This window comes from Megalobrama amblycephala, linkage group LG20 (genome assembly GCF_018812025.1).
Source record: "Megalobrama amblycephala isolate DHTTF-2021 linkage group LG20, ASM1881202v1, whole genome shotgun sequence".
In the NCBI taxonomy this organism is placed as follows: Eukaryota; Metazoa; Chordata; class Actinopteri; order Cypriniformes; family Xenocyprididae; genus Megalobrama; species Megalobrama amblycephala.
In genome coordinates, this window is record NC_063063.1 from 23,711,724 (window position 1) to 23,855,902 (window position 144,179).

Consider the following 144,179-nt stretch of genomic DNA (forward strand, 5'->3'; position numbering starts at 1 on the left):
GTCTTAGGACATTAATGTGTCGTCACGAGCCGCAGGGTTTAATTTGGATTTGTCTGTGCATGTTTTTTTGACTAGATGGAGTTCCCATTGTCATTATTAGGCTGACAGACTGCAACGGTTGGAGTTAAAAATCATCATTTGTGTTCTACTGATGAAACAAAGTCACCTACATCTTGGGGGTAAGCAGATAAACATCAAATTTTCATTTTTGGGTGAACTATCCCTTTAAGATGACGCACAGCTCATATCTCTGTCGCTGTAAGTAACCAAAAGCGTGTTTACATGCTGCTGTTGGTTAATGAAGTTTGAATGGATACAATCGCGGATCAATTAATCTCTTGTTATGTCAAAAGTGATGAGACTTTTCAGTTTTATGGACGTCGCCATCTTTAATATTACGTTGGTCTCTGTCATTATGGTTACTAGTAAGAGAATATGGGCTTGACTCTAGTTGCACGTTCATACAGACACTGTTCAAGACGCTGCTGTAAGTTGCTGTGTGAACGGGACATTTCGAGACTCACACCTGTAAGTAAATGCAGTTGTCAATCCCAAAAACTGACAGTTTGAACGTGGCCTAGTTGTCCAGTCCAGTTCCGTTCATACAGCGCGGATTTTCTGAGAATGCAGTTGTGCGTCAGTTATAAAATGCGGTTGTCACTCCCGTAAATTACCGTACTGTGTGTGAATGTAACCGTATTAAGGACTCAAATACAGGACTGACAACCGTATTCTGCTGCTGTGTGAACGTGGCATAATAAAGTTTAGTCATAAAAGTCCATTGTTATGAGTGTACACACTTCCATCCTCCAGGGCTTTTTAAAAATTAGCAGTAAGTCAGGAGAGAATGTGGTACTTCTTTGACCTCAGTTCAGAGGGGACTTGAGGCCTCACAACAACAGCAGGAATTGAGAGATGTTGAATGATTAACCGATGAGAAAAATCCTAGGAATAAAATAAGAGAATGGGGAGCAGGAGGGGTTTTAATGGCGATGATGTTAACAATGGCAAACTTGAAGGTTTTCTCTGACTCATTCTCACACATGTGGTCCAGAAGTGTGGACTGCACTGACGTTTCATTGAGAGACACTGGTTTGTGGAGATCATATCTAAACCACCAGAAAGAAAGCAACCTCAGACACTTACTGTAAATGTGGGAAATTTTAGCAGACCACCCACTGAGACTCAGAGAATTAATGATAAACCTTTGATAGCTGGAGTGTTACAGTAATATGCGCACACACAGGCGAACAATAGACGAACAGAAACAAACCCAAAATGGACAAACCCCGCTGTGGGCCACTGTCTTACTTTAGTTCTCATGGATTAAACTCATTTAGGAACTTTTGATTTCCAGCTCACACAGGACATGAGACAGATGAGCGAAAGATGTGAGTCACTCACAGGAACAGATGTGCCCTCTCACGCCACCCGTTTCCATCATCAGCACTCATCCTGCCTCCCTCTTTAACCCATCAAACATCTATTGCTACTATAGAATTTCAGACTTACAGTAACTTAATGTTTTGTGAAATGCATATAGACATGTATGTGTGTATACACGTGTAGACGGGTCAAAACAAAGTGCATTCACATCTTCAAGCTATTCAAATCTGCATATTGGCAAACTGGAAAACTGATTATATGTTATTTGTAGACTACTGTATGGGAAGCTTTTTCAAAAAGATAAAGCAAAGCCAGTTAAACTACACTATGGCTATGGGACAAAGGTCTGTAAACAGATCACAAGTCTGTCAAGTTAGGACACACTGTTATTGTGCATAAAACCTAATGACTAACTGCGTTGCATGAGTCTGCAAATCTGAGACCACACTAAAATATTTAAGCCTTTTTTAAGATTTACGCACTTCAGTTATTAGTAAAATTCCATCAAATTGAATTGAATAATAATTGTTCCGTTTTGCAATTAAAATACGTAAGGATTATTCATTTCAGTACTATTTTACTATTAAGTAAAATGCATAAATCTTAAAAAAAAAAAAAAAAAAAAAAAAAGCCTTAGATTTTTTTGGAGTGCATAATGAAAATCTTGGATTATTTTTCTTAAAATTTAAATCTGGAAGTAAACCAAAATTCAGAATTTAAAACAAATTAATATTTGTAATAACTGGTTTCCAGCCATACGCAAGTCTAGTTTCTGAGGAAGAGTGACCTCTGACCTTACGCATGACGTATTGACGAACTCGGAAGCGAAGAGGATAAAGCACCCGTCATGAATTAGAAGTCTAAAACAAGAATTTTTAAAGAGATATATTGGAGGATTTTGAGATAATAGAAGAGGAGCTTGAGATTGTTGCCCAGCCCTATTTGTTTGAACCGGAAGAGCTAGGCTTACGATAATCCTACATCCTACGTCGGGTCAGAGGTCACTCTTCGGCGGTAACTCGACTCCAATACGGTCGTTACGGGAAGCCATTTATGATAGTTTATAAAGTTTTAAATATGGATATTTTTCTTAAAAAAGCCCATCACTTTGCTTCAGAAGGCCTTTATTAACTCCCTGGAGCCGTATGGAGTACTTTTCTCATGGATGGATGCACTTTTTTGGGCTTCAAAATCTTGAGCTCCATTCACTACCATTATAAAGCTTGGAAGAGTCAGGATATTTTTTAATATAACTCTGATTGTGTTCGTCTGAAAGAAGATAGTCATATACACCTAGGATGGCATTTTTGGGTGAACTAACCCTTTAGGTGAAGCTCAGACCACATTTTATAAGCATTCAGTAAAGAAATGCAGGTAATTCAAAAGGGTTTGCTATTGTAAATTTGAGAATGTGAACTCTTTGCATAGATGCTCAGATGTTCTTGCTTTGACTGAAGAACAAAATGACAATCACGTTGGAGAACATGATAATCAGGTTTAACACAAACCTGTAGAGTTCATACAGCTCAAGTGATGCTGTCATTAAGAAAAGAGGAACTAAACCAAAAAAGAAAAAGATAAAGAAAAAGAGGGACAAACCAAATATGACATTCTGAATTTGTCCTTTCTAGACTGTTCATTCACACATTCTCCAGTCCAATGACCTATAAGATTCCTCATACATTGTTCTTTGGTCATTTGTATTACTGGCCATCAGTCATGTGTTTTGATTGCTTCATCTGTAATCTGTTGAAATGGAGTCTGGGGTCAAGGCTGCCCACAGGATTGGCTCACTGCTGTCCGGAATGAGACTCCATGTTTACTCAAGGGGTGAAGGGTTGGTTTTAGTTGGTAAAATATGCTTTGTTTTTTAATCTCTTGGCAGTTACATCCAGGAAAGCATCTGAAAACACACACACGCCTCATTTTCCGTCAATGTGCTTCAAAAGCAGATACCAGTAACTGAATCTGATACAAACTGACATTGACTAATAAAAATCAGTTACAAACTTCAATGACTAAGCTAAATGCATATCCTGTGCACTGTTGAAATTTTGGAGATAAATTACTCAATGTTTTTAAAAGAAACGAAGCTTGTTGAATACGTCACATTTCTTTCTTGCGTTTTTGTGTCGATGTTTTAAATTCATAATGACATGTGTAGTTCCTGCACTCTTAAAAATGAAAGTTTATGTTTAACAAACAACAGTTATCAAGAATCTTATAGTTGGCTATATGGTTTATTGGATATTAAAAATGTTAATAAAGTAGGACACTACAAAACTAAATGCAAATATAATGCAGCTAACCATATGCACAATAAAGAGAGCACATATTTATGTCAAAGTTTGCACGTCCGATCAAAATCTACAGTATTTCGGTGCAAATTCATCTATCACTTTGCAGACAGACATCAACATGGACAGGTGACCATGTTTACACACTCTCATCTTGAAAAACCACAAACACTCTAAACAATATAATGGAAAACATGACTCCCGACTAAATGAAAGACGTATTCACTTTCTGTGAGGATAAACATGGTTTGTGTCAACCACAATGTGTTTTATACTGTGTATTATTGGCTGCCAAGAGCATAAAACCAATGAAATTCAGGAGATATTTAGGAAAAACGTCTATTCAGCCCATGTCTTAATAATCATTTCAATTACTGGTCTTTTTAATACATTTAAAGGAGAAACCAATTTTAAATCATAAATGGTTTTCAAAAAATACTAGTGTCTTAATAGGACTTCAAGAGGTTCTCAATAATAAGAGGAGTCTGTAAAACCCTTGATTATGCCCTTATTTCTACACTTTCAGGCCTTAAATTAAATCAGACTGAGAATATAATAAAGTATTGTAAGTCTCCAAATTTAAATTAACATAGTGAGATTGTTAAAGAACCGTTTATCTGTGGTATTTTGTGGCTGTTCTCAAACATCAGCTATTCTTTGATGGCTGGTGGTTCTTAGGTGTGAGTTTTCTCTGAGTACGTGGTTATATCAGGTTATATCATGTGTGCGTGAGTGGAAGTTACCACACAGGGGAGATGTTGAGAGATGTCCAAACAAGTTTAGCTCATTGAAGAAATTATTTTCCGTCAGTGAAATGACGCATACACTCCATTAGTAAGACCTCCTTCCTCCAACCACAAAATGTGCCTGAAACAAGACATGTTCTGATACCGATCATCAATTCATCATCGCAAAGAGGAACCTACAAGACCTCTCTCAGTCCTTCACATATCTCTCATAATTCATGTTAATGGAAGCATGACTAAGAATGCTTTTTATAACGTTTCCCCATTTTCAGATGGTCTAAGAACAGTTACACTAGCCACTGAGCTGATAACACAAGCCACACATAGTGGAACAAAGCTCTGAAGAGCGCATTAAAGATGTTGCCATCAGCACAATAATATGAGATTTGTTAAGTGGATGAATTATGTGTCCGCTTCTATGAAACCGGTGATACTAGACCAACCCAATGTTGAATTAATAACGAAATGTCTTCTCTTTCATTCACCGACATGCATATTGGCAAATAAAACCCACTTTGCAGCACAAGAAGTGCTTCAGTGTATAAAAGAGTCTCTTTTTTATTGTCTGATGACTAACAGTGGAATCTGGGCTTGAGCTCATGTGTGAGCAATGGCAATATTTCCCACTTCCCTCTGCGTTTACTATGACGCATTCTTGATAGCTAGAGTTTATTCGGTTGTTTTTCGGACTTAAACAAAGATGTTCATAGTTTGAAATAGAGGCAATCAATATAAATAAAATCACCATTGCTCTTACACTGACTGAGTTGTGTGGAGATTATTTCAGAATGAGAAATGTTCAAGGGAAAGCCTCCATTCTGGATCATGCCAAACAACTGACCAAGAAACATGACTCATGACTTCCCTGCACAGCAAACTTTGGCGAACTCTAAACTCATTACAAATACTTCTGTAGATATCCGCGCTCCAGAGAACATCTTTCTTTATGCTGTTTTATAACAGCCAAATTTTTTTATGTGCCCTGAAAGCATCAAGTATAAAAGTCAGAAACACCTTTCAGAATGGCAGGCAGTAGTATATTGCTCAAAAACTGTAAAACAAAGTAATATTTCTGACAACCGAGGCCAAAAGAGTCTGTTAAGTTCCTGTAGCTATACAAAAAAAAAGCACCACCAAGTGCATGAATTATGTAATGACAACTCTTTTAAAGAAATGTTGGCTTTTAAGAGGAATTATAAAAATATACTAAATGAATTCATGTGATGGTAATTTTTAACAACAACAACAACAACAACAACAAAAAAGTCATTTAATTTTTAACTTGCACATTCGGTCAAGGTTCGTCAAACTGACGTTTGGTACCACAGCTAAAAAATGTTGTGATATGGAAATCTATAATAAAGTGATTCATAATGACAGTTAAAAACAGAACAAAAAAGATTAAGCAACAGTGTCGTAATTACCTCGTCTGGCAAACGCAACTCCTGTTCATTTGCGCTTATTTGATGTCAGGTAAAAATATACACTGTTGACTTTTATGATTACTGAAACATTTCAAGCTTCTGCAGAAACTTATATCTACTTGAATGTACTAATATGTACAAAATTATGAATTTGTATTATGAATAAAATAGAATATGCATGAATTACAAAAAAGAATATGTACTATTACTAAGGACTTCACAATCTTTTGTTTTGACTTGCTTTTCTCTCCCTCCTCACCCCCTCACCCCAAATCATACCCTGGTCCCGCCCAAACTCCGGCCATTGGTTGAGTTGATGTTGCTGTGTGGGGCCACTCAAACAAACAGAGCAATGTTTTAATATCACCACAGAGCCACAGTGTTTACACTTTTCAGGGAAATCAACCTACAAATGGCTTATTTATAGTTGTCTCTGCGTATTCAACTGGGAAAGGAGAGAAAAGGTATTTAAACAGAAAAAAAATGACACTCATCACCTTTAACTGGGTCACTGTGACATTTCCAGTAAGTGAGCTTTTGCACACAAATGACAGTTCCATCTTGAAGCTCTTCACATCCTCTCGCTAATGATGATTCCTAGGTTGCACGCATTGTTATTGCAAATAGTTTTGCCATTAACAGGCAGAGAATAACAAATTAGAAATTTGCTTCTCAATGTGTTTTTTTGTGGCCTCCCTCAACATTTCTAAACTACTAAATTATGTATCTATTTTTAAAGAAAAAAATCTACGTAAATGGCACATGTTCCATTGTTCTATTTCTATCAAATTCACAAAAGACAACAGATGCTCACAGCAAAGAAATGTGTTACTGGCATGCAGAATATGTGAAAACAACAACAAGCACCACATATACACATGTCGAACCATCACAAGCATGAATATCATAATCGTGTGAGTGCTGTCAAAACAAAGGGCCCTCAGCAGTTCCAGTAACCCCTCTTTGTGGGCCCGATCTGAGGTAATTCCATTACGGCCTGATAAAGCCAGGGGCATTCCAGGAACCAGAGGCTTTTCAGCCACATTCCTCCTCTGAGCATCTGCGTCTGACTGACTGCCTCTACTCTGCAACACGCTTCAAATGAGAAGAACTGGAGCTCTCTAAAACAACAAGTCCTTTCAGACGTCCTGTAATTCTTGTAAAAGAGCATCAGATATTGTATGTCATTTTGAATGTTGCCTCTTGTCGCAACATGAATGATAGGTTATCTGACCGGATTGTGCAACTATGAGCTAGAGATGTTCAAAAGAAACTTGGGTAGTGTAATGGGGTGAATGCAGTTAAACGACATAATAAAGTGCCACTGTACTGCTCCACATGCTATTTTCCTGCAGATTCAATTACCACAGACTATGTAGGATTCTGAAAGAATCACAATGACTGCCAGTTCATTCACTTTCTCGTTTTCATTTTCTCTGACCTACAGATCAAAGGCATACATGCTTTCATGTCAGCAAATTTTTAAAGTTTAAATTAAAGGAATAGTTCACACAACTTTTTCACATTCACTCACCCTTAAGTCATCCGTTTTGCAAAGAATTTCATTTGCCTACATTGCGTATATAATTAGTCTGTATTATCATAGTATTATACATGTTCCTATATATATATATATATATATATATATATATATATATATATATATATATATATATATATATATATATATATATATATATATATATATATATATATATATATACATACGCACACACTTTATTAGATACAACTGTTCAGCTGCTTGTTAACGCAAATATCTAATCAGCTAATCACATGGCAGCAACTCTGCATTTAGGCATGTGTACATGGACAAAATGATCTGCCGATATTCAAAGTGAGCATCAGAATGGGGAAGTTGATTTAAGTGACTTTGAATATGGCATGGTTGTTGGTGCCAGACTAACACTCTGTTGGTGCCAGACATGATGCAGGATAACACATCATATCACAAATCTCAAATAATCTCAAACTGGTTTCTTGAACATGTCATTGATTTCACTATAATCAAATGGCTTCCACAGACACCATATCTCAATCCAATAAAGCACCTTTGGGATGTGGTGGAACGGGAGATTTGCATCATGGATGTGCAGCAGACAAATCTGCAGCAACTGTGTAATGTCAATATGGACCAAAATCAAAATTTTTAATTGTGATTTATTGCACCCTTATCGTGAAATTAAGCATTCACCATTTATCTTCTTAAATTCATTCATTTTGTCATCATTTCCTATATCCACCAACATAAACCATCAGATTGAGGGGTAATTCTCACAAAACTGTATTTTCTGCAAGTTTTTTTCAAGGTAAATTTAGGTCTCTTTCCAACAAAGGACACTTGGAGACTCCAAAAGGACACCAAATAACCAAATGAAATAAGGAGTCGATATAATTCATAAATTTATGCACACCAAAGCACCAATGAAAACCACATGGAGATGCCAAAAAAAAAAAAAAAACCTAAACCAACCGACCTGACCTGACTGTATATACTTACTACAGTACACAGATCCATTCAGAATTACTAAATACAGCAATATACGCATTACAAATCAAAACATTATCCTGAATGTGTATGGAAACAATGTGAATGTACTGAAATGTATCTGTGCATAAATACAATGTGCGATTAGTGCATTGAGAGCGCATCAATATAATGGACTCACACACGTTTACTGTATGATTCCTGTACGTCACTGCAATCATCTTTACCTTGACTGCAATCCTCATTCATCAAAACTTTACTAGCGAGACACTGGTTTGCTTTATCCAGGTGAGAAACGTAGTTTGTGTATCATGTGGCCAAACTGTGGTGGGATGCTTTGACATATTCTTTACATTAGGACTGTTTTGGACTGAATGAATTCACTTACTGGATCATTGGACTGAAAATTTCTTCGGAGTTAGCGGGATCGGGTTAAAGTGTTAGAATAGAAATTTCTGCCTACCAGGGTTACAGGTTCTTGTGCCATTGTAGATACTCAGTGTGATAAACTCCTGACTTCTAAGATCATCTAACAATTTTAAATGCTTCAGTAATTTATTTGCACAATTATTTTAACATGTTAAGGATTTTGAATTAATCGCATACGTCAACGTTGACAGCCCTAATATATACACACACACAAACATAAGAACATATAAATGTATAACATTATAATACTATAATATAATATGATAATACAGACTTATTTGCCTATATGCAATATAGACAAATGAAATCTCAATTAAATGAAATCTCAAAGGAGACTACAAGCAATTTTTAGCATTTGTGAGGACTGTATGAACTCTTTGCAAAAGCAAAATGTAAAGTCTACTGCTGGAATGCTTTGAATTGCAATTTTTAAAAAAATCAAAATTCATAATTTATGAATTATTTAAACATGACAGAAGGTAGGAATATAATTATATGAACTCACAGTCTATACCATTACAGTATCTTGGTTTTAGAAACAGTAAAACCTGTCAGTGAATCTTTTTGACTTGAACTGATTATCTGAATGGTGTCATTCAATAGACAACCGTTTTAAGCAAAGCAGTCAAAACGTGGCCTGCGGCAATCAATTTCCCAGCAGCCGCCACCTCATTTGATTCCAAAAGTTGTCTGACTTGTTTTTAACATTTGTTTTGTTCACAGATTCTTCTTGGTCCATCATCCATTAGGCATAGTTCCCCTAAAATATACAGAACTAGATTAGACTAACATTTTAGCTACCTTTTCGGGAATCCCTAGGACTAGGCCTTGAATCAGTTGGGAGATTAACCACTGGCTACACAGGAATTTAAAAGCTTGAAGGATTTAGCTGTACTTGTACGCATGCCAGACTATCACCTGTAACTTATCATAATGTCTGCTTCTCAATTCTAAGAATGCAAAGAACAGACTTGCATTTTCGTGGAGACCAGTCTTGCTAGGCTACCTTGAAAGAATGAACTTGGAAGAACTCAAGGACACAGAACGCATCTTTGTGAGAATTGATATGTGCTGTAATCTTGTTGCTCAACTGACTGTTCAGCACATATTAGGCAGTGGGACAGCACCATCCAATGCACAATAAATAAACCATAACAACACAGGTGTCATGACCAATTAAAATATTTACTTACATTATTGTTATTATTTGATATCTTTTTTATTTTACACAAGTATTTGTGTAAATACGTAAGTATATTTAATGTTATGCTTTGTCAATGTTCAGATTCTTTTAAATATGCCAATTAAAAAGTACTACAGGCTTTCTCCATGTATTTATAACTTTATTAAAATTATGCCAAACAAAACTACAAATGTTTACTTTCACGAGCCAACACGTTTTTGCAAGCTTTCAGTGGGAATCTCTTGAGTGAGAACAAGAGAAGTTTAAAGCTTACAAAAAAGGCTTCCATACGCTGTCTGCCCGTGATGACTTCTGGGATTTTTAACGGTTTGATTCTCTCAAGTCTGCACTTGAGAGACTTTGACAGTTGATGATGACATAGCACGGACGCAAGATCGGTTAAAGGGGACCTATTATGCCCCTTTTACAAGATGTAATATAAGTCTCTGTTGTCCCCAGAATGTGTCTGTGAAGTTTCAGCTCAAAATACCCCACAGATAATTTCTTATAGCTTGTCAGACTTGCCCCTATTTGAGTGTGAGCAAATACGTGCCGTTTTTGTGTGTGTCCCTTTAAATGCAAATGAGCTGCTGCTCCCGGCCCCCTTTCCAGAAGAGGGTGGAGCTTTAACAGCTCGCTTTTTGGTTGCTCAACACTGTAAAAAATTACCATGATTTTAACAGTAAAAGACTGTAAAAATGCTGCGGTGAAAAACTAATTAATTGGTTTACAGAAAGTTTCCGTACTATATACGGTGAATAACTGTAATAGATCTAACGGTACATTTAATGTAATTTTACGGTAAAATACCGTTAAATTCACAGTTTTTGAAAGTGAAAAATAACAATTCATTGTAAAATTTACAGTGAAAAACCGTAAATTGACATTCCCACAATTCCCTGCGTGACACTTCACATTTGATATATTTTTGTTGAAATAACTCTGTTTCTTCTTAGTTTTTCTCATTTTTTTCTAATCAGTTATGTACATTAGGGTTTTATGTTACATCTAATGTTGTTAAATTAATGTTTATTGCATTTTTAAAATTTCATGCATGTTACCATGATGGTGTTTAGTGTGTGTGTGAATGACACTGTGTGCTCCTTCTATATATTAGTATTGTCCTCCTTAGCTTGTGGAAAAGCTGCTTGTGATGAACTTTGATTCATCTTGTGACTCTTATCACCACTGGGTTTGGTGACTGTCAGTGTATTATAAAGATACAAAACAGATGTTAGTACTTCATTAGGTTGGTAAATTAACATTATATCAGTTAATGAAATATGTTATTTTACCATAAATTTTACTGGGATTTTTTTTACAGTGTACTGAAATCCAATGTTAAATATACATATTTAAAATGTAAAATTCACATGTAACTCCGTAAGTATGTTTACGGTTTGATGTCATTTTTACAGTATTGTTCTGGTAACCACAGCTGCCGGTATTTTTCTGTAGAAACAACGGGATTTTTTTTACAGTGAACAACAACAAAGCTGGAGAATCTCACGCAGCCAAAATGACGATTGTCAGTAACGGCGTTCAGCCTTACATTGTTCAAACCGGTGTTGGACACTGATAGCATGACTACGTCAGACTTCCTACTTCTGCTCAATTTCATTTCGCTTCTGTACTCAGTCTGATACAGCGTCAGAGCTTTGTGTTTGCCACCGGTCTGGAAACAGCCGGGCCAATCAACGAACAGAGGGCGGGCTGAGAGCCGTGACGTAGATGCTAAGCGCCGAGTTTTACATTGTAGGTTAGAGAAATCGAAAACCGAAACGACCGCGGAAATGGGAAACGAGACACGGGATGCAAACTTCGGGATGCATTAACTTCGCATAATCTGCAAAAGTCGTTTACAGCCATGTTCACTCCGGTATTTCGCTCGCATCATCATGTGTTTACAACAGGTTTACAGTGGAAGTTCAATCATAGATTTGAGTTCGATGCATGATGTCTGTGCTTCGATGCGGCTGTACAGGCGCATAACATACGTCATAACTAAACGTATCTGATTGGCTTACGGGTAACCAATGATTTTAAACTTCAGACAAGCGCCCCCTAGCGAGAGAGAAAACACTTCTCTATTATGCCATTCCAGACTCTGTCTACGAAGCAAAGTGAAGTAGCAGAGTCTGGTATTACCAGGCTAGGACACTGATGGAGAGACTCAGGAAGAAGTTACAACTTATAGACTGCAACTGGGCGCTTCTGAATGGCTAATGGATAAATTTATGGAGTTTCTGTGGAGTTGATTCAACTCATCGACTAGCATGTGGCGTCATGTTAATCTTTTGCGCAAATCCAGTGTTTAATTGACCCTCGTTTGTGAAGCAGTCCGGTGTAAAATGACAGCATGTCAAAAACACTCTACTACAACAACTCTTCCTCTTCTCTAAAGCATTCCAACATGGCCTCACCCCCTTTGTTACGTGTTCTCTGGGGCAGGGTTTATGTACGTTTTTGGGTTTGTGATGTCACCAACCCGGGAAGAAGCTCGTTGTAGTCCTTACCAGCCATTTGTTGAAGTCCTTAAAAAGAAATGCATTGAACCTCCCTATGCATTGAACTGCACTGTAACATTACACACTAACTAAAGTTAAAAAAAGTGAAATCATAATCAAGGACCCCTTTAAGAACACATATTGAGAAATGACCAATAATATATCATGCTTAATATGTCTGGTATTTTACAAATGATGTGATAAAGTCTGTAATGCATATTATTTAGCGGCACAAAGTAAACATGAGATCTCAACATTACCCAACAGAGGATTCCTGGAATAATATCAGAACACCACTCTAAGAACCCCGACCATGTCAGAAACAGAATAAGGGATGGGAGTATGTGTTGGAAAAAAGCCACTCAAGCATGTTGGTTTGCTGGTTGCAATGCAGTTCCAGCTGAGCAGCGTATGGCCGGAAGATTCGTAAACGGCTGAGCCAAAACCCAGACTTCCATGTTTGTAAAATGATACCTCATCACAAAACCACAGCCTATGGCCTGTCAATACTTATCAGCAGGATACACTGAGGGCCACAGAAACCTGCCTTTATAACTCTCCCTTCGTAGAATTTTTCTAGTTCATTTACACCCTTTAAAATATGTTACTTCGGTTTCCAATGTTCAGTCAAAAGCACAATTCTTTTGATTTCATTGTAATAGCATGGGAAACTAGAACTATTTTTCTGAGAAGCAATTATCAGGACTGAGTCAAGCTCCATTCAGTGGCACAGTTAGCATAATGACAGTCTTTACTGGCTGAACAATAGACAAACTGGTTTTAATCTCTTCTGTTCAATGGCAAGATTATTGCAGATTCCTGGAAAGTTTTATTTTTTTATTTGTGTTAGTCAGCATTTTTGATTCCTATCATACAGGCTACTTGCTGTTATGGACAAATTGTGCAACTCTAGTCTTTTGAGGTTACAAAAACAGAACACTATTTGAATACTAACACCCCTACAGAAATTTCTCTTCCTTATCGGCAGTCATATAACACTAATTATAATCCTGCAGATGCCCAAGAGACCTGCCACACACCTAAGAAAATGCAATGCCCTCCAATAATATGCAGTGCGAAACAGAACGTACCCTGATACTCATGGAAAAGTTTTTGGTACGTGCTGCATAAATGCACCTGGCAAATTTACCTCACAAAAAGTCACATGATACTGTCTCGACCAATGAGCATGCAGGCTGCTCAAGCAGAGCATGAAAATAAATGAGGGCAGCGAGCCCCCTGCGCTCCACGCTTTATGGTGCTCCACTTCAGGGAAACCATGTGACTTTCCAGAGAGGGGGAGAGAAAGAAAAGGGGGGAGGGATAAAGAGAATGACAGTGGGGAGGGTCAAGAGGAATAGGGTCAGAAAGGGATATTTGAAGATGGATTTCTTGGCAAAGAATGCACGAGGAGAAAGTATAAAGGAGAGTACACTTAAAAATATGTGAGTAACAGAGGAGAGAGTACCTCTGAATGAGATCTGCATGATTAAATATCGCATCGAATAAAGTTGAAAAACTGATAATTAAGTTGCATGATTTTATATATATATATATAAAATCATTTAATATATGACTGATATTTGATAGCACAGATAATTTTTACATTACACAACTTGGTGCAAGATGTGTTATTCTAGCTTAATATATTAAATAATATTATATATAAATTATATATATATTACATAATATTAGTATATATAATATATATAAGTTTCTTAATCTAAAGGGATACTCAACACCGAAAATTATGTCATCATGTACTAATTTTTTACAGAGTAACACAAACAATTACTGTCAACATGTGAAAGTTGCTCTTTTATATACAACGGAAATCAATGTGGATCGCGGACTGTCAAATGAGGTCAGGAACTGATATAGGACCCCAAACTCTAAATAAAAAACTAAATAAAACCATACAGCTAGAATAACACATCTTGCACCAAGTTGTGCAATGTAAAAATTATCTGCGCTATCAAATATCAGTCATATATTAGCGGATTCTGTATGGGCAAAAGCAACTGCAGTGAATATAATGCTTCAGTAGTAGTTGGACCGTAAACACTTCACAGAGGTTACTTTACTATACTTAATATTCATAAAATCTACACCACATTTTTTGCCTCCTGTACCATCTGAACTAACACACCTAATTTGCACCTTTGCACTCACCTGCTTTTCATTTCATTTGTTTGGATTTTGCATTTGGATTTGGATTTTTTGAGGTTTGACATAGTGGAAGGCATAGTGAAAAGAATTTGGGCACGCGGATACATACACAGAATGTTCTCTAGTCACTTCCCGATTCATAAGAAAGTGTCTGATGATTATGAAATGTATAGAACCGAAAAAGCAAAATATTGAAATTGACAAAGAGGAAGTATAGAGGATGTTTTTTTTCTATGGAAGCTATTTTGAAGGAAAAACAAAGAAGAACACACAACTGGAAAATCTATGTGGCTCACTTAGCAGATTGTAGTTTGCAAACTTTATAAGGTAATAAAAATCATGCTAAGTCAGAGTAACTTTTGACTATTTTACTGGATTGTCAATGTTTATGTAATCCATACATACATAAAGCCTGTTTTAGCAGTGCTGCTCAGACTCTAGAGAGTTTCAAAGGCGCCAAGCCTTGTATTGCACAAAGTTTCAGACCAGCTCTGGGGAAGTAAAATTAACTTTGCAGTACAACCTTGAGAAAACATGATTTCGAAAACTAAATTAATAGCATAATTCCATCAAACTGTCCCCAAACTGTCCCCAGCCAGCAAACTTGGTGAAATTTTGCACACACAACAAAGCCTTTTTGACAGGAATCAAAAGCTAAGTCACCCACACAGATTATTCGTAAGCAGTTTCGTTTGGACCTCAAATTACTGCAGTCCTTATTGGGAATATGAAGAAGCTTTACACCACAGTCTCTGGTCTGTTGCAAAATTGTGCTCATGTGCAATAAACATTCATTAGCCAAGAAGTCACATGACTGTAGGCGGACCTTAGTCGTAGTTTCTCGACAGAATGTTCTAACCGTAAATGGTGAGCTAAACAAAGGCATTTTCAAGCATTACCAAAATCCTTGAGATTTGACTTCCTCTACGGAATTGAAGACAAAAGTACCACAAGCTTCAGGATGTCTCTGATGGACGTTATAGGTCATAGGGTTGATCCTGGGTGGTTTCCTGGGAAGTTGGTACACTTTTAATGTTTCTAGACTAATACAGGTGTTGGGTTTTTATAAATGCAAACTTGCAGGAACACAATGGATCTTTTCAATACTTAAAATTACCAAATCAGCAATTAGGTTTAGGATTTTATTTATTCATTATTGGATCTTTAATGGGATCACAGACTAAGAAGGATAAAAAAGATCATGCTGATCAATTAAATAACTTTCTGTGGAAGACCATTTTTATTTAAATGATTTAATTATTTTATTTAGTTGCTCACCAAGTCTGCATGTATTTGACACACTAAAAACAGTAATATACTGTGAAATATTATTACAATTTAAATAACTATTTAAATATATTTTAAAATGTCATGACAAAGCTAATGTCTTCAGTGTCACATGATCCTTCAGAAATCAATCTAATATGATTTGCTGCTCAAGAAACATTTCTTCTTATTATTATTATAAGTGTTGAAATCAGTTGTACTGCTTAATGTTTTAGTGGAAAATACAGGATTACTGCTATTTTCATTCTAGATTGTTTGATGAATATTTGAGTTCAAAAGAACATAATTTATTTGAAATAGAAATTTACGTAACATTATAAATGTCCTTACTGTCACTTTTGATCAATTTAATGCATCCTTGCTGAATAATAATAAAAAAAAAAAAAAATCTTACAGACCTTAAACTTTTGAACGGTATACAGTACTGTGCAAAAGTCTTAGGCCACCACCAGCTTTGTTGTTTTAGAAAAGTTTTAATGACCATCCATATTTTTTTTTTTTTTATCTTTATTACTATACAAACAGAAAATACAGGAAATATGTACACAAAATTCAGAACAAAATGGCTTCTTTAAGCAAATCAGTATTGTGACCTCCGGAACTTCTTCCAGTTTCTCAAAGAAGAAAATCTGAGAAACTTCTCATCAGATTTTGAAAGTTTTCTTTACCTTCCAATCCTTTTCCATCCCATTTAGGTTTAAGAAAGCTAGGTTTCTTAAAAAATAACTGTAAAAACACGAAACAAATGTACACAGTAAAACACCGTTTTCCATCGAAACAGTAATATACCATAAAAACATGCATTCTAGGTAATATTTGACATTTTAAGAAAAGAGGCATATAGGCTACTTTCTCGAAAACGACAAATAATGTTACCCAGAATGCATTGTAACATACAGAATATACTGTAAAAAAAATGCATTCTGGGTAATATTTGTCATTTTCGAGAAAGTAGCCTATAGGTTATTTTCTCGAAAACAATAAATAATATTACCCAGAATGCATTGTTTTACTGTATATTACGCTTTCAATGGAAAACGGTATTTTACTGTGTAAATTTGTTACTTTTTTTTACAGTAATTTTTTAAAGTGTGCTCAAGTGTAAGGGGAGGTCAATAAATATATAGAAGTCATTTTTTTCTGATCTTTTCTGTATTTTAATACTGTGTACAAATTTCCCGTATTTTCTGGTTATATTCTAATAAAAAGACTGAGAAATAATTACATATGGTCATTATACCATTGCTAAAACAACACCTAATGGTGGCCTAAGACATTTGCACAGTACTGTATTGTACTTGTACATGGTAAATGGTGGAGTTTAACAAGGCCTGACCTCTGACCACATGCATCATTATGCAACATCTTCTGACTAATTACGAAATATAACGCCATCCACAGATAAGCGTGAACTTTATTGGACATGCACATTGCAAACATTGTTCTGGTGCCAAGCCATGAGGGTAACACCTCATTTACCGCATTCTCTTTTGATTGAGGTCATTACTAAGAGTGTGTTGACTTAAGGGAGACAGATTGCACCCTTGAAAGAGAAAGTGGAAGAACACCACCCACCGTCCGCAAACAACAGCAGCTCATTTGTGATATACACATTTGTATGGTCTATTTTCAGCCCCAGGGTTTATGGTTATTGGAAAGGCGTTGCCCTCTCTCTCCTTTCCGAGAAGGAGTCAATATTTCTCTGTCTCTCCCTCCATTCACAGCTAATCCAATTTAATGTCAGAAAAACGGTCCAGCTGAGAGCAGAATGGCATATTTCTAAGACATATAGAGCAGTGCATATATATACACACACACACACACACACACACACACAGAGAGCAGCTGTGCCTCCTCAGCTGAGAGCAAATGCAGGGTGGCAGGCAATTCTTCTTGAATGTCACTTCTATTGTCTGTCGCTGCAGTTTTGTTATCCTGAGTTCCTGCACTCAGAAGCAGGATGCAGCAGCTGCAAGAGCATTTGCAACGGTCGCATCACGTCGCTGTATTATGCAGATGAGACCGAAGGATCTTGGAGGAAATGGAAAACTCATGTCTATCGGTAATGCAGGGCTTCCTTATCACGAACGGTACCACACCAGATCAAATGACAGGCTCGCTTTCACTCTTTATCTCTCTCTCTCAGCCTGTACAAACAAACACACCTGCACACAAACACACACACACACAACTCGCCATTCCAGTAAAATTACAAAGTGCATCATTTCCCTTCTGATTGTTATGGCAATAATAGCTAGATTAGCAAAAATGGATTAAAGCATGACTCTGAATTACAGTCACCTGTACTCATGAGACACTCAATGCAGTTTCAACAAAACAGCTTGTGACATGTGATCCTTCCAGCTTTTACTGGAAAACCTGCTGCAGGATTCCATGCTGTACCAGGAAGGAAGTGAAGGTTTGAAAAAAAAAAAAAACACATACCAAACGTAATCATAATAAAAGCATAGTTTGTAAGAACAGAAGAGGAGAAGGTTAAATTAGTAGGTTGGTGCATTGGTTTTACTGGTAGTCGTAACATGATGTAGTGTGAATACGAGTACAACTAGTAAAGTGGGACACTTAGGCATATCATCTTGTGTATATATTCTCATGTATAATTAATTCTGAACTAGTATGGGATGACATTATTATCATATATTTAAAACATTTGACAAATGATCAAAAAGTGTTCTACTTTACCTGGATTCACCTCTAGTTAAAAATAAATATATACATACATACGCAGTAAAAGATAATGTAATTTTGACAGTAAAATACTGTAAAAATGTATGTTTATATATTTATGTGTGTGTGTATTAATTTAAGTATATTCTGTGAAACCTAAAATGCTGTTATCATATTTTTACTTTAAATTTCACACATTTTTTATACAGTGTAGGAAATCTTTATTTTAATAGTTAAAATAGTTAATAGTTAGAATTGTTAAAAATAAATACATACATACACAGTAAAAACAAATGTAATTTTAACAGTAATGTGTATGTGTATATGTATATATATATATATATATATATAAAATGTAAATTTAAGTTCATTCTGTTATCAAATGCTCAAAATCAATATCAAGTGTCAAATGCTGTTATCAGATTTCTACTGTAAATTTCACACATTTTTTTATACAGTGTAGGAAATCTTTATTTTACAGTCCTTTATATTGGAAACAAAATCACAATAGGTCTTTTTTATTTTGGAACAGGAGCAATTTTACAGAGACTGAATGAAAACTAACCAAAATATCCCCTTAGCTTAAGGACATAAATCTATATTTTTAATAAAAATTATGCAAAATAAGTTTCAAGGCCAGTAAGTAATATGTATAATGTGTGCATACGTGGACAAAGCACTTTAGGACACAATAGTGGGAAACAAAAGGGCCAATTGTTTTGGATCCAAGTGGAATCTGAACCAGATCTTCTGGTTTTGGTGTTCCACTTGACCAGCACGTCCAGCATGTTTTGTCTGTTTTGCTGTAAATGCCACTAAAATAGAGCTCCAGATCCCAGGGCCTGTGATATCATAGTACAGTGATGATCTTGCTAAATCCTGTGCTCTATGTTTAGATTGTGCTTCAAACTCAAACCGGGAAATGATGAGCCCTAGGCTGTATCTCCTTTTTAGGTTCAGTGATGTGCCTGATGACAGATCGTAATGCTGTTTATTTAACTAACAATATTAGCTGCATTAAAAAAAAAATTGAATACAGATTCCTGATAAGGGTTATTATTGTAGACTAAAAATAACGAAGACGAAAACTATTCATTTAACAACATTTTTATAAAAACAAAGTGAAAAAACTAAAAAAGAATAAAGAAATGTAGTAGTCACTGAGCATTCATCACATGACAAAAAGTATTGATTGAAATAAATTAATGCAAAGTAAACTTAAAACTTAAAAAACTAATTTAAAAATAGTATTAAAATAAAAACACAAATCAATCTTGTTCCTGACAGACACTGCTATGAAGGATCCAGGCATCTACTCCAAAAACGAAACCATTTTCATATTTACATAAATGTCAGTATGCACATAGCAGGCATTATCAGCACTAAACTGAAAATGACCATGAAAACCCCAGAACATGTATATAAAAAGTATGAAATACACAAAAAACTGCTGATCTAAACACTTGCTCTAGTTTTCCTGGGAGAACGTTTTCCCAACCCACTCCACTAGAGTAAATATGCAGCATTTACAATAACATACAGTCTGTGTGTGCATAGTTTTGGTCAGGGAAATATGCAATGCAATCAGCAGGAGAATCTTAGCGTGGTGAAAAAAAAAAAAAAAAATAGAAGAATGAAGGGAACTCTTTCAAACTGACTTCCAGTAAACCCTCCTCTTACTGCAACGGTTTCTCTCACAACAGGGAGCTGTTTCTTCAGACACGCTAGAAGAAAAAAAAAAATCATATGCAGCTCATTTACGGGCACTAATCCAGCAGCTGCAGTAAAAGACAAATATATAGACACACACACTGATACATTAAGGTAGAACGTGCTGTGTCTAAAAACAATCCGGCTTTGCGTGTTTATTTAGTACTTTTGAGTGGACACTCTGTGATGACAGATCCATATTTACCGCTATAAATCAACAATATATCATCACATGAAGCAATAAGAGGATCCAAACAATCTCCTCATATGTCAAAACTCCTCCTGCTAACCTCAAAGGTTATGATAACTCAAACCGAGAAGTAATTCAAATATATGGACCGTATGTTTGAATGCATGATGGGAGTCTTCTCGCCACACACAGATCTCTGCTGCACCACTAGTCATGCCCTACAACCAGAGCAGTCTGGCATGGGATGGATGACAAATGCTCTCATTTGAATATAATGTAAGAATCGGGTGCCATCTGGCACACCCTAGTCCTCACCTACCCCCACCCTCCTGCCTCTTACTGGAAACCCAGACAGCTGCTCGACTCACTTTCACAACCTCTCCTGACACCTCCCGCAGGGTTTTATTAGAGTCGGCCTGGCAGAGCTCAGCTGCTGGAAACACAGCCAGTAAAGGCCAGGAAACCTCCGCTGCTGACCGTATGACATCACTGCAGCGGGTGGACAGGCCTTTCAGGTCTGAGAGGAGCGAGTGTAAATAAGATTGTGTTACTCACAGCACCGAGCATGCGAGCGTGACACTCGAGTATCAAGCGGATTTAGAAGCCATGCTGACATTCCGGTTGTGATGTTATTTTTGATTCGCAATTAGGAGCTATTAATGGGAAATTGATATTTTAGTGGCCACGTATCACAGTCAAATAGGGAACATCTTCTATAAGGCATGTAGTCACTCAGCAAACAAACATGCATGTCGTGATTAAATGATTGCTACACATCTGTAGGAGGATGCAATGTTTAAAAAGTGAAATAGTTTGTGGTTACATATGACCAACAGATATTTTAGAAGCATGATATACAGTCAAGATTTCTAAGATTGCTAAATGTCAATGTCTAAGAAATACAGGCTATATATATATATATATATATATCACGTGCTATATATATAAGTGTTACCATGTCATATATATATACATATAACATGGTAACACTTTACAATAATTAGTTAACTTGTTACAGTATTTATTAATCTTTGTTAGCTCATAACAGATCTAACTTTTGATTTTTAATAATGTATTAGTAATGTTAATTATTATTAACTAAGACTACTAAATGCTTTTAAAGTATTTTTTATTATTAATAGTTTATGTGTAGTTAACTAATGTTAACATATGGAACCTAACTGTAAAGTGTTGAAGTGTAAAGTCACACTTGAATGTAATGTAATAATGTTATTTCTTTGGATACAAAATATCACAATATGGCATCTGCAAACAAATGACGCAAGATCTTTTCTCAGAACTAACTTAATTTCCTCAGAGTCATCAAGTTCACACAGGGGTGTAAAGTAACTATTGATGTTGTTTATCATATTAACTTTAAACATGTTCCACAATTTGATGACTAAAAGAAGTGATTGTGCTAATAAAATGCAACTTCATTTGATGTTTTGTTATTTAATGCAATGCTATTTTTGAGTGTGGATTAAAGGATAAGATACTTTTTAAGGTCACTGTGTGATCAGTTTGCTCCATGGCCTACACAGTCTCAGAAAAAGCATTTCAAAAGTAAGCATTTCATATGATGGAAGTTGCCTTTTGAAATATATTACTGCTACATAATGCAGCTCAGACCCAAAACTACAAACTGCTCAAGTACTACAGAGCTAAAATGTTAGACATGAGCGCCCACAAGTGGATAAAGTGAGTATAACTTTAGTCAACTCTGTAAATGCAGACATACTGTCTTTTTCAATACGGGCCATTTTTTCACCAGGGTCAGTATTATAACTCAAAGTGTACACTGGAACTGGTTACTTTCTGGAGATTAAACAACCTGGACTAATGTAGTTTTGAGAAGATTACTGTAAACTGATCGATATCAGAGAGTTCCATTATTCATGTCTGGAAGCTTAAGCCCGTTTACATCAATGATTATCGAACACAGTACCAAAGTTCAGGGAGGTCCTGTGAATTGATGCACTATTGCAGAATACTCCGTTACATTACAGTGCAAAGAAGAAGACATGAGCTCCAGAACAGTTATGATTCCAGCTCGTTTAGTCCGCCATTGCTTACACAAACCTCGTAGTGTTATTTGCGTGGATCCGGTGCGGCTGTACTATGGGTCCCCGCGGGCGGCTACGGGATCAGCTGTTCGCACTGTGGACCTCCGCAGCGACACCGTCACCAAACCCGGAGCAGCCATGCGCCGAGCCATAGCAGAGGCAGAGGTCGGAGACGATGTGTTCGGAGAAGACCCTACTGTTAATGGTTGGTTAGATGTTAACACACAGTCACATTTCTGTGCTTCTATTTGGGCAGACTCTATTCTTACAATGTAAGAGGTTCCAGACGTGTTTCATTGGGATTCGTCTGTTAAAAGCATAAAAACAGATGTTATTGACGTCACATAGCTCCTCAATAGTCTGTACTCTTTCCCGCTGTTTCTGTAATGGCCACGAGAGGGCGCTCACATCCGTTAAACCAGTTACAGACGACAGGGCTCGATTTGAGGAGGAGTGGGGTAGGGATTTTTAGGCTCTATGTAAGATTTTTACTTTAATAAAGCATAAAAATACCCCAATATGTTTGCAGATATTTAGGAAACATGCTAAGTTCACCTACTTGTTTCTCAGAAAAACAATGCTACAGCCAGATATTATACTTAAAATGTGCGTTCCGTGTCGGAATGTCTGTCTTTGTTTTGATCTGTGCGAAACCATGTGCTGCCAGTTTATCCAATAGTATTTCGACATCGCAGGTTGCTAGTTGGCGGAAAACACCACATATTGCAACCATGGAAACCAACAAACAAACTGGGTCAGAGAAACGCAGATTCTACCTGACTTAAAAAAACCCTGAATCCATCTAAAAATCTCTATGAACGACAAACAGATAAATCAACTCATCAGCTTACAGTGTGTAAGTCTCCTCAGATTTCATTGTGAATTGCGCTCCCTCTTGTTGCTGGCAACCCGCGTCTTTGAACGAGGGGGCGGGCCAAACAATATTTTGAATTTGGTCTGCAGTACCTATTTTGAACACTGGGTGTCATTATTACATAAAGCCCCTTTAAATTCTTTGTATAATTAACAAACTATATCAGCGTTTGACCAATCAGAACTCAGTATTGTAACGCGCTGCGCACAGTCTCGCCAAAGCTCTGATTAAAGCCAAAGTCCCTTTCAAGGAAAGTCTGTTAACTCGGCGGCCATATTTGCAATGCCTCAAAACAACTTTTATGTCAAGATGACAAGAAAATTAAGTTTACGAAAATTAACATTTCAGAAGCCCTAAAATGCCATGAAATCAAGATAAAATAATGATAATAATCCACGGCCTTAAGAAAATAACTTGTGACCACAAATAAAAAAGAAAAATATCCATAGCTTCTTATGGCATCCATAGTAAACTACAGTGACAAACACAGATATGAGAAATCAGCCTATGAATCTCAACAATGGTGACACCAAAATTCAGACAAGATTAACTCTGGACATCACAAAAGGCTACTAAAAGACAGAACAAAAACCACAGCAAAAAATAAAAGCAAATAGTTAGAATTAAAGAAAATAATAGGACATCAGCTTTTCAGCTACATAATTTATTCATGCTGTGATGCATGCTGGGAGTTTTGTACTACTGTTCCCAGCATGCATTGCGGCATGACACTTTTGATTGTCACCATTGTTGAGATTCTTGTGCTGATTCTTGATGTCTTTGTGTGTCATCTTAAAATATTTATCATCTTTTTTTTAAAATTTCTGATCAGTTTTGCTCCATTATATAATTTCAGTTATAGATAGTTTTGTTTCATTATGAGATTTCAATGATGATTGGTTTTGTTCCTTTGCAGAATCTCAATGACAGTCAGTTTTGTTCCTTTACGAGATTTATGTGACGGTCGGTTTTGTTCGGTTACAAGATTTCAAAGACAGTTTTGTTTCGTTATGAGTTTTATTAGGAGATTCAGTTTTAGGAGATCTCCATAGCAGTTAGATTCGTTTCTTTACGAGATTTCATTGACAGTCAGTTTTCATTGTCAGTCAGTTTTATTTGGTTACAAGACCTCAATACAGTGTGTTTTGTTCTTTTACAAGATTTCAATGATGGTTGAATTTAAAACAACCTGTTGGTTTTGTTTATTTACGAGATTTCGATGACAGTCGGTTTTTGTTTCTTAAAGAAATGTAAAAAATGGCTATTTTTTCCATTATGAGATTTCAACGATGGTCGGTTTTGTTTCTTTGTGCTTTTACGAGATTTCAAAGAGATTTGGTTTTGTTTTTTTATGAGATTTCAATGACTGTCGGTTGTGTTCCTTTGCGAGATCTCAGTGACGGTCAGTTTTGTTCCTTTTCAAGATTTCAGTGATGGTCGGTTTTCCGTGACATTCGTTTTCAAAGATGTTTTCTTCTGTTACGAGATTTCAAAGATAGTCAGTTTTGTTTTGTTACGAGATCTCAATAACAGTCAGTTTTGTTCCCTTATGAGATTTCAATGATGGCCTCTTTTGTTCCATTACGTCATTTTAATGATGGTCGGTTTTGATTCATTACAAGATTTTAATGATGGTAGGTTTTCTGTGTCGGTTTTATTTGGTTACAAGATTTCAATGACAGGACATTTTTTTTCCGTTACGAGATTTCATTGACAATAGGGCTGACCGATATATCGCATGCCATTGTCACGCGCATTTCGTCAGTAAAGCCGGTTCCCTGATTGCCGCTAAATCGCCATCACCTGCTTTCAAATGTTACGAGATTGCAATGATGGTCGGTTTTGTTTCCTTGTTCCTTTTTGAGATTTCTAAGACGGTTTTGTTTAATTGCGAAATTTCAATGATGGTTGGTTTTGTTCCTTTACTAGATCTCACTGACAGTCAGTTTTGTTCCTTTACGAGATCTCAATGGTTGACAGTTTTGTTCCGTTATGAGATTTCAATAATAGTTGAATTTGAAACAGTTCAAACTGTCGGGTTTGTTTGTATATTAAAAATAGAAAGCCGTTATTTTGAATTGTAATAATATTTCATAATATTACTGTTTTTCTGTATTTTTGATCACATAAATGCAGGCTTGATGAGCATATGAGATTTTTTACAAAAACACTAAAAAAGTAATGGGAAAAAAATAGTGCTTCCATGGAAGTTGTAAGGACTAAATAATGTACTTTATCATTTGTAATGTGAAACTGAGTGCATGGAATGTGATGTAGGGATTATTTTTGCCTCAGGGTTATACCCCTTATTTTCTGGGGTTTATTTTAACCCTTTATTCAGTACAGTTTATGGTGACTGTGCTGGGGCATTGGGCAGTATGTGATGTTACATAGACATATAAATCTCAACAATGGTGACATGCTCCAGGCCGCAATGCATTCTATAACACAGTGGTTCCAACCACATTCCTGGAGTCCCCCAACACTGCACATTTTGCTTTGTCTGGCGCACACCCATTTCAGATCTTGAAGTCTCGACTAATGAGCTGATGATCTGAATCAGGTGTTTGATTAAGGAGACATGGAAAACATGCAGTGTTATGGGGCTCCAGGAATGTGGTTGGGAACCCCTGCTATAACAGACAATTATTAAGTTGAAATGAACTGCATTACAACTATATGATAAAAATAAAAAAAACACTGTGTAAGATTAGACCACTAGATGATGACAACCCCTTCATCATCATGCCGCAATGCATGCTGGGAACAATAGTACAAAACTATCCATTTTTCGTTTTTAGAAAATGAAAACGCGGTAGCTAATACCTCAGTGATACTTAGAGTCTCGCGTGAAAGAAAGCGGAGCCTCAGCACACACCAGAGGCGAACCGACCGGCCCTTCTAAAAGATTTTTTTGTTAAAATATCTTTGTTACCTAGTGACGTAATTATAAAACATATAACGTAGTCAAAACACATAACAGAACAAATTGTTTATCGTTTATAAAATTAAAGTGCTTATTTTTTAATTTACAAAATTCGTCAACAAATCTTACTAATTGAATAATGTCAACTAAATAAATGTTTTGATATTTATTTATATTAATGCGAGCTGGATAAACTACTAATTTAATAATGTCAATTAGTTGATATTTATTTATATTGATGCGTAAGAGGCTTGCCCATTTTCCAGTGCATTTTTTTAACTTTATGAATAACTTTATAAAATAGATGTTAAAAAAAAAAATCAATAGAAAAAAACTTAAAGGATTAGTTCACTTCAGAATTAAAATTTCCTGATAATTTACTCACCCCCATGTCATCCAAGATGTTTATGTCTTTCTTTCTTCAGTGGAAAAGAAATTAAGGTTTTTGATGAAAACATTCCAGGATTTTTCTCCATATAGTGGACTTCAATGGAGCCTAGGGATGGGCGATATATCGCATGCGATTGTCACACGCATTTCGTCAGTAAAGCCGGTTCCCTGATTACCGCTAAATCTCCATCACCTGCTTTCAAATGGAGCGGCATTTAATAGACAGAGCAGTAGATCACTGACAAGCTACGCAATATCGCGTTCATTATCGAAGGCGATTCATCTGCGATAATGAACACGATATTGCGTAGCTTTTCAGTGAACTACGGTTCTGAATGCCGCACCATTTGAAAGCAGGTGATGGTGATTTAGCGGTAATCAGGGAACCGGCTTTACTGACGAAATGCACGTGACAATCGTATGCAATATATCGCCCAGCCCTAATGGAGCCCAAACGGTTGAAGGTCAAAATTACAGTTTCATTGCAGCTTCAAAGCATTCCACGCGATCCCAGATGAGGAATAAGAGTCTTATCTAGAGAAACCATCACTAATTTTCTAAAAAAAATTTTTTTAATTTTATACATTTTAACCATAAATGCTCATCTTGAACTAGCTCTCCTCTTCTTCTTCTCTATTAGAATTCCAGCAGTGTAGACACAGTGCCCTCCACAGGTCAAAGTTTGAACTAAATTGTCATATACAATATTTCAGTGCAAGTATATAACAATTAGTTCAAACTTTGACCTGTGGAGGGCAGTAATATACTTAGCAGTGTCTACAATGCTGGAATTCAAATAGAGAAGAAGAAGAAGAGAGCTAGTTCAAGATGAGCATTTATGGTTAAAACATATAAAACTTTTAATTTTTTTTTTAGAAAATGAGTGATGGTTTCTCTAGATAAGACCCTTATTCCTCATCTGGGATCACGTAGAACGCTTTGAAGCTGCATTGAAACTAATTTTGACCTTCAACCGTTTGGAGGCCACCAGGGACGTGCACAGGAATTTTGAGGGGCAGTTGCTCTGACCTAAAAAAAGGGCACTCCCCTACCAACCATTCCCCTAACCCCCCCTCTAATAATTCAACGGCCCGTCGTCATTTTACCTCAGTGCATTTTACCTCAAACTTGCGTCTAGTTAACTTTCTGAAGTAGCAATCGCTTCTCAGGTCGACATTAACACACTGACACAATTATATTCAGAATTAAAAATATTTTTATACCACTTTTTAATGTGTGATTGTGTAAAGGTTTTCACGAGATACCAACCTTTCGCGAACTTGCTCAACACTCGTTCTCATGGAGGCGCGGTGTGCACGGAGGGGAGGGGCTGTGCGCGCGCGCGAGTATGTGAGAGAGACGCGTAAGTGAGAGACGCAGGGAAATGAAATGTAGCTGAACGTTTGCTCTATGAAAGACATTGACAAAGACGAAAACTAAGGACATTTAATCTATAATTTTATTTTATTTTAGTTAGTTTTGCCAAACACACATTACAGTTTTGGTTAGTTATCGTTTTTTTTGTAATGCCTCGTTTTTATTTTCATTTCAGTTAACGACGATTTTTTTTCCCCACCTAGTTTTCGTTTTTTCGTTTGTTTTCGTTAACGATTATAACCTTACTCACCTTTCCAACAACGTTAAGTCGTCTCACCCGACAACCGCGACAATCTCCTTCTAGTGCCGCTCATGCAGGCTCAGCTCAGGTGCCGGTCGCGTGCAGCGCTGCAGCCACGTAAACAGAGTTTGCCCTTCCCCTATACTGACTTTCACTTTCGGACGGGTGCCCGAATATGGAAGTGAATGAGGCTTTGCGATTTTTTTTTTATCTAGGCCTACGTGAAATTCTGCATCCATTGTACGATTTTTTTATTTATTTTTTTCCACCTCGGAAGGGCAACGTGAGTCGAGAAGGGCATATGGGCAGTTGCCCGGGCAACCTGAGCAACCCCCCTGTGCACGTCCCTGGAGGCCACTGAAGTCCACTATATGGAGAATAATCCTGGAATGTTTTCATCAAAAATCTTAATTTCTTTTCCACTGAAGAAAGAAAGACATGAACATCTTGGATGACATGGGGGTGAGTAATTAATCAGGAAATTTTCATTTGAAAGTGAACTAATCCTTTAATGATGGCATACTTTTAAGTATTAAATTAAAACCGTCAGTAGGTGGTGGTAAATCACAGTCTTAATGAGCGAGTCATTCATTCGAAGCAACTAGCTGTATTTATGAATGAATCATTGAATGAATGACTCTCATGATTCGTTCAAAGCTGAAGAATTGTTCACGAAACACTGATGTGTGTGTAATTTAGACACGTGCATTATTGTGAAACGATTTTGTAAAAGATCTGTTATTAATATCCTTAAGTCGATCATCATTATCTCAATCACTTACTGCTGTTTCCTCTTTTCCTCACCTTCTTGCTTTCTTTTTCTCTTCTGCCTACCAGACGTCCTCTTCATGTTTAATAAATGGAATTAGGTATTTTAATGTAAGTAAGCCCCGCGCCAGATTGAAAGCGGAGGCAAAAGCATAAACAACGTAACGAGAGAGGGGGATGCAGAGATGTCGCTGCGTGTTATATTGATATTAACATTTATGATTGTTTAAATGATCAGCCCTCGGGGGCCCCAGGCAATTGCCTGCCTTGGCTGCCCTATTGCTACGCCTCTGGCGCACACCTCCGGCGCACACCTCCTGTTGTCGTCACTGACCAGGTGTTTTGCAGCTGGAGCAAACTTTTCTTGACAGTTTCGAACTCTCAAAACGAACTTCGTTTTAGCCTGATTTTGTTCGAAATGACGTCACATCACTTCGTTCTTCGATTTCGTTTGAAGTATATCGAGGCTTTAACGGTTCCAGCTCGTTTAGTCCGTCATTGCTTACACAAACCTGGTGTTCGGATGTACTGTGGGTCCCCGCAGGTGGTTACGGGATCAGGTGTTCGCACCGTGGACCTCCGCAGCGACACCGTAGGTGTCCGCAGCGAAACCTGGAGCAGCCATGCGCCGAGCCATAGCAGAGGCAAAGGACGGAGACGATGTGTTCAAAGAAGACCCTACTGCTGATGGTTGGTTAGTTGTTTACACGGAGTCACTTTTGTGTGCTTCTGTTTGGCCAGACTCTATTGTGACAATTTAAGAGGTTCCAGACGTGTTTAATTGCGATTCAACTGTTAAAAGCATAATATAGATGTTATAGGCCAGTGTTAATATAGACCTATTGGTGGGTCGCGAAGTGCCTGCGGTCAGATGATATGTTGTCAGACAGGCCATGTCAGTGTCGTTATTCTAACGTTATTTTAGTTGCTTGTTACGAAACAAAGTTTCTCACCTCAGAAAACCTAACTTTCCTGTCTTGTCAGACGTTAGTGTGCTAGTAGGGCGTACCCTTGCTCTCTTCAGTTGCACGCGCAAATGCGCATGCAAACTGTCAATTAATAGCTAGTCATGAAATATATAATCACTTCATATATAAAGCGCGAGAGAAACTACGAGCAGGCAACGTTACGTTGTCAATTAGTAGTCATGAAATAAAAGTACAAATAAATCACATGACTGGTATGTCATGTGGTAGCTGGGAAGGATTTGCATGCAGGTATATGATGTTTAGTCTATGGTGTTCCTTCAAGTCTAAGCATCAGTGGCGTAACTTTGTTTTAAAAAGTGGGTGAGACATGAGTGTGTGTGTGTGTGTGTGTGTGTGTGTGTGTGTGTGTGTGTGTGTGTGTGATCGCTGCCTTTTAGTTCAAGCGTACATGAACCGATCATCTCTTCCTACTACAAACATGAATTAACATCAGTACACACCATTTTTTAAGTTCACCGACCCCTCCCTTATAGAGGGTATGCATCGACGTCACTTTCCCGCCGAAAACGCGCTCCCTCAGCTGGACTGAGTGGCAAAAGAACCTGCTGCATGACTGGATTTAATAGGGGAAATTGCGAAAACGAGCGAAAAACAAACGAATTACTCTAAATGCTGGAATTGAATGTGTTCCTTACAACTTGTCAAATAAACCTAATCCATGGATATTGACATGCACCCAGGAGTCGTGTTTCCTGACATTTATATGTGCCTGATTTGGCGCCGGGGAATTACATAAAGCAAATCTGCCTGTAAATATTTTATAACCACAATATAGGTAGGTTTAAATCCGCGTAATCACTTATATCAATGTTATATCGTCATATTGTCCAGCCCTATATAGTTTTTGTCAGTGTTTATTTAAAAACACCAAATTATGCAGAATATGAGATAGTAAATATTTAATTGATGAGTTGTCAACACAATATATAACAATACAATACGGTATGATTTTACCTCAAAATCCAACAGTTTGACAAAATGATAACTGCAAATCCATGTTTCTCTGCCTGGAGTCCAGTTGTTTCTGTGAATTGCAGCGATCCGTTTGCTTTTTTTCTGTAGCTTTCGGCAGTCTTTAAATATATAGCCTACCTCAGGGTTTTGTGTCAAAGCTATTTGTTCAGTCAATCACAAGGCTCTTTCCCGTTTTGGATGTGTTTTGTGTGTTTTTCGCGGCATTCACGCTAAAAACCAATGCTGCCGCTCAGTCTTTGTGCCACTCAGTGGACGTGACCGCAGCCATAACGGTCGACGATGACGTCACGTGCATACCCTCTATTAAAGGTGCCCAAGAATGCTTTTTCACAAGATGTAATATAAGTCTAAGGTGTCTCCTGAATGTGTCTGTGAAGTTTCAGCTCAAAATACCCCATAGTTTTTTTTTAATTAATTTTTGTAACTGCCTATTTTGGGGCATCATTAACTACTGATTTTGGCAGCGCCGCCCCTTTAAATGGCGCGCTCCCTGCCACACGAGCTCTCGACTATATTGCAGTGCATTTACAAAGTTCACACAGCTAATATAACCCTCAAATGGATCTTTACAAGATGTTCGTCATGCATGCTGTATGCATGGTTCGAATTATGTGAGTAAAGTATTTATTTTGATGTTTACGTTTGATTCTGTATGAGTTTGACGCTATGCTCCGTGGCTAACGGCTAATTCTACACTGTTGGAGAGATTTATAAAGAATGAAGTTGTTTATGCATTATACAGACTGCACATGGCAGTCTGTATAATCTGCCATTTTTCAATGTTGTTCTTGCTGGCTTACCTTGTCTGTGCACAGATCCAGACGTTAATACTGCCTTTCCTTGTCTAATGCCTTGAACATGGGCTGGCATATATGCAAATATTGGGGTCATACATATTAATGATCCCGACTGTTACGTAACAGTCGGTGTTATGTTGAGATCCTCCTGTTTTCCGGAAGTCTTTTAAACAAATGAGATTTATATAAGAAGGAGGAAGCAATGGGGTTTGAAACTCAATGTATGTCTTTTCCATGTACTGAACTCTTGTTATTTAACTATGCTACTATTGAACTTTTAATTCAATTTTTGATTCTAGGGCACCTTTAAAACCTGCGTTCAGTGATAAAGCGCTCTTACGTGTGGACTGTGTATGAGCGCCAAGAGAGCACAGTTGCATGCCTCTGATAACAGCGGCAACATCAACGAACGCTCAGCATGGTTTCAAAAACAACACCTTCCAGCGCTAGTTCACCTCTTATTTAAAAAACGAATGAAATGAATGCTTTGCTAGTCAACTGGAGATGTTTCATGTGTATTAGGTACATCCATGCCGCAAGATGTTTCAAAAAGTGGTAGGGACAATATCGACCCTGGTGAAAAGTGGTGGGGACGTGTCCCACCTGTCCCACCCGCAAATTACGCCTATGCTTCGGATGTACTGTGGGTCCCCGCAGGTGGTTACGGGATCAGGTGTTCGCACCGTGGACCTCCGCAGCGACACCGTCACCAAACCTGGAGCAGCCATGCGCCGAGCCATAGCAGAGGCAAAGGACGGAGACGATGTGTTCAAAGAAGACCCTACTGCTGATGGTTGGTTAGTTGTTTAAACGGAGTCACTTTTGTGTGCTTCTGTTTGGCCAGACTCTATTGTGACAATTTAAGAGGTTCCAGACGTGTTTAATTGCGATTCATCTGTTAAAAGCATAATATAGATGTTATAGGCCAGTGTTAATATAGACCTATTGGTGGGTCGCGAAGTGCCTGCGGTCAGATGATATGTTGTCAGACAGGCCATGTCAGTGTCGTTATTCTAACGTTATTTTAGTTGCTTGTTACGAAACAAAGTTTCTCACCTCAGAAAACCTAACTTTCCTGTCTTGTCAGACGTTAGTGTGCTAGTAGGGCGTACCCTTGCTCTCTCCAGTTGCACGCGCAAATGCGCATGCAAACTGTCAATTAATAGCTAGTCATGAAATATATAATCACTTCATATATAAAGCGCGAGAGAAACTACGAGCAGGCAACGTTACGTTGTCAATTAGTAGTCATGAAATAAAAGTACAAATAAATCACATAACTGGTATGTCATGTGGTAGCTGGGAAGGATTTGCATGCAGGTATATGATGTTTAGTCTATGGTGTTCCTTCAAGTCTAAGCATGCGGTCGTCCAGGTTCCGGTTTAAAAGGCCTGGCTTAGATCATACAGGTCCAAATAATTTTCAACCAAAATCGTTTACAACAGTAGTGGACATCCAAGGAACCGCTCTAAGCTGGTTTGCCTCTTATTTTCAAAATAGAACCTTTTCTGTTAAAATTGGAAACTTTTCCTCATCAAAAGCTTCTGTCACATGTGGGGTCCCTCAAGGATCCATTTTGGGACTGTTACATAACGAAGGAGATAAGAGTAAAACAAGTCTTTACTTGATAATCCACAGGGAAAAATCCAGAATCCAGATCAGAACACAAACCAACACATTACTTACAATAAACGAGACCCGACAAAGACACACTGACAGAACTGAACTGATATACACATACTAATGAACTCAAATGACTAACAGCTGTGATGATGATGATTAGTGTCCATGGAAACAGATTGTGGCGGGAAACTCAAACAAAGAAGAACGTGACAGAAGAAAAACAAACAAACTGACAGTTCATGTGACGTGTGCATGTAACAGGGACCAGTGTTATTTTCATTGTATATGCTTCCTCTTGGATCTCTTATTAAGAAATATAGAATTTCGTATCACTTTTATGCTGATGACACCCAGATGTATCTGCCCATAAAGTCTGGAGATGATACATCTGTTAAATCACTTATCTTTGACACAGAATTAAAGTTTGACAGACAAATTAATTCAGTTGTGAAGAATAGATTCTTTCAATTGCAAACTAAACTCCAAATCTGTCTTATCTTTCAGTGATCTTGATTACTGCAATGCTTTGTACCTGGGTGTAAGTCAGTCTTCGGTGTCACGTCTTCAGAGAGTTCAAAATGCGGCAGCAATTTTGCTGACAAACACAAGAAAGAGGGATCATATAGGCTATCCCTTATTCTGGCCTATTTACTCTGGCTACCAGTTCATTTTAGAAGTACACATTTTGTATACTTTTAAAGCTCTGCATGGACTGGCACCAAAATATGTTTCTGTGCTTATGAATTGTAGTTGCTTACAGAGATCTGTGAAATCCCAAAACCAGCTGCTCCTTGAAATTCCTTGGTCACAAGAAAAGTAAAGGAGATTGCTATTTAATTTATCTTACCTTACAGGGTAAGTTAAATTAACTATTTATAACTATTTATTCATCAGTATTAGTCATATACAATTTATGTCATTAATTACTCACCCTCATGTCGTTCCACACCTTTAAGACATTCGTTCATCTTCAGAACACAAATTAAGATATTGATGATGAAATCTGAGGGTGTATGACTACCTTTCAAGGTCCAGAAAGGTAGTAAAGACATTGTTAAAACAGTCCATGTGACTACAGTGGTTCAACCTTAATATTATGAAGCGATGAGAATACTTAATTTGCACAAAAACAAAACAAAAATAACAACTTTATTCAACAATATCTTCTCTTCCCTGTCATTATCCTTATGCAGGTCCTGCAAAAAGCACAGTGAAGGCTTCCGTGCTGGCTCAGTATTGGCCAAAGCTGCACATGTGAGCAACATGACGCATGCGTATGATGCTGACGCTGGAGCCGGTGTTCTGACGTAGAACCTGGAAGCGCTGGACGTAAACAACGTATGAGAATGACACAGAAGAGATGATATTGTTGAATGAAGTCATTATTTTTGTTTTGTTTTTGGGCTCACAAAGTATTCTAGTCACTTCATAACATTAAAGGTGCTCTCTGTAAGAATGACAGCTAGTGGTTGAAATGGGTACTGCAGTCTGCAATATTGTTTGCCCCGCCCCCTCCTCCTCAGACTCTATGCTCTTGCGGGTTGCCAGTTTGAAGACACGCAACAGGAGTGAGCTCATTTGACATTGGAAGGCAAGGAGACTTACACACTGTAAGATAATTAGTTGATTTATTGATTTATGATGAGTTGATATCGTGTTTTAATATGCTCCCATTCATAGAGATTTTTAGGTCGGGTAGAATCTGCGATCTCTGACCCAGTTTGTTCGCTGGCTTCCATGGCTGCAATTCGCTGCATGTGTTTTCCGCCAACTGGCAACCCAGGGTGGCAAAATACTATCCGCTTAAGTCGTGACGTAAGGTTTCCGGGTCCAAGCCTCGACTCGTTTCACTTGAGAATGCCATCGACGGCCGTTTATGAGCGCTATTTATTCATTTTAAACATCAATCATTTTAAAAAGTTAAACATTTTAAATACTTACAGTCTACACAACAGTCTCCGTGCTCACAGCGTCACAGATATTAATATTTTAACGATTTATAAAAGATGAATCATTGTCTGGCCATCTGGGATTTTGGTATGGAGATAAAGGTTATAATTATATATTTTTTGTAGTATTACACCACATCGTGTATGTATGTTAGCACCATTTGTTGTTTTCTTGTGGTATGAGATAGAGTGTTAGGACCCGGAAGCGCTGCCGCGTGACGTCAGACTTAACAACCGAATAGAGGGTATGCATGTGACGTCACCGTCGACCGTTACGACTGCGGTTACGCCCACTGAGTGGCACAAAGACAGAGCGGCAACATTGGTTTTTAGCATGAATGTAGCGAAAAACACACAAAACACATCCAAAATGAGAATGAGCTTTGCGATTGACTGTACAAATAGCTTTAACACAAAATCAGATGTATATATTTAAAGACTGCCGAAAGCTACAGAAAAAAAGAAGCAAATGGATTGCTGCAATTCACAGAAACAACTGGACTCCAGACAGAGAAACACGGATTTGCAGTTATCATTTTGTGTCAAAATGTTGGGTTTTTAGGTAAAATCATACGTATATATTGTATTGTTATATATTGTGTTGACAAATCATCAATTAAATATTGATGATTTGTGGTGGTTCAACTGCCACCCTAAGAAAAAGCTTTGCCACCCCATCTGCCACCCGAAAATTATCACAGAATAAAATATAAATTTAAGCAGTGTTTCAAGTGCTGCTTTTCAGAAGCGGCGCTTCAATGTGATGACCTAAATAAAGTCAGCCTAACACAAAATAATGGCAAGAAAACACCTCTTTCAATAAAGTGTGCATGATGGTTGCACGCGCACGCAGCGCGCCCATTGTATTCAGTTTCATTAACAAATGACTCTTATGAACCAGTTCTTTGAGAGTCAAAAACACAGCGCAGCCAAGTTCACTTACAATTTTTTCCCTATTTATACGTGAATCGGAAAATTACTGCTTCTCGGCTAACTCAGAAGTCCTGTGAGAAATGTAATCCCATCCGAATATGTCTGAGATTCATTTTCGCAATTTTTTGGCGAGCTGATTCACTGACCGCCCGCTCCACTTTCATCATGGATAAAGGTCTTTTTGTCATCCGGCGAAACAATAACATGAAATCAAAATAATAGTAGAGTTATGTAAGAATCTATGTATTTTAACTCTTCTCGATTGCTAACATTATAAGTGATGCAGTTGGCCCAGTTTCCTACGGAAGAGGATTAGGGCCAAGCAATAATAAAAAAATAAAACCATCTCGAGATTAAAGTTGTTAAATTTAGAGAAAAAACTCATTAAATTTCGAGAAAAAAGTCGAAATAAAATGTTGAGAATAAACTCGTTAAATTATGAGAAAAAAATCGTTAAATTTCGAGAAAAAAGTCGAGATAAAATGTTGAGAATAAACTCATTAAATTACGAGGAAAAAACTCATTAAATTTCGAGAAAAAAAGTTGAGATAAAATGTTGAGAATAAAGTAATTAAATTACGAGAAAAAAGTCGTTAAATTACGAGAACAAATTCATTAAATTATGAGAAAAATATCGTTAAATTTCGAGAAAAAAGTCGAGATAAAATGTTGAGAATAAACTCATTAAATTATGAGAACAAATTTGTTAAATTACGAATTTGTTCTCATAATTTAACGACTTTTTTTCTCGTAATTTAATTACTTTATTCTCAACATTTTATCCCGACTTTTTTTCTCTAAATTTAACAACTTTAATCTCGAGATGGTTTTATTTTTTATTATTGCTTGGCCCTAATCCTCTTCCGTAGTTTCCCAAACCATTCGTTCAGTTCTCAAAATAAAGACACATTTCTCAAAACATTTAACAATGACAACATTTGGTAGCAAAACTGATGACACACCAGTCAAAATCTGAGAGAGAACTGAATGAATAATTTACAGGGGTTTTAAACTTACACAGTAGGCTACCAGTACTTTAGATGAGGGAAATTTCACTATTCTATGTACAGTAAACTGGAGCACGTTGTACAACCTTAATGTTGCGATTGTCAACTTTCTTTGTAGCCATTTGTTATGTGTAGCCTACTGTATTTTTGCAGAACTGAGAAATGATTGCCTAGGGATATAGTCTTGTGTCAGAAGACCAATATACTGCTATAGTACTGTATATACTGTAATCAAATTTATATGCAAAATAATTCCTGAATCCCAGTAAGAGGTATTTTTGTTACAGTGTTATATGATCTCACTAGTGTTCACTGGGCAGTGCAGTAGTCTGTGTATTTGTCCATTTTGTCCATTTTTTTGTGTCATCTGATGCCAAAGTTTGATTTTGTCAGACAAGAATAAGTTTTTGACTAGAACATTTTATTTTGACCTGGAAGTTTGAGGTTTGTACAAGTTGGTGTATTTTGAGATTGTGTTTATAGTTGTGAGAAAATGTTGAATTGTTTCATGAATTGTGCGTTAGCAATCAAGAAAAACAATAAGACTGAAAAGTTTGAAAGATAAATTTATGTTGGCTTGTCATAAAGCCAACTTAAAGTCTTGTTTAAAAAACTTTGGTCAGTTAGGCCAGAATATAGATGTTCTGGGTTATTGCTAAAGTGTTGCTAGGTGGTTGCTTGGAGATTCTGGGTGGTTGCTAGGCTCTTGCTGTGCAGTTGCTGGGGTGTTGCTAGAGTAGCCTATGTAGTTGATAGGGTGTTCTGGGTGAACACACACAGACATTCCCACCTCTGTTAATAACAGAAACTCAAAAATTTGTTGCTCTTTAACTTGCACTAAAACATGTGATTCATACCATCGAAGTAGCCTGTGTAATATTAATAAAACTGCTCATCTCCTTTAGTGATACAAGCTCAGACTCATTTAGAATCTGTTGATGTTTTTCATAAAGTGTCTTTACTTGGTGCCATGATGGATATTGAAATCTTGTTATTTATTTTTTAATTTTAAACAGTATATAGATGACTACTTTGGTAATGCAATGTTTGTGAACTGTGAATTGTGTATGTCAGGCCATAAATCTCCAAAAACTATGCATGGGCGCTTGCTTTGGTGTTGCCACCCTTCATAGACCTCATGCCACCTCTTTGCTACCCTATAAATAATTTTCTAGATCCTCCCCTGGACAAAACTATACAAGTTTTAGGGCTGGACAATATGACGATATATATAACATGATATAAGTGATTACTCGGATTTAAACCTACCTATATTGTAGTTGTATAAAATATTCACAGGCAGATTTGCTTTATGTATTTCCCCTGCGTCGAAATCAGGCACATATAAACGTCAGGAAACACGATTCCTGGCTGCATGTCAATATCCATTGATTAGGTTTATATGACAAGTTGTAAGAAACACTTTCGAGCCAAACATTTAGAGTGATCGTTTGTTTTACTCGCGTTTTCGCAGTTTCCCCTATTAAATCCACTCATGCAGCAGGTTCTTTTGCCACTCAGTCCAGCTGAGGGAGCGCGTTCCGGCGGGAAAGTGACGTCGATGCATACCCTCTATTGGGTAAATTAGCAAAAACAGAAATTTCAAAGTAAAATAACTGTCTGTAGCAATGGTTTTCAGAGAAACTAATATGTGAACTGATTATGTTTAATAAATATCTGCAAACATATTATGGTATTTTTATGCTTTAGTACAGTCAAAAACTTGCATAGAGCACCTTTAAGGTTGAACCACTGTAGTCACTTCGACGGTTTTAACAATGTCTTTAGTAGTTACTGCAGTGCGCAACTGATCCGTGGCTGTAACGCAACATTTACTTCTTTTGGATTTGAAATAAAAATTTGTTACTGAACATGACTTGTCAGCATTGCGATTCTCTTTGGCCACACTCGATCATAGATGTCATGTTTAAACACACTACATTTAATCAAGTTTTATTTAATTCATTACCTTATATTCATATAAAGCACACTGATACACTGCTCCTGGAACACACAGCCGGAACAAACTTTTCACGAGCACTTAAAAAAATGCGCACTGCAAACGGAGTATGTGTGAAACAGAATAAATTCTGTAAGAATACTGTAGAATAAATATGTTACTATACTATATGCTACTATAAGAACTACTTTTTGTTCTATCTCATGAGCTAATATCAAATTACTTAGCATTACATTACAAGGTGTTAAACACCTTTTTGAGTTACTGGTATACTTGTATTCTGTTTTGACATACACTAACATTCAGAAGTTTAGGATCTGCAAGATTTTTTAGAAAGAAATGAATACTTTTATTCAACGACGATAAATTGTTCAAAAGTGACAGTAAAACATTTATTATGTTACAGTAATGCATCAACTAGTGACATGAATGTCTGGTGTTATTGCACAGATTTTCTATTACCATCTATGTTGTTTATATACATTTATATTATATGCACACACATAACACGAGTCAAAGATTTTGGAATTCATGTTTCCAGTTAGCCTTTGACCTAGAGTCTAATGCTTAGTTAGTTATTTAGACTAAGTTTTGTAGACAAACATAACTTACCTACCTTACCTATAACTTGCTTATGTATTAAAAACATTATTATTATTTAAAATGTACGAGTTGGACCGAAAGAAGCCAGGTTTCGCCTCATGAAGTTAGATGAGAGAATGTGCAAATATATTAGGGTGTCTGCTTTGAAGAAGATAAAATATAAGATTGTTTTGGATTTATTTTTTTCATAATTTCCTTACTTCCATATTTTTTTCATATTTGTACAGCATACATTTGGATACATTATATTTTTCCCCCCATTCTTTCTAGAACTGCAGAAAATAGCTGCTGATATGTTTGGTATGGAAGCAGCTCTATTTGTCCCCACAGGAACCATGGGTAACCTGATTGCAGGTGAGATTGTACAATGGTGCCCAGGGCTATTAATAAAACTTGTTTACAGTTGTCACTTGGTAAAAGCTTAGAGGTAAAATGGACACATATTTTGCAGTGGCTGTGGCCAGTGTCGCTGCCTAAAAGCTGTCTCTGGCTATTAAAATCTGATATTTCAAAAATGATACTGATTTGTGCTTTAGCTCACAGAAATAGCTCACTGTTCAAGGAATTTTGTTCTTGTTAGTGACCAGATGTTGCAGTAATGTACAGCAGTGATGTACAGACATGTTGCCCTCATTTTCTTTCTTTGTTTCTCTCTCAGTTATGGTTCACTGCAGAGAGAGGGGTGATGAGATGATAGTAGGTGATCTCTCTCATATTCATATTTATGAGCAAGGAGGAAGTGCACAGGTATGAACAAAAGGGGATATATTTGTCTCTTACTTAGGCTTATGTTCTTTGTCTCAGAACATGTTCTTGTATCGATTATTCTTCCAGTCCTATATCAATTAAAAAATGAATCGACTATGTGATTTAATTTAACATATTCATAAAGGAGTCTGCCAATTTATCCCAAAAGGTTAAAATGTTATTTCCACCACAGAATGCTATTTTGCACGATAATAATTTGAGATGTGGTGGAAATTATCATGTTGCTTTATAAAAAAATGTTTTCAAAAAAATGTATCAAATATAATACATTAGGCTTTTGAGGAATTTGAAAAACATGCATTACATATGTTTTGACTCACAATAAAAATGTAAGAGCTTTGATCATAAAACTAAGCATTGAAATGTAATCTTACAAAGACATTTTATTGGGAGATCATCTTCATTTTTGCCAGATATTATAACTTTCTTATAATATTAAATTGAGCTGTTTGTAGTATGAGCTCAATATTCTCCTTATGTCATAATATATGAGCCATTAAAGGTGCCCTCGAATGAAAAATTTAATTTATCTTGGCATTGTTAAATAACAAGAGTTCAGTACCTGGAAATGACATACAGTGAGTCTCAAACGCCATTGTTTCCTCTTTTTTATATAAATCTCATTTGTTTAAAAGACCTCCGAAGAACAGGCGAATCTCAACATAACACCGACTGTTACGTAACAGTCGGGGTGTACGCCCCCAATATTTGCATATGCCAGCCCACGTTTCCAACATTATAAAAGGCATTAGACAAGGGCAGCCAGTATTAACGTCTGGATGTGCACAACCAAATCATCAGACTAGGTAAGCAAGCAAGAACAATAGCGAAAAATGGCAGATGGAGCAATAATAACTGGCATGATCCATGATAACATGATATTTTTAGTGATATTTGTAAACTGTCTTTCTAAATATTTCGTTAGCATGTTGCTAATGTACGTTACTGTTAAATGTGGTTAAAGTTACCATCGGTTATTACTGTATTCACGGAGACAAGAGAGCTGTCGCTATTTTCATTTTTAAACACTTGCAGTCTGTATAATTCATTCTTTATAAATCTCTCCAACAGTGTAGCATTAGCCGTTAGCCACGGAGCACTATCAAACTCATTCAAAATCAGAAGTAAACAATATAACAGTATACAATACTCACATAATCCGACGCATGCATGCCGCATGCGTGACGAACACTTTGTAAAGATCCATTTTGAGGGTTATATTAGCTGTGTAAACTTTGTTAAGGCACTGTTCAAGGCAAGCGCGAGCTCTGTGGGCGTGGACCACGGGATTTAAAGGGGCCGCAGCATAAAATCGGCGCGTTTATAATGATGCCCCAAAATAGGCAGTTAAAAAAATTATTAAAAAAAAAATCTATGGGGTATTTTGATCTGAAACTTCACAGACACATTCAGGGGACACCTTAGACTTATATTACATCTTTTAAAAACATAATCTAGGGCACCTTTAAAGCATGATGTATCAAAAATAATACTCAACATAAAACACATGCATTTTGTAGATTTTTTAAACTATATTTTGTCTAAAGGTTCAATAGCCTTCCATTTCAAATAATTAGATTTTTCTGGCTGCTATTTCATATGCCAGGATCTACAAGGTTAAATTAACTAGTGAAAAGTGTTATTTAAGAGAGTTTATTTTTGAAAAAGTCTGAAAGTGCCCATAAAGAAGAAACATCCATATGTCACATTATCCGTAGGATGAAATATATGTGCTCTTGTTTTTATTCATAGCTAGCAGGCGTCCATTCTGCAACAGTCACCACCCTTGGCGATGGCACCTTTGACCTAGACCAGCTGATCTCCAAGATCCGTCACGATTACCCTAACCCACACTACCCACGCTCCCGCCTGGTTTGTGTGGAAAACACGCACAATATCCAGGGAGGGCGCGTCCTCCCACTCTCCTTCCTGCAGGAGGTTAGATATTAGTTAAACTTTGGTTCATTAAACGTGTGTGTGAGAGAGAATGTGTTGAGGCAGCCAAACACCTGGGGCTGAACTCTGAACAATGGGACACAATCCCTCCATTTAGTAAATGAGTGATTAAACAAAGACTGATTTATTCAGCACTCTAGCACAAACAGGTTCTGCTTTAGATTTGACAAATGAGGCACATTCTCATATTACACTTTTTGTTTATTTCATTTGAAAAGATTTAGAAAATGTAGAAGCCTTGAGCATGCATTGAATTTATGTTTATAACTGTGTTTCTTGCTCAAAGCTTCGCTCTGTGGCTGATAAGTTTGGTTTGGCTGTCCATATGGATGGAGCGAGGGTGATGAATGCAGCCGTGGCTCTGGCCGTACAGCCCTCTGTTATACTGCAGCACTGCCACTCTGTCAGTGTGTGTCTGTCCAAGGTAAGCACTCACATGTTAAGGGTCCACTTTATTATAATATATAATAAGTCTGTTATTCTTGTATGACTATTTTTATATAGGCTATGTAACCATGAAACTCAGATAGTTGTTCTGTTTCATTCGCTTCTGCTACATATGTCAGTGTACTCAAAGGATTAGTTCACTTTAAAATTAACATTATCCCAAACTTTACTTACCATCAAGCCATCCTAGGTGTATATGACTTTCTTCTTTCTGATGAACACAATCAGAGTTATATTAATAAATATCCTGATGCATCCAAGCTTTATAATGGCAGTGAATGGGACCAACCATCAATCCATCCATCAAAAACGTACTCCACACAGCTCCAGGGGTAAATAAAGGCCTTCTAAAGTAATTTGATGTGTTTGTGTAAGAAAAACATCCATATTTAACAAGTTACAAAGTAAAATGTCTAGTTTCCACCAGAACACATTCCGTATTCAACTTACGAAGAAAGTGTAAAACTCTCACAGTTCAAAACACTTAAACTATGTCCCACGCCTATATTCAACTTGTGAAAAAAGAGTAACTGACGCGACGTCAGTTACGTTTTTTTCATAAGTTAAAAGTGGAAGGCGGTCTGGCGGAAGCTAGATATTTTACTTTATAACTTGTTATATATGGATATGTTTCTTACACAAACACTTAGCTTCAGAAGGCCTTTATTAACCCCCCAGGAGCTGTGTGGAGTACATTTATAATGGATGGATGTGTTTTTTTGAGCTTCATACTCATTGGTCCCATTCACTGCCATTATAAAGCTTAGATGCGTCAGGATATTTATTAATGTAACTCTGATTGTGTTCATCAGAAAGAAGAAATTCATATACACCAAGGATGGCTTGAGGGTGAATAAAGCTTGGGTTAATTTTCATTTGAAAGTGAACTAATCCTTCAATATAAGTATAATATGAAGATCAAATATTAATAGGAGGGATGTTAATTCAATAAGTTGATTTAGTACAATTTATTCTTAAAAATATATTACTTTAAATAATAACTTTAAATAATATAAATATTTTATTCATTATTTAAAAGGATTTTTTCATTTAAAATGCATTTAATTTCTGTGGACTGTATATTTAAAAAAAACTTCTTTCGAAGTTTGTAATTATCAAAGGATCCTGAAAAAAATTATGATTTCAGCAAAAATATTAAGCAGTACAACTGTTCTCAACATTGATAATAATAGTAAGTGTTTCTTAAGCACCAAATCAGCATATTAAAATGATTTCTGGAGGATCATGTGACACTGAAGACTGGAGTAATGATGCTTGAAAATTCAGCTTTGCCATCACAGGAATAAATTATTAATTTATAAATATATTAAAATAGAAAACTGTTGTTATTATAGTAATATTACTATTAATATTACTGTCAGAATAACCAGTCACCATGCCTGTTTCCTCTGTGCACCACATTTCCCACAATCCTCCCTGGTAATCACCTGCATGCACTAACAAAAGCCTTGTCTGGCCTCGTTCTTGCAAATTTGGACTGCTTCTTTGTCTACATTTGGATTGCCTGTATTGCTAATTGCTACTTACCTGCATCTACTTACCTACATCTACAAAACTGGATCATCTTCCTGTTCTCCATTCATCTGTGTTCCTGTTTCCCTGGATTCCCCATCTTCCATTTCCCATAATCATCTTTTCTGCTACTACAAAGATAAGATACACTAATCATCTGTTTCAGCAATAATCTACGGAAGAGGATTAGGGCCAAGCAATAATAAAAAAATAAAGCCATCTCGAGATTAAAGTTATTAAATTTCGAGAAAAAACTTGTTAAATTTCAAGAAAAAAGTCGAGATAAAATGTTGAGAATAAATTTGTTAAATTACGAGAAAAAACTCATTAAATTTCGAGAAAAAAGTCGAGATAAAATGTTGAGAATAAAGTAATTAAATTACGAGAAAAAAGTCGTTAGATTATGAGAACAAATTAGTTAAATTATGAGAAAAAAAGTCGTTAAATTTCAAGAAAAAAAGTCGAGATAAAATGTGAAGAATAAAGTCATTAAATTACGAGAAAAAAGTCGTTAAATTACGAGAAAAAAGTCATTAAATTACGAGAACAAATTCGTTAAATTATGAGAAAAAAGTCGTTAAATTTCGAGAAGAAAAGTCGAGATAAAATGTTGAGAATAAAGTAATTAAATTACGAGAAAAAAGTCGTTAAATTATGAGAACAAATTCGTAATTTAACGAATTTGTTCTCGTAATTTAACGACTTTTTTCTCATAATTTAATGAGAACTTTTTCTCAATTTAACGAGTTTTTTTCTCGTAATTTAACAAGTTTATTCTCAACATTTTATCTTGACTTTTTTTCTTGAAATTTAATGACTTTTTTCTCGTAATTTAAAGACTTTATTCTCAACATTTTATCTTGACTTTTTTCTTGAAATTTAACAAGTTTTTTCTCGTAATTTAATGACTTTATTCTCAACATTTTATCTCAACCTTTTTCTCGAAATTTAACGAGTTTATTCTCAACGTTTTATTTCGACTTTTTTCTCGAAATTTAACAAGTTTTTTCTCGTAATTTAATGACTTTATTCTCAACATTTTATCTCAACCTTTTTCTTGAAATTTAATGACTTTTTTCTCGTAATTTAAAGACTTTATTCTCAACCTTTTAATTTCGACTTTTTTCTCGAAATTTAACACGTTTTTTCTCGTAATTTAACAACTTTAATCTCGAGATGGTTTTATTTTTTTATTATTGCTTGGCCCTAATCCTCTTCCATAATAATCAAGGTGTGTGTGGTGCAACTTAACTGTTTGGACACATCCACTCTTCCCTCACTCTGGTTGTTTATTCCCTGCATCTGTCCTCATTCATTCTGTCAATAAACTGTTTACATTTAATACTCACCTCTCGCCTTTGAGTTTCAAAAAATAAAATAAAAACAGTAATATTACTGTTTTTATTTTATTTTTTAAAACAGTCCTCTTTCAAAAACATAAAAACATCTTACCAACCCAAAACTTTTGAAGGGTAGTGCGTGTATATTTGTTTTGATAATTTTCTGGAATAGCTAGTCTGTATTTCAGCACAATGTAGGTTGTTTTATTGTAGCTGCCGGTAGGCCAGTAAAGAGGAAAGAGGAAAACATAATTTGGTAATTGGAATTGTATAGCAAGTGCAGCAACCAATTCACCTAGAACATAGTAGTGAGATTTTCATAATAGGAAAAATGTACTTATTATAAACCAGCAGTATTTTTCATGCTCCTGGAAGTACTTTTCTGGGAAAGTTATTTCAGTCATTTTGAACAAAACATCTCCAGGCAGTGAGAGACCATCTGTAGAGTTTTCCACCAAAAAGCAGTAGAAATCAGTTTAAGTGAGAGGCATTGAAAATGACCTTGTTAAAGTCGGTGCTCGTATGGTTTATAACCTGCACCCTGAAGGTGTCTCACGTCCAGATAATCAAGCCTTATTTTTATTCATATCGTAACAGTGTCAATGGTACTTTCCTCTGAAAACACACCTGTAATCATATCGTATCATCTAGGATTTGAAATGTCCTCCCTCATTACTCCCCCGGAATGAACTCAACATCACAAACTCAGATCATCACATACACAAAGTCGATTTAAGAGACCCTGAAGTAAAACCTAATCACTCTCAACTCTCAACAAAATCCTTGGAGTAGATGTCAACAAGCATATTTGCATTTTAATTACAGACCTTGTTTGCATCTAGCTAGAAACAGGCTACTCTCTGTCGCTGATTTTTCCTTTTTCCCTCTCGCTGAAAGACATTAAATGTAATTGAGGCTTATAGACAAAGATCACAGCTATGAATATCAAATCACTGCTGCTTATCCTGACTACAGACGTTTGAGGAAAAAGCAACCATCTAGGTGTCCTTTATAAATGTGTGCCTGTATGCTCATATATTTTAATTGTTAATGTGATTTCAACAAGTAGAACATGTTCCTGAAACAACATTCCAATCAACCAAACAGATTTGAGGGATAGTTTTTTAGTTAATGTTGATGCTTACAACAAGGGATAGGGGCTTCTACACCATTCTTATTCACCTATCATTTCCCTCTGATTTTAGGGATAAATTATGGTTATGGTTGAATGGTTTGTACGTTGTGCAGTATACATCATACTTTATTCATACATGCAAATATGAATATAAGACATGTTAGGGGTTTTCACACCAGATGGGTTTTATTTTGCATGGAGCAAGTCACCTTATAGGAGCCAACATGCTGAGATCACATGACCAGCAAAATGATGTCCTCTCATTACCTCTGTATATGATGTGAAAACAACTTTACTAATATTATAAGTGGATTTCAGGGCTGTGTTGTTATTGTTAACTAAAACTTTAAAAATAGGTTTTGCTAATTGAAATCAAGCTAAAATAAAATATTAGATGAAAAACCTAAACTTAAGAAAGTTTTTTGAAATGACTGAAATAATAAGTTCTAGTACTAAAATTATTAAAACTAAAATAAAAATAAATGAAAGCTAAAAAGACATTACAAAAAATAATAAAAGTCACAAGCACATAAAAAATACAAGAAACAGAAGATGAAAACTGAAAAAAAAAAGTAAAAGCCAATTTAAAATACTAATAAATAGTATTATAGTATATAAATATTTATAAGGGTACGTTTACACATCAACGATGTACTAAAAACAGAAAAGTTTTTCCTTTGCATTTTTCGCATATAGACTACAACGTTGTTAAAACAATCCCCTTTCAAGGATCACAAAAACACTGCATTGTGCATGCCAGACCAGTAGTTGGCGATGTAACTTTGTAAAAAATCACTATGTGCCTATAGACTGAACATGCAATGTGCATGACGTCTAGGGCTGGGCGATATATCGCATGCGATTGTCACGCGCATATCGTCAGTAAAGCCGGTTCCCTGATTACCGCTAAATCGCCATCACCTACTTTCAAATGGAGGGCATTTAATAGACAGAACCGTAGTTCACTGACAAGCTACGCAATATCGCGTTCATTATCGAAGGCGATTCATCTGCGATATTGAACGCGATATTGCGTAGCTTGTCAGTGATCTACGGCTCTGTCTATTAAATGCCGCTCCATTTGAAAGCAGGTGATGGCGATTTAGCGGTAATCAGGGAACCGGCTTTACTGACGAAATGCGCGTGACAATTGCATGCGATATATCGCCCAGCCCTAATGACGTCACAGTTTTCACAAATTCACTTTTTTGTAGTTTACACAGAGACGATAATGGTATTGTTTATGGTAATGGGAATAATGGTATCTGCAAGAAGCAATGAAAGGGCCCTTGCACCCGGGGCCACTGCCACCCAGTGGCCTTAGGAAAACAGTGAATAGTGGGCGACATGCATTTAAGTGGGTATGGCAAAGTCATTTTGATGTGCGCTTTGACCATAATTAAATATTGCCATGTAGATGTCTTCAGACCAGGACCACTACTTCCAGTTTGTGGTGTTAATCGCATACATTAGCATGTAGCCAAGTGTTGCATGATTTAACATGTTTCTAGCATGTTTAGTACTTCATGGTATATTTAAATGTGTTTCGGGGAGTGAATTACAGTGTAAAGCATGTAATTTCCTGTTGCCCGCAGATCTGAATATTGACATATTGACACTAAATATTGGCATGTAGATGTCTTCACGCCAGGACTCTAATAAAACCTGAACTTTGGGGCATGTCGGACATTGTATGCCTGACTTACAACAGCTTCCTGTTTCATGTTGAAACATCAGACTTTGTCAGGCCACCACGGACACGCCCTTTAGTGAAAACTTAAGATCTTCACAATTTAACGTTGCAAAGGCCTTTAGATTAGACAGACCAAATATGATGTTTATCTGATAAAATTTCTAGAAGGTGTTCATTAAAGTACAACGTCTGAAAATGGCAAAAACTGCAAAAATTTTGCAGAGCAAAATTCAAAATATCTCCTTTCCTGTTGGGTTTTCAGATTTTTTTTTGTAGGTATTGGGCTGTTAGATGTGTCTACCAAATTTCATACTTGTATGTGAAATGTAGCACGAAGGGCGCTTAATTGAAAATTTTGTCGGTGGCGCTATCGAGCCATTTTGCCAATTCTGAAACCCACATATTACAAGTAGATTTTCACCACTTCTAGGGCCCCATTTATACACTGCGTTCCAAATTATTATGCAATTGACATATCAGTAAGATTTCAGTACAATAAACATTCAGATTTTAGTTTTTCTAAGAAAATGTTTGTTTGTTTATTTATCCATGTCTTTTTAGATAACTGGTATTAAATCTCAGACAAAATAATTTGCCAGATCTATGGAAACCCTACTTAGAGGTCGTTCCACATTATTAAGCAAGTCACAGTTCTCATGCAATATGGGGAGGAAGAAAGATCTTTCTGAAGATGAAAAGCATGAAATGGTCCAATGTTGTGCAAAAGGAATGAAAACAACTAATATTGTGTGAAACTGAATGGAGATTATCGAATTATCTTAAGATTTGTGAGTGATTTAGAGCACAGCAGAACTCGGTCATATAAAGGCTTATTAATGAAAGTTCCTGTCAAAAAAATGTATTGTATTAAAAGGGCAGCTATAAAAAAGCCAGTGTTGAGCAGCAAACAGGTATTTGAAGCTGCTGGTGTCTCTGGAGTCTTGAGAACCTCACCATGCAGGCTGGCAGTTGTGCGTAAAGATGCATTTTAGACACCACTAACCAAACCTCACAAAGAGAAACATTTACAGTGGGTGTAGAAATACATTTTCAAACAGTTTTATTGCTCTGGTGTTTTTTTTGCAGCATGGGATAGTGCATAGTGCATTGTACAATAGTGCACTATCCTCCTTTTTATACCATAGTTGAAAATGGCCAGTTATGAACTCCACATATCTTGCAAAAGTCATTTTAATACCCTCCATCTCACTTCCCAGTATTCCAGCCCAAAACATCACCCACCAGCTCCTTGCTGACGTCGCAGTCTTGTTGGAACGTGGTGGCCATTCACCAACCATCAAGAAATCCATCCATTTAGACCATCCATTGTAGTATGGCATTAGTCAGTGAATAAAGCTATTTAAAAATGAGTCTTCATTTATTTCTAAACCCACTGCAAATGTTTCTCTTTGTGAGGTTTGGTTAGTGGTGTCTAAAATGCATCTTTACGCACAACTGCCAGCCTGCATGGTGAGGTTCTCAAGACTCCAGAGACACCAGCAGCTTCAAATACCTGTTTGCTGCTCAACACTGGCTTTTTTATAGCTGCCCCTTTAATACAATTAATTTTTTTGACAGGAACTTTCCTCAATAAGCCTTTATATGACCGAGTTCTGCTGTGCTCTAAATCACTCACAAATCTTATGATAATTCGATAATCTCCATTCAGTTTCACACAATATTAGTTGTTTTCATGCCTTTTGCACAACATTGCATCATTTCATGCTTTTCATCTTCAGAAAGATCTTTCTTCCTCCCCATATTGCATGAGAACTGTGACTTGCTTAATAATGTGGAACAACCTCTAAGTAGGGTTTCCATAGATCTAGCAAATTATTTTGTCTGAGATTGATACCAGTTATCTAAAAAGACATGGATAAATAAACAAACAAACATTTTCTTAGAAAAACTAAAATCTGAATGTTTATTGAACAGAAATCTTACTGATTTGTCTCTTGCATAATAATTTGGAACGCAGTGTAAAATGTTGTGTTGAAACCGTCCTAAATTTGATCTTAAGATCATTTCTCAGATGTGCGTACGTGTGATTCATAGAATGAACGTACACACAGAAAACGAGCGTACGCCTCTTTCAGATGTGAAATCTATAAATCGCAAATGATCTTGAATGGTTTCAGTTCTCCGCGTTTTAAACGACACCTAATTAATGTCATTTACATATAAAAGATCACCAGTCATCATCCAAATCCTTGGCGAGCTGCAAGAATAGCTTAGATTTCCAAAAACCTGCAGTAATCTGACCAGGAAAAGTGTGTATGTCTGCTCAGACCCTGACGTGGAGCTAAGCACTTTTCCACGTCAAAGACCGTTTGTATAAATATGAGCGTTGGCGTGGATTTAAGCGTACACACACTCTAAGATCAAATCTGTGCGTACGCATGCTTTATAAATGAGGCCCCTGAAGCGTGTGCAAAGTTTCATGAGTTTAAAAACACTTTAACACAAAAGCTGTGTCCGAAACCGCTCACTCGTTCACTCATTCGCTAATCCCTACCCTATATAGTGTATGGCATTTGAGTGCACTATATCTGTATGGAGTGAACGAAATGAAGTGAGTGAATTCGGACGCTGACGTATACACTGTGCGTCGGAGATATCTGTCTCAGAAACGGCTCGACGCGATAAAACTATTTTATCCTACATGTTATTTACATTATAAAACAATGTTAATAACAATAACAATCATAATGACTTTAATTTCGTAATCATACATGCCTCTGTGCCAGCTTTGTAGTTTAATCGATTGTATAATTTTTTTGTCATGCTTAATGTGTTCATAATCATTTAATACTATAAAATACTGCAAACAAAAATAAACACATTAACAAGTGTACTTAATTTCATGTATTTATCCTTTTTAATAAAGTTGTTAGAAATTCTCACGCTCACAGATTATGTGGTCTTTGAGCGCGCTCAGGCGACCGTTATGATTTGAATAAGCTACCTATGATTAACGATTTTTTTTTAAATCATCCACTAAATTATCATCTTTTAAAGTTTAATGAGTTAACAGTGCCACAAATTATTAAAACACATTGCTGTTAGTAAAACACATTAAATTGATTTAATGCCTACATAATATTTTAATAATAAAAATAATTTTTTTATTAATATAATTTATTTTTTTAATTCATCTATATAATATTGTCCCCCTACATTTTAGTAGGTTTTATTCAAGTAGTGATTAATAAAAAAAAAAAAAAAAAAAGGTAAAAAAATTGGATTTTGGGAAATAGCGCTTCAGCAAGTGTACATCGAATGTACACTCGAAATCAGAGAGAATTGTGGGTATAAAGTAGTGAACGAATGTAGGGAATGAAGTCGTTCACTCAGAATTCGGACACCACTACAAAATGGCCGACACCCGATAGAGTGGACTATATAGTGGATAGGGAGTGGTTTCAGACACAGCTAAAATGTTCTGTGTGAATGACCCTCAGCATATTAAATGCACTAAAGGTGCTAAAGAGGATCTTTTCGTCGACTGAGAAACCAAAGACTGTTACTGAGTTTTTGAAATGAGCACATGCGTAAGAACAACCCCCCTCGTTCGAAGGAACGCCTCCCAAAACTCGTAAACACTCGTATTGGAACACGAGTGTTTACCACTGGCATTCGCTATGTCGTGTTAGTGGATTCATTATGTCGGACTCACCGCAGGTAACTCATAATCTGTAGTTGTTACTCCTGTCTCCTGACAAAAACATTGCATGCGGCGCCTGTGGAGTGTGGAAAGTTACTGGAGCGTGCAGCCGCACACATCTCTCACAAGGAACGTCACGGCAGTGATTGACAAGCCAGAGGGCCAATCGTTTACGCGATGATCGCGCAAACGATTGGCTGATGTTTTTTTAAGGCCCTACCTCGTGCACAGATGATGTATATTAATATTATTCCTTTCAGTGCACCTAATAAATAGTCTTTTATCAGTTAGTAAAGACAGTTTCAAGTAATATTGCAAAAATGTATAAAACAAAACATCCTCTTTAGCACCTTTAAGGTGGATACTAAGTAAACTTGTTCAGTACAATAATTATATCTGAACTGCATTGCACTGCAGTGCATATGTTTTCTTTTGCAGAGTCTCTTTTGTTTTCTCTATCCCTATCTATTAAATTTCATGCAAAGAGCTGGAAATCTCACACAATGCAGAAACAAAAAGGCTCATTTGATCTGATTTGCTTTGTGGCAGGGACTCGGGGCACCTGTGGGCACCATGCTAGGTGGGTCAAAAGATTTCATACAGAGAGCAGTACGTGCCCGCAAAGCACTTGGCGGAGGAATGCGCCAAGTGGGTGTCTTAGCAGCAGCTGGTAAGATTGCCCTGTCAGACATGATTGGCAGACTGGAGGAGGACCACAGGAACGCCAGACGTTTTGCTCAAGGTGACAGAACCTCATGGGTTTTTCTGAACTCTCAGCAAGACGCCACACAAGCACTGTAGTCTGTAGATATGATGCATTACTACAATAGAAAAGAATATATTAGGCATATAAAATACTCTTATTCGCAGTAGCTGAAATTAGTTAATTAGTACCACCGTTTTGTCATGTAATTATGTGTATTCTCATTTGGCAATAATGCATACTAAACCTGTATGGCTGAAAAAATCCGAAACTGAAAGCATAACAAAGTCAGAACTGAAGATATTAGAATAAATAAATAAAAATTAAATGGAATAGTTCACTCAAATATAGCAGTCATTAGTCACTCTCATGTTCTTAGAAACCCATTAAAGTTATTTCTTCCAGGGTAGACAAAAGGTGTATTTTTTCTACTCTTTTCAATAGTCATTTCAGAGGGCTGCTGTCAAGTTCCACAGTGCAAAAAATATTGTTTTAATGATTCTGTTGACAAATCAGACAGATTCGGTCCTTGAGTTCAACTCACTGACTCAATGAATGCAGCAGTTAACAGTTCAGTTATGTCAATGAATAATGACTTAAATGATAGTTTTTTTTTAAGTAATTGTATGATTCCAGAAGTCTTGGAATATAGTGCATGAGTCATATGGAGCTGGTGCTGTTTTGTCCTTTTTTGAAGCTTAAAAATTGTAGTCCCCATTCAGTGCCTATTTAAAATGTTATTATCATTTTAAATGTCTCCTTTTGTGTAAATATCCACAGTTCTGTTTTCAAGAGTCTGATGTAATGTCTCTCACCTTGTCTCTTGTAGCGCTGTTACAGTGTGACCCTCCTCTGTACCAGGTGGATCTGAGCACTGTGGAAACCAACATTTTGAGGATCTGCCTGCGGGACGACCAAATGAGCCCAGCGGAGTTCTGCGAGCGGATGGCAGCTGTAGATGAAGAGGAGGTGAAGGCTCTGGGACAGGGGGTCCAGGTTCTGATGTTCCCTCATATCGGGGGCACAGTTAGGGCTGTGTGGCATCTGGACATCAGCGAGGAAGACACTCAGCTGGCTATACAGAAGGCTCAGTTTGTGGCCCAACAGCACAAGCTCAAGTCTATGAGGGCAGCATGAGAACAGCTAATCACGGGTGTCTTTACACCAGTCTTTTTGTCTCAGGGACCATTTAAAAACTGTAAAACTGCAAAAACAAGCATAATTATATTAACTTTTTTGCACTCCTGGTTGACAGCCAACATTCACCCACTTAATTCAGCAGTGAGAGGTATAGTACGCCCACTTAGTGTGTATACACACACACACACACACACACATTTAATGGTTTCTCACAATAAACTATTGTGATTGACATTTGAATCTTGTTTAACTGCATACTTTGAGCACCAGATGCAGTTTAAGGACTTATACATTATAGGCAGTTTTTATTGTTTTTATCATTGTGTTATATAAGAGTTCCCCATAAGGATGAGACGCATTCAGTGTAGAGACGGATCGTCATGACGACAAAGCAGCGATTTACTGCAGTGGATATCACGATGGGCTCAGGGCCACTATCTAGTCGTGGCTGATAACACAGTTAACTTTATTACTACAGCATGCAGGAGGAATGAAATGACTGTTGTATGTCATTTTAAAATTAAAAGGAATAAAAAGTTACATTTTGCTTAAAGATAATGAAGATTGAGACCCATTAAGGTTTTTTTTTTTTTTTTTTGACTTTAGTTTAATGACAGTTGACTTTCTTGTTCTTATATTCTCATTACCATAATGTAAAAAAACTATATGAAATTCTAAAGTATGTAACATCATTGAAGTACAGTGGGCTCCACAAATATTGGCACGCTTGGTAAATATGAGCAAAACTGACTGTGAAAATTTCATAGTCTTTAATTCAAAATATTCTCAAAAAACCTAACCTTTCATTGAAGTTAATTCACACAAAATATAAATGTGGAATAAATTTTGTTTTCTCCAAAATATGTGTGCCGAAATTATTGGCGCCCCTACAAATTTTAATGAGTAAAAATCGAACTGATGTGTATTCCCATTCATATACATTGGTTTAGTGATCGGGAACACTTAAGTCATGACCTGTTCCACTGGGCTCTCAATATAAAGTGACACACAGGCCAAATTCTTATAGTCATACACCTCTGTGGGAAAGACCTGAGAATACAGTAATGAAGTGTGACAAAAGTAGTGGCGTAAAGTGTTTGAGTAAATATAATTAGTTACCATACTTTATCTATTTGGCTACTTTGTAGTTGTATTATCAAAGATATTAGCAACTTTTACTCTTCAGCTGACTACATTTTTGACTATGTATATGTACATTTTACTCCAATACATTTCTGATGAGTAATGCAATTGTCTACATTTTGCATGGCACCTAACTTTTTTCTGCAGTAGTTTTTCTACTACAAAAGAAGTGATATCGCCATCTACAGGGCATTGAAGGTACTATATCTTGTGCGTTTTGCCCTTACTCATTCAAACTTGTCAACGAAGCTACTTTACGCGAATGTGAGTGAGTGCATTAGCAAGTAGTTGCTGAATCACTCATTTCATATATGAGATGAGGACATGGCTGCAGCTGCTGATGAGGCCAAAACCAGCAAGTCCAGTGCAAGTAGGCTTTGACTATTTACTTTTACTTTACATTATATTATTTAGCTGTTATACTGAAGAGACCTTTTCGAGGATATTGATTTACTTATTCTCTTTTTGAGCAGCTTAACTGTAGACGTTGAAGAGGCGGTTTATGTCAACATTGATTTATTGCAATTTTAATGCGTTCCGTTTTATTTTGGTTTTAGAAAATAAATGTGATTTCTCCTTTATTGGCCCAAACTGTGTTGGACCAACTCAATTTAATTGGACCAAACTGAGTTGGACCAAGTGTGCTGCATGTGGTTGCATAAATACCCTATACAACAGAGTGCATATATGAGAGAAATATCTCATGCTGGAAAAATACTGCCTTTATGGAGTGAGCCACGAGGCCACACCAACGGAACATTAATTTTAGCCTTGTGTGGTCTGCTAGGGCTCTGATGGGGCCGTGTACGATTGATGGGGTGGACTAATCAGCTACTTATGGAGGAGGCCACAAAAACAGATTGGCTCCAACAGAAATTCAAAATTATTCAGTGAGGGCTTGAGTGCTATTACTGGACTCAATGTATTCATCTAAGAGATGTCAAAAATAGGCATGGTAACAAAACAATTTATAGGTTGTGAATAATTCAACAAAAAACATTTACATTTGTTTTGGATGCAGTACTGCTTTCAAACCAGCCTGGTCTTAAAGTGAATTCTCTGTAATTTACTCAAATAATAATAATGCAAATTAACAATAATCAGTTTCAGTTTGGAAAGAAGCACCAAGACCAATATTTTGCTTGAATCAAAAAAGGTAGTTTCATCACTCACTTGTTCAATTTTCTTTCTACACCTGAAAATGAACTTGAATGATTCTGATTTCTTGCCTCTGCAAGAGCTTGTCTCCCTCTGAGAGGGTTAAAGTAGACCCCTGACGTCTATTGTTACTGTTATCCTGCATAGAAAAAAAAAAATTAAACCCACTGCTGCGCTCTTAATACATTACAATCTTTATGATTCATAAATTCAGCCAAGTGTGCCAAAAGCACCTTAATTTATTGACTGTCATGACCGTGAGTCACATGTGTTCTTCTGTTGTTTAAAGCTGTTTCTGTGTGTAATCAAAATTAGGGCATATACTAAGAATTAAAAATTTTACAGTTGTCCCTGATATATTACTATTATTATTTGTCTCAAAGTCAAATGTTTTCCCAGTCCTCTGATGGACAAATATTTTATACTTTATACATTTTTGTAAAAAGGTCAGAAAGGTCATTTCCAGAATTAACAACATGCAAACAACCATTATCTACAGACAATTCAGTTAAGATTTAATCTTGACAAATATCTAAAAGCATAATGTTCAAAATCAGAATGATAGTCAACAGAGATTTTCATAAAGCACTAGCTCTTTAAGACAACTATAACAACTATTTGACAAACAACAGCAGAAACACACTCAACACACTCAAGAAACAAATATAAATAAGAAAATTGTATTAAAAGCAAAACATTGTTTGCGAGAACAGTATTTACAAGAACACCACCATTCACAAGACAATCAAAGTCTCAGGGATTGTGGGATGTCTCTATATTGGCATTGCAAATTAAATTAGCTTCTTCTGGTTTAATTGCTAGAAATGTGAGAGAAATAACTTTGATTAGATACACATTGTTTCTAAAAGAGACAGTCTGGACCATGCAAATAAATTACAGATCAGATGCAGAAGCCTGAATTTAAAACATCAAAGAAGATATAAAGCAAATCAAATTGCAGAATTCAAATGAATTTCTTTCAGAAAGACCTTTTCAGACATTACACATATTTAATGAACAATGGAGTGCTGTAAATTACATACAGCAATGTCACGCTTTCTTTTACATGCTCCATTCATAATGTGAAATCAAGGACAATAACAGGAAGAGAAAAGCAGCAAACACGAATACTGGAAAACAGGAGCCCAGCATAAAAGAGAGACACAAACACATGAAATTTACTAGCAATTACAGTAGCAATTATCTACAAAAGATATGAAAATGAGCCAGACATAATCAGTTGGTCTTTGAATTAGTTTATATACAATAAAATGACCACTAACAGAAATATTAACTGAACAAAATTTACAGGCAGTTTGCACCATTTTGCAAGGGCAATTTGGTTGTCCAACTGAATGTTTCTCATGACCTTAAGTGTATGAAATTCTTGAAATGCTTATGTATGAATATCTTCACCACAATTGTTTTCTTTTGACATTTGAGTTTACTTCCATTTGTGTTATTTTATGGTTTTAATGACTTTACTATCTATTAAAATGTGGAAAACAGTCATAATAGAAATAAATAGGTGTGTCTAAAATTTAGACCGGTAATGTACATGTGTAGGTTCTGTATTTTTGCTAACAAAACAAGACAGAGAGGAGACAAATACTGTCTACCTTGCCTGAAATGGACATGTATGGTTCAACAAACCTGCTCTATATGGGAGCGACAGACTCTTCATACTGAGTTGAAAGCACCAGCCTGGCAGCCAGCAGTAGAAGAAGGCCAGTGATCACCTCCAGAAGAAAGGAGATCCAAGCCATGCCCATAGACCAGCCGTATGACGTGTAAACTTGAGCCATTTGCTCGCGGCCCATCCGCCTTTCAGTCTCTTCCAGAGCCTTCTGAGAGTACCCGATGTACAAGCTCACCCCAGAGAGAGTGAGAAGACCTGAGAAAACACATGCACAAGCACGCATGAATGCACCCACACAAACAAAACCAATTAAGCATCATTTAGACAACATCTTGTTGTTCTATCAGACGTTACAAGACACTCTTTGCTTTGTAGATGGATTTTAAGACGGTTAACATTTATCTGTGGGCTAAAAATGAATTTGATTCAACAACAATCAGTCTTGATTCAGCAGATCTAACGGAACGTTAAAATCCAGTCGCTGTTATTATTATGCTTCTTGGCAATTTCTTTTAATCAATGACAAGTAGCTGACAGAACATTTGTTGTGTGTGGGCTGTGGTGGTTTTATTAATGCCATAAATTCAGTCATAAATAATAAAGCCTAATCCAGGCAGCATTTAAAGTCTCTGATGTGTTGGTATTTTGTACCTTTAACAACTTTTTGTAAAATGTTTTGCTTGTAAAGCGAGATTGTACTATCTTTCTTTTTTGGAAAATAAATAAATAGCACATGCCCCTAGCGACATGGTGATGGAAGAAATAATATGAGATAGGAGGAAAATGTTCTCCTGAAAATGTTTTGCATTCTCCCGAGAAACTTTGGATTCGCTCGCAAAGAGCGCAAAGTTTTGAGGAGGAACGCAAAGTTTCTCCTAGGTGTATATGACTTTCTTCTTTCTGATGAACACAACCGGAGATATATTAACCCTCAGGGGTCTGAGGATTTTTGGGGCCCTGGAGAAGTTTTGACATGCCCTGACATTTGTGCTTTTTTCAGTCGTTCATAAACATATTAATAAATATCCTGACGCATCTGAGCTTTATAATGGCAGTGAGCGGGATCAACAAGTATGAGCTGAAGAAAGTGTTTCCATCCACATCCATCCACCATAAACATACTCCAAACAGCTCCAGTGGGGTTAATCAAGGTCTTCTGAAGCGAAGTGATGCGTTTGTGTAAAAAACTATCCATATTTAACAAGTTATGAAGTAAAATATCTAGCTTCCGCCAGACCACCTTCCGTATTCTACTTATGAAAACAGTGTAAAACTCTCACAGTTAACTGATGCCTCAATCTATTTATGACATACCCCTAGCACTCACGATACTTCTCATAGGAAGGACAAATGGATTTGCAACAGTAACTTTGTCGCATCCAGTGTAGACAGCTTCTAGCTGTTGTGGTGTGGAGCTGTCTCGTTCGGTGTAGACGCGGTGTAAGTCTTGATGGACTAGATCTGCTATCCTGCTGCTCCTGCATGAGTGAAGGATACTACTAAAAAATGCACATGAATATGGTGAGTAGAATTCGAGCTGCTGCAAGAAAAGTAGGGAGACCCCCGTAGCAGATCTAGGCAGGTGGTGCTGGGGAAGGTGGAGGGCTAGTAAAATTCCCATCGCCTGTTGCACCAGAGTTGATCTGGTTCGGGACATAAATAAATAGGTTACGTAGATAGAACAAACAGAATGATTGGCCAAAGAGGTCAGCTTTGAGTTTCATGACTGAACTATATATTTCTGAGAAAATATTTGTCATTGTTTGAAGATGCCACTTGGTTTGATATTTTATATCTAATTTAATGACACTGAAGTGTGACCTAAGTTGCAAATAGGGATGTACGATTTATTGCACGATATGAAAAATAACATTGAACTTAAACGCGATTCTTAGTGCAATTATGAAATCGCAAATGCTGCGATTATTTTATTTTTTTTGCGCAGCTTGTCAATGAACTATGGCCAAATGCTAATCCATCTAAAAGCACTGCGAGTTTGAGTCACTTGTAATGTACATTTGAAAAAGCATCAAACATCTTTCCAGACATGAGAAGCATTTATTAACATCTTGTCCAACAAAAGACAACATTTAATAACATGTTTTTACTCCAAACTCACTTCATAACGACAGTTGAGCGAGTGAGATGATGTGGCTTCTTACACAGAATAAGGCAATCGTGTGTTTATTAGTCATGTTTAATCAAAGCGTTTAAATTTTCTGTTCATTCAGCTACAGCGATATGATGCGTGTTATCTTCTTCTGCGGCAGGGCATATTTGGAGTTTCTACGCAAGAGCGCCCTCTGGCTTTCAGATGGAGAAGCATTTACTACAGATCACAGAGCCGTACAGCTCTGACAAGCTGTGCATAAAATAATCGCAGCCTTTGCCAAATATCGTGTTATTTAATCAGGATAAATCGTGCAGCCCTAGTTGCAAAATATTTTTTGTTAACAACAAGAGTACTGATTCAGATCTTTAACAAGCTTTTGCTTCAGTTTTAAATGGCATATTTTGCACCAGTGCTAAATGATCTGGATCCAATGATCTCATTCCCACAAATATTTTATTGCTAAAGCTCGCATAATATTTGCACTGTAATTTAGTTTAATAAACTCATATTTTAAGCACCAAAACCTATTTGTCTTTTTCTTTGATCAACTGAACCAGAACTGAATACAAACACATTCTCAGAGATTGTCTCCCTAAACACCGCTCTTACTGTAAGCACAGAGCCATAAACACACGACTAGTCTACGGCATCCGCTCTCTCAGAATTAAGAGAAGCATCAGCATGAGCGATGTAAATAGGGAGGAAGTCAAACTAGTTTCCTGTGGCACCCTGGTGCGCCTGATGATTCCAAGACGTGAGCCATTATTACCAAATCTTCATTAAAACAGAATGTGCTGATGTGGATACACAGCAGCAAAAATCACATCTAATTAAACACTGACAAAATGAGAATGGATTTCCACATCAGCCATAATATGCACATAAAATTAAGAGCCAATAAACAGAGAGTTTCTAATTAGCACGGCCGAGAGTCTAGACAGGAACACACTGACTTGTTTTTGATCTTACATTTGCCGGTTCATTTAGAACAAACAGTCTGTACTCTCCAGAAACTACTGATTATTTTTATATAGCACTGTGTTTCAACAAGTCACAGCCTGGTGAATGGATGCACTGATTTTCTTAAAAGCATCATCTTATGAGCGGAAGACCATTAACAATGCGGTACATGTGAAATTCTCTGATGTAAAAATATTCCTTCAAAATCGCATCCACATTTTCACAACGTTAATGTCCGTGATAACCAATCCAAAAAAATAAATAGAGGACATGCCGAAAAATAAAGACGATGCTAAAATTTGACCCTCTCATTTACATTCCAAGCTTCACCGTGTTAAACACTTGCCATGCGCTCTTTATTACCATGGTGGTAAATGCTAGGAATCATTGGCTGGCTCCTTTAAGGAAACCTTTATTCAAGTCATATGCCTTCAGGCTACATAGTGAGAGGACACTCTCAGATGCAGGCTGTGAAAAGCCGTTTGGTGTCGGGGTAAAGAGTAAGCCAGCTATGTCTCAACAATATCTATGTGTGCATGTACGAAGATCAAAGCAAAATTCTTAAGTTGCTTTGGGATTTCTTGCAGGGGTCTCAGGAAATGAGATCTGGTTGCACTCAGCATGGATTATTATTCCATTTTATTTTCTTATTCTTATACATGTGTTTACTGTCTGAAGAACAAAAGCAATATCATCACATTTAAATGAGAGACTGATGCATGGTCAGAATAACTGGAGGCTGTATTATGCTACACATAAATCTACCCGGATCTTTTTTGGTTTCACCTTTCCCTTTCACCTTAAGATTGTCGATTTCAATCACAGCTGGGGGGACGTTCTGTATTATCCTATCAATTACATGAGAGGAAAACGATGAAACGCAATAACTTCAGTCCCATAAGACTCTGACATAACAATTACTCTAGGTGAATAATGCCTTCAGCCTTCCAGTTTTTGAATGTCATTCAGTGAACTGCACAGCCAAATGCTTGAACTTGAACTTTTTTTATCTGTGTTGCACCCCATCAGTCTTCAGACACAAGTTTAATTTTACTTGTAAAATGTATTTTCTATCCAACAAAATTAACAATAGTCAAAGACTTCTCTTTTTGCTCGCTTTTTCTTTCAGGTATATGGCATGTTGTCAATGCATAACGTGTCGCACTAATGACTAGCAGGCTGTTGTTGGGCTCATGAATGTTAATTACGTTGTCTGCGTTCGTCCAGACAGATTTGTTATAAACCTAAATATACTTGATTTAGTTAAACTAATTGAAAAGTGTACGGTCCAAAAATATATTTTTTTTAAAAATCGATGTTTTCTTTCTTTAGCTTTCAGGTTTTACCAGCTATGATAAGACTTGAATTCTAATGACTATTATAACTGCATGTATGCATATATAACGCTGATATTATGCATTTTAATGAATACAGAGAAAGTAAATAATAATAAATATTATGTTATATTGTATATTGTTTAAAGGTCCCGTTTTTCGTGTTTTTTTGAAGCTTTGATTGTGTTTATAGTGTGCAATATAACATGTGTTCATGTTTCGCGTGTAAAAAAACACAGTATTTTTCACATAATTTACTTATCTGTATACCCCTGTTTCCACTGTCATAAAAACGGGCTGATGACTTCCTTGTTCTATGAAGTCCCTCCTTCAGAAATACGTAACGAGTTCTGATTGTGCCAGCGGTTCCTGTGTTGTGATTCGACAGCAGCTTAGCGAACCTTGCCCGGAAAGGTCACGCCTCTTACCATAACGTGGAGATGCACGCGCTCAGTGTTATTGTAAACATGTCTTTCATTTTACCCTATCAATCTGAGCCGGAATCAGACCCGGTGATTGGACTGCGGGATGAAAATAACAGCGTTTCGACGACATGGCGACAAACACACTCTACAAACGCAACTCTTGTGTATTCCTGTGGGCGGAGGTTAGTCAAAAAACTGTTTTAGTGACGTCATTAAAGAAGGAAGTAGAGGGATGTAGTCCAAACTGGCCGTTCGATGTAGGCGACTTCTGTTAAATAAAATATCTCGCTTGGCATTGAACTTTGAGCTTTAAAATTTTACAGATTTTATTTATACTCTAACAACAACATTACACACTAACTAAAGTTTGAAACATGGGATCACGAAGAACGGGACCTTTATTGAAAAATGACACGTTCTTTCCGCCAGGCTAAACCTGAATTGTAATGATTTATAACTGCCATGTACCTAATGATGATGATATGATGCTTTTTAATAAATGAAGGTAAAAAATACATATTTTAATTTATTAAATATTTTTTAAATTACAATTAAGTTTTTAGTGTAATGTGACTAGTAATTTACAACTAGTAGAGCTATTTGCGCTCTTTTTTCCTGCTCAGTAAAGCACATTCCACAAACACTGCAGTCCTACTGTACTTTTATGAGTGATATAACACCAAATATAGAACATTTATTCACAAGACTAATGCACAAGGTACTGTTTAACGCAAATGGTTACTGATAAACTCACAAAACTTTGAACGGCGGAGTTGACTTGCATGATCCAAGCTAGCCTTTACACTTACTCCAATGTTAAAACCCCAGACCTTCTCATCTCCCCATAATAAGACAATCTCTTGTTAAACGAACCGGGGACGGTACGGAGCGATCACACTAGTCAAACGAACCAGACAAGCCCGGTGTTCTGACAATTTGTGCTACCTACAGTTAAATTGTCATTTTTAAAGTGAAATGTGCAGTAAGCAATTTCTGAGAAACACTTAATATTTGAATCAACCCAAACAAACACACCCTCCCTTCATTGCTCCGCCCCCAAAATGCATGAAAGAGTTATCATAGCTGAAGTGAAGGAAATAATGCTTCGCAAAAAATAAGAGTTGGTTGTTAGTTGCCAGCAGCACACCATCTCCAGACAAACAATAACAGTCAAAACTGTCCTACTACTATAGCTAACTTCAGTGTTGAAGGTAACTCATTACAAGTAACTTGAGTTACATAATCAGGTTACTTTTTCAAATAAGTAACACAAGTTAATTTTTGACATTTATTGACTGGCAGCTCTCCTGTCTCCATGTTGAGAGAAATAAAGTTCAGAGGAGTTGTGTGCGCTGTGTGTAAACATGATGATTATTATAGTTCTAGATTAAATGTGAACGTGCATTTATTCATCTCACTTGCACGAAAACATTCAGCATTCCTCAAAATGAATAAAAACAGTGAAATGCAATCTCAGAATTGTACGTATACCTGTAATAATTAACACAAATATACTTTATGTATTTAATCTCACTTTATTAACCAATGTATTTGCTGCTGACCTTCAATGATCTAATTCACTGTTAAGCAAAAATGATTTAAGATTAGATTTAGAAATAAGAGTGATGAACTGCTTTCTCCTGTATCCTATTGTTCTTTAATCCAGAATGGCAGCACAGCTGAAAGATTTGCCGGAGGCTTATTCATTTCACGTTTGGTGTGAATAGGCCTTAACATTTGCCAAAAATATTATTTTTTTGTTGTTGTTATTAAAAAACAAACAAGCAAGCCCAGCCCAGGTGAGAAAAAGTAAAACAAAAGTAATGTAACAGATTACTTTTAAAAAAAAAGTAACAAAGTAATTTAATTAGTTACTTTTTTAGGGAGTAATGCAATATTGTAATGCATTACTTTTAAAAGTAACTTTCCCCAACACTGGCTAATTTTACAACAACAGCATATCTTAGTTCTAACCCCTGGAAATAGAGTTTTATACATGGGGTGGCCAGGTCAAGGCTACTTCAAGAGGTCCATAACCCTAATCTGGCATTTAAAAAGCATGAATGAATCCTATGATTACTAATTAGAGATGGAAGTGATATGAGATTATGAATGAGTTATCAATGAGATTGTGTGGTTTTTATAATCAATTAACACTGCTTTTGTCATTTTTTACAAGATGGACAAAATGTGTCACCAAAAAAGTCATTCGGTTTAACCAAAATTCTGGTTTTACCGAATGACACTTTTGGCGATTCCGAATGACGATATTTTCAAACAATGCTAACAGGCTAATATCTAGCTTGCTAGCAAAAGGACTATTAAACATTTTATATTTAATACAAGTTTTTAAAATATTATAACATTTTCCATGTTTTATAGCGGTTGTACCGAATGACCTGATGTTTCAGGACATGCATATGAGCAAGTGAAAACATGAATTTTTCAAATAGTTAAAAGAGAGTTAGTTACTTTGCTTCATGACCATGTGGTCCTTTACAGGTGTCTGAATGATATCACATCCTGTCACATGATATTGACCGCATGACTTGATCCAAAATGGTCCCTTTATATTCGTTACTCCGAATGACATCAATGAAACTCATTTTTCCAGACATTCTTTCTCATAACAAAGCAACGACTTCTACACATAATTTTGATTCCATTTTGCACTATGATATATGCTGTTATAAAATCATACCAGAATAAAAGATTTATACATTTATTACATTTTAAGATGTTTTAATCACAAATGAAATGGCTGTATTGACCTTTTGACACTTCAAAATCTTTAAAATACCTTTATATGTAGGAAAATATAATTAAAACCTTTTGGATTCAATAAAAGAGATCTAAGTACTACCTTACATACTTTGGATGTCATATCTTTGTTTTTTTTTTAATTATTATTAAGGCCTTTGGTCAAAAAATGACCTGTCACGTCATTGACCCATATGTTTGTTAACTGAGCATGACATTGAGTGGGTCAGACTTACTGCACAGGAGGAAATATGAAGCAGATCCGATCAGGAGTGTCCGGCTTCTGGCTAGGGAACTGACGAGACCGCAGATACCTCCAAACACTAGCATCACCAGACTCAGGGGCAGTAAGATGGCAATCACCTTATGCATGACTGAATGAAGTAAACACAGAAATGGCTTATAAAATAAACTAACATTTTATGCATGGCTCAGTGATACAGATAGCCTATAGCCAGATATTTCATTATGGAACATGAATTGCAGTACAATAAGCAGTGTTTTGAGAGAGTTATGGTCATTGTGTTTATGAAAAGGATAACACTCACTTTCCATCTGCCTTTCTGATTCTGAATATCCATTGTCTTCTGTATGACTTTGGACATCTACAGCCAAAAACACAAAGCAAATCACCAGAGTGCAGTCTCTGAAATCATTTTATGCCTACTTGTTCAGTTAAGACAGAAAAAGTCCTGGAAATTCATTAGTCAAATGAAATGTGAACTACACACCATGATATTACCAATGCATCTATTAAAAAACATATAATCGGACTACGATCAGAGTTCGTTCAAAGCTTCTCATAGGTAAAGTCATGATAATGATAACGAGCGCCATACCTTCTGTAACTCCCCAAAGTCCAGAGTTACTGCGTTCCGGGTCAGTGTGGTTCGCGCGCTTGTCTTCAATGATGTACCAGTATTCGGTTCCAATGGCGAGCGCTAAACAGCTGAAACTAAGAACACCAGTTAAACCCCCGCTGACGACCACGAAACCGAATGTCATTTTCATATCGGACAGGATATTTGCGATTCCGACAACCCCAAAACTAAGCTGAAAACCATACCATTTGCGAAAGGCTTTAGCTGTGCGACGCGATCGGATGCTGTACCCGGAGGTCCCAGGAGCTGATGGAATAAATCAAACGCGCGCCCGACAGCTGGAATAAGTGATGCTGACTGTCCATCCAAGATATCGACAACTTATGCTGACATGCAAGGTGTTATTAACAGAAAAATTGTGTGGTTTTAAGAGAAAACGTTGGTTGCTTGAACATTTATTCCTCAACGGTGTGTGCAAGTCTGTGTCCAACTAACAATGAGCGCAAGATTACGCGTGACTGGCACAGAGGAAACATGACGTACAGTGCATGACCAACACCCTTCATGGCATTATCCATCCATCTTTTTTTATAATCATAAATCAAAAATACTGATACAATGTCTTTCCACACTGAATTTCCATGATTATTCCAGTAGCCTAATTCATGATTACTGGGTAAAGATTATTATTATTTTTTTTTTAAAGATTAGTGTAACTAAGAGCAATTTGAACACAAAAACAAAAGCACGCACGTCAATGGAAAATTGGGTTTAAATAGTGGGGCACACCACTACTCCAACATTATAAACTTTTTAACACACTCTCAAAAAGGTAACCGTCTAATTTTTGGAGCCATGGTGTTTTGAGCATTAGAAGAAATACAAAGTAGCTGCGATAATCTTAACATGGACTTTTCCATACCTGAAAATTTCCCAAGAGAATTCTGTTACAGTTACAATAAGAAACTTTCAAATTTTTACTTCAGTTTTTATACTGACAGAACAGACAAAAGACTGAAAGAATAAGACATGAGAATTAATTTTTTAACAGAGGCCATGGGAAAGTCTTTTTATTAAGCTCACTTTAAAATAAATACTGTAAAAGTAGGAAAAATGTGTGTAATAAGATCAAACTCAACAGGTGTCAGGACAAAGATTTCATCACAGGTAACATTTAAAATGAACATGTAGCGTTCCATGACATACAAAAGAAAGAAAAGAAAAAAGGGAGTTCCACGAAAAAATGGACCACAGCAAAACGCTGTCAGCGTAGCCCTCACTGAACCGCTTCATTCCTCCCCCATTGCCGTCTGGATGATCTGGTTTCTCTTGATTTTCACAGCCTCTTGAAATTTATCAATCGCCTGGGTACATGATTTTTTCTGAAAGATTAAAGCATGTTGAAAGTCTTTTTGAAAGTGAAAGAAAGTATTGTTATGCCATTTCATTCATACTCTTAGCATGTAAATGAAAAAAAAAAAAAAAAAAAATCAAATCAAATATGATAATATTTAGCTATGGAAACTTAAAAAATAAAATTATATATATATATATATATATATATATATATATATATATATATATATATATATATATATATATATATATATATATATATATATATATATATCAATCACACATACACAGTACAGTCCAAAAGTTTGGAACCACTAAGATTTTTAATGTTTTTAAAAGAAGTTTCGTCTGCTCACCAAGGCTACATTTATTTAATTAAAAATACAGTAAAAAACAGTAATATTGTGAAATATTATTACAATTTAAAATAACTGTGTACTATTTAAATATATTTGACAAAGTAATTTATTCCTGTGATGCAAAGCTGAATTTTCAGCATCATTACTCCAGTCTTCAGTGTCACATGATCCTTCAGAAATCTTTCTAATATGCTGATTTGCTGCTCAATAAACATTTATGATTATTTTCAATGTTGAAAACAGTTGTGTAGTTTTTTTTTCAGGATTCCTTGATGAATAGAAAGTTCAAAAGAACAGCATTTATCTGAAATACAAAGCTTCTGTAGCATTATACACTACCGTTCAAAAGTTTGGGGTCAGTAAGAATTTTTTTTTTTTTGAAAAGAAATTAAAGAAATGAATACTTTTATTCAGCAAGGATGCATTAAATCAATCAAAAGTGGCACTAAAGACATTTATAATGTTACAAAAGATTAGATTTCAGATAAACACTGTTCTTTTGAACTTTCTATTCATCAAATAATCCTGAAAAAAAATTAAATGTTTCTTGAGCAGCAGATCAGCATATCAGAATGATTTCTGAAGGATCATGTGACACTGAAGACTGGAGTAATGATGCTGAAAATTCAGCTTTGCATCACAGAAATAAATTACTTTGTGAAATATATTCAAATAGAAAACAGTTATTTTAAATTGTAATAATATTTCACAATATTACTGTTTTTTTTACTGTATTTTTAATTAAATAAATGTAGCCTTGGTGAGCAGGCGAAACTTCTTTTAAAAACATTAAAAATCTTAGTGGTTCCAAACTTTGGACTGTACTGTGTATATATATATATATATATATATATATATATATATATATATATATATATATATATATATATATATATATATATATATATATATATATATATATATATATATATAAGTTGTTTACATAATGATCAAGGAAAGCCCGGAAATAATACATATTTTAAATATAATAAATTAAATGTCCCGTAAGAGTGTTTATAAAACTAAAGTACAGAATACACATAACTATAAACAAAAGGGATCTGAGACTTGACTTTATCTCCTGAACATAAGGTTCATTAGTTAATGTATTAACTAACATGAACTAACCATGAGCAGTACATTTGTTACTGTATTTACTAATCTTCGTTAACGTTAGTTCATGAAAATACAGTTGTTCATTGTTCGTTCCAATTATGTGGAACAACACTTCTGTCTAAAAATGTAGTCCTAACCCTCGTCCTACCCATAACTTATCCCTAAAATCAGAGGGAAATGATTGGTGAGTAACACAGATGTAGAAGCACTAAACCCTGGTTGTAAGCTTGTCCCTCAAATCTGATGATCCAGGAACATGTTGTGCTTGGTGAAATCACGTTCACAGTGCATTACGATAATATACAGAGGGAAGTATTCCATTTTTTTTCCACTCCTCTACTGTCACCTGATGGAGTTTTGGTTCCTTGCCATTATAATCTTTGGCTTGCTCAGTTTGGGTTTAAAAGACAATTCAGTAATATTATAGATTTAAAGGATTAGTTCACTTCAGAATTAAAATTTCCTGATAATTTACTCACCCCCATGTCCTCCAAGATGTTTAAGATATCAGTTGAATTGAAATTAAGGTTTTTGAGGTGCAAGATGAGCATTTGTGGTTAAAAAAAATATATCTTTTTTTTTTTTTTTTTTAGAAAACGGCCAATCGTTTGGCTAGATAAGAACATTATTCCTCGGCTGGGATCATGTAGAGGCCTTTGAAGCTGCACTGAAACTGCAATTTGGACCTTCAACTCATTGTACCCTGGTGAAGTCCACTATATGGAGAAAAATCCTGGAATGTTTTCCTCAAAAACCTTAATTTCTTTTTGACTGAAGAAAGACAGACATAAACATCTTGGATGACATGGGGGTAATTAAAAGTGAACTAATCCATTAACTGCACTGACACAATCAGATGAAAACAAATTTTGAACTGAATTGAGATTGATGACACTACATTGACACTGTTATTGAGCTGAATAATGACAAAAATGCCTTCAGTAGAGCTTCTTATAATAGCTGAATTCAACTTGTTTCATAAATTGACCTTTAGAACATTGACAATTATTGAACTGAAATAAACTAAATTGAGCTGAACAACACCATTATGTTCTGTAGAGCTGCTTTACAGCTGAAACTGAGTTTCATAATAAATTATACTTACACTGTTATTTTCCTGTTTATTAATGTGAAGCTACTTTGTAACAATCTGCACTGCATAAAGCTCTCTCTCTCATATATAAATAAATATAAATGTGACTTGATGTTCTGTCAGTGAGCTCATACTTACAACGATAAACTTCTGTCTCTCTTTCTGAAGTTTCAGAAACTCCTCCACAGTCAGACTGTCCACCGTCTTCTTCAGCAAGATAAAATCACAGGAGGAAGAATGTGTTTTATGCTCTTTCCTGATAACACAAGAAAACCACAGCACATCAGGAACAAAATGCGCAATAAGGGGGCTGATGACATTTATTAAATTAAATAACCCTGACTTGAAATCCGGGTCTTATTGCATTACAGAGACAAAGCTTCTCTCAGATCTATAATGCAGTAGTGGAAGGTTTCAAAGACACGGACTCACTCGGGGTCATCCTCAGGTTCCCATCCTTCCAGCTCTTTTAGACAGAAGAAACACTGAGCTATATCTGGACTATTCTCCGACGGGGTGTGAATAAATCCAGCTTTGGCCATCTAGAATACAAAAAAGGCAGAAAAACATTTCCTTTTGTAGCACATACAAAACAAATTTCTGGGCTTGCTGGATCAAAGGGTTCACTCACGTTTTCTGGAGTGCAAATGCAGCCCTCTTCAAACGGCCACCCAACAAATGTTTGAAGTCTGTTCTCATAAAAGTACATTTTGGTCTGGTCGTCACTACCCAGGTCCATTTTCTTGAAATATGGAGAGTAATATTAAAAATAAAAACAATGAGGACCGAGATACTCCAGTGGCTTACTTGTTACTATTATCGTTTCTTCCGGTTAACGTTTAAAATTTAGAGCGCGAGTTTTGATTGGCCAAATGGCGTCACTTCCACGCATGCGCAGATTGCGATTATCCTACTTTGTGGTAAATTAAAGCTCTTTGGTGTATTAGCCAATATTTTTTTGTTTAGCTCATAAGTGTTACACATTTTTTAGGTACAGGAGACAGTTTTCATGTTTTGTTTTAAAGTAAATGTTCACTGTTCACATTATTGAAAGGAATTTAGGATTAGGTTGTTGTATGTAGGCCTAAATTTTTTATGTATTTACAGTACAGATACTCAAGAGACACACAAAGAACAGTAGCCTACACTGTTGAAAATTGTATAACTGGACATGCTAAACAAGCCATGGAGGACATGTAGGGTCTTTTTACTACTTTGTTAGAATCTAGAATCAGAATTGAACATGAGTTTATGTATCATTATGAATTCATTGCCACATTGTGAAGATGGATTTCAGCTAATGGTGAATTGTGTCTGCAAATAACCCTTATAACATGTCATTTTTATATCATAATAAATAAATACCTTTTAATCAATGTAGGCACAGCTAACAGGGAATGTTCTTGAAACTTTATAGCTAACATTCTGGCAAGGTTCTCTCATTTATGAGCAAACACTGCCCTCGATGCTGATGCCTTGGCAACCAATTAAATTCAGAGCAGAAACAATGCATTTGTTTTACCTAAACCCAGGATACTGTCAATGAGATTCATTCCTTCAGAATTAAGAGACAGGATTTTATTGTAATAATTGTAAAACCTTTGCAGATGGTCTTAAGCACAAAAAAGCAAATAAATCACAATAGGGAATAAAATGAATTTAATCCTGGTACATGTCATTTTGGTGAGATGAAGTAATTACTGTGTATCCTCTTCTATCCATGGCTGATTGGCTTCCTTGTCAACAGTAAGCTTAAAGAAACAAGAAGAAGAGTTCATTTGCCCAGCCTAAATATATCTCTATGCCTTGTATGTCCATATAATACAAACACGGCAGTCTGTAACCCCAGAGAATAAAATTAGCTTCACTGGAACCGACAGGCATTGACATGGTAATAAATAACAGCACGAAAGACAAGAAAATAAAGGGTTTAAAAATAATAATAAAGAAAAACAACAATTATGTATTTCCATGTGTCAGTTTGCAATTGAACATTGATTTGCCACAATAATAGCATGCTATGCAAGACTTATGCATGATTAATACCTCACACAGTTTTCTTAACAGTGAGCTGATATGATAAAGGTTCTTGTCATGTTTGTTTTCTGTCTCTACATGCTCATTTTGTATAGGACTATAAACCAGAAAAGGTAAAGAATACATGCATAATGCTGAATACTGACTCTACAACAAATGCTGATTGATGGGAAACAGATGTCCGAACATTAAACCCCAACTGTAGCAATTTATTTTCTCACATATGTAAATCCAAGAGTTTAACACAGGTGAGTGACAGTTCCTTAAATGTCCACATGGTGTCAGTATTCCCAGAGGGAAGAGCTGTCTGCATTCTCTCCATCTCCTTTCAGGTTGCCTCCTTGGTCTCCACGCAGGTATTTGCCATTTTTGCCCCTCATAGCTATCCGTCCATGCTCTAAGAACTCAAAGCAGAAATCTTCAGGTGTGTCTCCATCAGAGCACACCAAACCACTGTTGGACACATACCAGAATTTTCCACCAGCACCTGTAGGAAAACAATACTGGTCAGCTTCATAAAATAAATGACTTGAACCCTGCTTAATTCTGTGTTCATAAGCACACGGCAAAAAGGCAAAAATGATATAAAAATAGATTTAAATATTATTTACATACTTAAAGCAGTCACCCCCCTTTTTGAGCGTAGATATGAAAATGCATGAACTTAAATGGTTGTATGCTTAAGGTTGATCTCTTTTTTTTTTTAAAAGACAGCAGATTATTGCAGAAATAAAAGTGTGAAAAAGATATGGAAGTTTACTGCAAAGCAAATGTCCTGAACTAAACATTTTTTATTTTATACAAAAAACATGTTTTACAAAATAACTTGGATTCTAATTGCTAGAAAATCAAACCAAGTTGTGTTTTAAATTTAAAGTTGAAAAGTTTGAAGTTCCAAAAATGAAGGTTCCTGTGATTTTGTTTAGGCGTTATACCAAAAATAGACACTAGGTGACACCCACATTCCATTGAATTTTTTTTTTAATGCGTTCTCCTGTCACAAATTAAAGGCACAATATGTACGATTTTTACATTAAAATATCCAAAAGCCACTAGCACAGTGTTATATATTTTGTTCACTTGTGTACTTACATTATCCCAAATGCTTCCAACAATGTTTAAATCCAAAGAAATTCGCAATTTTAACCAGTGTAACGTCCCTCCTCATTGCATCGCCTGTCTCCATTCGCGCTTTTACTGCCGTGGAAACCATGGCAACACAGTGAGTCTCATGAAAAGTGCGGCAGTAGTAGTTGTAGCGTCTAGCACGACACTCTGATGTTGTTTTACACAGTCGTTGTGGACCACAGTTATTCGTTATCATTTGTAGGAGGTTCTGACACCAAAGATAACTCCAAGAAACGTACACATACGGGTGAATCAAATGACAAGAACAGTTTTGGACAAGAGGGGAAATAAAATGAGGATCAATATAAGTGTGGCATTTTCTAACACTGTTTAACTGCAGTGTAATTAAATACAGTATGTGTTATATATAAATAGCAAATGCTGTGGGTTCAAATGTACATTTAGTATGATTGTTTTGAACACGTAAATCTTTGCTGCCTTTCCCCACCATTTAATTCGAAAAATAAAGTGACATGTATGAGTAGTAATTTAGCATTAAACTTTGTTATTTGCAGCTAATTCAATAGAATGAAATAAAATCATGTGACGTAACGATTATAAAACTTTATTTCATTACCTCATCCATCAACATGATTAGTGAGTCCAATCAGATTGATTTCCATCAGCAGTGGAGGTGAAGATGACAACTCCCATCATTCCACGCTCCTTCACAGCGTCATCAAGCTACGCCTTTGTTATCGTTTTGAATACGCAACCTCTAGTGGTGAAAATTACATACTGTGCCTTTAATACGTTTCTATCACTTCTATCACAAAACTGTGGCCAAGTATGGAACCTTAATTCTCAGACCTTACCAAAGAAATGTGTTTTGTCATGATTAGAAAAAGAGTTTGTACAATGTGAAACATGAGACCGGCCACTAGGGGGAGGGGCCTGCTGAACAGTTTAAAAGTGCAGTTTCAATAGAGTGGTGTAGGGATGAATATTTTTGTAGGCCAAAACAAGGAAACAAGTTAGTATTTTAGCACTTCAGTATCCATCGTCCTGAGGTCATTGTTTTTTTTTTTTTAATGGGTTTTTACTTAAATCTTTTAAATAAGGTCCGTGGTGAACACAAGCTTAAGATATTTTCACATTTTATTCTACAATATAAAATACAGAAGTAATACTCTCTTGTTTTAAAAACTTTTACTTGTCTTGAAAGGTGGTTGCTAACAAGCGGCTAAATGGGACTACAGAGGTTGCCGGGGACATTAAACGTAACTGAACAGGTAAACTCATCTACTCACTAATCCGCTTTCACAGCCTTGCTGTGTTTATAATCATGAATGTATTGTAATTTTGAAATTATGCTTCATAATTCATAAAAGTTGTGCTCATTTGTGAAGATTATCATGATGAACAGAATGTGTAAGAATCATAAGCTTTTGTTAGTCACGTCACAGACATTACTGTCTGCAATAATCCAAAAGCCAATGGAAAAATACTATTGGGTTTTTGTCGAGGTAACCAGGGTGATACTAAATATGCCACCTCTGCACCACTCTATGGTAATGCAATGTCCCGCTACTGGAACACTGGCAGTTAACGGGTTAAAATGTTAAATGGTGCATTCCTCTTTTTTTGTGATCTTAAATATTTCATAATATTGTATTCTAGTTTTATGGTTATATGAAAATACTGTAACACTTTACAATAAGGTTTCATTAGTTAACTAATGTTAACAAAGGTTAATAAATACTGTGACAAATGTATTGCTCATGGTTAGTTCATGTTAAATAATACATTAACTAATGTTAATAATGCCTTATTGTACACTGTAAACCCTAACGCTCAAAATAATTAATTGGTTTGTGTAGGGCAAATCCAAATTAAACTAATTGGTTCAATCAAATGAACTTTTATGAGTATTTAGAACTTTCTTTTTCTTTTGAGTTCACGAAACTGTCACATTTTAAGTAATCTGAATTGTTTCATTGTTTTGAGTTTTATGAACTTGTTTCTTTTAATTTAGACAAACTTAAATTTACCTGAAACTGGGCTGGGATTTCTATTTCCTAACATGCATTGCCCTGGCACTTGAAAGGGAGAATAAATGCTAAAATTAAGTGTTATATAATGTTTATATATATATATATATATATATATATATATATATATACAGTACAGTCCAAAAGTTTGGAACCACTAAGATTTTTAATGTTTTTAAAAGAAGTTTCGTCTGCTCAACAAGGCTACATTTATTTAATTAAAAATACAGTAAAAAACAGTAATATTGTGAAATATTATTACAATTTAAAATAACTGTTTTCTATTTGAATATATTTCACAAAGTAATTTATTCCTGTGATGGCAAAGCTGAATTTTCAGCATCATTACTCCAGTCTTCAGTGTCACATGATCCTTCAGAAATCATTCTAATATGCTGATCTGCTGCTCAAGAAACATTTAATGTGTACAATTGTACAAAATATTTGTGTACAATATTTTTTTCAGGATTATTTGATGAATAGAAAGTTCAAAAGAACAGTGTTTATCTGAAATCTAATCTTTTGTAACATTATAAATGTCTTTACTGCCACTTTTGATTGATTTAATGCATCCTTGCTGAATAAAAGTATTAATTTCTTTTATTTCTTTTAAAAAAAATAAAAATAAAAATTCTTACTGACCCCAAACTTTTGAACGGTAGTGTAAAATGCTACAGAAGCTTTGTATTTCAGATAAATGCTGTTCTTTTGAACTTTCTATTCATCAAGGAATCCTGAAAAAAAAAGTACACAACTGTTTTCAACATTGAAAATAATCATAAATGTTTATTGAGCAGCAAATCAGCATATTAGAATGATTTCTGAAGGATCATGTGACACTGAAGACTGGAGTAACGATGCTGAAAATTCAGCTTTGCATCACAGGAATAAATTACTTTGTCAAATATATTTAAAAAGTACACAGTTATTTTAAATTGTAATAATATTTCACAATATTACTGTTTTTTACTGTATTTTTAATTAAATAAATGTAGCCTTGGTGAGCAGACGAAACTTCTTTTAAAAATATTAAAAATCTTAGTGGTTCCAAACTTTTGGACCCAAACTTTTGCCCTTAAATATTATATATATATATATATATATATATATATATATATATATATATATATATATATATATATATATATATATATATATATATATATATATATATATATATATATATATATATATATATATATATATCATACAGTGGATTACCAGTAAAATTGATAAAAAATTTGGAGCCAAAAATTATTCAGACACTTTGACCTGACCATGTTTTGCTTAAGTGTTATGTGACATAATTAAGATTCTTCTTTTTCTGACACAGTTTAACTCTTGAGATCTTGTCATATTTTATTACCATTTTATTATTACCATTTTTATTATTTTTTTAAATTTTATTATTTTATACCATTTTATTACCAACTATAATGAATAAACTAGTAATGAATTACATGTTCAAGGTGTCTGAATAAATTTTGGTTTAACTATATATATATATATATATATATATATATATATATATATATATATATATATATATATATATATATATATATATATATATATAGTTAAGATTTTGAGTTTAATGTATGAATGAGTACAAAATCGAAATCTGCCAGTTCTGCTTATTTAAACTTTAAATTTCTTAACTTAAAAAAATTATGTAACTGATTACCTCCATTTTTTTTACGTTTTGCCAACTTATTAGGGTTTACAGTGTAAAGTGTTACCGAAAATACTGTATGCCTTCTTGAAAGTAACCAAGTTCCCTTTAAAATCAATTTCAGCTGGTTAATTAAAATGTTTTGACATTTCTGACACTGATTACAATTAACAGAAGTCATTGCCAAAGGCTCTTTTTGCCCTGAAATCAATTTCCAGGAAAAAAAAAAGCTGTTAATTGCTTTCCAGAAAGCTGCTTTAGGATCTATTACAGGAAATACAGAATAAAAATAACTGAAAATGCAGCTGGAGTAAAACTCACCTTTAATCTGGTATGCTCCATCATTGAACTGCAGTGTAAATATGTCATACACTGAACGATTGGCGTCCAGTGTATTAGAGTTCTTGTGGTGGCATACATAACCATTCTCTCCCCTCAGGATCAGAATGGGCCTATTGATCAGCTTCAGAATCAACTGCTCATCCTCACCTGGAGGGATAAACAGGGTGGCATAGGTTTTTCAAATACATCTGATTTGAATTACATTTTTTGATTTTGTTTGTGGGTAATATCAAGTATGAACTCACCCACAGAGTCACTGACTGCAGAAAGCTGGCCATTTTTCTTAGTGCACACGTATTTTCCATTGCTGGCTCGCAGTGCCACCCGTCGACCGAGCCACACTATGTCAAACATGGTGTTGGCACCGCTGCACACAGTGGAAGATTGTACATATTAGTGTCCATAAAACATGTACACCCACAGAGAATAGAAATGAAATGGCTTCACAGTTTCTCTTATTCCACTATGTGTTATGGATGCATTTATTAATAGTTACATAATAGGACTGTTGCTACTTTCTGTCATGTCATAGCTTGTATACAGTAAGTGAAAGAGAATTAGTAGCAGAAAGTCTGAAAGTAAAGCTACATCTTACGCTTCAGTAGCCGTTGACTGGATGCCTCCATGAGCGACAAGCGTCCAGTAATTCCCTTCATTAGTTCTGAATTTGCACTTTTTTGTGTCTTTATCAATTTCCATTTGAAACGTCTCCATGTCTGTCTCATCGTCCTGATTGGCTGAGACACTCACTCCTGTTGAAGCACATAAGACAAACAGGACATAAGAAAAATTGTTTTTAATTTAACATATGCATATATTGGAGAACAGAACATTTTTGCTTATTTATTCAGAAAAGGTTTAAAATAAAGTTTAAAATGGTGCCTCAAACATATTATTTGACATATTATAAGTCATTACTTGTCTCAATAAAATGTAAAAATAGGTTAATCGAGTTTAATTAGAGTTCATGAAGGCTGTAAAACTGTAACAATATCTGAAAAAGCTCCATAACATTAATTTAGATATTTTACATGCACATGTTGTTCAAAAGTTGAGGGTCAGTAAGATTTTAAAAATGTTTTTGAAAGAATTCTCTTATGTTATTCAGCCATTTGATAAAAAACACAGTAAAAACAGTAATATTGTGAAATATTATTACAATTTTTCTATTTTAATATATCTTAAATTGTAATTGAATCCTGTGATGGAAAAGTTTTCAGCATCATTACTCAGTGTCCTTCAGAAATCATTCTAATATGATGATTTGATGCTCAAAAAACATTTATTTTTATGCTGAAATGACGTCAATGTTGAAAACAGTTGTGCTGTTTAATATTTTGTGGAAACCAAGATATTTTTTTTCCAGAATTCTTTGATGAATAGTAAGTTCAAATCTATATGTAAACAGCAAAACATTTACATAAAACATTTACATAAACTTTCTTATCTTTTAAAATAATAAACTTTAAACTTCACTCTCATTACTATGCCCCATTACAATCACACTGACTGACACTGACTATTAGAACAATATATAACATGCTTTTCTAAGTACATTTCAAATGTATCAGCTTAAACAAGATAGCGTGTGTTTATCCTGAACTTTCCCCCAGTTTGAAATCCTGAAGGGAGACAAAGCAGCATGATTAACTTCACTGCCACGCACGACAGGCATCAACCTGATTCTGAGCCCTGTTCTGGCGCAACATCTACAGCGGACCATGTTTATTTAAGACTCACATCTATAGTTAATGGAGCCCAAACATGTCACTCGGCTGTCTGTAAACATCCTTTATATCAATGCAAGATTACTTTTGTTTTGAAATGAGGAGGTTTACTCAATCAGTCACGATGACAGATCCATTCCAAATCACTGTATTATTTGTAACATTAACATTTACACAACAAGACCACTGGCTGAGGTCTGAAACATTTTTCATATCCAAGCCATTAATCATGATTAGGCTATTGGGTTGTGTAACTCATGTAGACTCTGTGTGTTTCTATGTAAAAAAAAAAAAAAAAACTTGTGTATTTTGGTCTATGTACCTAAAGTATATCCATGCATTCTTATTGGCAAACAACATATTCCTGACTATGCGTTTGTATTATCATTCAGTGCAGTAGAGCAAAACCACTATCTTTCTCTCTCTTTCATTATATCTTTCTCCACTACACCAATAAAACCTTGGCATTGAAACCATGACCTCGCTGCACCCTGCTGAGTTTCTATGCCAATTAGTCCTGGGATTGCTTCACGGCATCCATTAGACTAAAATTTAACGCACGCTGTAGCTTTGTTCAAGAAATATCTTGAAAACAGTTATACATGAGAGTACTTGTTTACTTATAAGTGCCAAAAGTATGGTCAGTCAAAATTTGTTGTAGGTTAATACGTTTTCAAATGCTATTTCAGGCACTGAAATGGAGAATGCCCATTTGTATTCCTCTCTCTCTCTCTCTCTCTCTCTCTCACTCTGACACACTACTGGTCAAACATTTGGAATAATTCATATTTTTAAATCTTTTTAAAAGAAGTCTTTTATGCTCCAAATCTGCATTTATTTGATTGAAAATACGAGACACTTGTTGCACACTGCAGTAAGCTAGATCTATATTAGTCATGGTAAAACATGGTACTCACGGTAAATCAAGAATATGAGATTTAAACAATAAGACTTACTGTGTTGAGCTACAGTACAGTCCAAAAGTTTGGAACCACTAAGATTTTTAATGTTTTTAAAAGAAGTTTCGTCTGCTCAACAAGGCTACATTTATTTAATTAAAAATACAGTAAAAAACAGTAATATTGTGAAATATTATTACAATTTAAAATAACTGTTTTCTATTTGAATATATTTCACAAAGTAATTTATTCCTGTGATGGCAAAGCTGAATTTTCAGCATCATTACTCCAGTCTTCAGTGTCACATGATCCTTCAGAAATCATTCTAATATGATGATTTGCTGCTCAAGAAACATTTAATGTGTACAATTGTACAAAATATTTGTGTACAATATTTTTTTTCAGGATTATTTGATGAATAGAAAGTTCAAAAGAACAGTGTTTATCTGAAATCTAATCTTTTGTAACATTATAAATGTCTTTACTGATTTAATGCATCCTTGCTGAATAAAAGTATTAATTTCTTTAATTTCTTATCAAAAAAATAAAAATAAAAATTCTTACTGACCCCAAACTTTTGAACGGTAGTGTATAATGCTACAGAAGCTTTGTATTTCAGATAAATGCTGTTCTTTTGAACTTTCTATTCATCAAGGAATCCTGAAAAAAAAAAAGTACACAACTGTTTTCAACATTGAAAATAATCATAAATGTTTATTGAGCAGCAAATCAGCATATTAGAATGATTTCTGAAGGATCATGTGACACTGAAGACTGGAGTAACGATGCTGAAAATTCAGCTTTGCATCACAGGAATAAATTACTTTGTCAAATATATTTAAATAGTACACAGTTATTTTAAATTATAATAATATTTCACAATATTACTGTTTTTTACTGTATTTTTAATTAAATAAATGTAGCCTTGGTGAGCAGACGAAACTTCTTTTAAAAACATTAAAAATCTTAGTGGTTCCAAACTTTTGGACTGTACTGTATATAATATGATTTGTTTTCTGTTTATGAATGTATCCAAACAGTTGCTCACCTGTCTGATAAAACACATAATATATTAAAGTGTCTTTGGTTTTTCATGGTTTCTACAAAATAAAATCGGAATGCACTGACACTTAAAATTGCTTATTTGGGATAATGTAAGTACACAAGTCAACAAAATATGTAATATTGTTCTAGTGGTTTTTGGATATTTTAATCCAAAAATCTCACATATTGTGCCTTTAAAATAACTCTGTAACGTAGTTTGTATGTACGGGAAGAAGGAGGCGGGAACTGGCGAACGTTTAACAAAACCTTAATTCCAAAATAAACAAAGAACTAACCGAAAGTAATGCCCGCATATAATACAAAATATTTAAAATAAATTAAGTATAAATGAATAAACCCCCCTGTATATTTGAGATTTTTCAAAGATATTTCTCTCAACCAACTGTAGGAACAAAGATAATTTCAATCAAGTGTGTTCAAACTTTTGTCTGGTAGTGCAACTAAATGATCGAACGACATGATCGCAACCAAAAGGGATGGCATCATGCAAAATGTGGCAAACAGATTGTAGTGGCTAAGGCTCAAAGTGGATGTATCCGAAAATATCCCTTGATCATTTTCTTAATCCTTTAACAGGCCAGATCCTGCACCTTACCCCCTTCTCCCTCCACCCTGTCATCCTTCCTGCCCCTCCCCTTCTCATGCTGCAACCTCTCCTAATTCTCAGCATGCAAAGAGACACAAAGCTGCACCATAGGGCCCAGTAAGCAGCTTTTTTTTTGAGTAGCGTATGTACAATCCTCCAGCTCCAAAGAAAAACCAGTCGGGAGGCTGAAGTAATACCATTGTTTCGACGGGACTCTGTAGGGTGCCCGAGACATGCTGGGAAAGAAACCAGGCCTATCAGCAGAATCTGCGACCATCGATCACTCCACCGTGGAATGCTTTTTTTTTTGCAATATGATTTAGGCTATCCATGTGTGCTTGTGTTTCTCTCTCCTCTGTCACTTTCTCTCACACAGCATGGACTATTTCTCTCATCATCATGATTACTTATCAATAGACGCTATCTGGTTCTACTTGGGAACTGGATTCTATAATCCGATTCCTAATGGCTTTAAGTGATAGAAACATGTGGTATGCAGGATTAAGACAATAATGAGAACACACAATGTTAACGCATTGTTTTTGTTGGAACCAAAGCACACCTACCAGCCCAAAGTCACCAAAACAAAGTCTAGTTTCTAATCAAGACAAAATCAGGGATAACAAAAAAGAAACAGCTTCAGATGTTTGTCTTTCTCAGAACAGACACCACTCTGCTGCAGCGGTTTTCATTCTGTGGCCCGTTACACTTTATTTTCCAATTTCACGTCTGACTCTGCTTTAGTTTTGCACCAAAGATAGAAGAAGAGAGGCCAGCTGGGGCAGGACACTCTATCTCCTCTGTTGATCATTCCTCATCCACGGCATTGTGATTACTGAGCTCAATCCTGAACTCCTGCGAATGACCTCACTCCCATCACAGAATGCTCCCTCTCAATTTACCAACCCATTTCTGTGGAATGTAACAGTACCCAGAGACAGCGAGAGGACCTTCTCAAAACTGGGGCAAGAAGATCGCTGCATGCGTACCAGGTCAAATACTTATCAGAGAACAAAATGTGCATGGGAGAACACTACAAAATAAAATAAAAACATATGAAGTGCACAACACTGTAGTGCTGCTGCCACTAAAGCAGAAAGTGGACAAACTTAAAAAAAATTTTCATTAAACTTTTACTCATGTTGATATTAGAATTTGTCATGACCTTTTTGTTTTATTCAATTAGAAAAATACAAAATAGAAGCATTTTCACTAGTGGTCCCAGACTTTTGGACCCCTCTATACTTTAAGTGAAGATGTCTTCTTAGAAATTTTTGGACCAAAACTAAAGCTGTGATCTCCAAATGTACCAAGACAGTCACTCTGAGATTAATTTTTAATGGTAAAGTGATGCCACAATCCACTGTCTCTCATTTTGTTAGCTTCTTTCTTTCTTTCTTTCTGTCTTTCTTTCTGTCTTTCTTTCCTTTGTGCTCATCTCCTTTTCACCTTCCGGGCTGGATTAGAATGCTCCAGGGAACATTGGGTAGGTGATGAAGAACATGGTAACAGATCCACCCGCCTGAGTGCATGCCATCTTTCCGACTCAAGTATGAATGCCACACAACATGCTCCATAGCTGCTGCAGAAAAGTACACCACAACAAAACTAAACTGATAAACATCATATCTCGGCCAATAATAGTGATATTTCTGAAAAAAACTACTGTGCAGTGTCACTACTCATTATTGATTAAACGATCATCTGTGAGTTTGTGTTGCATCCCAGGGCGAGAGGCCTGGGGCTTAATGAACGTCAGACCTGCAGAGCTGATTGGCAGTCCTGTCTGAAGTCATCTCTGGTTCCCTTCATCATGTAGAGACTCTCTAAAAGAAATGAACTGCTTCATCCATTAGCAGAATCACTTTACCTAATTGCTTTTTGCACAGAATGAATGTGCAATAGATGGGGAGAGATGCTTCTTGTTCATTAAGAACAAATGTTCCATCTGGCCTGTGTCATTTTCCCTGTCTTTTTTCACCCATAATGAAATGCCTAGATTTTTTTTTGCCAATATGTTGATACTTCATGTTTCTTAATTTTGAATCGACACTGAACCATTTGAAGCAAGAGAGACACACTGTAAGAGTTATAATGTGTGACTCAAATATCTCACCCCTAAATTTTGATTACAATCCAGAGATTTCAACTATGCTAAAATTTCAGACCTCACAGTTAAGGATTTGTATAATAGTTGCTTTGCAACCTATTTAGCTGCTAAAATGAAATCATTAGGGCCCAAGCGAAAATTCGCGCAGGGCCCTCTTGTTTTTCTAAGGATTATTTTTTTTTTTTTTTTTTTTTTTTTTTTTTTCCCGTCTTCCGGGGCTTTTTGGGGGCCTTAACATGCTCAAAAACTCTTGAAAATTGGCACACACATTGGAATCCGCGGCCAACAGGGCCGGGCAGAAGCTGGTACCCGGGCGTGGCAGGGGGGCTCAACAGCGCCCCCTTGAAAAAGGTCTGAAAATTTGGTCCATATATTAAACACGCTTGCACGTATTAGTCTGAAACTCGGTACACATATAGACCTCATCGGGCCGAACAACTTTCGTGCTCTAAGTTAAACGTCACGCCAACAGGAAGTCAGCTATTAAGGGTTGTTTGAAAAACGCATGCTCTGGAATTTGATATACTCCTCCTAGACGATTAATCCGATCGCCACCAAACTCGGTCAGCATGAAGTCAAGACACTGATGATTAAAAATTGCCAGGGGATTTTTGATATCTCGAACGGTTTGTCCGTGGCGAGGCAACGAATTTATGGCGAGAAAAAGGAAACAGGAAATGTGTTATAACGTCTGCATACATATATTGATCTTTATGAAACTTCACAAGTGTGTTCGTTATAGGAGTCTGATCACATGTATGTGACTATTGTGAGTCAAAGTTATAGCGCCACCAACTGGCAGCAGGAAGTGTATCACTTTTTGAAATGTTTTGAGATCACCCTCTTATTTTTACCTGATTTGCTTCAAACTTCATCAGTGTAATGTCAATACACAGCAGATGTAGACCTATGACAGGATTTTTGATATTTGAAATATTGTTGCCATGGCAACAGGTCAAACTGTAATAATATTCTTGAGTGTTTTTGAGGCTCTTAACATGCTTCAAATTGCATGAAACTCGACACACACATCAATATTGTCAACCAGTAGACATGGACAAAGCCATAGAAATGGGCGTGGTGGAGGGGCTCAGTAGCGCCACCTTTTGACAAAAGTGGGGGGGTTTGTTTTTCCTACAGTCACCAAACTTGGTACACATATTGTTCTCATCAAGCCGGACAATTTTCTAATTTACATTCATTAGCTCCGACCAACAGGAAGTCAGCTATTTTGGTTTGAATGTTAATTTTTTGAAAAAACAGGCTATGAATTTTATACTACTACTCCTACAGGGTTTATCCAATTTACACCAAGCTTTTTTTAACTTGTTGCTAACACATTGAAGTTGTTTAATTGCAAACGGATTTTGGATATCTCAAACGGTTTGGCCGTGGCGAGGCAACGAATTTATGGCAAGAAAAGGGAAACAAAGTGTTATAACTTCTGCATACATTAATTGATTTTGATGAAACTTCGGCTTAGTCTTCGTTGTACAAGGCTGATCACATGGATGTGACTATTGTGATTCAAAGTCATAGCGCCACCAACTGGAAGCAGAAAATGTGTCACTTTCAGCATACATTGAGATCACCCTCTTATTTTTACCTGATTTGCTTCAAAATTCATCAGAATAATGTTAAAACTTGGCACATGTAATCCTTTGAAAATGGGCAGGGAGGATGGGCTCTATAGTGGCACCTTGTAGTGCAGTAAATGTGGAGTGAATTTGACATAGTCCTTTGATGTTTAACCGTTTTAAGTGCCTATTGCCCGCTGTGCACAGTTGCCCTGAAGCCACCGGGGTGGCGGTGCCACCGGGCTTGGGCCCGCCATCGCTGCTCGCAGCTATATTTTTCTTTGTGCTTCCAACTGGTTCCGGGTGCAAATACCACAGACTTTTCAGATGGCATTAAATAGCTATCCCATGGGTAAACTAAACTGACAATACAACATCATGTCCTCCTCAGGGAACTGCTGCTATAGTCTTTGAATTATGATCTTTTTACAACGACAAAAAAGCAATACCGTTCACCTGTCCACACCCATAATGCTTTATGTGTCTATTCATTGTGATTTTGTGCCTGATCTTTCTTTCCTCCTGCATGTCTTGTTCTCTTTTCTGCTGTATACTTTCACACTCCATTGTCTCTTTTCCCCCTATTGGATTTTTCCCTGTCGGGCCAGAACCCAACTGCTCCCGAAGGACTCTCTGATTTGCGTCCCCATTGTAGCCCAGCGCATTGCATGGTCCCCAGATAAAGAAATACGGCGGAAGGCTTGTGTTTCTGAAAGCAGACTCCACCATCATTGAAATGCCCCTGTCCACTCAATTATTTATCACACCTCGCCACTAGTGTGTGCATGCGTGCACACATGTGCTTATATCAGAGCATATTCTTGCTATTTTGTTATATAAAACCACACTGGCTAAAAGTATATCACTCTGTGAAAAAATATGCGTATATATATGTGTGCATCTGTGAGAATGAGAAAGAGTGTAAGACCAAGAGAGAGAGAGAGAGAGAGAGAGATGGATGAGTGTACTGGAGAGGACAGGATCTGTTACTGACCCAGCTTCCTATGGATATTCAAAGCCATTCAGTTTCTCCAGTAATTTATCTATTGCAGGTGGCTCAAAATGCTTACCAAGAGCTCTGCACTGGAGATAATGGATAATGTTACAGCATGCAAGATTTACATTACAGAACTTAGTTGCTCAGTCAAGACAGGAAACTACAATTATGCAGCGTGTTTGTTAGCAGAGCACATGGCCAGCGAATAAAAATCAGCTATGTCTGGCAGATTAATATTAGCCTACTCAGCTGAAAAGACAGCTGCCATATATTATTTCTGTGAGGTCACGCTCATGGGCGTGACTCAGTGTTCACCTGCACTCCAGGCTTGTTTCCATAGATTTGACTATGTGTGCATAGTTTGCCATGCAGCTGCAATTTTGCATGCAATTTATTTTCATGCATTGGTACGCTTGCATATAAGAACACTAATGGGGAGTAAGACTGATAGCACAACAGTGGAAGTTGTGCTCAGACTACTAAAATTAAGTAGTTTAGCATATTATTCAATCTGAAAATAACATTTTTCACTGAATCTACAATTGACATTTACATGTCTGCACTCCATACTCTAGCTTTCTATATCTGGTTACCCAACAGGTATTAGAAGTACTTAATAGTTGTAATGAGGACTCACATCTGTTACACAAGTCGCCACAGGAGTGCTAATGGAGAGGGACAAAACTTTTATCGAGAGTTCCTTTGAGTCTCCTTAAAGGAACAGTTCACCCAAAAAATGAAAATTCAGACATCATTTCATCTCATGCCATTACAAACCTATATGACTTGCTTTCTTCTGCAGAACATAAAAGATGATATTTTGAACAACGTTTCATCTGCTTTTGTCCATTCCTTTAAAGTCAGTATGGTCCAAAACAACATTAGACCCTATTGACTTTTATTTTACAAACAAAAACACTGAGACAAAATATCTTAGTGTTCCACAGTATAAAAATGTCATACAGATTTGGAAACAACAGAAGGGTAAGTAAATGACAGAATATTCATTTTAGGGAGAACTGTTTTTAAATGTACTATTTTAAAGATTGTATTCACTCGATTCTACAGCAAAAAACAAAACAAAACAAGGCTGGCCACTGATATCAGAAGCATGTGGTCCTCCTGTAGGGAAATGTCAAAAGAAATTCAACCAGCACCACTTACCTTGTCGGATGGAGACAAATCTATTGTTGGCGGCCTGAAACACCACTTGCGGATGGCTTTCTTCAAGATCAAACAGCTCGTCTTTGCCAGGTTTGGAGCAGCGTCCAGAGCGCAGAGTTCCAGTGGGCCCCATGGGGGTCAAGTATTTCCCCTCACAGTCCTTGAAGGCCAATTTGCCTGATTTCAGTTCCAAGGTGTAGCCTGTCCCACGGCCATTTTCAGAGGACAGTTTCCCGTCATTGCCCAGGAAGCGGCTGTCACTGGTCTTTAGACAGTATTTGCCGTCCATGTACACAAGAGTTAGAAGAGCATCCACACCCCAGGGGATGTTACTGTCCACAGCAATCTCTCCCTCTGGAGATGCAAGGTGGGCATAGCGTTTGCGGGCCACACTGAGCAGATTTGCCTGTGGGTGCAGGGCCAGGTGCATGGCCCATAGTTCTGCCTCACCAATGGTCTGAGCAAAGCAGGACAGGTAGTCCTCTGAACCTCCAAAGAAACGCAGATATGGCTCGGACTGCAGGGCCCAACGGCCATCTGACTGTGCCACAATCAGAAAGCGGCAGTCACTCTCTTTGCTCTCAGCCTCACAGCTCACCTTGCCATCTTTGTCGGAAGCCAGGTAGCGACCCAGGTGACTGCGCAGGTAAACCACCTGACCATCCTGCTCATCCTGCTCTAGAGTCCAGATCTGCTTCTTCTTGAGACTTGGAGCTGAAGCGTTCACCTTGAAGCCGAAGGCCTCCGCTGTTAGATAGCGATTCTCATGATTAATAAGCCCGAATTGTAGCTTGAGGGCTTTACTGCCATTGGAGGGCATCCTGGCTTACAACCCAGAGAGTGTTGAAAGTCCAGAGAAGAAGCTGATCAGCCTGCAGACTTACAAAGTTAGCTCTCCTATGTGTTCTGATTAATTTGCTTCCTATTGGGGAAGAGTAAAGTGAAGTCCACTTCACTATAGACTCCTTAGTGTAGCCTATTCTCTTCAGATATAGGCCTTAACTTTCTTTATTAGGCCTTAGTTCCTCTTCTAGTTTTGTCCCTGGTCCTGGCCTCCGCTCCGCTTGGTAAAAACAACGTCTTGCTCCCCGGAGAACTTGCAGAGGCTCTGGAGATTTTTTTTCCTGTGTTTCCTAATCAGATCAGATTATAATCAGGAGGACTCAACACCTCAATCCAGAGAGCTGCTGACGTCACCCTGATCCCAACGGTTCCTTTTCCTCTGTGCCTCTTTCACACGCTTTCTCTCTCATTCCCTTTCCTTCTCAATTCACCTCCGTCTCTTGTCCTCTTCATTGGCTGCCTTTGAGATTGTGGGACTACTGATCTCTTAAAGAGATGCTGCTCAAGACCAAGTCACACGGTTTTACTTCTTCTAGATGCCTTAGTCGTCTCAGTCCTTCAGTCTGACATCTGATTAGTTTGTCTCCTTGTCCTTTTCTAAGTATTTTTACTTCAGTCACATCCTTAGAACTTGTGCATCCCTTAAAAAGACACATCATTCTCCTCCGAGACCTCGAGAAATAGCAGCATGTTAGTGTGCAAGGTGCCCACTAAGATGCCAGACCAGCTTGTCAACAAACGGCACCTGAAGTACAGTGAGGCTTTTTAGGTGTACTTCGACACCTTTTCTACCTCCCTTTCACCTGTTGTCCTCTTATGTTTCTTTTTATACGTCCTTTCTCCCCTCTCGGTATATTGGACGTATTCTTACACTAGAGACCCTTTATGGAGGCCCAGTAATCCACCCGTTCTATAGTGCTCCTGCCTTTGTCCTCCTCCCCAGTCTCTACCTCTTTGCTGATGGCGCTTTGACACAAAGCTGGGTAACCAGAGCCCTCCCCCAGCACCAGTGGTAGTGGCCTGAGAGGGGGATCGGCTTTCCAGTGCACACTCAGGATACAGTTACATGACTTCTCTGATTCCGAGCTTGGCTGGTCATCTTTATTACAGCAATGTGTGTATGGGGGTGTGAGTGTAGTTGGAGGTAACAAACAGATGCTTATTCAAAGATGCCTGACATGTAGCCATTGAAGACCAATTTACTGTGACTGAAAACATCTCTCTAGCTCTTTTCCAGTCACATAAGTTGTTTGCGTAGCATTTCACTGGCTGTGTTGCCTCATGTTTGCGTAATGCTACACATATTGTCGATCCATTTCAAATCCCAAGCATGTTTGTTCGAAAAACAGTCTCCACCACAGGCCCCTAATCTGCCTTTCAATGATCCAACTCTTTTATTAGACCAATCTAATCCGTAGCAGCCCCAAACCCCTCCTCCTCTCCTTGGGCGCGTCTTGGACACAGAACCTTCCATCTGTCGGGGACTGACCGCGTGTGGGACAAGTAAGCCTGAACCACACACATATACACACACACACACTTTTCTAAGCATAGGAACAATAAGACATTCATTAACCGTTATTGGCTTTGGCAAATCTATCCTTTGTTTACATTTGTTCAAGATCCTAAGCAAAGATGTTAACCTTAGACATGCACTATGACCCTTACATTTATATTTACACTTTTATATTGTTGCCAGAAGCTTTGATAATAAAATAATGTACAAGAAACTGCATATACTATGTTTGCGACGTTACAGTGAATAGCTAAGGATTTAACTACAAGATCCAGGGCAGCACAACTGATGTGCTGTCAGCTGAGAACTTGTAAACCATTGTATGACACATTTGAGAAATCTCAAAGATGGAGTCAAAATAACATCCAATTAGGTTCAGAATAAAAGCTGAGGTAACACACACAAAACAAGTGTTTCTATATTATCAAAAATCAGTAATGGTGGGAAGCATATTTGACCTTGTCACCGTAATGAAATCTCTCTTCACTTCGGCTTTCTTCAATGGGCTGTGAGCTTGTCAATAGCAAGTAATCCCTTCAACAGCCTGACTGACAGTTTGGAGCTTTGCTCTTTCAAAGAGAAAAGCTATCATGACCTGTGAGCCAGGTTAATTCTACTGACTACAAATACAGTGGCGCAGAAGCTCCCATTACATCACCGACATATCTTTCTCCACATACTTGTATTATTGTTTGAATTATGGCTAGGAGGAGGTCTCCAGATATATGAACGTGGTCATTTCTGTGGAAGAAAAATAAAAATGAATGGTTAACAATATGGCTAATATAGAAAGCACATGTTCCACAGTACCTACCCAAGGGAAACTTTCTGAATGAAAAGAAAGTACTGGGATGTGCCACCAGAGGGAGGCAGAGTAGCAGAAATGTACCAGAGAGGGTACAAAATATCATGGGGAAAGTTTACCTCTGTACAATAATCTGAAACATTTTACACCAATCAACATGGAAATGTCTGGTTTTCTTTTCTACAAGGTCCCTGAGGGAGCCTAAAATCTTTCAAGGATCAACCCTAATCAGGGACATAAAATGCAAACTAGTTTGCATTTTGGGAAGTCATACTGCAATAGAAAACCATCTAAACAATATGAACAGGAAGTAAATAACATATTAAAGATGAATTATACATACACATTAGCTGTCTAGTTCTACCTTGAAGTCATAGTTTGGGCCCTGTTACATTTAATTACAAGTCTGATATTAGTATTATTTCAGCCCCTAGTCCCTATACCCAAACCACAACAACACTATTACCACCTCTTTTATTTTTGTTGGTATTCAGCTCACAAGTATTCCCGTGGTCCATTACCTAAGTCGGGCATGACACTACGCAACACCGTATTGTGCGTGTCCATGCATGAGTGTGTGCATGAGTGTGCTTACGTGTGTGTAGTGTGTCTGGTGCGGTGGTACCTCTTGATAGGCAAGCAGATGTTTTTGGGAGGCCAGTGCTGCCAGGTTGAGTCTGAAATGGTTCTTTAGAGACCATTACCCAGCTCCTCTGATGGCAGTCAAATAGCTATCATTACTACACAGCCTGGGGAGGGAGCACAATTGTCAGAGAGAGAGAGAGAGAGAGAAAGGAGGGGAGGGGGTGAAAGGAGAGAAAAAAAAGCTTGAGTTTAAAAATGAACATTTCAGAGTTAACAGCCCCCCAGCTTTTTCTACCCTATTAACTGCAATGCTGCTATTCCCCTGCTCTGTCGGGAGCAACCCTGCCATCCTCGATACCACCAATATATGTAACATCCTTCTTTCTTGCTCTCCTTCTTCCTCTGTCTCTCAGTCTACCCGGCCTCTTCATCATCCCTTTCATTTTTATCCCATCTCCTGCATTCTCCTCAACCTGTGATCTTTTCTTCCTCTTTTTCTCTCCTCCATCTCACCCTTTCCACACCCGTGCTAAATTTTTCCCACCCTGATCTCCTCAATTCTGAATTCTGAATAAGGTTCTTTGGTTTTGCATCCATCCCTTTTTTCTAAGATTTTCACATAACTTGTAGGCCTATTTGTTATTTTTTATCTATAGTAGCATAGAGTTTACTATTCAAGTACTAATTTCAATTTTTATAGTATCTTCATTTATATGTATCTTTCAGCACAAGTCATCTGAACAAAGATGGAGAAATCCAGACCTGATCAGAAGAGTGCTGATGGCTAAAGAGATGCCACCAGATCTCTAAGGTACAGCTGTGGTAGCTATGCGACTGGGGGTGACCTCCTCGTCCAGCTAAATTGTATGTCTGCTGCATAATTCATAAGGGGTAAACGGGAAAGAGCACCTTCCATCAAAAGCAGTCCTCGATCTGACCTCTAGGTGTCACTATTGCTTTGCACGTTGACTTGTAGGACTCAGCGTCCCTTCTTAGGAAAATAAGAGATTAATGCTGGGTTTGTCAGACGTGGTGCCTCTGTGACTGTGAGCATGATGGGATTATACTCACTTGACTATTTTTAATCTTTGTTTTATAGCCCCCCTCTGCAAACGGGACCTTCCAGTCAAAGAAAGGTGCAAAACATGAGCCAAGCTGTCTTAACAGCAATTAAAGGTGCACTACGTTTTACATATAAAGAAATAAAAAGCACTTCTTGGAAAAACCATTAAAATTATGTACACCCACATGAAAATACTTTAGTCATGTTAGTCATCTAGAAAAAAGCTGTTTTATTCAGTATGTAACGTTAGTGGGCTGCTTCATCATGGGCGCCGCCATATTTTGTCTTAATTGACCAGGTTACTACTACTAATACCAATAATAATGTGTTTACTTACTTTTTTATATTGATTTCATCCAGTGCTCTAGGCACTTCCGTAATCATAAGCATTAACAAAACAAGCCAACATACTGCAGATACAACAAAACAACGAAGCATGAAGCGGCAGCATTTAGTAACAAACTTAAAGGATTATTTCACTTTCAAATTAAAATTCCCTGATAATTTACTCACCCCCATGTCATCCAAGATGTTCACGTCTTTCTTTCTTCAGTCGAAAAGAAATTAAGGTTTTTGATGAAAACATTCCAGGATTATTCTCCATATAGTGGATTTCATTGGAGCCCAAGCGGTTGAAGGTCAAAATTACAGTTTACAGCGATCCCATATGAGAAATAAGGGTCTTATCTAGAGAAACCACCACTCATTTTCTAAAAGAAAATAAAAATTTGTATACGTTTTAACCATAAATGCTCATCTTGAACTAGCTCTCTTCTTCTGCTAAGTGTATTACTGCCCTCCACAGGTCAAAGTTTGAACTAAATTGTCATATACAATATGCTAGTGCAAGTATATAACAATTAGTTCAAACTTTGACCTGTGGAGGGCAGTAATACACTTAGCAGGGTCTACACTGCCAGAATTCAAATAGAGAAGAAGAAGAAGAGAGCTAGTTCAAGATGAGCATTTATGGTTAAAACGTATACAATTTTTAATTTTTTTTAGAAAATGAGTGGTTTCTCTAGATAAGACCCTTATTCGTCGTCTGGGATCGTGTAGAACACTTTGAAGCTGCACTGAAACTAATTTTGACCTTCAACCGTTTGGAGGCCATTGAAGTCCACTATAAGGAGAAAAATCCTGGAATGTTTTCATCAAAAACCTTAATTTCTTTTCGACTTAAGAGAGAAGGACATGAACATCTTGGATGACTTGGGGGTGAGTAAATTATCAGGAAATTTTAATTTGAAAGTGAACTAATCCTTTAATGCTTCCAGGCCAATAGGTGTCAGTATAAATTCCTAAAGCACTGGAACTACTGAGGCGATTAAGTCAAATGTTTAATTTTTGGTAAACAAAAACTTACTGAGTCCCCCTTTAAAAATAGTCAGTATAGGCTACTATACGTTTCCAGCCGTTTAAAGAATCGACGGTCATTTTCCCACGACTCTGTTGAATTTATAGTCAAAACGCTAGGGAGGACCGGCGCTAAATATTACCCTCAACAATTTGGTCTGTTGCCTTATTATTACAACCTAGAATAGACATATGCTTCCTCCTCAATAGTGAGGTATTTTTAGATCTCACATCCGTCTATTCAATCAGACAGTTTATTTAAGAACATTTCATTTTGTGTGTGGGCTAATTGACACATCCGTATCAACAGGACCCATGTAAATTTCATCCTAATGTAATCAAGCTAATGGTTTATGGCCTAATGGATGCAGATTATAAAAAAAGAGGATGGATGTTTTATATACAATTTGCACCTAAACTTCGGGTCATTTATTTTGCTGACGAGAAAATGCTTCCCAAAAAGGGACTTGGATGAGGAATGTTTCATGAGGCAGACACAGTAAAAACGTGTGGCAGGAATGAGTTAACAACGGAGATGAATAAAGATCTGTATGAAACTGCCAGCCAATCCGTATTGAGATTAACACTTCGGACGCAGATGATTGGCTAGAGCGGATTCAATGCATGTTCGTTGATAAGTACAAGATTCCTGGCCCACGTGGGTCACTTTACCGTTGCGGAGCTGCCATTGGCTGAGAGGACTTCGTGAAGCCCCTCCCCCGCCACGTGATTGGCTTCACAATTCTCTCCCTCTCTTGTTCTCAGTCTGCGGAAATACCCCTGCGCGAGTTGGGAGTCAGCGCGAGCGTCTTCGGCTCGTCGCTTCGCATCTATCAGAGAGCGCGTGAAACTAACACGGTTCTGACATTTGGTGCCGCACCTCTTAACAACCTTAATATGATTTCCTTTAAAAACATGATTATTAGATATGATATTTAACTCTATCTTTCCCGCTTTTGCCTGTCTGGAAACGCCATACGTGTAGCCCGGGGTGTTTTATTTCATCCAGCTTGTGCTGCAAGAAATTACTGCATTCAGATTCACTGTTTATCTCATGCATCCCGATCATTCTCAGCCAGTTACAGGTTATATACAAATGAGATGGGACATTATAGAATGCATCAAATAGACGTGCGCCTGCAAATGTTGGCCATATAAAGCAGCTTGATCAGATCAGAAGCAGAAATGTTAGTGGGCATTTACACATGGTTGCATTTTTACAGATTGGACTGCCAGTGTAAATGCCCTCTATGATGCATTTGAGACAGCATCTGATCACTGATCAATCCAAGACACATTTCAGCCAAGTGTAAATGTATCTTCAGGTCAAAGAGTGTATAATATACCTGGAGAAACCAATCTTAATTTTCCCATGCATCTCAGTGGTACTTGCTCAGTTGGTGCATGACACTCTGTAAGCATGCAATTCTCATGGTAAAATGTCATGAAAATTGTGTTGACAGATATTTTTTTTTTAAACCAATCACCTAAACTTGCCATGTTGAGTGACAGGATTTGTTGATGGCACTGTCCAAAAACAACATATCTAACATATCAACAAAAATATTTATTTCAATCTACTGTTTAAATTATAATCTACCATATATATATATATATATATATATATATATATATATATACACACACACACACACACACACACACACACACACACACACACACACACTAAAAATGCTGGTTTAAAACAACCCAAGCTGGGTTAAATAAGGACCCAGCTGTTGGTTTAAATGTTTGCCAGACATGCTGGGTTGTATTTAACTCAAATATTGTTTAAAATTACTATATGTCTGGCTTGAACCCAAAAATAGGTTGGAAATTAAAAATCAGACACATAATTACTAGAGGCAACAGTAACAATCAAAAGGTGAACATTTATTAATAAGCCATTTAGTAAATGTTTACTATTATTTATTAAACTTATTAATGTTTGGGCTAATTTTAGGCGACCAATATAGTAATATTTAAACAATAGTTGAGTTAAATAAAACTATACCCAGTAGGTTAGTCAAACATTTAACCCAACTGCTGGGTTTGTCCATATTTAACCCAACCTGGGTTATTTGTTAAAAACAACCCAAGTTGGGTTGAAAATGGACAAACCCAGTGGTTGGGTTAAATATTTGCTCAACGTGCTGGGCAGTTTTATTTACTCAGCAATTGTTTAAAATTTACTGTATTGCTTGCTTAAAATGAACCCAAAGTATGTTGAAAATTAATATTTTATTAATATATTTAATAAATAAACATTTATTAATAAGTTTAATGAATAATAATTAAATAATAAACATTTATTAAACTGCTCATTAATATGTTCACCTATTTTGGGTTCATTTTAAGCCAGCCATATAGTAATTTTTAAACAATAGTTAAGTTAAATAAAACTGCCTAGCACATTTAACCCAACCGCTGAGTTAAAACAAACCAATTGCTGGTTTGTACATTTTCAACCCATCTTGGGTTGATATATCATTAACAGTTTTTTTTTTTTTTTTTTTTTAAATTGGATGACTTTTTTCTTTTAAAGCAGCACATAACCAACAAACTGGTTTTACGGTGGTCTTTCACTGGCGCATCAGGTCAAATTTACGCTAAATGTGGTCACATGTATTTTCAACTACCTCTGAATTTGGTTAAAGAGGACGACTTCTTTACTTTACTTCTGTATTGATTATTGTTCCATTTTGAACAGATGTAAACGGGGCCTTAGTCAATCATGCCTTTCCCTTACATGCAAGTCCATTACAGTGTTCACACCAGCACCCAAAAAAATGACAATATTATACTTACGGTGCCGGTGGGATGCGTGGCCTAAGGTCTACAGCACATGGCGATGTTTGCTGTGATGGTTGCCGTGGTGATTGTGTTCTTTTCTTACCAAATGTCCACTGGGTACCAGGCTTTACATCATGTCTGCCCAGTGGAAATGGACCTTGCTGCAGATGCAGAAGACTTGATTATATCTCTGTCACATTCAAATGCATTCATTTGAATCTTCACCCCTTCTCTTTCTGACCACTGTTCTAAGCAAGTATGCATGCAATATGGGATGGTTGTAAGATGCATCATAGTCAAATGTCATATTCTTTTTCACTCACACGCACAATCCTGTGAATTACACAGCATAACACTGATGAAAATGCATGGGCATTGGTGTAATTTGCATTTAAACACATCCATTAAGAGATACACATGACTTAAGATGCTTGGGCTGCCTCATTCTGAATCAGACTAGTGCACACACACACACACACACACACAGTCTTTGCCATGCATTATCCATATCCTGGCTCAGACACTCATCACACACACACACACACACACACACACACACACACACACACACACACACAAACACACAGACACACACACACACACACACACACACACTCCCAGATGCTGCCCTGCTGTGATGCCTGAAGCTAAGCAAGCCAGCAAGATTAATAACGACCCCTGCCTCCCGAAAGGCAGGGCAAAAAATACACTGTTTGCAGAGGGTTGAGAAGGAGAGGGAGAGAGAACGAGAGAGAGACTCTTTTTGTTGGCAGGTTAGTGCCATTCACTACCTCTAACACTCACAGACCCTCCCCCTGGGGCCACCGACATGGATTAATGTGTTTAGTACAATTATTTCATTTATTACTGTCTGGGGCTTTTTTTCAGATAAGAACATTTTTCAGGTTGCTAACCATTATTACCTCTAGGACTTGCCAAGCGCGGGGGCTCGCGGTCAGAAGCTCCGCTCTTTTGTTAATGTTTCTGCTAGCATCTGTTTCACAGCTTCGCTACGAGATTGAGAGGAAGAGAGCTCCATCTTTCTCCTCCTGTACATTTTTCCCCCCTCTTGCATTTACATTACGCCAAATCTGTACAATTTCTGTGTTTGTTAAATGTAGTATGTAATTCTTAGGACATTCCATTTTGTCTGACAAATCCTTTCTGCTATTCTCTATGCGTTTTATTCTTTTCTTTTCTTTTCCTGTTTTAGTGGTGTAGATTATGATTATGTGGAGCAGCTGTATTACTGCAGGATCCTCAGCAGGTAGTCCTATAGTGCTCACCGAACGGCTGCCACTCTGAATGATGATACCTGCTTCAGAGGGTGGCACAGTGCTTAATCTATCACCCTATCTAGTCTGCGCTAGCCCGCAAATGTTCTCCTCCTCCCGTGCCTGTTTGTGTGTGTTTTCCACCTCAAACCATTTCCACTGTTTGGCCCTTGCTCCACTTATTGTACATATTGTACAATAAGTGGAGCAAGGGCCAAACAGTGGAAATGGTTTGAGGTATAAGCTCCCTTGATATTAGTCTATATTTATCAAAGAGAAAAGTTCACTATTAAAATCTGACTGTGAAATGATGACATCTGAGAAGGTCTCCGGCCCTCTACCCTTCCCCCTTCGTCAACATTTTTTTCTCTTTTCTGGTGCCAAGGAACCTCAAATATTTTAATCACTTTAGGAGGGTGTATATGAAAATATATACAGGCATTATAGACCTTTTTAAATTGTGATAAATGTTAAGTGACAATTGTGAAATAGTTGGCTTTTTATGTTGTCACTGTTCTTAAGCCAAAGCAAACACTGTATTAACATTAACATTATCTGGAGGATATTTATCTTGTATTAAGCTGACACAATCATTTTTCAGCACACTATAAGAGTGATGTTACATGTATTCATCTTTAAAAAGTAATTTTTCTGGGGGGGAGGGGGGTTCTTTCTGTTCTTTCCAAAAACGAGGGCTGTCAACAGAATAAAATAATTGCTATAAAATAAAAATAATAATATGAAAAAATTAAATTTGGCATGTGTTAAAAATATTGCGTTAAATATTTAATATGTATATGTTTAAAGGTGAGTTCACCGAAAAATGAAATTTCTGTCATTAATTACTCACCCTCATGTCGTTCCACATCTATAAGATCTTCATTCCTCTTCAAACACAAATGAAGATATTTTTTGATGAAATCTGGGTTTGTTTGTTTTTTTAATCCTCCATAGAAAGCAATGTAATTACCACATTCAAGGTCCAGAAAAGTAGTAAAAAATTGTTAAAATAGTCAACATGACTACCTTAATGTTATGAAGCGACGAGAATACTTTTTGTGCGCAAAAACAAAAATAACGACTTTATTCAATAATTACGTCTCTGTTTATGTTGTATAGACATTATTTTTGTTTTGTTTTGGTGCACAAAAAGTATTCTAGTTGCTTCATAACATTAAGGTTGAACCACTGTAGTCACGTTGACTATTTTAACAATGTACCTTTCTGGTCCTTGAATGTGGTAATTATGTTGCTTTCTATGGGGGATTAAAAAAAAAACTTTTGGATTTCATCAAAAAATATCTTAATTTGTGTTACGAAGATGAATAAAGGTCTTATGGGTTTGGAACAGAATATGGGTGAGTTATTAATGACAGAAATTTCTTTTTTTTTTCTCAAATTTTCCATAACCCACCTTGTAGACCGCTGGTGAGCCCCAATTAGAAAACAACTGTTTTAAACCATAATTGCGATAATAAAATAATAATATAAAAGAATACAATTCGGCATGGGTTAAAAATATTGTGTTAAACGTTTTATATCATATGTTTCACACAATATTTTTATATATAAATATTTACACATTTATTTTCTTTTTTTCGAATTTTCCATAACCCACCTTGCACCAGGTGCACCACAGTTAGAAAACCGCTGTTTTAAACCACAAATAACTCTCTTAAAGCACAGAACAGTGGGACGTTTCTACAGACACATCTGATGAGGTTTCTCATGATGCACTTTCTTAACATGCTAAAGAGAGAAAAGAATGAGAGTTGTGTAAAAAAATAGGACATACTTTGAATGGTGATGGAAACAGGCGGGGTGCGAAGCTCCACCCACTGGGTTGATGACATCACCAACACCATTGTTCATGATACTCGACCTGCCATGGCGTATGTTACCATGGCACCTGCGTGGATGCCGCCCTTTCTTTAGATCCTGAGGGCATATCCAGTCTGGGGTCATCTCATCAATGTGCGCGGGGTCGTTTGAGGGGTAGAGGCGAGAGTTTGAGAAGATATGTGTGTGCGTATGTGTTAAGAGAGGGGGCTTGACTGATGATGGGATGATACTTTGTCCTGTAGCCCTGTTCTCTGGACTGTGGCCGTCTTTCTCTGGCGTTGATTGAACAGGGGGTCACTGATAATGAAAGACACACACTGCTGCCATCTATCTCCCTGTGTTGTTTTGAAGAACCCCCAAACGATTTGTCATGATCACCCCTCCCCCATTCCCTCTCTTTCTATCTCTCCATCTCTTGTCCTCCCCATCCTTTTCATTAATCACCCTGAAAAAGCCCCATCATATAACATTAGCCGCTAAGGGGTCATTCAGGGCCTGTAGAAACAGTTCCACTACTGTGCCAGGGGTATCATGGCCATTGGCATACTGTAGCATAATCCTAACGCTATAATTAGAGTTCTTGTTTTCATGCTCCAACAATAAAAACTGTTTACCCAGATGGCAGGAAGTCATGGCTTTTGCTCTGAATGAGGAAAACGGATTGCAGAACACGAAAAACAGGTATTTCCCAACAATGGAAACAATGACATGACACTCTTTCACCATCCTCCCTGCATGATTAATATTCTTTTGCAACACACATTGCAAGAGCTGACTTGCTCAGAATGTAGCAGGACTGTTGATAATGCAATTCAAAGAATATTGCGAGTTCAGTACAAGATAAGCTCAATCAATTGCACTTGTGGCAATTACCACAAAAATTAATTTCCTTTTCTTTAAAAAGAAACAAAAAAGAAGCTCAAATCTGGGTTACACTGAGGTGAGGTTACAATTGGGACCATTCATAAACTTAAAATTGATTCAAATTTAATGTTGTTTTAAAAGTATATCTAAAAGATCTAAACAATATGTGTGTTTACAAGTATGAAAAAAATGGCTTACTAACCTTTTTTGTGTAAAGTTATATCCAATTCATCAGCACCGATAGCCTCGTGGGCAGCGCGCCTACATATAGCGCCGTTGCGCTTCGGGCGACCCAAGTTCGAGTTCCGGCTCGCGGACCTTTCCCGATCACGTCCCCCTCTCTCTCTACCACCTCGCTTCCTGTCTGTACTGTCCTATCACAAAAAAGACAAAAATCATCATCATCAAAAAAAGTTATATCCAGTTATATCCAATTGTACAGCTTAATTGCTAAAGCCATGTAATGCCATAAACCCCAAAACGACTGTGAAAAATATTAACAAAGTATTTTATGATTTAATGAATGATTTTTATGATTTATGTATTTTAAGATTTCACGTTTCTGCTTTTAAATTCTCTCATTTATTGGCCCCATTTACTTCCATTTTAAGTGCCTACTGAGCCTCAATTTTTGCTGTTTATTTATTTATTTATTTTAATTTTAAATAAAAAAACGATTTGACTGAGTCAAATATTTTTTTTGTGGTAATGAACATTGTCACATATGCTTTCGATTGAACTTAACTTGTATTGATCCTAAAATATTCTTAAATATACCCTGAACCTCGATTTTTTGCTGTTTTTTTTAAAGAAAGTCTAAACTATTTTTCTGTGGTAATGAACTTTATGCCACATATGCCGATTGAACTTGTACTGAATCTGAAATATTCTTAAATATAAACTGAAATAATCTTGATTTTTGCTGTTTTTAAAAGAAAATGATGTAAAAGTCATTAAAAAAAAGTAACCTTTTTTTTTTTATTATTGGTGATAATTAACATTATACCACAATTGCTGTCAATTGAGATAAGTATATGTGTTGCAAAATAATCTGTGAACTCTGATTTTCATTTTCCAGAATGTTTAAATGTTCACTAATCCATATATAACAGGATTTGGAATCCAATTGGTACAGCTTAAGTACAGTTTCACAACAAGAAATAGGCGTAGATTACATGGCAATGCAACAACAACAAAAAAAAAGAAGCACATTCCTATTGTCACTAACCCGTTTGCATACTCCCACATGTACATCTGGTTCGCTGTGCAACAGCAGCTTGAGATAATGACAAAGAAAACAAGCATGCCTTCAGCAGGACAACACGTTCGCCTGGACCTACTAGGGTTTTTCTGCTTTCCCCCTCCTCCGTTTTCATTCTTTCCGACTTGCTTCCTTTTTTCTTTTCCTTTCTCTCCAGGCCCAACGTCTGTCACCGTGAGGTAGATAGACTGCACTCATGTCTTCTTGGGGGTCTAAATGCCACCTGGCACCATCCAAGGATAGGCCAATCTATTCTCATTTTCCCAGCATATGCAGGGGGGCCGGTGGGTACAGCAGGAGGGACGCTGCCTAAGAATTCAACAGATAATGATGAGAAAAAAGGGTGATAAAAGAAATAACGCACAGAAATGAACAGTCACTTTTTTCATACGCATGCACAAGTTATTCATATCACTGAAAAGGTTTTATTTGGTTACGCTGAGGAAGCTTGTGTTAGTCTCAACAAATAAAATAAAATAAAAAGGTAACTATTAAGGTAAAAAAAAAATCATATAAATGTGACTTTATATTTCAGAATTGTAACTTTATTTCTAATTTTACTTTGGTTTATTTCACATTTAACTTTTTATTTTTTTTACTCTGAAAAATGGGCTTTCATAGTATAGTATAGAGTTTTATGGTTGCAAGTTTTCATTAACCAATGAATGAATGTGAAATTTTTTTCCCTCACAATTGTCTGTCTGTCTATCTATCTATCTATCTAGCCAGATTTCTCATTTCTCATAACTGTGACTCAATTAATTACTCATAATTATCTCACAGTTGTAACTGTACATGTTTTACAAAAACACCTGCTTATTTGATGTAAATCTCAGGTGGTCTGTGTGGAAATCAAACACTTTTTTTAAAGAACTATGCTATTGATTAAGAATTTAAAACTACCGTTTAGCAAAATGTCAGGAATGAGAGAGAACTGTATGCATGTAATTTCCATGTTTATACTTTTTCCATCTGTCGTCCTGAGCAAGATACACTAATGCGGAGAAGCTTGACTGAATTCCAGCACTTGCCACAGCTGACATACTCGTGCCATTCAAGACCACAAGCATATGGGTGATGATAGCCTATGAACACGCTTAAAATGTTCTCCACGCTTTTGGCCCTTGCACAAAAAAACAGCGGAGATGAGATGCACTCCACTTCCATTGAAAGCAAAACTACAGCGCTGAAAAGCAGCATCTACAGCGAGTCTACTGACAGCGAATGGCCGGCAGCTACAGGCCCTCAATAGGCAACACCACCATGCAAAAACAAACGCTCTTACACAAACTCAGCATTCATGCACCTTTCAAGAGGCACCCTGCTCCTTGCACAAATATTTGTCTTTCTTTCTTCCTATACATGTATTTATTTTGCTGATCAATGCCTATATACATTCATCATTGTAGAACACCACCCTACCAACACACACATACATTTCTAGCTATAAAAGATTTATCACATGGTGTAATGGGGTACCTGGCGAACAGCGTGAGCTGGTAATTAAATACAGGTCTGTAAATGTCACCGTTTTTAATACCATGGCAGCAGTGATGCTATTTTTATTTTTGTTTGGTCTTAATTGTCACCCTCGGTCCGCTCATTATGGCCGTGTGTGTGTTACACCGCCTCGTCCTCACTGGCTTTGTATGACAGAGTGTTTCACATTTAAGAATCTCGTTCAAAGGCCTTTGTCACTCTGACACACGAGAGGGTTGGGAAGTGAGACCGAGAAAAAAAAAAAGAGCAGAAATTAGAGTTAGAAGACTGATTGAATTAGAGTGTTGGATGGCTATTAAAGGAAGGACATTTTGACAGGGCTGGAGGACACTAGACTACCTGGTGGGGAAGGCGAACAGGTTGCGGCCCGCTTGTAGTTGTGTATGGCACACTGAGGTTAGTTTGTTTTTTGCTGTGGACCTGGGAGAGAGCTGGCCATGTGCCCGGGATCAAATAGAGATGGAAACCTGCAGAATGGGCCGTGTGCTTGAGGGTCAGAGTGTTTAACACACACACACACACACACACACACACACACTAAATAATGTGTAAAAAACAAAAACAAATATTTACATATATTTAAGGGTGTTTTGGTTTACTTGCCATTCTGAACATACAACAGGTGAATTGAATAAATGTTCAAATAGGCCTATAAAAAAGGTTGAAAAAAGACATAAAGCACATAAACTTTAACAATTTATAACCATGTATGGGAACAACTGCATATAACTTATATAAATAAACTTAAACTGGTTAGAAATCTTATTAGAGTTACTTAATCTTAATATGTAATTGGTATAATGATGGCAGAATTTAAGTCATGGAAACTTACAGTTTAGCCGAGAGATTTAACTGAATGCTTTTAACTGAAATAATAATTAGTTCAACAAAAATCAGCTGTAAGGCCATGAAAACGGTTGCCGTTCTATGAACACATTTTACAATTTGCCTTTACGAACAAGGTGGATATACAGTATGTATCTTAAAAGTATTTGATTTCAAATTTGAGATAATAACACAAACTACTTTGAAAACAATATTTAGAATATATAACTAATCAGATAATATCATTTACTTTTTAACCAGAAGATTGATTCTTTGGCTAATAACAACAAGGGTTTTTTTAAATAAATGATGTCAAATCTTAAACATAAACTTGAACAGATGCATTCACATTAAAGGCTTAGTTCACCCAAAAATGAAAATGAAATCCGATGGCTCAGTGCCAGCAAGTTTTTCCCAGAAAGGTACTAAAAACATATTTTAAACAGTTCATGTGAGTTCAGTGGTTCAACCTTAATATTATAAAGCGACGAGAATACATTTTCTGTGTGCCAAAAAAACCAAAATAACAACTTTTCAACAATATCTATCGATGGCTACTTCGAATCTTTTCGGTTTCAGTTTGGTAGTTTGACACGCAATCTGAATCACTGATTCGAAACAAAAGATTCAAAGTAGTGTTTTGAAATCGGCCATCACTAGATATTGTTGAAAAGTCGTTATTTAGTTTTTCTTTCGCACAAAAATTATTCTCGTCGCTTTATAATATTAAGGTTGAACCACTGTACTCGCATGAACTATTTTAAATATGTTTTTAGTACTTTTCTGGGCACTGAAAGTGTAAATTTACTTGCTGGCAATAGAGGCCTCGCTGAGCCATCGGATTTCATCAAAAATATCTTAATTTGTGTTCTGAAGATGAATGAAGGTCTTACGGGTGTGGAACGACATGAGGGTGAGCAATAAATGACAGAATTTTCATTTTTGGGTGAACTAACCCTTAAAAAGCTAAAAAAAAAAAAAAACCTTGAAGCTGCAAATGTAGAGATATATTAGAAACATAATTATAATGTTTACTAAAATTATTTAAAAAAAAAGAAATATATAAATATATAGAAAGATATAAATAAAAGCATTTATCACTCTAAAAATCCAGTGCAGAGACTTCTTCACAGAGCTTCAAATCATCAGTGATTTACAACTACTGTAAGTACAGAAACAGAGTAATGAACTACTGAAACATATCTGTGTCTAACATCATCCCACCAGCCGTTTATATTATTGTCTTGTGTGTCTTTGTCTATTGTCCAATGACAATACAAAGCATCGCAAGAGCATCGCCATGTTCCGCCATCTCAAAGCGGTGAAAAGACAAGATTGCTTTTGTCCGCTGCAACGCTTCCCTCCTGACTCAAGCCTGAGCCCCCACCCTCTGCCAATTAACTGTGTGACCATAATGGATGTTGTTTGGCATGTTTTGCTGTGGGCAGATTGAATTAGCAGCCGGGTGGGGTTCGACTCTGAGCGATTTGAATGATTATCTTAACGTCTCTTACAGCGGTAATGAAACACAGTTATGCGTTCTCTCAGTTCTGTTAAAACACACACACACACACACACACACACCTGAGAGAGAGGTGAGGGAGGAAAAGTGAAAGAGGAGGGTGCCAGAAGGGGGAATCAGACGATACACCGAACAGATGGATCTTGTGTTCAAGCACTTGAGTTCCTGATGAAGTGATTCTATTATGAGACACCCCTTTTTTTCAAGCTTTGAGAAATCTTGAATTGAATAAACGTATCGTTTGGGTGGCTTTACCTCTCTCTCCCTTTGTGTCTATCCAGCCTTTCCCCTTCTCCATCCGCTCTGTCTCTCGTCCAGACCTTGAATGTTTCCTTTCCTCTCTCTCTCTGGAAAAGTGGGAAAGTGAAGGCTCAGAATTGACGGTAACAGAGCACCAGATACAGCCCAACAGCTTTTAACTTAATTCTGTTTGCATATGAGATCAATTAGCTTTTCAACAGAGTTGTTTCACTGATTATTCACCCCTGTTTTCAATTACGCCACGCTGCAGTGGGATTTGCGGAAAACGGGGTAAATCCGGCCATGCTAAGTATGACTTTTCCTCTCACTTCGATTGGAGGCAGTGTCATGGTTTCTTTGCATTGACAAGTGTCTGTTCCTGACACTACTTCCTTCTCTTTGTCATCTACGCCGCTTCTGAAGGAGAATAGTTTCCTTGAGCAAAAGCGTTGCGTGCTAATTTCAATTCCCTTTACTCTGGATAGTACACAGTTGTCCCCCGGGGACAACCTTGACACTTGTTATTTGATTCCATCAGGTTGCCAATATTAAATAAACATTATTTGTTGTTGTTTTATTAGTTTGAATATCAATTTATCAGTTGTCCGTAGCTAAAGTTTTTTTAATTTGTGAGATCTTCTGAGATGCTCATAAATCATCACCTCTAATGGATCTATAAAGAAATCAATCAGCCAAGTTGGCACATTTCCATATGAAATTCAGAGTTTCATCAATTTTTCGTAATACAGTAAGTGCCTCGGTTCAGAGCAGTCTCACAGCTCATTCCCTGGGTTATAAAACACACCATGTTGCAGATTTAGAAACCCCAAACATACTGCAAATCAATCGTTACGAGCACAGCGCGCCCCACATAAACGGAGCACATAGAGACCTTTCACAGCCTCCTGTGCATATCATCTCTCACATTACGCTGCAGGCCAAAACGGCATTGTGAAAGAATTCACATAGTCGTTTGCAATAGCCATTTTCTTCTGATATCTAACTTGCACATAGATAAGCTAAGTTAGTGCATTTTACATGCCTATTTGCATATAGGTTCAGGGTTCAGGCTGCTTATTTTACAAAAATGTATGACATCCATGGAAATTTGTGTGAGGTGGGTGTATGTACATATTCAACAAACCATGGCAAAAGTCACTAACTGAAAGTTTTGCTTCTCGTCAGCTTGATTTTGGCTGAAACTCAATGGGGCGGTGTGGGGGGCTAGCATACGAGTTTCTGAATGCGTTTTCCTGCCAGCCTCCTTCGGCATGCCCGCTGTTCCCAACTGATTATCGGATGGGGGGTGTGCATTTCTTCAGAACTTTAGAACCGTTTACAACCCTCTGGCTCCACTGTCATCAGGCATTTTTCAAAAACAGTTGTAAATCAAAGCAGTGTTTACCCAAGAATCCAGATCATCAATTAAAAGAACCAAAATGATGCAAATAGACTGCGCTGTTCCAAAGGTGTACTTCATTTGGCCAGAGACATGTTCCCATTGGAGATTCACACTAAAGACCCTCAACACCACACTGTAAACCCTAACGCTCAAAATGATTAGTTGGTTTGAGTAGGGCAAACTCAAATTAACCAATTAGTTCAATCAAATTAACTTTTATGAGTATTTAGAACTTTCTTTTTCTTTTGGGTTCACGAAACTGACACATTTTAAGTAATATGAATTGTTTAATTTGTTTTGAGTTTTATGAACTTCTTTCTGTTAATTTAGATAAACTTAAATTTACCTGAAACTTGGCTGGGATTTCTATTTCCCAGCATCCTTTGCCATGACACTTGAAAGGGAGAATAAATGTTAAAATTAAGTGTTATCTACAGTTTTTTTTGTGTGTGTGTGTGTGCAAGATTAATGTTAAGTAGGGGATTTTGTAGTGTTTAATGCTTTGCTATCCCAATTTAGAAGAGTCATGGTGACGAGTGGAGCATAAGCTTAGTTTGAGAACAGGTATGTTATAAATGTTCTATATTGCAGTACTCATTCAGCAATTGCTATGCAAATGTTATCAAAGCATTGTGTTATCAATTAGCATTTGCTGAATTAGCTAGTTATAACTAGCTAAATTTCCACTACTAAAAAAGTGTTGAGATTACATGATAATTTTCAGTTAAATATTTGAGTTAACTTACTCAAAAATTTCAATTTAAGAGCAATTAAAATGTATGGAGTACAAAATTAAAATCTGCCAGTTCTTACACCCGTAAGACCTTCGTTAATCTTCGGAGCACATATTAAGATATTTTAGTTGAAATCCGATGGCTCTGTGAGGCCTCCATAGGGAGCAATGACATTTCCTCTCTCAAGATCCATAAAGGTAGCTACTAAAAACATATTTAAATCAGTTCATGTGAGTACAGTGGTTCAATATTAATATTATAAAGCGACGAGAATATTTTTGGTGTGCCAAAAAATCTAAATAACAACTTATTTAGTGATGGCCGATTTCAAAACACTGCTTAAGTAAACTTCGGAAGCGTTATGAATCAGTGTGTCGAATCATGATTCAGATCGTGTGTCAAAACGCCAACGGCTGAAATCACGTGACTTTGGCGCTCCGAACAGCTGATTCGATACACTGATTCATTGTGCTCCGATGCTTCCTGAAGCAGTGTTTTGAAATCAGTCATCACTATACAGTCGTTATTTTGTTTTTTTTGGCGCATGCACAAAAAAAAAATTTGCATAGCTTTATAATATTAATATTGAACCACTGTACTCACATGAACTGATTTAAATATGTTTTTAGTACCTTTATGGATCTTGAGAGAGGAAGTGTCATTACTCCCTATGGAGGCCTCACTGAGCCATCGGATTTCAACAAAAATATCTTAATTTGTGTTCTAAAGATTAACGAAGGTCTTACGGGTGTGGAACGGCATGAGGGTAAGTAATAAATGACAGAATTTTCATTTTTGGGTGAACTAACCCTTTAAGATTTGAATTTCTTAACTGAAAAATTGATGTAACTGATTACCTCAATTTTTTTAGTTTAGCCAACTTATTCGGGTTTACAGTGCACTATGCGTGTGCGTTTATCCCTAGGGGTTTGTCCTCAGATAACGTTCCATCAAATAGGTGTGTGTGTAGTTAGTGCGTGTGTGTGCATACCTGTTGATGTCTGCTACTGCAAGACCGACCACCTAGAGGAGCTATCAAGATCTAATTCTCCATTGAAGTCACCTGCCCAATGCTGGATCTTTGTGTAAAGCGAAGAAAAGAAAAGAAAATACCCACCATCCCTCATTGCGATAACGTTACTTTTGAAAGAAAGACCTGGAGAAATAGACTATCAGGTCACCCAGCCCACATCACACGTTTGTTCTAAACAGGTGTAATGATCCAGTACTTTCCACACTGCTGGAGAGCAGAACAGGATCAGAACTGCACAACTGCACAGCAGTAACCGGCTGGGACACGGAGGCTCAGAATGACAGTAACAAGTGGTGGCGTGGACAGTTGGTGTTATAATTACATCACGAACGGGTCGTTAGCGGAAGGTCAGCACGTTCTGACACCACACCTGGTGACGGACCCACCGAAAATGACTCAGGTTGATTAGCGCATACCGAACACACCTTGTTCAAATCCATTACGACTCTCAGCATGCTTAAATTGAAAAAGGGGATCTAGAAAATCATTAAGAGCAAAATTAAAATAGTGAAGAAAATAATGGATCAGGCAATACGACAAAGGCTTCTAAAGGTATGCTTATTATGTGCGAAAAGCAGTCCCTTCCGTCGTTTCTAAATTAACAGATGCCCATTTTAGAGGATGCCACATGCCATTAAAGCCACAGCAGTCCTGACTGCACCCATAAAGGTTTATTGCCATCAGTAAATGAAGAAATAGAGGCAAAGCTCACATGCAAAGACATTTACCGGGAAGCCCACATCTGGATCTTAAACTGTTCCTCGTTTGAATCGAATTTGCCATTCGATTCATTCCAAGAGATAACGGTCATTGATTTAGACTTACAGCGTAACGGGGTTTTCACTCTGACTCTTGGCTTGGAGTAAACAGAACTTATATTGACAGCCTGAAACAAGGAAAAGCATAAAAGATTACACAATTCTATCATTACTTGTGTACAAAGAATAGCAAAAATGCTGGAAAATGTTTTAAAAAAACTGACAATAATAAAAAAATGACAAAAAAAGAAAAAAAATTCTCTTTAGTCATGAAACGTCCTTCACAAACATAAAAATACAGTTTAAAAATGCTGGGTGAAAATAAAAACAACCCAAGTTGGGTTGAAAATGGACAAACCCAGCAATTGGGTTGTTTTAACCCAACGGTTGGGTTAAATTTTAGTTAAATGGGTTAAATAGGTAGTTTTATTTAGCCCAACTACTGTTTAAAATTACTATATGGCTGGCTTAAAATGAACCCAGAATAGGTTGGAAATTGAAAATCAGACATACAAACATAATTACTAGAGGCAACAATAATTAATAAGCAATTTAACAAATGTTTATTGTTTAATTATTATTAGTTAAATATATTAATAAATTTATTAAACACATGAATAAATATTTTGGGTTCATTTTAAGTGAGCAATACAGTCATTTTTAATCAATAGTTGCAGCAGGCTGGGCAAACATTTTACCCAACTGCTGAATTAAAAACAACCATTTTCCAACCCAACTTTTTTTAACCCAGCACTTTTAAAAGTGTAATATAACAAAAAATTCAATACAATTAATAAATACTTGGTTTTCAAACTGTGAAGAGGAAGCTCATAAATCTAGATTCGGGAACATATTAAATAGATCAAATCTTGACTATTTTTCATCTGTATCGCATCAGGGAAATATGGGTTACATATGGGTTGGATTTGTCCTTTTATTTATGGAGAATGGAGGTTAAAATGTATTTACATCAACAAAGCCCTTTAACCTGAACAGCTTCGGAGGGAATCGTTTCCATGGAGACACAGTAAAGCCACGTGAGATTCCTCAACTGTGATAGTGCTATTAAAACAGTAACATTCCCAAATGGTTACATTTCCATTTCGCAAAGGTTATGATTGTTTAAGATGAATCTCCTTTGATAGAGTGCAGTATGATCTGCTGTAATCTGTCTTCCAGAAAATGTTGTGATCACTCTGTTATAAAACTGTTTGCACAAGATTCACTGATCCTTATGTGATAACGTTTAGTGGAAATATACTTGTCTAAGTGAACAGACTTATGATTTTTGACTGGTGGATGATAAAATAAAAAGAGGGGAAAAATCCCATAAACTAACATTTAAGGAGCAACCACAATATCAGACTTACTGTAGATTTTGTGGGTTCTTTTGACATGGGCCAGTAAGAAACCACCCAGAATGCACTAGCAACTGCATAGCAACACACTAAAAACCACTCTGAATAACTTAGCAACCTAGAAATGCCCTAACAACAACCCATAACACTCTAGCAACTTTTGCATGAGCAAGCATTACTCACAATTTCTTTCAAAACACTTTATACCTTTATAACAGCACTAAGCGAAAGACACATAATGCTCAATTTCTACGAGACAGTCCTTCTGTGCATTTTTGCCACTGATCTCCTAAAGCAGACATACTGAAGGCCTCTATAAACTCCAACAGAAGTTAGACAGTGCGCCATAGCGTGTTGGTTATACAGGGGATAATGACAGCACAGCAAACTGGTTTAGTGTGTCTGTCAGTCAGACAGTGCTGCCTCAGGCCTCCTGACACACCTGTTTTATGGTTAAACGTAAAGCCTGTTTTCACAGTGTGTGTGTGTGTGTGTGCTCGTTTGCAGAGGATTTGCTTAAGGGGGTTGGTGGGTCGGTTGAGCGGGAACTGCTGAAGTGGCAGGTGGAAGCTTTCAGTGACAAAACAAACTCACTCAACATTTCTCTTCTCAGCAGTCCACTCAATCTTTTTGGACTCTTTCTCCACCTTTCGCTATCTGTCTTTATTTCTTTAAGCCCCCACTCCTTTCTTTACTTTTCTTTATCTTTGTCTAAGTGAGTAAATAACCAAAAGCAACACTATCAACTTATCTGGGCGTTTCTTCAACTTTGGGCACTTTTATGTCCCAGGAGTTGATTTCAAACAAACTGATTTTTTGTTATTCGAAGGTCCTATAAATTTATTACATTTTTGCTATTATAACGATTATTAACGTTATTATTCAACATTTTATTCAAAAAGTGTGAAAATATTATTTAATTGTGTAAAATTAAAGTTAATTTATACTCTACCAATCAAAAGTTTGGGGTCAGTAAGATTTTTTGTAAAGAAAGTAATATTTTGGAATACAAGAATGCATTCAACTGATCAAGAGTGACAGTGAAGACTTTTACATTGTTACAAAAGATTTCAATTTCAAATAAGTGCTGCTCAAAGAATCCTGACAAAATATATTACTGTCTTCACAAAAATATTAAAGTCATGATGAAACATAAGTAGCGACAAATCTTTTCTTCTGTATTGTGACATACATCCGAATGTAACAGATTTTTCTTCCGAAAAAAAAAAAGGAAAAAAAAAAGGGCAGAGGCATGGTTGTATGATTGCTTGTTGATTGGATGTTGAGATGTGGTCATTACAGAAGAGGATTAGGGCCAAGCAATAATAAAAAAATAAAACCATCTCGAGATTAAAGTTGAGGAAAAAACTCGTTAAATTTCGAGAAAAATGTCGAGATAAAATGTTGAGAATAAACTCGCTAAATTACGAGAAAAAAACTCGTTAAATTTCGAGAAAAAAGTCGAGATAAAATGTTGAGAATAAAGTCATTAAATTACGAGAAAAAAAGGCGTTAAATTACGAGAACAAATTCGTTAAATTATGAGAAAAATGTTAAATTTCGAGAAAAAAGTCGAGATAAAATGTTAAGAATAAACTCATTCAGTTATGAGAATAAAGTAATTAAATTACGAGAAAAAAGTCGTAATTTAACGAATTTGTTCTCGTAATTTAATGACTTTTTTCTCATAATTTAATGAGTTTATTCTCAACATTTTATCTCGACTTTTTTCTCGAAATTTAACGACTTTAATCTCGAGATGGTTTTATTTTTTTTATTATTACTTGGCCCTTATCCTCTTCCGTAGGCCATTGCAGTTTTCTCGGCAGCATTTTTTTTTTTTTTTGCCAGACAGCACAAGCATTTCTGATCATTTTCACAAAACTCCAAAAGAAAGAACAGAGCTTCTGCATAGAAAAAAAAAAAGCTTCATGTAGTCTTTTTTATTAACAATTGAATGTGGGTAAGTTTCATTTAAAAAGAGCAACATTTTGAACAAAAAGCTGAGAAAATCACGATTTTGTCGACGACTAAGGGCCCTATAATACACCCGGCGCAATGCGACGCAAGGCGCAGCGCAAGTGTGTTTGCTAGTTTGCGTCCGGCGCCGTTCGCGTTTTCCCGTTCAGCGCCACGTCCTTAAATTAGTAAATGCATTTGCGCCAGTTAGTGCGCCCATGGCCGTGCTGGTCTAAAAAAAGAGGTGTGTTCAGGCGCATTGCCGGCGCATTGCTATTTTAAGGATCTGAAAATAGACTGCGCCATAGACCAACTCAAACCTGGTCTAAAGTCTAAATATTTTTTTGTTAGAGCGCGTTGGTAGAAACCGCGCCTCTGGTCGCGTCCACAGTGCGCGTTGACTTTGCTTATTACACACAGGGATACGCATCACACAAACATGCCAAATATTAAAAACAAAAGGATTACAGTGTAAAAGAATATTATTGTGTAGGCTACATAAATATAAAAATGTAATGATGAATAGTCATTGCGTGTATTAGAATTAGGCTACCTATTTTCAATTCAGCCTATTACTACTTATAATGATGAACGAAATTGGCTAATTAATTGAACAATTGTGCCAATACACACACATATATATTAACTGACTCATCGCGTGGAGCTATTTGAAAGCCTGCATCCAACGCAGACAACTGAAAGACTGACTGGCCACTTAACAGGTAATTTCAGCAAAACATCTGATGCCAGAAGACGAGGACACAATCACTGCTAATTCATCCCACGCCTTCTTCACCTCGGGAAGCTTTGGTGGATTCCTGCTTGTCCCGTAGATGACGATCGGTTTCTTCGCTTGAAAAGCGTTCAGCTTTTCCGCCAACAAATTCCGCCATGTAAATAGCAATCCGCCATGGCGCGAGCGCATCTCGCTCTTAAAGGGAATGGGAGATGACACTCTGATTGGTTTATTGAACGTTAAGCCCATTACTCATTAAGAGAATAGGGACAACCCATTTCAAAAATGCGCCCCGGCGCACGGACCGTTTTTCCGTCGTTAAAATAGCAAAAGTGGATTTGGACACGCCCTGAGTGCACCTGCGCCGTGCGCTTTACACTTTGCGTTTAGATCGTTAAAATAGGGCCCTAAGTCTGGATCAGATTCAGAATGATGATCAAAACATAGGTGGAGTAGATCGAGTTCATCAACACCCCCAAAGCTTCACAGTCCTATGCCTCTTCCTGGGACGACATTCATTCAGTAACTTTATATGCGGTTTAATGTTTGATGATCACATTATTTTACATGTGCATAAGCAATGCTTCTTTCATTTATTTCTGCTTCTTCTTGACCTGTGCTTTGAACTGGAGATTCTGTACTCTTTCAAAAGATACATAATAGCATCCCCTACCATATAACATGAAAAAATGGATTGCAGGAAAATTCCGTCAATGGTGGGGAAGTGTTGTCTCATTTATGACGGAAAATCTCATCAACGGCAGGGCAGGAGTTAAAACTAGAGGTAGATGAACGCAAACTTGAAGGGGTGAGTTTAAGCAGACTAGGGAGCAGTTGTGGCCTAATAGAGAGTCAGACTTGTAACCCGAAGGTCGTGGGTTCGAGTCTCAGTACCAGCAGGAAATGTAGATGGGAGGAGTGAATGAAACAGTGCTCTCTTCCACTCTCATTACCCAACACTGAGGTGCCCTTGAGCAAGGCACTTAACCCCCAATCACTCCCCGGGTGCCACAGCAAAAAATGGCTGCCCACTGCTCCAGGTGTGTGTTCACGGTGTGTGTGTGCTCTTGGACGGGAGAAAGCACAAATTCCAAATATGGGACACCATACTTGGCTACACGTCACTTCACTTTCTAATTTTATCAAACACAACATATCATTTTAGATGTGGTAGAATAGACAATGTGGTACATGTGGACATTGTTGTACATGTTAGAAGACAAATTAATTAAAATTAATGAGACAAATATTGTTTGCCATAGGGCAAAATGTGCTCAGAGCTTAAAGGGATAGTTCACCCAAAAATGAAAATTTGATGTTTATCTGCTTACCCCCAGTGCATCCAAGATGTAGGTGAATTTGTTTCTTCAGTCGAACGCAAATTATGATTTTTAACTGCAACCGCTGCCGTCTGTCAGTCAAATAATAGCAGTGGATAGGAACTTCAACTATAACAGTAAATAAAACTTGCTTAGACAAATCCAAATTAAACCCTGCGGCTCGTGACGACACATTGATGTCTTAAGACACGAAACGATCGGTTTGTGTGAGAAACCGAACAGTATTTATATAATTTTTTACCTCTAAAACACCACTATGTCCAACTCCGTTCAACTTCCTGTTAGTGAGGTCAAAAAACGCGTTCTGACGACGGAAGTGATGTCTCGCCCATATACTTCAATGAGCGCGAGACAACACTTCCGTTGTCAGAGCGCGATCAGACCTCACACACCGGAAGCTGAACGGAGTTGGACATAGTGGTGTATTAAAGGTAAAAAATGATATAAATACTGTTCGGTTTCTCACACAAACCGATCGTTTCGTGTCTTAAGACATCAATGTGTCGTCACGAGCCGCAGGGTTTAATTTGGATTTGTCTAAGCAAGTTTTATTTACTGTTATAGTTGAAGTTCCTATCCACTGCTATTATTTGACTGACAGACGGCAGCGGTTGCAGTTAAAAATCATAATTTGCGTTCGACTGAAGAAACAAATTCACCTACATCTTGGATGCACTGGGGGTAAGCAGATAAACATCAAATTTTCATTTTTGGGTGAACTATCCCTTTAAGAAACACTTATGAAACACCCATCTCCACTTTTCAGCAGCTGCCTGCAGCTGTGTTAATAATGTATATTTTCCAGTAACAAGCTATGTCACATTTTATAGTGGACACGGCCTTGCAACCAAGTGATCAGTAATCAAACACTAGTCAGTTCACTTGTGTTCCTGATACTCCCAACATGGCATTTTACATACATAAGTTGTAAATGAAAATACTTGTAAGCTTCAATGTATACAGCTATCTACATTTTTTAAAGGATAGCTTGACTTTAAATTCTGAGTAGTCCTATCAGGGCAAACTACAGTTTCAAGTCTTTGACTCCCTCAGTCTCTATTTTCTCCCCAGTGACTGTCCGTATCTTTCGCCCTTCTTCGTTTTGTCACTTAATCTTTGGCTCCATCGGTTTTAACTGTTTTGTCTCCATTTATCTCTCCCTCTCCCTCTTTATCTCTTTCATTCCATCCTTTCTCTCTCTCTCCCTCTCTCTGAGAGTGCTTATTGTAGTGCCTGAGGAGGACATAGACAAAGAACGTTTACGCTTCCCTACCACCTCCTCTCTGTCTGCGCTTCCCTGAGGCAGTCTCCTCCACTATCACCCCCTCCCTTTCTCTCTCTATTTTCCACCACTCCCCCTGCCACTCTCACCAGGGTCCTGTCTCGCTCCTTCCCCTTTTTCTCTTGTTCATCGAACTCTGCTCTCTCCATGCTCCTCCCTCCCGCAGGTCTGTTGTTCTCACCATCTCGCACCCTCCGTATCCATCGTCTCTCTCTCTCTTCGTTCCTCTGCCTGTGTCACAGACACCTCTGCTCCCTCAGCTCCCACACTGTCACATCCACATGCAGGCACAACACACTGTAGGGAAGGTGAAACATATATGCTGCATTAATGACAGCTCTTCATAAATAAAATCAACATGAAAGCAAAATTTAGTCTAATTACTTTATTAATGCATGCTCCTTTTCTTATTGTGCATAATTCATCAGTGCATGTTAAAGAAAAAAGTCTTCATAGTAATTTATCAAAATATAATAAATTGCTTCAACATGACTTATCTGGGGTGTGTTTCCCGAAAGCATCGTTAGTGAACCATGGTCGTAAGTCCAATTGAACTCTATTGGTAACGACGGAACTTATTTATTACGCACACACACACACACAAATAGGCAATATCAACCAATATGACCCAAACATGATAAATCAATTTATCATTAGCCAATAACCAATACATGATACTTCTCAATGTGTCATTTCACACCAGGTGTGCCATTAAGCATATAGGACTGAGAGGCATTTACTGCAATTGATGTTGTGCATTCGTCTTATGGCCCTGTATCTGAGAAGAAGTGATATTTTAAAATCTGCCACATAAATGTAGGGTCCATATAGCAGGAGTTTAATTTAGACACGTCTGAGATGGACTACACTAGGCCCGGACAGCGGCGAGACGGGACGGGAGATCAGCAGGTGTTGGTGGTGGGGGGGGGGGGGGGGGAGGTCTTGGTTACAACCCCTTGGGAGCGAGTGACTGACAGCTTAACGTACTCCCATTAAAAAAGCTGTATGACATGTTCCACATGCTTGCTGTGGAGGGGATGGGGGCCTGTGTTTGTAAGCGACGGGAGAGCTGAACCCTAGGGAAGGCCGTATGGTTTCAAAAAAGACGAGGCAGAGTGACTGAAATAGTCCAAATCAGCAGCAGTAGTCACAATGAAGGCTAGAAAACTGGCTGTTGTGTCCAGATTCAGAAATAAAAAGAGAGAGAGAGAGAGAGAGAAAAAGCCCATTTAAAGCCCACACAGACAGAGTTTCTATTGTTTACAATGTGCAACCACTGGCATATTCTTAACTTTAGATTGTACAATCATGTATAAAGTTCAGTAAATATGAAATATGACAATTACACCCACATGTATTTTCAGACCTTTGCAAAATGTACCCTTTATTTAAAACATAACTTAATATGAGTAATGTTTTTGATACACATTGCTGCATGCTCATGTTTTGCAACTCTCTGGTGAGAAACGCTGCACTTTTAAAGTGTAACAAATATTCCAGTGCCCCCTGTTTTGGCATTTTACATTTGTCTCTTAGCTGTGAAAAAAATATGTTCTTGTCATTCTTTTTATAGTTTTTAATAAGTTCTGAGGACAGAGTGAGAGGACTTTTCTCAGGACAAAATTAACAGGTACATTTTTCTATAATATATTTAATAATTTTCTAAAATATATTTAATAATTTAATATTTAATATAATTTAAAATAATTCATTTATGTTTGTTTTTCATTGGAATATTATCCAAATTGAATGTAAATTTTACATAAATAAAATATGCTTTTAATATAAATGTTATTTGTATTCGTTCACTTCTTTAAACTTCTGTTCAGTGACACTTCTCCATTTAAAATTATTCAAACATCATATCTAAAGGAGTGGCACATAGTTAAAAAAGTTCCTCTTACAGTATTTATCAATATTTCATTATATTTAAATATCCCATAATTGTGTTGTGGGGGAAAGAAAATTAATTTTTTTTTTTTACAGAAATAACATTTTTCTTGGCAGAAAGTATACAAAAAATTATTTAAATGAAAAAAAAAAGTGATTACAAAATAAACAGAAACAGATTGATACTACCAGAACACACTCATCTGTTCACATGAAAACCTATCGTGATTGAGTTTAATTAATTCTTTAGGGTTATAAAAAAATATTGGTACATTGTAAGGCTACAACCACAAATGTATGGGTTTTAGGCTACAACTACATATTTGATCATAATAGATTAAGCATCAGCTATTAAAAAACCATATCGGTTAACCACTAATCTGAATATTGAGGGGAAACGTCCCCATCAGTGTCTGTGCTGGTTACAACCCTGGCACTTTGAGGTAAGAAAAAAATAAGTTCCTAAAATTCAAAATTTATTTTTTCCTGAAGCTTTTTGGGCACCATTTCCTAAGAATGGGCTGGGAACATTGTCAGACCACTTAAAAAAAGGCAACTTTTCATAAGCTGAGATGCGGCTACAGACCTTTAAAGCACAATTGCAGAAGTTCCACGTTATCTCTGGAATCCACTAAATGAGACCAACCTGAAGAAAGGAAATGACTCATAAGTTCATGGTAAACTATTTGCGTGAGAGACATGACACGCCAGCCTTCCATTAAGAACAGCCACACACTCTCTCATCATGAAAGAACTAGCCGTGATATACGAGAAGGTTACACAGATTATGATGATGACAGAGATGCTGTTTGTTTAAAGGGTGACAACGGCTCAAATCAACCTTACAGAAGTTAGTTTTACTGAAGAGTCGAGCTCTTATAGTAGTCTAACAGCGGATGCTTGTAACTCAAGCTTAGTGGGACAGATGCTGTCGAGGTGTAGTCTCAACACTAAAGCAATTGTGCAGATTGTATGTCATTCAAGTCCCATAACATATTCTAAGTGATATAAATTCATTAAATTTCCTAATATAAAAATCAAGTGTGCAGTGACAGCACAATAATACAACATGCTCAAAATATCTGGACATTTAAAGGGATAGTTCACCCAAAAATGTAAATTCTGTCATTATTTACTCCTGTACGTATTTCTCTCTTCTGTGAAACATGCACACACACACACACACACACACACACACACACACACAAAAAAACATATTTTTAAAAATGCTGTTAAAAATGTTTTTGCTAATGCTATTAATGAGGTCCAAAACAAACAACACTAGACCCAACACTGACTTTCACTGTATAGGCAAAAACAAAATTTTTTTGTGTTCCACAAAAGAAAGAAATAACCATACAGGTTTGAAACAACATGAAGGTGAGTAAACGATAATTAAAAAGCAATATATACACTACTGTTAATGTTTTTAAAATAAATGTTTTTGAAAGACGTCTTATGCTCACCAAAGCTGCAATTATTTGATCAAAAATAGAGTGAAATATTTTTTTACGATTTTAAATAATCCTGTTTGAGTATATTTTATTCCTTTGATGGCAAAGCTGAATTCTCAGCATCATTACTCCAGTCTTTAGTGTCACATGATCCTTCAGATATCATGCTAATATTGTTTCGGTGCTCAAGAAACATTTTCTATTACAATCAATGTTGAAAACAGTAGTGCTGCTTCATATTTTGTAGAAGCCATGATAGCTGTTTTTTTTTTTTTTGTTTGTTTTTTAAGGATTCTTTGATAAAAAGTTCAGAACAATGTTTCTTTAAAAATGAAGTCTTTTGTTACAATGTAAAAGTCTTTTGATAAATTTAATGCATCCTTGTTGAATAAAAATATTTGTTTCTTTAAAAAAGGGGGGAATCTTACTGACTCCAAACTTTTAAACAGTAGTGTATTTTATTTTAAATTATTAATCAATATATATATATATATATTGTTCAACATAGGCACTTTCTGATGAATCATGTTCATAGCTGACATGATGAATGACACCTGTGGTTACACCTGTATAAACTTACTTCATATCCTCTAAATCACCATGACACCAGCTGGCTAAAAGTCAATTAAAAAAAAAAAAAAAAAAATCTATTTAATCTCTGAGAAAAGGCCAAGCATCATTTGTTCGCAGATGATACTTCCTAATGCAATGACATTCAAACAGTTTAAGAGAGGATCGAGCATTCAAATACTCTCTGGGGCCTCTGTATAATACATCACATTGATTTTATTTGGCCTTAAAAAGGAATGGTTGTAAAACTATATTGTATGATTCTTGTAAGGAGAGGTTAAAAAGTTTAGGGGCCAGTTCCGCTCACACCTCCATTACAGTAAAAAGAGAAAGTCTTCCTCTGTTCCTTTTAGAAAGTAGATGGCCAAAGCCCAGTGAGGGATCTTTTTTTTTGTCTGCCATCAGTGTTTGCTGGTATGTTGCCATGGAAACTGCTCATGGTGATGGCCACTGCTGAGTGGGAGTTTAATGAAGGGGGTGGGGTGGGGGGGTAGATGGTTTCTCCCATACATTAGAATGCAAGCATCATAACAACTGCAGAACGTAGAGTCTCACAGCATCAAGAGCTTGTAGGTGATGTGTGTGTTCGTGCATGTATGTGTGTGTATGGTGGCAGCTTGTTTGTTCTTTGTGTGTGTCATGTGATAGAGGCTTATGTGTGTGTGGACAGATCTTATCATTCAAAGCTGGACCCTTTGTTGATGAGAAGACGTCAGAGGGAGTGATTGATGGAGCTGTGAGTGATTCAGTGAGATGAAAGGATGGAGAGTCCTTGCTAACCACACACACACACACACACACACGTTATGATTGATACTTTTAGACCTGTGATCCACTAAGCAAATTTAATGCAATATATATTGTTTTTTCCCAAAAATGAAAATATCAATTTAAGCAACAAAAATCAGTATGGATATCATGTTAAATATCTATGATATTAGGGAGAGCAAATTATGACAGATTTTTAATTTTTGGGTGAACTATACCTATAACGGTCTTTAATCGTGTCAGAGTGCACATGCACACAGATATGCACCCCACATGACAACCATGCACACACACACTCATACACACCTGTCATACTGATATTGATTGATTGTATGGCCCCGAGAGTGAGTCTGCCGACACCAAAGAATGAAAATGGAGTAGAATGGCTGAGGGCTTTACGCTCTCTGTACTGACTCAGCATGCAGACAGAGTCGCACACACATACACGGCCCACCCCCCGTCAGCTGAGAGCGGAGCAGACCGCTGAGGGCTGGAGGGTTTCTTGCCACGGCTGATGCTGCTGCCACATTCTTCACTGGCTCAGTGTCGGCTACACACAAGCACACACACATACAAACAATGCACTGTCTTTCTCTCTATATTCTCTCTCATTGCCACACTCGCATGCACTGTGTATTTGTGTGTCTGTGAAAGCATGTGCTACATAAGCTATATTATGTGTGTGCGTGTATGTGCCATGGAGGACTATAATACCTGAGGAGAGCTTTCCGTTAGCATTCACATTCTTCTCAAAAAATATTGCACGAAAATAGCAGCCACGGCGCTCAGTTCTGGAAACTTTTTTTTTAGCCAATCATCTGAGTCATGAATTGAACTCCAAAACTGTAAGACTTTCGTTCATCTTCAGAACACAAATTAAGATCTTTTTTTAATGAAATCTGAGCTTTCTGTCCCTCCATAGACAGCTATGCGACAACCACTTTGATGCTTCAAGAAGTTTATAAAGAGATTGTAAAACTAATCCATATGAATTGAGCGGTTTAGTCCAAATTTTCTGAAGAGACTCGATCGCTTTTTATGATGAACAGATTTAATTTAAGCTTAAAAAGCACAAAGCCTTAAGATGTATTCACAAAACATCTTAAGGCTAAAAGTAGCTCCTAACTTGCAGATTTAGGAGAAACTCTTAAAAATAATGGGTGTGTCAGTCCTACATTTTTGCTCTAAGAGTATTTCACAAAGCATTTCGCGCTAAAACTAGCTCCTAAATCTGTAAAACACTAAGAGTAGTCAAGAGGACTCCTAAATCACTAAGACCAAATCACAAACAATCCTAATCCACCTAAAGACACTGTACACCATGAGGCAATAGCGATAGAGCCTTAGGTAATGAAGCTTTACTTCATAAATGCAATACACATTTTGATTTACGGATTTGAATACAATAAAATGCCAAAAATAAATCTTTAATAAATAAATAAATAATGTAGCTACTATTACATGTGGCAGTAGTTTTCACAAGTTCACACTTACAAATGATCGAATAGAGTAAAAAAATATATATAATAAGTGTATTTGGTGTGCTGTCCAATGGGCTCGAGGGCTCCGATCTTGGAATTTATTTGGAATTTATTTAGCCCAAACCAAGAGTTTGCCCCGCATCCCAGCTGAGAGTGAGGCTTTTGTCTGTTTAAAAAAACCAGCATATGCTGGTTAAGGTAGGTTTTGAAGCTGGTATGCTGGTTTGTGCTGGTCCTATGCTGGTCCATGCTGGGACCAGCTTAGGACCTGCATAGGACCAGCATAGGACCAGCATAAACCAGCTCAAACCAGCTTCAAAACCTACCTTAACCAGCATATGCTGGGTTTATATATATAACTCCGCTCGAGCTGATTAGAAAGACCATTTGAACGCGCTCCTCCAAAACCTTTGTTTATAAAGCATCATTTGTCACTTGAATTCTGCAATCTCTCGAGACACAGACATGTAAGAGGCTGACAATTAACTGAACATATACCAGTTTAATTAGTGACACTTAGCCTACATTTCAAAATCTTTATTTCAATATGGCAACATTTTTATTAAAAAAAAAATCTTTCTTTGAATATGGAAACATTTGTATTTTAAAACCTTTATGTGAACATGGTAACATGTACCTCATTCTAAATATTTCTATGATTAAATCGCTGACAGAGACTCCTTCCCAATCAGCCAATCACTGTGGTCATAGTTAGTAAGTGTGTTGACAATTCATAGCAACAAGGTCAACCCCGCCCTTACTCTAAGCTTAAGACTTCTCTCTATTCCTTAGTAAAAGTTTGTCTCAGCAGCTTTGTGAATAGGTTTTAAGAGAAAACTCTTAGCTAAGAACTTTTACTGCTAGGAGAACTCTTAGTGGTAAGATAAAATGTTTTGTGAATACGGCCCCTGATTTCAAATGCTGCTCTTTTGAACTTTCTATTCATAAAAAAAAATGTATGGTTTCCACAAAAATATTAAGTAGCTGTTTTCAACATTGATTATAAAAAAAAAAGTTATTAAAAAAACAGCATATTAGAATGATTTCTGACAAATCATTCGTCTTTGCCATCTCATGAAAACTATTATTTAATTTTTTTAAAGGTGCCCTCGAATGAAAAATTGAATTTATCTTGGCATAGTTAAATAACAAGTGTTCAGTACATGGAAATGACATACAGTAAGTCTCAAACTCCATTGTTTCCTCCTTCTTATATAAATCTCATTTGTTTAAAAGACTTCCGAAGAACAGGCGAATCTCAACATAACACCGACTGTTACGTTACAGTCGGGGTGTACGCCCCCAATATTTGCATATGCCAGCCCACGTTTCCAACATTATGAAAGGCATTACACAAGGGCAGCCAGTATTAACGTCTGGATGTGCACAACCAAATCATCAGACTAGGTAAGCAAGCAAGAACAATAGTGAAAAATGGCAGATGGAGCAATAATAACTGACATGATCCATGACAGCATGATATTTTTAGTGATATTTGTAAACTGTCTTTCTAAATGTTTCGTTAGCATGTTGCTAATGTACTGTTAAATGTGGTTAAAGTTACCATCGGTTATTACTGTATTCACGGAGACAAGAGAGCCGTCGCTATTTTCATTTTTAAACACTTGCAGTCTGTATAATTCATAAACACAACTTCATTCTTTATAAATTTCTCCAACAGTGTAGCATTACCCATTAGCCACGGAGCACTATCAAACTCATTCAAAATCAGAAGTAAACAATATAACAGTATACAATACTCACATAATCCGCCGCATGCATGACGAACACTTTGTAAAGATCCATTTTGAGGGTTATATTAGCTGTGTGAACTTTGTTAAGGCACTGTTTAAGGCAAGCGCGAGCCCTGGGGGCGGAGAGCACGGGATTTAAAGGGGCCGCAGCATAAAATCGGCGCGTTTATAATGATGCCCCAAAATAGGCAGTTAAAAAAATTAATTAAATAAAAAATCTATGGGGTATTTTGAGCTGAAACTTCACAGACACATTCAGGAGACTTAGACTTATATTGCATCTTTTAAAAACATAATCTAGGGCACCTTTAATATATATATATATATATATATATATATATATATATATATATATATATACACTTGATCCTCCTGGTGTGTGCCTGGCATAATTTGGTGGAGCACTCATGATACACTCAATCTGATAAAAGCCTTTTTGAAGTGCCAGAGAGCGTTCTCTCTTTCCTTTTCGATCTACACTTTTAAAAGAAGTGAATATGACCCAGCACACAGCACTCCCCAAATTTCCAATATTGCCATGGTTTCTCATTGATCCTAGTCACACCCCTTCTGCTCAATAATGACTGACTTCTGAGACAAGACGATCTCTGCACCAAACTGTCATCTTGAAAACGTCAGTAGGCTCAATTATATTAAAACCATCAGTGTCTTTTGTAAAAAAAGAAAAGAAAAAAAGATATGTACGTCACTGTTGAATCGCTTTGAAGAGATGCTTATTACTTTCAATCAACACTCTCTTAACACCTACTCATTAGTCTGGTCCAGATGTTCTACGTATTTGTTCTCTGTTTGCATATATTTCTCCCTTTCTTTTCTACATGTGCATCACCACCAGCCATCTGTCTCTCATAAGGGGGCTTGCAGGTCCATCTCTCCTCTCCATCACACGCACACAACACACATCACACACCCTGTCCTGAAGAATGCGGTGACTGGAACGGGATAGCAACAGCTGGATACACAGGAGAGAGACAGCGAGACAGATAAACATGTGGAACAGTAAACAGAATATACAAATCCTTTTATGGCTTACAAACATAGGGACAGTAAACAAAGCCGAGATGACTGTGGTTTATTAGCCTCAGCTGAAATGAGGAAATCTTTAGTAAAACCAGACTATGATCATCTCTACAATTATTTACAAAAAAACTGATTGCTAGTCTGGTTTTGGTCTGTGTTGTTTTGACAGGTCTAAAAACAAGTGTCCTGACCACACTCGGTTTTCCTAATTTAATCATGTAGGCTTGACAGAGCCAATCTATATGGAGAAAATTTTACTCTAGCTCCTCCGACCTAGAGGTTTTAAGCTACATTCAACAAATTCGGCACAGTCCTGCAGCCGAATGTAACATTTAAAATACATTTTATACAGCATTTCCATTTGTGTTTTGCCAAATGCTTTTGTTATTCATTTGTCAGTAGCGTGGGAAAAATGCCACTGGACAGGCAAATGGTAGCAAAGCAATTGGCCAGTTTTTGCAATTAAAAAATAAATAAATAAAAATTTTAGAGCTTTAAATACTTAGTAAAATAATAAATTAATACATCACTTTTCAAATTGATCATTATAAAAGGTAGTATTTATTATTTTCCATTTTAAATGTAGTTAAATAGGTTTAAATATTTTTCTATCAGTTTGAAAAATGAAATTATTGAAAAGTTATTGGCATTTTTATTTTTTGAATCAATAAATTGATAATTTATTTTTAAGTGGCACTCCTAGTACTCCACATACACAGACCAACAATTTAAATAAATAAGAGATCAAACGGTATGAAAAGTTCATATCATGATTATATTATCACAGTATTGTTGTCACCATGAAATCAAAATTGACAATTCTTATTTTTAATGGAATATTGCAATGTTTAGTACGGAGCCCCACAAAAAGTAAATTGTGCGGACGATTTACTAATTTGTTCCCTCAATTTATAAATCATGCGGACAATTTACTATTTAGTTTTCTTTACTATTTCGTTTGACTTACTATTATTTGCTAAATCGTGTGCACAATTTACTAATTCATTCCCTCAATTTATAAATTTTAAATACTATTTTGTTCCTTCGATTTGCTAAATAGTGCGCACGATTTACTAATTCGTTCCCTTAATTTATAAATTGTGCGGACGATTTACTATTTAGTTCCCTTTACTATTTTGTTCAATTTACTATTTGCTAAATTGTGCGCACGATTTACTAATTCGTTCCCTCAATTTATAAAACGTGTGGACGATTTACTATTTCATTCCCTTTACTATTTTGTTCAATTTACTATTTGCTAAATCGTGCCCACGATTTACTAATTCGCTCCCTCAATCATTCCCTCGATTTGATAAATCATGCGCATGATTCACTAATTAATTCCCTCAATTTATAAAACATGCAGACGATTTACTATTTCGTTACCTCGATTTATAAATCGTACGCATAATTTAGCAAATCGAGGAAATGAATGAGGGAGCGAATTAGTAAATCGTGGGCACGATTTATCTTTTTTAATTCATGCGCCCTCGTAATCTTTAGCCAAAATATATCCCCTCCCACTATTATTATTTCTTGCAACATCTCTTCTCTTCACTGATGATGTGTTTACTGGTGCTAAGGCGAACCACAATGATCCAATCAATTCCCGATGGACAACATCGAGTCCTGCCCTACATTTTTTCTTGTTTGAGAAGCCGTTTCACTCAGATATAAGCCATAATAAGGAAGAAAACACTACTGCAACTTCCATTTCATGTTGACTTTAATGCTGGATGGTATTTACTGTGAGTTTTTCAGATCGCGGTAATCAAATACGGTTTTAATGCTAATTAAAAACTGAAACGGTCTAACCATCAGGAATTTTGGCATAATTTAGTGTCGAACCAGTAACTATTCCAGACCATCCCTGAAATAAATAAAAAGCCTGACTGCTTGTCCCTCAAGTCTACCTTGGACAGATTGACAAATTTGATTGCAAAATGGATTAATGTGGACTGTAGGTCAGTGTTTTCAAGGTGCCATCGAACGTTTTTTTTACAAGATGTAATATAAGTCTAAGGTGTCCCCTGAATGTGTCTGTGAAGTTTCAGCTCAAAATACCCCATAGATTTTTTTTTATTAATTTTTTTAACTGCCTATTTTGGGGCATCATTAAATATGTGCCGATTTATGCTGTGCGGCCCCTTTAAATGCTGACGCTCCCTGCCCACGGAGCTCGCACTTGCCTTAAACAGTGCCTAAACAAGGTTTACACAGCTAATATAACCCTCAAATGGATCTTTACAAAGTGTTCGTCATGCATGCGGCATGTATGAGTCGGATTATGTGAGTATTGTATACTGTTATATTGTTTACATTGATTCTGAATGAATTTGAGGCTGTGCTCAGTGGCTAACGGCTAATGCTACACTGTTGGAGAGATTTATAAAGAATGAAGTTGTGTTTATGAATTATACAGACTGCAAGTGTTTAATAATGAAAATAGTGACGGCTCCTGTCTCCGTGAATCAGGGTTTCCGTTGTCCGGTAATTACCGGACATTGGCCGGGAAAAAAATTAAATGTCCGACAAAATTCAATCTCTCCGGTCAAATTGTCAGATTAAAACTGCCTAATAATCCCGCCCCGCCCCCTAACACAATCTGAATCGACCGTTTGAAAGTTTTTAAACAACATCGCATGTTGCATTTCAAATAAAGCGCACGCCTAACGGCTATAATATAGACCTAAACCACGAACTATTGTCATGACAGCGCTCCGTGGCTATGGAGGATTGCATTTCTCCACAGCCTGCGAAGTCCTCATATGTGATTTCAACGAAATGTATCCAGAGTGGACCAAGCTCGCCAAGATAGCCTGTGTAATCCCTGTCTCGAGTGTTCCTGCAGAGAGGGGGTTCTCGCTGCAGAATCGGATCAAGACGAAGCAGCGAAGTCGCCTTGCGTTACGCGGCTTATGCGCATTGCAAGTTGTGGAGAGACACTGGGAAGTTTTGATATTAAGTCGGCAGCTGCACAATTCAGCACTGCAAAAAAACGTAAAAAGTAGCCAAAAATGACGCGAGACAACGTTATAGGCTTAGTCATTTGTTTGTTCAAGTTCATTTGACAAGGAGTCATTTCACACGGTGGCCAATTTAAATGTTACCAGCTAAATGAGACATACTGAGTTTATAATTAAGTTTGCTTGAGTAAAAACAATGCTATATTCGGATATTTTATGTGGGGAAGGGGGGTTGGTTTGTTAAACTATGAAATGTGAAACCATAGTAAAAAACAATTGGTTGATTGACGCCAATCGGACGTTCATGTTTTTTTTTCCATCTATTTGAAAGTTAGGCTAATAAACATGTTGCATATACGGCCTGATTATGTCATTTTTTAAGTTACATAAACTGCTTTCAGTTTTCCTCAACTTGACTAATTAAGAGGCGATATTTGACCGGCATATCATCAAAATGTCCGGAAAACGAAACCTCTGCCGGTCACTTTTGTCACAGACACGTCAGGTTCCACCTCACTCCCGTATCCACGCACTCAATCACCAGTCTACTAATCACCGCCACCTGCACATCATCACCGCAGTCATCAGCACACAGTTAAATACCACACACTCACACACACTCATCGTCCGGTCTCGTTTGTGTTACAACCAGTTGTACGCTTACCTTCAAGGACTCCAAAGTGATACTTACCTGTCTCCATTGTCTTCGGATCTCCTCGTGTGCTTACCTGCCTGTGTGTGAGTGTGTTCGTCTGCCAGCTCCAGCGTCTCCCTCCAGTTCCATCTGCATCATAAAGAAAAGGACAGTATTACCTCTCATTCACCTTCAAGATCTTCACCTTCATCTATCTACTCACCTGTCTCACTGCTGATCATTACAATAAACTGTTACGTTGCTTTCATCTCTGCCTCCGGTGTCTCTGTCATAACAGAAGACCGGACCATAACAACTATCGATCAGCATGAGCCATCACGACCCGTTTCAAGAGCTCGTGGATGCACTGCGACGAGCACTCACTCCACAACCACCGTCACCGTCACCTGTATCCACCGCCGCGGCTGCTTCCGCATCCACCATCACCGCTGCTTCTCCAATGTGCACCGCCAGTCCCATGGCCAAACCGGCGCCCTTCTCAGGATCGGCGGAGGACTGCAGCGGATTCCTCCTTCAGTGTGAGTTGGTCCTGGAGATGCAGCCGCACTTCTATCCCACCGACACGGCGAAAATAGCGTTCGTGATTTCTCAACTGCAGGGTAAGGCCCTCCAATGGGCGGATTCTCTCTGGACTCAGAAAGGACCAGTTATCAGATCCTATGCTGCTTTTGTTTCTCACTTCAGAGAAGTTTTCGGAAAACCCCTGACTGATTCTACCACTGGTGAGAGATTGTATAATTTAAAACAAGGTAACAATACTGTTAACGATTATGCCGTGCAGTTCTGAACGCTCGCCGCGACCAGCGGATGGAACGAACAAGCCCTCATCACCACCTTCCGACAAGGTCTGGAGCCCAACGTGCGGCTGCATCTCGCTGCATACGAGGACTCCATAGGACTCGAACGTTTCATCCAGCTCGCCATCCGAGTGGGTTCTCGTATGCAGTCATGTCTCCATGAGCACCAGGGCCAGCCACTAGCCAGCACTCTCCTCCGTCGGTCCGAACCCGTCAGCTCTCCAGAACCAGCCACCGAACCTATGCAAGTGGATAACTCCCGTTTGTCACCCACAGAAAGACAAAGAAGGCTGACCCTGAATCTGTGCTTGTATTGTGGATTACCTGGGCATGTCATCTCTGCATGCCCAACCCGTCCTCCTCGACCCGTGGTGAGTGCTATCATTCCCTCTATCCAGAACATGAAACCACTCACTACCATTGTAAACCTTACTGCTGCTGATGTTTCCATTCCAGTGGTGGCACTCCTCGATTCAGGGTCAGCAGGAAACTTCATCTCCGGCGCCCTCTGTCGACACCTCGGGATCAAGACCTCGCCGTCTCCGACTCACGATCAAATCAACTCCATCACGGGCAAACCCCTGAGCCGTAAGACAGTTCGCCGTGTCGCTGGACCCCTTCAATTACAAGTGGGTATCTTCCATCAAGAACTCATCCATCTGCTGGTTCTGGAGGAGTCCACCGCTGACGTGGTTCTAGGGCGCCCGTGGCTGGAACTCCATCATCCCACCATCTCCTGGCGCACGGGCGAAGTCCTGAAGTGGGGCGACCACTGTTTCTCCAGCTGTTTTCCAGACCTTCCTGTTCCAAGATCTCCTCCATTCAAGAACCTCTCCATCAATGCTACCTCCATCGAGAGCCCTGTGGAGAAACGCTCCATCGACATACCTCCATCGACATACCTCCCGCCCCCTTCAGCGACGTCTTCTGCCCGCAACGCGCCTCCAAGCTTCCTCCACACCGGCCATGGGACTGTGCAATTGATCTGTTACCGGGTGAGCCAGTGCCTAGGGGACGTATCTACCCCCTATCAGTGCCGGAGGAGAAGGCCATGGAGGAATACATCAAAGAGGCCCTTAACCAAGGATACATCCGCCCGTCTACTTCCCCTGCTGCTTCAAGCTTCTTCATCGTGGCCAAGAAGGACGGAGGCTTGCGGCCCTGCATCGATTACCGGTCACTGAACAAAATCACCGTCAAATTCCGGTACCCACTTCCCCTCGTCCCAGCGGCCCTGGAACATCTCCGCGGTGCCACTGTGTTCACCAAGCTGGACCTCCGCAGCGCGTACAACCTCATCCGGATACGCGAGGTGGACGAGTGGAAGACCGCCTTCGTCACGCCCACCGGTCACTACGAATACCTCGTGATGCCGTATGGCCTGGTCAACGCCCCCTCCGTATTCCAGGATTTCATCCATGAGGTGCTCCGGGAGTTTCTCCACAAGTTCGTGTTGGTCTATATCGATGACATCCTGATTTACTCCCGGAGCTTGGCCGAACATCGCCACCACGTTGCGGAGGTCCTCCAACGCTTACGGCAACACCATCTGTTCCTGAAAGCAGAGAAGTGCTCATTCCACCAGCCCTCTGTCCACTTCCTGGGATATGTGATTGATCACAGTGGCATCCGGATGGACGAGGGGAAGGTATCTGCCATCCAGAACTGGCCAGCTCCAAGCACCATAAAAGAACTCCAACGATTCCTTGGTTTCTCCAATTTCTACCGTCGATTCATAAAGAACTACAGTACCATCGTCAGCCCACTCACCAACCTCCTCCGTAAGCAGCCCAAGTCTCTGTCCTGGTCCCAACCTGCCACAGAAGCTTTTGAAACGCTCAAGAAGGCCCTCACCACCGCTCCCCTCCTCGTCCACCCCAACCCGGACCTACCATTCGTCGTGGAAGTGGATGCCTCCACCACAGGAGTGGGAGCGGTCCTATCACAGCAGCAGGGGAATCCAAGTAGGCTCCATCCATGCGCCTTCTACCGCAAGCTCAACCCGGCGGAGGTGAACTATGACATCGGGGACCGTGAACTCTTGGCTGTAAAACTCGCCCTTGAGGAATGGAGGCATTGGTTGGAGGGGGCCAATCACCCTTTCCAAGTACTCACCGACCACAAGAACCTCGAATATCTGAAAGCCGCCAAACGACTCAGCCCTCGCCAAGCCCGATGGGCGTTATTCTTCTCAAGATTCCATTTCACCATCTCATACCGACCTGGCTCTAAAAACCTGAAAGCCGATGCTCTCTCTCGTCTCCACGCCCCGGAGGAAAAGAATGAAGAACCCGAAACCATCCTACCTGAATCTATTTTCGTCAGCCCCATCGAATGGTCAGAAGAGACCTTACCCTCCTCCAATGCCTCCCCACGCACTCCGCCGGGTTGTCCCCAGGGCTTCCGCTACATCACCAGGACACGACGCACTCCACTTCTGCACTCCGTTCACACTTCACTTGGCACTGGTCACCCGGGGGTCAATGAAACCCTCTCGCTGCTCAAACAGCGCTTCTGGTGGCCAAACATGGCCAACGATGTCAGGAGGTACGTGCAGGGCTGCAGGGAGTGCGCCATCTCCAAGAGCCCACGCCATCTTCCCACCGGCAAGCTCCATCCTCTGCCCGTTCCTGAGAGACCCTGGTCACACCTGGGAGTAGATTTTGTCACAGATCTCCCCGAGTCTGATGGTAACACCTGCATTCTGGTCGTCGTAGACCGCTTCTCTAAAGCCTGCCGTCTTATTCCCCTGGAGGGTCTACCAACAGCTATGGCCACAGCAGAATTAATGTTCAACCATGTCTTCCGTCACTACGGAATCCCCGAAGACATAGTCTCAGACAGAGGACCACAATTCGTCTCGCGGGTATGGAAGGCTTTCTTCTCACTCCTGGGTGTGACCGTCAGTCTGTCGTCTGGATACCATCCTCAGTCGAACGGGCAGACGGAACGGAAGATCCAGGAGATTGGCCGCTTCCTGCATACCTTCTGTCACGGCCACCAGGACTCCTGGAACCAGTACCTGGGCTGGGCCGAGTACGCCCAGAACTCCCTCCGCCAAGCCACAACAGGATTAACACCTTTCCAATGCGTGCTCGGCTTCCAGCCCCCACTGTTCCCCTGGGACGGGGAACCCTCCAACGTTCCTGCTGTCGACTACTGGTTCCGGGAGAGCGAGAGGGTATGGGACTCAGCTCACCACCAGCTGCAGAGAGCCCTGCGCAGGCGCAAGACGACAGCCGACCTTCGGCGCTCCCACGCTCCAAACTACCAACCGGGGCAGAAGGTCTGGCTGTCCACCAGAGACATCAAGATGCGCCTGCCCTGCAAGAAGCTGAGTCCCCGCTTCATTGGCCCGTTCACCATCCTCCAACAGATCAACCCTGTCACTTACCGGTTACAACTCCCAGCACAATACAAGAGAATTCACCCAACTTTCCATGTTTCACTATTAAAGCCTCACCACCCTTCTGTTTTTCCTCCCACAGAACCTGACGTGGCAGCCGTCGAGCCCCCCCTTCCACTCATTCTGGATGATGGAACAGCCTACGTTGTACGTGAGATTCTGGACTCCCGGCGCCGTGGTGGTCTTTTAGAGTATCTGGTGGACTGGGAGGGCTACGGTCCTGAAGAACGCTCATGGGTTCCCAAGAATGATATCCTTGATCCAGCTCTGTTACAGACCTTCCACACCAACCACCCAGACAGACCTGCCCCACGACCTCGAGGACGACCACCACGACGTCGGGGTCCACGGCCCTCTGGAGCGGGCCGTGGGAGGGGGGTACTGTCACAGACACGTCAGGTTCCACCTCACTCCCGTATCCACGCACTCAATCACCAGTCTACTAATCACCGCCACCTGCACATCATCACCGCAGTCATCAGCACACAGTTAAATACCACACACTCACACACACTCATCGTCCGGTCTCGTTTGTGTTACAACCAGTTGTACGCTTACCTTCAAGGACTCCAAAGTGATACTTACCTGTCTCCATTGTCTCTTTCGTCTCCATCGTCTTCGGATCTCCTCGTGTGCTTACCTGCCTGTGTGTGAGTGTGTTCGTCTGCCAGCTCCAGCGTCTCCCTCCAGTTCCATCTGCATCATAAAGAAAAGGACAGTATTACTTCTCATTCACCTTCAAGATCTTCACCTTCATCTATCTACTCACCTGTCTCACTGCTGATCATTACAATAAACTGTTACGTTGCTTTCATCTCTGCCTGTGGTGTCTCTGTCATAACAACTTTGACCGGCACCATTTTTTTCTAGCGGAAACTCTGCCGTGAATACAGTAATAACCGATGGTAACTTTAACCACATTTAACAGTACATTAGCAACACGCTAACGAAACATTTAGAAAGACAGTTTACAAATATCACTAAAAATATCATGATATCATGGATCATGACAGTTATTATTGCTCCATCTGCCATTTTTCGCTATTTTTCTTCTTTGCTTACCTAGTCTGATGATTCGGCTGTGCTGCTCCAGACGTTCTGCCCTTGTCTAATGCCTTTCATAATGTTGGGTACATGGGCTGGCATATGCAAATATTGGGGGCGTACACCCCGACTGTAACGTAACAGTCTGTGTAATGTTGAGATTCGCCTGTTCTTCAGAGGTCTTTTAAACAAATGAGATTTATATAAGAAGGAGGAAACAATGGAGTTTGAGACTCACTGTATGTCATTTCCATGTACTGAACTCTTGTTATTTAACTATGCCAAGATAAATTAAATTTTTCATTCGAGGGCACCTTTCAATAATATGGAAATAAAACAACAATATATTCACTTTTTGTATGTCTATTCAAAGCTTCACTAGTCTGCCGTGATAAATGTCATTTTCTTAATTTGGTGGCTCAACCAATATTGATGTATGCAATTAATTGTAATTAATTCAATTAATTAACTGGCATATCATGTGACTAATTAAATTAAAAATTTTAATAGATTGACAGCCCTAGTTTTTTAACTTTCAGACAAGGTTTTATCAAGCCAACATCAAAGTTTGTCTTGACGAACTTTCCTTTTCTAGTTTTTTGATTTTGAAGCTCTCCTCTGATGTGAAGTGGGGCATCAGCAGCAGTGCGCACGGCAGGCAGGAGAGGCCTTGCTTGTTTTGGAGAGGCAGATGTCTGGGAAAGCTTATCTGGGCCAGTTTGTGAGATACTGCATTGCAAGATGCTTCTACCCCCATGGAGCATCAGCATGACACTGCAGGGGGAGCATCACGCGTGTATGACTAGACTGTACCAACATGTGTAAGTGGTTACAAAGATCAGCTACCACCAGATGAGCTTAGCATGGGCAATATCGATGCCAGAGGCAAAAGCTTATGTACACACACACACAGATTTCTCGTAACAAGTGCTAACAGATTTGTACAGACTTTGTCTTCTTTTTTTCCCCTCCAACCCTCAAACAAACAAATTTACTTTCATTTGTCTAAGAAAACAATATTGTGTGCACATTTATTTATATATTTATTTATGAACACAGACACTGCTACACACATTTAAAATGAACAATAGCAAAAATGCTAAAAAACAGCTTTATACTTTACACTGTTGCAGTAAATATTAAAGGATAAAGGAAAAAATCTGACATCATTTACATACTCTCATGTCATTGCAAATCCATTTGATTTTCTTTCCTCCATGGAGAACAAAATGAAAAGTGCATGCTTCTTTTATCAAGGCATAACTTATTTTGTACAATACCTGTCAAAAGTTTGGAAAGATTAAAATTTTTTAATGTTTTAGAAAGAAGTCTCTAATGAAGGGTCACATGATCCTTCAGAAATTATTCTAATATGCTGATTTACTGCTCAAGAAACATTATTATTATTTTCAATGTTGAAAACAGTTTTTTGCTGCTTAATATTATTGTGGAAACAATGATACCATTCAAACATTTGTTGTGAGACAAAAAAAAGAAAAAAGAATGCATTAAATGTGACAGTGAAGCTATTTATAATGATACAAAAGATTTCTATTTAATGCTTTAATAAATGTAAAAAAATAAATGTAATAAATGCAAATAAATGCTGTTCACTGAACTTTCTATTCATCAAAGAATCCTGAAAAAAGTATCACTATTTGCACAAAAATATTAAGCAGCACAACTGTTTTCAACACTGATAATAATATCAGCAGATTAGATTGATTTCTGAAGGATCATGTGAAACTGAAGACTGATTATGTTAAAACATATTCAAATAGAAAAGAAAACAATTCTTTTAATTTGTAATATTACTGCTTTTACTGTATTTTTGATTAAATAATCAAAAGCCTTGGTGAGCATAAGAGACTTATTTCAAAAACTTTAAAAAATTGTAATGTTTCCAAACTTTTGATAGGTACTGTAGCCTATGTAAAAGAGCAGTGTCAAATATCTCCTTTTAAGTTCCACAGAGAAAGAAAGTTCTTTGGGTTTAAAACGAACACGTTTTTGGGGTGTACTAGAATAGGTTTTCATGCTTGATTGTTCATAAAACGTTCAATTGTTCATGAAAATTATTTTTCACATATTTTACATTATTGCAGCACCTCTCTTCCCAGTCTGTCTCAAATGCTCTGTATAGTTCCTGTTTCGATAAAGCCTCTCCTTCCGAAATACGAAATGTGCTCCGATTAGTTAGCTGGCTCAGTGTGTTGTGATTGGCGAACCATTTAGAGCGTGTTCTGGAAAGTCACGCCTCTTACCATAGCCACGAGTTTCATCTGCTCAATTTTGCCATACAAGTTTGAGCATGATTCAGACCCTGAGAAAGTTTACGAACAAGAGGATCGTGCAGAACCTTGGCAAGCCTTTTACAGGACGTTTCAGAGAGCCCCGTAGCTAAACACTACATCAGGGGAATCCAACCCTGGTCCTTGAGGGCTACCGTCTTGCAGATTTCAGTTCCAACTCTGCTCCAACACACCTGTCTGTCATTATCAAGCAGCCCTGAACACCATGATTAGCTGGTTCAGGTGTGTTTGATTCGGGTTGGAGGGCAGTAGCCCTCCAGGACCAAGGTTGGACACCCCTGCTCTACATCAGCACTGTAGCTAGCAGGCTAGAGGAGCCAAACAGCTTTGCCCTTTACATCGTAGTAACAACATAAAACTTATAATTGGAACTGTTAATAGAAAAAACATCAACAAATAATAAAACAGTTAAAGGTTGTGATCCATCACAAAGAAGCAAGAGAAGCTTTTGTGCATCGCTGTAATTGTACTCACTTATGTTCTAGAAGCTGTGCTCCATGAAATGTACAGCACACAGATAAACGTTGGGGTAATACTATTCAGGAATAGTGTTAAAAATAAATGTTAACCACTGTTTTCTAAGTTCGTCCACCTTGGGAACAGCTCAACCAGGCCTTGCCCCCTTTTTTGCATTTTCCGTGGGTTGGATTATTTAATTGAGTGACATTGTGACTTCACAAGATCCGGAAGAGAAGCGAGCTGTACTCCCAACGAGCCATTTGTTGTAGTTCTTGAAAAGTGTTTTCTGTTAAAGAGATTACCTCCCTTTGGAGTGAACTTTTATGCTCAAACAGCAACATTACACACTAACTAAAATTGAAAAAGTGGAAAAGCATAATAGGACCCCTTTAAATGATGACAGATATTTTATTTTTGGGTGAACTATCCATTTATTGTAATCATAAAAATAGGTAGCTATAAAAAATGATCACTTTCATGATGTCATATGCATTGTTTGCGGCTTCCTGTGGGGAGTGGATTTCCAGTCTAAGTTTACGATGAATGTATTTTTAGTTTTGCAGATCGGGGAAGAGGGAGAGGAACGGAGCACAGAGCCAAGGTGTGTTGATGGAGCTGCAATCCTGACCATCCCCTGGGCAGCACGTGGAGTTACAGTTACATGGACGAGGAGTGTGTGCAAGATCAAATATTCACTTGTGAAAAGTCCGCAGAGGCTGCAGCCTCCTCCCATTAATATCAGCTTCCGTCTGGATTTTGTCAGCCAAACCCAGTGGGAGGAAATCGCCTGTCATCAGGAGCGTACACGTGTGCGCTCATATATACAATCACACACACACTGTTGCAAAGCAATGCAAGGAGAGACATGCAGCGCACAATGCCGATTTTAGAATTTGGTGCTGTATGGACTTTTATACACGATATCATTCAGCAGACAAGTGTAGGAGACCATGAGAAAATTGGTGTGAGAATGAAGCCTCGTCCTGCCCCCTCCTGTCCTTTCTGTATCAGAGGATCAAGGTTTGATCCTTAAAGTTGCCATGAAATCATCTATTTATATTAAACAAGACAAAAATACCAAAAGAGAGCAAAAAAGTGTCTCCGGAATTGACTCCCTACAAGAAAAGATAGCAATATCCAGATTGTGTACTTCATGCACCAGCCGAGCAACTGCCATTTACAGTAGATGAATATGAATGCTAACAGATAGCTGAAGAATGCGAATGTGAAACAATAAAAAACAGCAAGGCAATGGCCAAAGATCTATATGTGTACATAGATCAACATTTAAAAAAAATAGAGCAAACTACATTTCTGCTTAATAGATAAAGGATCAATATCTATATACAGTACTTTTTTTGCATTATCATAGTTATTGTGTTAAAGCACCACAACTAAAATAACAAAGATATATTTTTTAGATAAATTAGTAAACTTCACTATTGTGTCATATTGTATCACACAGTCCTGCTTGTCCACTTTAGGATGGAGAGGTGAGAGAGCAAGAAAAGAAAAAAAAAAGCAGGGAAAACTAGCAACAACGCAACAGCTTTGTTGTGCTTTGTATTCCTCTCTTATCCTTACTTCCTTTATCCATGACTCTCTTATGCTTTTACCAGCTCAGTCTAATATATATGCTAACACACACACACACACACACACACACACACACACACACACACACACACACACACGCACTCTCTCTCTCATACACACACACACACACACACACACAAACTCACTATACAACTGAGGGCAAGCAAAAGGGTGTATTGGGTTTCGCCTGTCTGATAAATAGCCTGTTTACTTATAGAATACGTCAGAGAAAGACTATGATGGATGAGAAAGACAGTAGCCTCCCCTAACACATACAGTACTCTCCCTAAGACACACACCTGCCAGACTCACACAACACACACATTATTTCAAAGAGCTTATTCACACTCAGGGGCCGTTTACACGACACTGTTTTCAACATATAACTGAAAACGTTTTATGCGTTTTGGCTGTTCATTTAGCCTACACAATAATGTCATTTATGGAGCCTGAAAACGCAAACTTTTGAAATGGGTTTCAAAGTGCAAGTTTTTTAAAACTATACTGATATTGTCTCCATGTACACTACAAATATAGACTGGGTAAACCCAGCCTGATCTGCCGGCAATTTGATTTCGCCCGGCAACTCAATCTGGAAACCTGTACATTCATTTCTACTGCTTCTGTTACACTTTTGTGGGAACCAATCACAGACTGGCTTATCCACCTTGCTCGCTATTGGCGGGTATAACATGATGACGATAGAAAAGCGACAGCAAGCACGACCGTCAATCCAATTCCTTTTAACCTCTCGACGATGCTGAATGACTTCTTTAGTTTAGCAAACAAATCGCTCGAGTGGGTGTAAATCATGTTTTTTTTTTTTTTTGCACAACCTGCAAAAATCGCTCGATGCCATTGCTGCTTCTGCAAACCGCTGATCAATGCTACAAACCAGTACAAACTAAACCTGTCTGGAGTTTTCGCGTTGCTCTGCAAAGTACGTCACCCGGATCGTTGATCTGATTGGTTGAAGGACTATCCAATTGCGTGAATAATGCTCGTTGATCATGCCTCTTGTGCAGTAGAAAATACATAGCAAACTCCCCAGACCAATGTTCAATTTTAAATTGAGCTTGGTCTGGTGATAGCCAGACAACTATAAATACGCAAATTTGTGAAAATGGTGACGTCATGTGCATGCATATTATGTGTTCAGTCTATAGGCATGTAGTTTTTCTTTACAAATTGAACATCGCCAACTACTGGCCTGGCATGCATAATACGGCATTTTTAATCGTTTTCATGGATCCGTGTGAACGAGGATCATTTTGACAATGTTGTGGTCTGTACATTAAAATCACAAAAGGAAAAACTTTTCCATTTGTTAGTACATTGTTGTTGTGTAAAAGTATTCTCAGAGCATTTATCTGTATATGCAAAATTTTTGTATCATAGGCATTTCCTCCAGACGGATCCAGCGTTTTGGGAGCCTGAAACCGCTATTTTTTTTAACCGGGTCCCTGAGTGGATAAATCTGAAAATGACACCCTTGCGTTTTTGTGTGTACAGCTAATCCGTATATTTTGTAAAACGATGATGTCATCACCCCATGTCTCGACCTTAGTCAGACACCGTTACGTCACGTAACAGCAACAACAACATCAGACTAAATGCTTGTGTTCATGTGTCAGAAGCTACCGAGCGTATTAGCTTTATTTCTAAGCTTTACTAAAGTTTGTATACAGGACACAAGGATTATGCGCATGCTCCAAGTCTTATTCTCCGTTAGCGTATTTCTGTGGCAGAATTACAGCGCCACATACTGGTCTGGCATGTATACTACATCGTTTTGAGTTGGTTTCAATGGTTTTGTGTGTACGCAGATATTTCTTGAGACGAGGAAAAAAAAGATTGGATAGGGAAAGCTCTGGCTTCGTGTGGATGTGGCCTCAGTCTCTAAACCTTTAACTAAAAAGCATGAACCACACTGCAGCTTATTCTGGCCAAGAACCACCCACTTAGACAGGAAGAGACATGTCTGACCAAAATGTAAAGCGACCAACCATGGTTCATTCTGTTTTTATGTGCCATTTGAGTTTGTCTGAAGCAGTGTTATTTTAGTATAATTGTGATCCTATTATAATTTTTATTAATATTTTAAATGAGTCTTTATTTTTATATTTTCAGCTTTCAATTTAGTTAAAGTTTTAGTAATTTTGTTGTGTGTTTTTGTCATTTTTATTAGATTTTTATTTCAGTTCTGGGTCATTCTGTGTCAAATCAAACAAATTTCGGAAAACTTCCCTGGCTCAAATTTTTGATTTTGTTATTATTATTTATGTACAAAGACAAACATAAATAGTGATGAAAGCCAAAATATTAAATGTCACAGATGTATACTGACTGAGTAATCCACTGTTTTGTAGGTCACAATGACAGTTTTCACCTGAGATTTGGAGCCATTTTACAGGGGTGTAAAAATGACTGTAGAAAGATGGCAGCATCATTATTTTATTTTTACACAGAGATTGGTAGGTCTATTAGTGGAATCTGTTGACTTTAGTAATCTTTGCTGCATTATCTGCCAACAGTGACAGCTCAAAAATGAGAAAAAGCACTTCTTGTGTTTTTTTGCCTCAAGTTTGCATGCCTGTAACTCAAGAAGTATTAAAGATATAATATCCTTTTAGATTCCGGGTCTTAACAAACTTTCCTTTTGGCATCTTAATTTTAAAATAATAAAATAAAATAACAAATTAAAATTAAATAAAAAAAATGAAAATCTTTGAGTAAAATAAAATGATCTGTGCTAGCGCAAGGTAAATGGTGTCTCATACAGTAAGCCTTTAATGAGGAAACATCAAATGGAAATTGAATATTCAGAAGTCCACCACATGCCACTTCTGCGGATCATATCCACTGCTCACATGCACGAAAGCACACCTGCACATATGCATAGGAAATCCCCCTGCCAAGTAGGAAACTCAGACTTCTCTTTCCCCTTTCTGTCCCTCTCACATTCAACCACAATCTGAGAACACACACAAAGACAAAAGAGAAATAGAGAGAGATTTATCACTTTGTTTGTGCATATCACCCAAATGGAGGCTTTTAAAATGCAGAGCGGTAAGCAAGCGGAGTTAGGTTTCATGGTCACACTCATATTATCACAGAGACACAATACAGCCAGTGCATGCTGGTCCGTCTGACGCCCACAGTCACTGCTTGAGCGAGCGAACACATCAGCGGAGAGACTAAAGGATGAGATGAGATAAGACAAGATCAAGAGATTGCGCTGGACTGTTTATGGCTGCATATTCATAATTTCAAGAAGACAAAAAAAAAAAAATATCCCTCAACTGCACAGTGGGAGCAGTGTGACTATATATAAGGTCTCCATTAACTAATTAAAAAATTAAATCTATTTAGCCAGTTTTGTTAGCAATCATTTTATCGTTTTCAAACTCGTATGACTTTCTTTCTTCCATGGAACACAAAAGGAGAAGTTAGTCACTACTTTTGTCCTGCTTTTTTGTCCCTTTTAGAGTTTGACAGACCCCATTCACTGTCTGCTTTCATCATTTGACAAGCATTGAAAAATGTTTTTAAATAATATTTATACAAAACATAAAATCAAATATATTGTGTAAAGCACTTATTTTTTTAACTAATACTGCATGACCAGCACATAAAGCACAAACTTATTTTTTTAAAGGTGCAATAGTTGATCTCTTCAGTAACATTTTTTGTTATACTGGATGAAATTCTCCTCATATCTTCATCTTCAATCACTATGTTAAGCGGTCTAAATGTATTTTTTAAAAATATATATCAACTGTGGAAGGCACAGGACCATAAAATGTTCAATGTGTTCGGTCCAAAGGAAATGATAGCATCTGTTCCCTGTCGGTCAACGTGTGTTTGCATACAGTTTGTAAATTTAACAGTAAAATACTGTTAAATTTACAGTTTTTGAAAATAAAAAATAACAAGTCATTGTATAATTTATAGTGAAAAACCATAAATTGACATTCCCACAATTCCCTGTGTGACACTTCACATTTGATGTATTTTCGTTGAAATGTTTCTTCTTAGTTTTTCCTAATCAATTTTGTACATTAGGGTTTTATGTTACATCTAATGTTGTTAAATTAATGTTTATTGTATTTTTAAAATGTCATGTGTGTTACCATGATGGTGTTTAGTGTTTGTGTGAATGACACTCTGTGCACCTTCTATACATTAGTATTGTCCTTCTCAGCTTTTGGAAAAACTGCTTGTGATGAACTTTGATTCATCTTGTGACTCTCATCACCACTGTGTTTGGGGGGTTGTCAGTGTATTACAAAAAGGTACAAAACAGATATTAGTACTTCAATAGGTTACTAAATTTAACATTTTTTTTTACAGTATGTAAAGGAAACAGTTATGAACCGTAATTATTACAATATAAACCTTTAAATTATATGTAAAGTAAACCAAGTAAACTAAGTGCTGTACCGTAAAACCTAAAATGTTGCTACTGTATTTTTTACGGTAAAGTTCTGGCAACCACAGCTGCTGATTTTTTACCGTAAATTTTACAGGGATGTTTGTTTTTTTTACAGTGACCGCTGCGCAGCCTGTTCACACAGGCATCATAATTCTTCAGCGCGTTTCTTATACGCTGTGCAGAGTCAGCGTGAGATTGATAGGTGAACAGCAACAACCTAACTTTCCTTCTGAACCGCCAACAAGTGGCACTGGAAAAGTATCAACCAAAAGAAAGGTAGTGGGGTTGGGGTCCAACGTGCATTCAAGCAACAACGTCTGTTCTCACATCAACACAACATGTATTCATTGTGGTGCTCTCGTGAAGGCGCGTTGAGAATAATATTGTGTAAATAAAGTGGTAAATTATGTTTTTTGTGCAAACAAAGCACCCACATCGTAAAACTGAGGTTAAACCAGTGGAGTCACATGGATTATTTTAAAGGTGCCTAAGAACATGTTATCAAAAGATGTAATATAAGTCTTAAGTGTCCCCTGAATGTGTCTGTGAAGTTTCAGCTCAAAATACCCCATAGTTTTTTTTTTTATTAATTTTTTAACTGCCTATCATTATATATGCGCCGATTCAGGGTACACGGCCCCTTTAAATCTCGTGCTCCACGCCCCAAGAGCTCGCGCTTGCCTTAAACACCATAAACAAAGTTCACAC

The 144,179-nt window shown here is 37.4% G+C and overlaps 4 protein-coding genes and 1 long non-coding RNA gene across 19 annotated transcripts; 1 reads left to right on the forward strand and 4 right to left on the reverse strand.

The window, feature by feature from the left end:
* Positions 1-18,999: 18,999 nt before the first annotated feature.
* LOC125255065 lies at positions 19,000-23,011 on the reverse strand. The gene is made up of 3 exons (XR_007181818.1): positions 22,858-23,011; positions 22,605-22,784; positions 19,000-20,346 (listed from the first exon to the last, which is right to left on the reverse strand). It is a non-coding gene; the product is annotated as an uncharacterized LOC125255065 (long non-coding RNA).
* Positions 22,226-57,036, forward strand: tha1 (threonine aldolase 1). Of its 5 annotated transcripts, none has more exons than XM_048169996.1 (7): positions 22,226-22,793; positions 40,272-40,355; positions 40,660-40,748; positions 42,522-42,707; positions 43,012-43,149; positions 53,087-53,279; positions 54,070-57,036. In XM_048169996.1, exons 1-7 carry the CDS (start codon positions 22,547-22,549, stop codon positions 54,375-54,377), a joined length of 1,245 nt encoding a protein of 414 aa, XP_048025953.1. In that variant the 5' UTR covers positions 22,226-22,546; the 3' UTR covers positions 54,378-57,036. The 5 variants fall into 5 exon arrangements, with proteins under 5 accessions (XP_048025953.1, XP_048025954.1, XP_048025952.1 ...); XM_048169997.1 differs by lacking the exon at positions 22,226-22,793 and adding an exon at positions 28,826-29,854; XM_048169995.1 differs by lacking the exon at positions 22,226-22,793 and adding an exon at positions 32,127-32,718.
* Positions 57,028-67,439, reverse strand: tmem235b (transmembrane protein 235b). Of its 2 annotated transcripts, XM_048170001.1 has the most exons (5): positions 66,752-67,439; positions 66,461-66,517; positions 66,149-66,286; positions 58,335-58,575; positions 57,028-57,811 (listed from the first exon to the last, which is right to left on the reverse strand). In XM_048170001.1, the coding sequence occupies exons 1-4, from the start codon at positions 66,921-66,923 to the stop codon at positions 58,340-58,342; spliced, it is 603 nt and encodes a 200-aa protein (XP_048025958.1). In that variant the 5' UTR covers positions 66,924-67,439; the 3' UTR covers positions 57,028-57,811; positions 58,335-58,339. The 2 variants fall into 2 exon arrangements, with proteins under 2 accessions (XP_048025958.1, XP_048025957.1); XM_048170000.1 differs by having other exon boundaries at positions 57,028-58,575.
* A 330-nt stretch (positions 67,440-67,769) lies between these two features.
* Positions 67,770-71,552, reverse strand: birc5a (baculoviral IAP repeat containing 5a). The gene is made up of 4 exons (XM_048170002.1): positions 71,289-71,552; positions 71,090-71,199; positions 70,796-70,913; positions 67,770-68,115 (listed from the first exon to the last, which is right to left on the reverse strand). Exons 1-4 carry the CDS (start codon positions 71,394-71,396, stop codon positions 68,023-68,025), a joined length of 429 nt encoding a protein of 142 aa, XP_048025959.1. The 5' UTR covers positions 71,397-71,552; the 3' UTR covers positions 67,770-68,022.
* Positions 71,553-72,220: 668 nt separating this feature from the next.
* Positions 72,221-96,946, reverse strand: fscn2b (fascin actin-bundling protein 2b, retinal). Of its 10 annotated transcripts, none has more exons than XM_048169802.1 (7): positions 96,929-96,946; positions 91,742-91,865; positions 87,953-91,052; positions 78,423-78,579; positions 78,073-78,194; positions 77,807-77,974; positions 72,221-73,181 (listed from the first exon to the last, which is right to left on the reverse strand). In XM_048169802.1, exons 3-7 carry the CDS (start codon positions 88,770-88,772, stop codon positions 72,976-72,978), a joined length of 1,473 nt encoding a protein of 490 aa, XP_048025759.1. In that variant the 5' UTR covers positions 88,773-91,052; positions 91,742-91,865; positions 96,929-96,946; the 3' UTR covers positions 72,221-72,975. The 10 variants fall into 10 exon arrangements, 9 of the variants coding, with proteins under 9 accessions (XP_048025759.1, XP_048025761.1, XP_048025762.1 ...); XM_048169804.1 differs by lacking the exon at positions 96,929-96,946 and having other exon boundaries at positions 87,953-90,304; positions 90,992-91,052; positions 91,742-93,296; XM_048169805.1 differs by lacking the exon at positions 96,929-96,946 and having other exon boundaries at positions 87,953-90,304; positions 90,992-91,052; positions 91,712-93,296.
* Positions 96,947-144,179: the final 47,233 nt, after the last annotated feature.

Bases quoted from the DNA above. Each gene is read 5' to 3' on its own strand.
- tha1 (XM_048169995.1), top strand. From the start codon at position 32,466: ATGTTTCAAAAAGTGGTAGGGACAATATCGACCCTGGTGAAAAGTGGT. The intron at 40,356-40,659 runs GTGAGATTGTAC...TTTCTCTCTCAG, and splicing joins CATGGGTAACCTGATTGCAG to TTATGGTTCACTGCAGAGAG. The intron at 43,150-53,086 runs GTAAGCACTCAC...GCTTTGTGGCAG, and splicing joins TCAGTGTGTGTCTGTCCAAG to GGACTCGGGGCACCTGTGGG.
- tmem235b (XM_048170001.1), bottom strand. From the start codon at position 66,923: ATGAAAATGACATTCGGTTTCGTGGTCGTCAGCGGGGGTTTAACTGGT. The intron at 66,287-66,460 runs GTGAGTGTTATC...TACTTCATTCAG, and splicing joins ATCAGAAAGGCAGATGGAAA to TCATGCATAAGGTGATTGCC. The intron at 58,576-66,148 runs GTAAGTCTGACC...GTGTTTTCTCAG, and splicing joins TTCATATTTCCTCCTGTGCA to GTCTTCTCACTCTCTCTGGG.
- birc5a (XM_048170002.1), bottom strand. From the start codon at position 71,396: ATGGACCTGGGTAGTGACGACCAGACCAAAATGTACTTTTATGAGAAC. The intron at 70,914-71,089 runs GTGAGTCCGTGT...TTGTGTTATCAG, and splicing joins GAACCTGAGGATGACCCCGA to GAAAGAGCATAAAACACATT. The intron at 68,116-70,795 runs GTAAGTATGAGC...TTAATCTTTCAG, and splicing joins AGAGACAGAAGTTTATCGTT to AAAAAATCATGTACCCAGGC.
- fscn2b (XM_048169802.1), bottom strand. From the start codon at position 88,772: ATGCCCTCCAATGGCAGTAAAGCCCTCAAGCTACAATTCGGGCTTATT. The intron at 77,975-78,072 runs GTGAGTTCATAC...TTATCCCTCCAG, and splicing joins TGCAGTCAGTGACTCTGTGG to GTGAGGATGAGCAGTTGATT. The intron at 73,182-77,806 runs GTGAGTTTTACT...GTTTTCCTACAG, and splicing joins TGGAGCATACCAGATTAAAG to GTGCTGGTGGAAAATTCTGG.